Source organism: Schistocerca nitens, chromosome 1 (assembly GCF_023898315.1).
Source record: "Schistocerca nitens isolate TAMUIC-IGC-003100 chromosome 1, iqSchNite1.1, whole genome shotgun sequence".
In the NCBI taxonomy this organism is placed as follows: Eukaryota; Metazoa; Arthropoda; class Insecta; order Orthoptera; family Acrididae; genus Schistocerca; species Schistocerca nitens.
In genome coordinates this window covers 506,260,255-506,404,433 of record NC_064614.1, presented here as the reverse complement: position 1 = coordinate 506,404,433, position 144,179 = coordinate 506,260,255, and the positions used below count along the sequence as shown (strand labels likewise).

At 39.7% G+C, this 144,179-nt stretch overlaps 2 protein-coding genes across 2 annotated transcripts; both read right to left on the bottom strand.

The window, feature by feature from the left end:
- Positions 1–37,073: 37,073 nt before the first annotated feature.
- Positions 37,074–97,081, bottom strand: LOC126252966 (BRISC and BRCA1-A complex member 2-like). Its single transcript, XM_049953986.1, has 4 exons — positions 96,815–97,081; positions 90,101–90,414; positions 69,471–69,617; positions 37,074–38,507 (listed from the first exon to the last, which is right to left on the bottom strand). The coding sequence occupies exons 1-4, from the start codon at positions 96,888–96,890 to the stop codon at positions 37,893–37,895; spliced, it is 1,152 nt and encodes a 383-aa protein (XP_049809943.1). The 5' UTR covers positions 96,891–97,081; the 3' UTR covers positions 37,074–37,892.
- A 42,402-nt stretch (positions 97,082–139,483) lies between these two features.
- Positions 139,484–140,305, bottom strand: LOC126257064 (matrix metalloproteinase-19-like). Its single transcript, XM_049955535.1, has one exon. It carries the CDS (start codon positions 140,303–140,305, stop codon positions 139,484–139,486), a length of 822 nt encoding a protein of 273 aa, XP_049811492.1.
- Between the last annotated feature and the right edge of the window lie 3,874 nt (positions 140,306–144,179).

Genomic DNA, 144,179 nt, shown 5'->3' with positions numbered 1-144,179 from the left:
ACTGACCACTGAATTACAGACCCATATCACTAACATCAATTTGCAGTAGGATATTTGAACATATACTGTGCTTGAACATTATAAATTACCTTGAAGAAAATGGTTTATTGATTGAAGCAATGTATGTACACTTGAAAGTCAATAGCAGTGTGTTGCCATCCAAGAGAGTGTGCCATGAAAGAGCAATACTGTGAACTTCCGATACAGCCTATCATGAACAAGTGCCTAATTAAACCCTGCCGTGCTACACTTGTGCGTACACAAGTGATGATGAGAATGGGATTGTTCTTGGCGCAGTTATCAGTTTCTGGTTGGTCCTCCATTGGGTCTACAATGTCTGACAGTGCTACTGATGAGTTTCTATGCTGGATGGTTGATCAGCAAGGGATTCTTACTGCGGCATTGCAGCATCTCAGTCAACAGCAGCACTATCAAACCCAGTATTGCAACTGCCTGTGTCTTTTTTGAGCAGTTCAGTTCCTTCTCAAACTATGTCACCGACCTGCCACATTGCCCCTTGCACTGTCACTACCCAGGTCATTTATCACTTGCCATTTCTGGCTCACGATGTGTCTGTTGAAGAATGGGAAGCCTACAAGAAAGGGTTGCAGCAGCATTTTCATGCATTTGGATTTGCAAAGAGTGGTGTCACTGGAAAACTCATGCAATTGCTAGAAACATATTTAAAGGGTACACAACAGTGCACAGAGATTATGTGCTCTAATGGAGAAATACTGGAGAGGAGAAGGTCAAGTATAAGAAATATACATTTTGGTGTTCATCAGAGCTCTATTTTAGGTCCAGTTCTATCCATATGCTATGTAAATGGTTTCCCAAAGTTCTCGTGACAATAAGCAATTGTATGCAGATGATACATCCGGTGTCTGCTATGCAGACAATGAGCCCAGTCTAGTTGAAAAGATACATAACTTTATTGAAAAGCAAGAGCTCACTTTGAAAGAGAGAACCTAAAAGTAAACAGAAAAACTAATATTATTCATTTTAAACCAAGTTATTTATGAACTTCTACCAAAAACCTGTACAGGTTGTAAATTCTTGGGTTTATGCATAGATGATCGACTTTTATGGAACCAGCAAGCTGATTATGTCTGTAAAAAAATAACACCCAGTCTATATGTATTAAGAAGATTATCACCATATCTTAATTCTGAAACCGTAAGGACTGTATATTATGGATTGGTGTATCCTTTCTTGTCTTATGGAATAGTACTGTGGGGTGGGACATGCCAAACTAATATGAAAAGAGTTTTCATACTGCAGAAGTGAGCCTTGAGGATCATAAAAAAAGTAAAACCAGGAACTTCTTGCAAACCCCTATTCATTAGACACAACGACCCCCACTGCCTCCAAACCACCCCCTGTTAACTTTCCAGAATTTCTTAACCTCGAACCTTGCCTCAACATCATTCCCAAAATCCTGCAACATGAAAACTAACCTTACATCCACAGAAAGAATCTAACCTTGCATCTGCAGAAAGAACTGCAGTCCATCATCTAATATAACAGAAACTATAATGCTAATGAAATAGACACTAAGATCACAAAAAGAAACATAGATATTTACAACTATGAAACAAGGCATAGAAAAGATTTTCATAAGGTTAACAGAAGATTAACTCTAATAGCAAAAAGCCTCTATGTCAAAGGAGCTGTTTTTAATAACTTGTTACCAAATGAAGTTAAGATATTGGCAGGGGATACTTTTAAAAAGCGAGTCAAGCAGTGGCTTATCCAAAAATGCCCTTACAACTTGAATTCACCATGAATGAAAATGTAATAAGAAATAATGTAAACTAAAAAAAATTGTAATTGTAGAAACTTTATACTTAGTTGAAAATGCACATGCATGTAAAATTGCGTGTTACGAGCAATAAATTGAATTGAATTGAATCGCCTCACATGTATCAACCCCTTTGCCAAATGGCTCCCCTGCAGGATCCATCTTCACTCTCTTTTGATAACATGTGCAGCCTTCTTTCGAAATAATACAGTAATTGGGTGCAAGTCATTGCCGCTCGAGTTGAGTTCTATTAGTGTCGCAAGAAACCAGAACATTCCCATAAGACATGGGCAGCTGAGATTTATAATCTAAGCTCTCATTGTCATTTTGTCACTGATTTTCATAAGGATTTGTATGCAGGCCATATGGTTCATGATGTAATCATTCAGTTGGCCCCTGATCATGAGGTTTGTGAGTGGGCCCTTCAAAGTGAAAACCCCTCCCTCTCCAACATTCTGACTATTGCACAATTGTTTGAGGTTACGACAGTTGTGGGTACTCAAATGAAATTGTGGTGTGAGGTTGTGGAAGATCAATCCACTTCCTTCCACCATTTGTTGGACAGTTCACAGGGGGATAATACGGTAGCACAGGTCCGGGTGTGAGCAAAACATCATGGTGGCTGGCCCACCTCACTGCGGCAGCCATGGCTGCAGCAGCACAGCAAGCCCGGTAATGAACAACAACGCAGGTGCTCCTCCTTCCCTTTCGTCTGTCATGTTTTGTCACTCATAATAGGCCAGATTGATTTAAGTGGTGGGCTGTATCAGTGCAACAAAATGGGCCACACTACTCCTGTTTGTAATGCAAAATTCCAATAGCCTATTTCAGACACTGTCAATTGTGTATCGCCAATCTCCATTACACCCAACAAGCTTTTTATTGATTTCAAGGTTTATCAGAAGGTTTAGCACCTGCAAGTCGACTCTGATGCTGCCATGAAATTCTCAGCTTGCAAACATACATGGACGTGGGGTTTCCCCCTTTTGCACTAGTGTCCCATACATTAGTCACCTACAATAAACAAAGCATTCCGATATTAGGTAGTTTCTTGGCCCTCCACTGACCCTTCTGGTGGTGAACAATGCACACACCAAAAATTTGCTCGGTTTGGATGCCTTTAACCTTTCGGGTTTTGTATTTCTGATGAAGTTAACCTCATCTCTGATCAAGTGCCTTATACACAAATCGACTCTATATGCTCTAAATTTTCTGCCCTGTTTTCCGTGGGCTTGGGTTGTGCTAATAATTTCAAAGCCCACATCACCATGAAACCCTTGGCCACTCCCTGTTTCTTTTGGGCTCACCTGGTACTGATGGCGCCCCATGACCGAGATAAGGCAGAGGTCGACTGCCTCACAGCATCTGGGGTCATTCAACCGATCAAATCTAGCAAATGGGCTACCCCCTTAGTCATTGTCATGAAGTCATTGGGGTGGTTCCGCCCTTGTGACAATTTCAAAGTTTCTGTCAATGCTCTGTCTATTGTTGACACGTATCCCTTGCCATGCCCTGTTGAACTTTTTGCTAAGCTCACTGGTGGTCAGTATTTTTCCAAGATCGACCTCTCCAATGCATATTTGCAGCCACCCATTAATGCTGAATCTGAATGGCTCTTGGTTGTTAACACACTTTATTGTATCAATACTTGCGGTTACCATTTGGCTTGACCAGCACCCTGGCAATTTTTCAATGGTTTCTGGAGCAACTCATGAGGTCTGTGTCAACTATCTTGATGTTATTGTGGTCTCTGGCTCCTCCTATGCTGAACATCTTAACAACTTACATACACTCTTTTTGGTATTATAGGCCACCGGGTTAAAATGTTTATCTTGGGTTTGAGATCTCTAGTGCTGATATCAAACCACTTCGTGAGAGTGCCTCTGGCACTGTCGCTTTTCTGTATCCTACGTTGGTCAAGGAACTCTAGGTCTTTTTTGGTAAAATTGCTTATTATCATTAGGTTTTGCTGGGGGCTGCATTGGTTGCACAACCGTAACATCCCTTGGTACATAATGGGATGTCTTTCCACTGGTCGCAGGCATGTGAAACAGCATTTTCCAAACTGAAGTCTGTGTTACAATCTGCACCTTGCCTGGTAACCTACCAACTGCGTCAACATTTAGTGTTAGCAACAGATGTGTCCCAGCATGGGCTGGGGTGGCATAGCTCATAAATATTCTGATGCATAGAGTGGCCTATTGCATATGCATCACATTAATTCATATCAGATCAGATATTCACAAATAGAGAAAGAAGACCTTGCCTTTGTTTATACCTTAAAGAAGTTTCATTTTTTCCTGTATGGTGTAAAATTCCATCTAATGGCGGATCTCAAGCCATTAGTTTCACTGTTTAACCGCTCAGCGTCATTGCCTGACAATGCTGCGCGTGCCTTCATTGTTGGGTGTTGTTACTCTCTCGGTACAACTGTGAGATTCATTTCTTCCCCGCAGCTAAACATGTGAATGCTGATGTGCTCTCTGATCTTCCAACCACTCTGGATCCGGTTTTTTTATCCACTTTTGACATCGTGTCTCTCTGTCACTGATGGTGTTCTACTCCTTGATACAGACTATTCAGCTCATTGCTCATTGTGTAGTGGTTACCTCAGCTCTTCATTCAGATATCCTGCAATTGCTGCAAGCTGATTACTGGGGGGGAGGGGGAGGGGGGGTTGTCACACACCAAAGGGTTAGCCTGCTGTCGTGTTTTTTGGCATGGTTTAGACAGCAACATTACTCGTTTGGTTATGGCATGTTCTCAATGCACATCAATTGATACATTCTCTTAGTTCACATATGTTATCTGCCGCCTGTCAACTTTCATCTCTGCCACTGTGACTGCCCTATCAAAAAATTTTCCTATCAAAGGGCTTCTGGCAATATTGGTCTCTGATAATGGCCCTCAGTTTGTGTTGCAGGAGTTAGCCTTATTCTGCAATGCCCATGGAATTTGCCACATTTTTTCCTGGTCCTTCCACCAACAGTGAAGCCGAAAGATTAGTTAGAACACTAAAAATGCAAATAAAATAGTTTGTGACTTGGTCCCCATCTGATGTAGCCTTGAATCAATTTCTGTCTTCCTATTAGTTCACACCATTTGGCAACAAAAGCCCTGTCGAACTGCTCCAAAAGTGTCAACCATGGAAGATCACACGCTGCATCTCCTGCAGCCTGGCTAGTGATGACGCCAATCCGTGCGGCCGTCATCCTTTGTCTGGCCTGTGGTGGCTGTCTGGGCACGTAGGTTTGGTCATTGCCCTAAATGGATTCACCCCCCCCCCACCCCCCCTCCCCCATTATCTCCCGATGCCACTGCCACTGCCTCTGCAACATCTGTGTGGTGGAGGGCCTCTGTGCAAATCATTATGACCAGTTACACCTGCATGTGAATGACTAGACAACCACGGCAGGGCACTGACATTGCCACGCCAGATGGATCATTTGATGTGGCTGGGCCCCTGACACAACATAGGAGGGGTTCACCATCACCAGTGGATGAACCTGGCACAGCTTCTCCAATACCACTACCAGTACTGATACTGCTGCTGTCCACACCGGAGCCATCTCTTTCATCTCAGCCACCAACTGCAAGGGCACCATCACCACCACTACCAGGCATGGAGCTCACACCCACGTCACCCATCCTACCGTACGGGTTGACACAAGAAAGCAGACTGTTCCGGTATCAGCACATCGTCTCAGTCAGAGCTTCGTGGAGGAAGATGCCACAGACATCTCGCGAATACGAGCTGTTTCCCAAGGGGAGAAGAATGAAGTACAGTGCACACACTTAAAAGTCGTGAGCATTAGCAGCAGCTGTCATCTGTGAGAGTGCACTGCAAAAGAGCAACACTGTGAACTTCTGATAGAGCCCACCACGGGTGAGTGCCTATTTAAAACCTGCCATGCTACGCTCGCATGCAGTTATCTTGTTATTACAGCTTGCATAGATTTGCCTTATCTTATTGTATTCAGTGTGTTATGGTCAGTGGTGTACATGCCACAGTCTAATGAAGTTGCATTAACATCCAAGAGATGGAGTGTTTAGTATCTGACTCAACAATTTGGGGCTCAGTGTTGACTCAGCAAAAATGGTTGAGAGGAAGACTAACAACCTCCTGAAGAAAATGTCTTTGTCACAAGAATCTATCAAGAGTCTTAAATCTTACTGTGCTGAGCCCACTAGTAGGTTGGTGTGTGCATCACATTAATAACTTGGCAGATTTACTATGTTGATTAGAGGGACTGCATTTGAATGACTCTGATATCTAGTAAGTTTTGATGTAGCCTCACTCTTCACTTGCATTCCTCTGTCTGATTTGTTATGGTTAACTGAGGTTAGGTTTGGTGTTAAATTAACTATTTCAACATGTGTTGACGCCCACTTACTTTTCATTCAGTGACCAATTCTATGAAGACACACATGTAGTTGTAATTGGGATCCTTTTTTCACCTATTATTGCCAATTTGTAAATGAAATATTTCAATGAATGTATCCTCGTCTTGATGGCATTGATACTTCTATGTTCATTTAGATACACATATCACAATTTTGTTGTTTGGCCTCATGGAAGTGAGAATTTATGTGGCTTTTTAGAACATCAGGATTTAATTCACCAGAATATTCACTTCACAATGGAAGGACTGGATGGCTGCCTTCCCTTCTTTGACATATTTGTCAAAAGGAAGGCTGATGGTATGTTGGAAAGTGCTGGTTTTAGGATGAAATCTAACATTCACTTGAATCTTCATGCTGATAGTTGCTACCATGCAGCTCAATGTGAAGAGGTATTTTGTACTTTGGTTCATAGGGCCCACAGCATCTGAGAGGCTACAAGTTTGTCAGCTGAGTTAGCCCACTTCAAAGCTACTATTTGCCAGAATGCTTCCAGTGAAAACCAATCAGATGCTTGTTGTGCTATTAGCCAACCGTGAATTGAGTGAATGATGAAAATAATGAGGTGGCAACCAAGTATATGAACTTTCTGTCTTACACAGGAAGCATTTCCGACAGTTTTGGTTGTATTTCATGGAAACCTGATAGGAAATTGATTTTTTTACCACTATCTAAGATTAGGGCCTTTTTAGGATCTGTAAAAGAAAAGATTATCTTAGTTTGCATAAGGTGGGTGTCTACCATACCACCTGCACTTGACGTATGTCACATGTGGGTCAGGCCAACAGGACCACAGAGGAACAGTGTACTGAGCATAAAAATCATACGGTTACAACAGCCAAGCAAATCTACTATTGCAGAATATTTCCTTGACTCTGGTCATCCTAAAGAATATAACAGTACAGAGATTCAGGCATGTAGGCATGTACTTCCACCTATTGGGATAGTTGAGATTAAATTAGCAAGTACCTTACAAATAGATGAGGATTTTGCTTTAATTCTGTTTGGAATCCCGCTCTCTCACTGCCCAAACAACAGAGGGTCCTGAAACTTCCTGGCAGATTAAAACTGTGTGCCAGACTGAGACTCGAACTCGGGACCTTTGCCTTTCGCCGGCAAGTGCTCTACCAGCTACCCCAGCACGACTCACGCCCTGTCCTCACAGCTTTACTTCTGCCAGTACCTCGTCTCCTTCTGTGAAGTTTGGAAAGTAGGAGACAAGGTACTGGCGGAAGTAAAGCTGTGATAATGGGACGTGAGTCGTGCTTGGGTAGCTCAGATGGTAGAGCACTTGCCCGCGAAAGGCAAAGGTCCCGAGTTCGAGTCTCGGTCTGGCACACAGTTTTAATATGCCAGGAAGTTTCATATCAGCGCACACTCTGCTGCAGAGTGAAAATCTCATTCTGGGAACAGAGGGTAGAGGGTCCTATCAGTAATTAATATTCACTACTAATAACTTCAGACATTGGTCATGATTTTCTTTGTGTGTGGGGGGGGGGGAGGGGGCGGGGGGGGGGAGGGGGGATGACATGTCAAAACAATGGGGTTGTCAATTATGTCTATAGAAGTAAGACAAGGGTAATGGAATTTAGTCAAATTTAAAAAAAAGAAAAAAGGTGATTCTGACAGAATTAGATGAGAGACTGAGACACTGAAAGCAGTAAATGAATTTTGCTCGTTGGGTAACAAAATAAATTACCATGGTTGCAGTAAAGAGGATACAAAATACAGACTGGCAATGGCAGCATATCTGCATCCCAAATAGGTGGCATAATTTGTAACAGCTCCATGCATAAGTGCTTTAGGGTCTGGAGATGATCCCAGGTGACACAGCAGAAGATAAATGGATAGCATTGAGAGATGAATTGGTGAAGGCAGCAGAGGATCACATAGGCAGAAAGACTAAACCCAGCAGAAATCTTCAGGTAACACATGAGACAATGAATCTAACTGATGAAAGGAGAAAATGAAAAATGCAGGAAATGAAGAAGGGCCGGCCACGGTGGCCGTGCGGTCCTAGGTGCTGCAGTCCGGAACCGCGGGACTGCTACGGTCGCAGGTTCGAATCCTGCCTCGGGCATGGATGTGTGTGATGTCCTTAGGTTAGTTAGGTTTAAGTAGTTCTAAGTTCTAGGGGACTGATGACCTAAGATGCTAAGTCCCATAGTGCTCAGAGCCATTTGGACCAATTTGAAGAAGGCGAAAGGAATACAGATGTCTGAAAAAGCACGCATAAGTAGAGGAAAGGTAGATGCCACCTACAGGAAGATTAAAGAGACCTTTGGAGAAAAGAGAAGCAGCTGTATGACTATCAAGAGCTCAGATGGCAAATAAATACTAAGAAAAGGAGGGAAAACTGTAAGGTGAAAGGAATACACAGTGGTCAAAATAAATCTTACATGTTGCTTTATTGACAATATTGAACATAATAGAAAATAAACATGATTTTTTTTCTGTCAGGTACAGTCATAAGACAACAAAAATAAAGAGGTAGACACATTTCTACTTGATAAACATAAACAAAACACAAAACCAAAGCCTTATAAAAGATTTCACTCCAAACACTACAGTTTCTCCTCACTGTCGTCTTGCATAACACATTCATTTGGCCCTCTTTGTACATGGAGAGACAACTGAATGCAGTTAGGCCTGTTCCTGACCAAATTGTCCAGATCATCCATTCCTCCACAGTGCCGTCTATGGTGCCCTTTAAGTTCTCTGGCGAGACAAGACGATTAAAATCTGCTAATTTTAGCATGGTCTGTGGATTCTCAGTGCAGCTGACATCTGGAGAATATGGGGCCCATTTAGTTCAACCGATTCTGTGCCCCACTAGGAAAGTGTTAATAAAATTGTGATGATGGGGGCATGCAGTGTCATCCATCAGTATGAATCCTACTCCAATGTGTTCACCAAAAGGAATCACTTCACACCAGTCATCATTCCATGTATTGGCACAACAGACGTCCTGTGGCCATACATGATTCTGCCCCAAGCATGACTGACCTACCTTGACAGGGGTAGTGGTATGATACAGTTAGTGTGTAAACATCGTCCTCATTGCCTCCAAATAGGAATATCAGTATTGTCCCAGTGGAGACCGATACAAGTATTGTCAAGAAAGAATGTTGGAGCCCATTGCTGCCTAGTCCACAAAGAGTGGTTTTGTGTCCAAGTAACATGAGACCCTCTCCGAACCTGATTTAGAGAAGGTGCCTTGAGAGGTGTTCTGGCATGTGATCCCTTCTCATGGAGCCTATTTTCTACCATTTATGTTGACACCTGCATTCCTGTAGCACTTTCGAACTGCTGCCGTAGAAATTTAATAATGTGTTGAAGGCGTCTGCTTGCTGTTACGTGCAAGTGTCAGTCCTACACACCTGTAGCTTTTCTTCCGCAGCCACTTCTGTGACGATCCTCAACTGACCATGTCACTAGAAATTCCACATTGTGGAGACATCACTTTCACTCATTGTGACATTCACTGATATCTACACCAGTCTCATTCCCTTCTCCTGCAGTGACTATATGGAGTTTCTGGTCATCCATTATTGTTGTATGAACTATCTTGTTTCAATAAAACTCTTGTAATGACACACAACACCAGTACTGCAATATTTACAATTGACACAGTTGCCATATACTGCCCCCTCACAATAGAAACATGTGTTTCCACTACAGTTACATAACAAACAAACCAATGTGTTGATATGATGCATATCCAGATCAGATCACAACATACAACATTAAAGTTTTAACAATAGATAATATTTATTTTGACCATTGTATAAGGGAGCTACAAAAGGATGAACTTGAACACAGTAGTATAGAAAGGAAAGAGGAAGTAGATGAAGATGAGTTGGGAGATACAATACTGCGAGAAGAATTTGACAGAGCATTGAAAGAGCTAAGTTGATGTATGGACAGTGGAACCGGAATAAATGACATTCCAGTAGAATTATTGAGATCAGTGGGACAGCTGGCCATGACAAAACTGTTCCAGCTGGCATGCAAGTTATATGAGATAAGTGAAATACCCTGAGACTTCGAGAAGACTGAAAAATTCCAATTCCAAAAAAGAAAGTTGTTCACAGTTATGTATATTACCAAACTATCAGCTTAATCAGTCATACTCTCAAAATACTGAGATGAATAATTTTTAGAAGAATTGAAAAACTGGGAGAAGCCAAATATAGAACTGGACTCATACTGCTGTCATTGTTTTTATTGTTCTTGGGGACTGTTATTACTCCAGAGGATAAATTTGACCTCATTGAAAGTGAAACGATAGAATAAATTCCCAAGACAATAATCATTACACTAAACAGCTTAGAACACAGTTTTAATCTAAATGAATTAAAATTAAACTTGACTCAGACCCAACAGTTTGAAACTGAACAGTTACACTCAAATAACTGTCTAATTATTCATAAAAATCAGGACTTTAGGGAAGCAGATTCTATCAAATTCCTGAGGATGATACTTGGGGAAAAAAAGATTACTGTGGTCTTGAGATGTTGAGATATAAGATTACTACAAGTTAAATAGTTTTGCATTCAAAATGATGTTATTGCTCTACTTCTTTGACACCGAATTTAGGTAATGCAAATAGAGTATTATTACTACAAAAATTATTATTGAAAATATGTTTGATAGTAAGCCTAGGGATCCATACCAGACACTATTTAGAGATCTAAATGGTTTAACAGTTCAGTGCATTTACATGTATGTGTTACTAGAAACAAAGGAAATTTGATTTTTCCCTCTCATAAATTAAAACTGTATTCCAAGACTCCTCACTACATAACTATGAAAATTTATAATAAATTCAAAGTGAAAAACTTCCACAGTATGGAACCAACTCGATTGAAAAGAAAATTACATTCCACACATGTGCAAAAATGTAATTTGATTACAAATTTTTAAATTGTAAAGTGATGCAGGAAACATATGTTGATGGCTGTAAATCCTGATTAATTTAGTTTCTTTACACTTCGTATGTGTCTCAATTATATTACCTATACTAACGAGTCTCCTGTGTGTTAAAACAGTTATTTATGTATGTATGTAATGAGATACTGAAATTCTCAACTCTGTACCATACCTACACTATTCTCTCAATTTTTAGATATCAACATGAGAAAATCTGTAAATGGAAATAGGTGCAGCTGTGACTCTGAGAGAACTAAGAAGTAAATCTCTTTGTTGCAGAATAATGGAATATTTTATTAGAATTGTAATAAGTTATTTCTTATAAATACAAGTGTGTCAATCAACATGATAGAAACTAGTGTTAAAGATTTTAAAAATGTTATAGCTATTGGGGCATTGTATGTATTAACACTGTAGGAAAATCTATTTTTTCCTGGGTTCAAAACTATTGAATTATCAGAATGAGATTTTCACTCTGCAGTGGAGTGTGCACTGATATGAAACTTCCTGGCAGATTAAAACTGTGTGCCGGACCGGAGCAAGTGCTCCCCACGAAAGGCAGAGGTCCCGAGTTCGAGTCTCAGTCCGGCACACAGTTTTAATCTATTGAGTTATCCTTTTTTTTTTTTCTGGAATCAGCCAAGATGAATGTTGTGTGTAAATGCTATTCCCCATGTCTAAGGATGTATGGGGAGGAGTTGGTTGACTTATTTCAAAATCATTTGTGAAAAACTACTAAGAGTAAAATGGAAATGGGCCAGCATCAGCCTATTGGTGAAGAAGTGGATACTGAATCTCTGTGCTCAGTATACTTTGCAAATGCAGGGTTGCATGCCCTCAATGATGTGATTTCACATACTGTCTAAAGCTTGCTTTCAGCTGGCTCAACTTTCACGTACTTTACCAAAGATAATTCATTGGATGACACTGTCTCAAATTTTTTTTCTATAGTGTACCTTCAATGCTTTGTGCCAAGCATCACACAATCTGTCTATGCCTAATTTTGTATCTCAATTTTCAGTTGTTTTTCGAGATACATTGTCCCCCACTAACACTAGCTCTCACTTTATCATATTCCTTCAGCTTCATCTTTTACAACTATTAACTTAATGGCAGCTGGCTCTAAATGTAGAAAATTGTAAGTTAATGCAGATGAGTATTACAAACACATAATGTTTGGAAAGGGTGTGTGTAGTGTGCTGCTTGACGCAGTCATGTCTATTAAATATATGGATATAACTTTACAAAGCAATATAAAATTGAATGAACATGTGAGGACTGTTGTAGGGAAGGCGAATGGTCGACTTCGCTTTATTGCGAGAACTTTAGGAAAGTGGGGTTCATCTGAAAAGGAGATTTGCTTGTTTAGTAATATAATAATAGGCTTTAAGCCATCTATCTTTAAGATTACATTTTAGTTCATTATTTTATATTTTGATTTTATAATTATTTTAGGTTTTGTATTAAGATTATTGATTTAATTTAATAATATTTGTAATAATGATAGAATTAGTACATTTATTTGTATAAAAATTTTACCTTTGTTAACTTATTATAAGTAACAAGGCAAAATTGATTTCTGCCTGTTTATCAAAAACGCGTTCTCTTGAAAATATTTTGAGGTCTGGCCTGCTCACTGAGTGAATTTTTAAAGAGCAGCAGTATTTTGACCGTGGAAAGGTAGCATAATCATTAGTCTCTTAATTAGTGGCTGGAATTATAGGACACTAGTGCAACCCATTGTTGAGTACTGTTCAAATGTTTTGGGTCCACACCATGTTGGATAAAAGGAAGACATTGAAGTATCTCAAAGACAGGCTGCTAGATTTGTTACTTGTAAATTCAAACAACACGCAAGTATTGCGGAGATACTTCGGAAACTCGAACGGGAATCACTGGAGGTAAGACAACATTATTTTCAAGAAGCACTTTTGAGAAAATTTAGAGAAACAGCATTTGACACTGACTGGACAAACATTCTATTGCTGCCAACGTGCATTTTATGTAAGGACCATGAAGATAAGATTAGAGAGACTGGGTCTTATATACAGGCATACAGACTCATTTTTCCCTCACTCTATTTGCGAGTGCAACAGGAAAGGAAATGACTAGTAGCAGTAAAGGATACCCTCTGCCATGCTCCATATGTTAGCTTGCAGAGTATGTATGTAGATGTAAATCCTCTTCTTTAGATAAGTTAGAATGTGCTTTGGTAAGAATCTTTTTTCATTTAGTGAAATATGTGTGATGATATCGAAAATAACCAGTTTTAATGCATTCAATTATTTTCGATCAGATTATGCAAGAGCATGGTATCTTTGATGTGCAGTCTCGGACATAAAACCTCTAGGCTGGCTGGTCATCACAAAGATTAACTCTGAGTTGATCCCTTAAGCTGCCAATAAAATAAGCCAACCACCCGCACATAGACTTGCAGCGGAAGCGCATGCGCTCAAGCACTGCATGTGCCATGCTAACCGGATACACCCCACAGGTGCTGGCAGCATCTTAACCCTTTAACTGCTCTGGACGTGTTAACATGTGCACTTTTGTACCTGTTCCTGTGTGCTCTGAATGTGTTTACGCGCGCCACCAGTCTTTCTACCTGGTACTCTGAATGTGTCTACGCGCAGACTGCAAAGATTGGCCGACTTGTGACATGGGTGCCATAGGAAGTCCCTACTCAGCGAACCAGTATCAACTTGATGGGAATATCTGTAGATGACACATATAAGCTAGCAGAATAGGACAGTATAAAACACAGATTAAGTTCCATATAATTTGGAGATTGTGATAGTATCATGCGATCTTTATGCAAAGTTGTATACATGCAGAAGTTGCAATTGTATCACTGGCTGCATACTGTATCTATGGAAACTAATTAACTTATAATGAAATTAAGCCAGTAGTAGCCAATTCTGATCAATTTATAGTAGGATTGTACTGGTACTACTAACCCAAAAGATGTTAAACCAAACATAAACATACACTGAGAACATTCTTTGTAGGAATAATATACAAAAGAGCAATAATAATAACAGAACTCATTGCACAGACACTGAAATTATATGCAACTTTGGAGTAATTAACAAAAATTGTCAAAAGTATTGTTATCAATGTGTAATTTATGAAATTTCATTATGAAAAATGAGATATTTCAACATAGTAATTATATCAGAGATGATGTCATGATTTACCAAGCCAAAATTTGTAACCAATTTCACGAAAGCATATAAATTTCAACTATAAGTTTCATTATGTTCCATTTAAACAAGGCATAAAGAGATCTTTTAATTTTTGGTGGTTATATAAGCACCAACGATAGCAGCCATATCACATCCATATTGTGTCAGTTTTAGTCAGCATTACACCAGCAATGTGTTAGCCCTTGATGAGAATTTTGTGTATGACCCCCAACCCTCAGCCTTTATTATCAGTATTACAAAGAGGAGGGGGACACCATCGCTACATTTTCTCTTCTTGCTGAGAAACAGTCCAGCTGTGTCCAGGATTTACTTGGCATAAATTGGATTTTGCGTCTCTGTTGGCAGCTGAGGGTTTCGATTGATTATCATTTCTTTCTAGAGAAGCTGCATGGTCATCACTGGTATCTGTTCTTTCGGAACAGTTACTATCTTCATCTAGTTAAGGGCTACTCGTCCACTGACCTTCCTCTGTGCGAATGCACACACTTTGCCCGAACTCTTATGGGAATTGTCACCTTAGTTGATGTGAGTAATGAGTGAAAGGGCAAATATCCTTTAGGAACATTACAAATGTAGCTTGTGGACAGTTGGGAATGTGGGTCTCATGGGAAGCCCTCCGTGGCTCAGATGGATAGAGCATCTGCCATGTAAGCAGCAGGAGATCCTGGGTTCGAGTCCCGGTCAGGGCACAGTTTTTTAGCTGCCCCCATTGTGGTTTATCAACACCTGTTGGCAGCTGAGGGTTTCAATTAATTATCATTTCTTTCTAGAGAAGCTGCATGGTCATCATTGGTATCCGTTCTTTCAGAACAGTTACTATCTTCATACCTCCAGGAATGCTGTTCATAAATGGCAGCACAACAGGTTGAATCACCAGACTTATGTACAAATTTTCAGTCAGGTGCGTAGCGTAACACGAAAGTGCTCCTGCTGTCATACGAAATCACATCCCAGACCATAACTGACATTGTCTATCCTATGTCTAGGACGCAGACATATTGGTTGCAGGCTCTTGACTGACCGCCTCCAAAAACAACACACAACTATCACTGACACAAAGGCAGGACCAGCTTTCATCAGAAAACACAACAGAACTCCACCCTGCCTTCCACTGAGCTCTCACTTGACAATATTGAATTAGCAAATGGCAGTGGTCTTAGGTCAGTGGAATGCATGCTACAAGACAGCCGGCTTGGAGCTGTCTTTAAAGTAACTGATTTGTCACAATTCACTGGGTCGCTGTGGTACCAACTGCTGCTCAGATTGCTGCTGCAGATACAGTACAGTGTACCAGAGCCATACACTGAACACAACAGTCCACCCTCTTGGTAGTGTCACATGGCCATCTGGAACTTGGTCATCTTGTGACTGTACATTCTTGTGACCGCTGCTGCCAGTCTAGTAACTATATTCCTGCCAAGTTTTTCTACAATATTGCAGAAGGAACAAGCTGCTTCTCATAGCCCTATTACATGACCTCGTTCAAACTCTGTGAGATGTTGATTTGGGAAATTTGTGGTAAGGTCTTATGGGACCAAACTGCTGAGGTCATCGGTCCCTAAGCTTAAAACACTTTTTAATCTAACTTAAACTAACTTACACTAACGACAACACACACACACCCATGCCCAAGGGAGGACTCGAACCTCTGATGGGAGGAGCTGCGAGAACCGTGACAAGTTGTCTCAGACTGCTTGGCTACCCCATGCGGCGTGTGAGAAATTGATAATTGTGTCTTTGTTGTCTTAAAGGCATTCTTGACTAAAATCAGCTCATCGCGCCCAATCTCAAAGGTAACCTGGAAGTTGAAAGCTCCAAAATATTTAGAGGGGCATCGAATGCATTTTTAACAGATTAGCCACCATAGGAGAGATCAAAATTGAGTCTGTCTGACTGAAGTTAATTGTCTTCTGGACCGAGTAGCAGTGAACTCTAGTTAATTATCTGATATTTTTACCTGCTACCTGATTCTGTCTTAACAGTTGTAGAATCATACAAGGAAGGTCTACGCTCAGTAGTGCGGAGGAACCCAGATCATGTAGTGAGAGTTGGAGGCAACTTTAATCTACTTAGTATAGATTGTGATTATGGATTCACTGTAGGTGGTATAGATAGACAGCCTTCAGCACCTCTGAAAATTTTTTCCGAAAACTGCCTTGAACAACTAATTAGATAACCCACACGCAATGGAAATACACTATAAGGAAAAAGAAAAAAGGGCACACTATGAAGGAAGTACCTAAATGGGAAGGAAACCCATAGATATCAGATAAATGTACAAACAAACAAAAGATTACAATTTCAGGAAAAAAATGGGTGATTTGTTCAAGAGAAACAGATTCACAAAGTGAGCCAGTCAATAATGCATATTTCCAACTCTGACCATTACAGAAGCAGTTATTTGGGTTGGCTTTCATTGATAGAGGGATATCATGCAAAATTCTGTCCAAATGGTGCATTAGATCGTCAAAACCATGAGCTCATTGGAGGGCCCTGTCCATAATACTCCAAACGTAGAGTTCAGCAAGCATAAAGAAGGCAAGCAATAGACACTATCGCTGTGTGTGGGCAGGCATTATCTAACTGAAATGTAAATCCATGACGGCATGTCATGAAGGGAAAGAAAATGGAGCATAGAATATTATGACATATTGCTGTGCTGTATGGGTGCTGTGGATGACAACCAAACAGGTCCTACCATGAAATGAGATTGCACCCTAGATCTCTTCTGGGTGTCAGGCCATATGGCAGGTGATAGGCAGATTGATTTTTCACTGCTGTCCAAGGCATCTTCAGGCTATAATCTTATTGACTGGCATGTAATTGTCTTCAGTTACGAGTCCTGCTTTGAATTGAGCCCCAATAAGCAGCAAAGACATGTCTGGACAGCGGTGGGATACCAACCTGACTGTCACCTACCAACCAGGAGTGGTGGTCTGTCATGCGTTTCTTTTCTTAACATGACCTCTTTCGTTGTCATCTGCAGCACCCTTACAGCAAAACGGTAAGTCAACGATATTCTATGTCCTGTTTTGTTGCCCTTCATGCAAGATACTGCTTGTCCGCACATGGCGAGGTTTGTACTGCTTGTCTTTTTGCTTACCAATCCCTACATCGGCCAGCAAGGTCACCGTATCTCTGCCCAATTGACAAAGTGGAGCATTACGGGCAAGACCCTCCAACCAGCAACAATTGGACAGAATTTAGCACAATATCCCTCAGGAGGATCTCCAACAATCTTATCAATCAATGACAAGCCAAATAACTGCTTGTAATGATCCAGTTTTCCTGAAAATGTTATCCTTTATTTGTCTGTACATGTACACTACTGGCCATTAAAATTTGCTACACCAAGAAGAAATGCAGATGATAAACGGGTATTCATTGGACAAATATATTATGCTAGAACTGACATGTGATTACATTTTCAAGCAATTTGGTTGCATAGATCCTGAGAAATCAGTACCCAGAACCACCACCTCTGGCCATAGTAACAGCCTTGATACGCCTGGGCATTGAGTCAAACAGAGCTTGGATGGCGTTTACAGGTACAGCTGCCCATGCACAACACGATACCACAGTTCATCAAGAGTAGTGACTGGCATATTGTGACGAGCCAGTTGCTCGGCTACCATTGACGAGACATTTTCAATTAGTGAGAGATCTGGAGAATGTGCTGGCCAGGGCAGCAGTCGAACATTTTCTGTATCCAGAAAGGCCCGAACAGGACCTGCAACATGCGGTCGTGCATTATGCTGCTGAAATGTAGGGTTTCACAGGGATCGAATGAAGGGTAGAGCCACGGGTCGTAAAACATCTGAAATGTAACGTCCACTGTTCAAAGTGCCGTCACTGCCAACAAGAAGTGACCGAGACATGTAACCAATGGCACCCCATACCATCAAGCTGGGTGATACGCCAGTAAGGCGATGACGAATACACGCATCCAATGTGCGTTCACCGCGATGTCGCCAAACACGGATGCGACTATCATGATGCTGTAAACAGAACCAGGATTCATCCGAAAAAATGACGTTTTGCCATTCGTGCACCCAGGTTCGTCATTGAGTACACCATCGCAGGCGCCCCTGTCTGTAATGCAGCGTCAAGGGTAACCACACCCATGGTATCCGAGTTGATAGTCCATGCTGCTGCAAACATCGTAGAACTGTTTGCGCAGATAGTTGTTGACTTGCAAACGTCCCCATCTGTTGACTCAGGGATCGAGACGTGGCTGCACGATCCGCTACAACAAGATGCCTGTCATCTCGACTGCTAGTGATACGAGGCCGTTGGGATCCAGCACGGCGTTCCGTATTACCCTCCTGAACCCACTGACTCCATATTCTGCTAACAGTCATTGGACCTCGACCAGCGCGAGGAGCAATGTCGCAATACAATAAACCGCAATCGCATTATGTTACAATCCAATCTTTATCAAAGTCAGAAACGAGATGGTACGCATTTCTCCTCCTTACACGAGGCATCACAACAATGTTTCACCAGGCAACGCCGATCAACTGCTGTTGGTGTATGAGAAATCGGTTGGAAACTGTCCTCTGTCAGCACGTCGTAGGTGTCGCCACCAGTGCCAACCTTGTGTAAACGCTCTGAAAAGCTAATCATTTGCATATCACAGCATCTTCTTCCTGTCGGTTAAATTTCGCGTCTGTAGCACGTCATCTTCACGGTGTAGCAATTTTAATGGCCAGTAGAGTACATCACACTACCGATTTTCGTCCACTCAGATAATTGCTTCGTGATTGTGTTTTTCGTTGTAGACATATTTTAGTCCTTGTAGGTACAAATGAGCATGTCCTTATCCAGAGTCAGGATTAACGACCAAGAAATGTGCAACAGGACCACTCTATTCTCTACTAGCTGAGTACCCAGCATTGCCCACGTTTTGCATTTACACAGTCGCCATGTCTATGCTCAAGTCACCAGTTGCGGCGGGGCGGGTTAAAAGTCGCGTTGCGTTGTGTAATTGTTCGACCACTGTCTTTCATTATACTGTGCACTACAAAAAGTTCCACCTACCTCAGTACGGTGTCTGGTCACCAGCCCGATTAAAAGCAGCGTTGAAGGAAAACATCATCAATACTTATGTTTGCAGACTCTGCTTAAACTCTGGCAACAAGCTATGCTGTAATATCTTATAACGATTTTTGGGTGGAGGGCGATTACTTCATTCTTTTAGAAAAATTCAAAAATTCTTTATTTCTGTATGTTCAAAATTAAAGAATTAGCCATCAGCCCATATTTATTTAAACAACTAATATCAATCTCCTCAGCTCACAGTTCATACAACCCAGTATACACGCGAGACAGACAGAAATGTACTTAAGTCCGACCCGAATTATTACGTGATCTACAGTCGATGCTCTGCTACAATAAATGAGTTTCACATGCAGTCTTTTTTTTTTCGGTGGATTTCTAATAAGGAAGCTGCTCGCCAACTATTCCATAGATGAATATGAAACATGCCAAGTGGAATTCTACAAAGGCCGAAAGTACACACGCGTTTATCTTTCCAACTAAACACTTCACAAAGCTCAAATTTCCACAATTTGTCCGTAAATGCAGCTGCTTTCACGACAATACCATCCGGACGTGAAGTTCCAGTAACTTCTTCATTTTACTCATAACGTAGACGGACACATCCAACATGACCTGTATGCCCAATAGCTAACCAACAACTCTGACTGACTACCGTTCCTTCCAGGGCCTATAACTACTTGATAGAGCGCAGGAAATGCTTAACTCTGATTTGTTGTTCAAAATGACCAGCCAATTAAAACAATCATTCGAGTTCTATCTCGCGCCAAAACTGCCCTACACCAATCAATATTCACATATGCATTTACGTCACTTCATCATGCAAATCTTAATAAAATTTTTAACAAAACCAAACGAAAAGAAAACTAATCCTGAAATGACTAGAAAATCATTACTCTGCAAGTGGCTATTCTGGCTGCCTTCTTACAAAAGCAAGTACCCCTGGACATTAACGTCATCAGAAAGGAAGGGAAATTACAGCTTTCATTGCGACTACTTGCTTCCCACTTTCCCATGACATAGTTACATAATGTTTAACATAAAATAATATTAAATCTTTATGTATGTCCCACATACACACTCTCGCTCACTTTCATTTATTCACACAACAAAACAAATAGTTATTAAATAAATATTAATCCTTTCTGAATTCTGTGTTGCAAAAATGAAAAATTGTGAACTTTTTAATTACAAAAATCTAAATAAATTATTCTGCCATTTAGCGAACTTCAGTGTCGGTTTTTGGTGTTTTAGGTAACTGTCTCTAAATCTGAAAGTATCTCAGCTAGATAGTTGAGATTTTAATAACAAATGGCTGCATATTGACTTTTAACAAAACTGAATAATATTTAATACTATTTATTTAGATTCTTAAGGGCTTGAATATTCTGTCGCTCGAACTTTACAAGTTGCGCTTCCCACGGCTAGGCCAGCAACAGGTGTGAGTGGGTCACGTTAAGATACCAGCGGCTGTATATTGCCACTGCCAACAGCCCCAAAGCTACGAGCCCGTACTTCAAAGTAGCTTTCTGCAATAAAATGCTATTGCGTATTGACTCGCGACATTACACAGTGAAAGCCCCATAAAAATCCATCTAGTAGTTTTGGGGATTAGCCTGTTCACACAGACAGATAAAAAAAATATTAGTAAAACTTTAAATCAGAATATCTTTTTTGTGACCCGATTTTGATGAACTAAAGTCTCTACAGTGCCACAAACTCTGCTCAAATTACCTGCAGAAACCCCATCGTCTCATAGTTTTGGAGATTAGTGTGTTCAGAGACAGACAGACAGGGTGATTTTACAGATTTATTATTAGTGTATACAGAAGTGATCTCACAGACGGGATAAGCAGCAATTTACAGCTGTTTGACAAAGGAGATGCCACATAGGATACTAATATGACCAATTCTTAACTACTGTTCTAGTGTTTGGGATCCCCATGAGGTCGGATTGAAGGGAGGCATCAAAGCAATTCAGAGTTATGTTACTACATTTGTTATCGTTAGGTTCAGTCAGTGTCTAAGTATTATGGAGATTCTTTGGAAACTCCTGGAAGGAAAACGAAGCTCTTTTCACGAGGCACTATTACAGAGATTTAGAAAACCGGGATTTGAATATTACTGCAGAGCAATTCTACTGTCACCAATGAACATTTTGCGTTAAGAATCATAAAGATGTGAAAAACGGTGGCTTGTATAAGGGCTTTTATACTTTTTTTTTTTTTTTGCCCCGTTGCTCTATCTGTGAGTCAACGTGAAAGGAAATGAACAGTAATGTTACATGGTACCCTCCGTCATGAACTGAACAGTGACTTGCGGAGTGTGTATAGACTTAGATGGCAAGGATAGGTTGCAATCCTGTCTCGCTTCCTTCTCAACTATTACATTTCTTTTAAGTCTTGACTCAGAACTGCAAGGTCCGAGCAGGCACACGGGGGGAGGGTTTTATTAGTTATTGGGAGCTCCAACGTTAGGCGGGTGATGGAGCCCCTTAGGGGAATAGCGGAAAGGTCGGGGAAGAAGGCCAGTGTTCAATCTGTCTGCTTGACGGGGGGTTCATCCGAGATGTGGAGGAGGCCCTGCCGGCGGCGATAGAGAGCACTGGGTGCACCCGACTGCAAATTGTTGCTCATGTCGGCACCAATGACTCCTGCCGTCTGGGTTCAGAGGTAATCCTCAGTTCATACAGGCGGTTGGCGGAATTGGTGAAGGCGGAAAGCCTCACTCGCGAGGTGGAATCAGAGCTAACTATTTGTAGTATCGTTCCCAGAACCGATTGCGGACCTCTGGTTTGGAGCCGAATGGAAGGCTTAAACCAGAGGCTCAGACGATTCTGCGGAGATCTGGGGTGCAAATTTCTCGACCTCCGCTATCGGGTGGAGAAATGTAGGGTCCCCCTGAATAGGTCAGGCGTGCACTACACACCGGTAGCGGCTACAAGGGTAGCGGAGTACGTGTGGAGTGCACATGTGGGTTTTTTAGGTTAGAGAATTCCCTCCCTAGGCCCGACAAGACACCTCCTGAGACGCGGCAAGGTAGGAGTAGGCAAAATGCAACAGGGAATAACAATATTAATGTGCTAATAGTACACTGCAGGAGCGTCTATAGAAAGGTCCCAGAACTGCTCTCATTAATAAACGGTCACAACGCCCATATAGTACTAGGGACAGAAAGTTGGCTGAAACCAGACGTAAACAGTAATGAAATCCTAAACTCAGATGGGAATGTATACCGCAGAGACAGGCTGGACAGTGAAGGGGGAGGTGTGTTTATAGAGATAAGAAGTGCAATAGTATCGAAGGAAATTGACGAAGATCCGAAATGTGAAATAATTTGGGTGAAGGTCACGGTTAAAGCAGGCTCAGACATGGTAATTGGATGTGTCTATAGGCACCCTGGCTCAGCAGCTGTTGTGGCTGAGCACCTGAAGGATAATTTGGATAATATTTCGAGTAGATTTCCCCACCATGTTATAGTTCTGGGTGGAGATTTTAATTTGCCGGATATAGACTGGGAGACTCAAACGTTCATAACGGGTGGCACGGACAAAGAATCCAGTGAAATTTTTTTGAGTGCCTTATCTGAAAACTACCTTGAGAGGTTAAACAGAGAACCGACTCGTGGCGATAACATATTAGACCTTCTGGTAACAAATAGACCCGAACTATCTGAAACAGTTAACGATGAACAGGGAATCAGCGATCATAAAGCGATTACTGCATCGATGATTTCAGCCGTAAATAGAAATATTAAAAAAAGGTAGGAAGATTTTTCTGTTTAGCAAAAGTGACAAAAAGCAGATTACAGAGTACCTGACGGCTCAACACGAAAGTTTTGTCTTAAATTCAGATAGTGTTGAGGATCAGTGGACAAAGTTCAAAACCATCGTACAATATGCGTTAGATGAGTATGTGCCAAGCAAGATCGTAAGAGATGGAAAAGAGCCACCGTGGTACAACAGCCGAGTTAGGAAACTGCTGCGGAAGCAAAGGGAACTTCACAGCAAACATAAACATAGCCAAAGCCTTGCAGACAAACAAAAATTACGCGAAGCGAAATGTAGTGTGAGGAGGGCTATGCAAGAGGCTTTCAATGAATTCGAAAGTAAAGTTCTATGTACTGACTTGGCAGAAAATCCTAAGAAATTTTGGTCTTATGTCAAAGCGGTAGGTGGATCAAAACAAAATGTCCAGACACTCTGTGACCAAAATGGTACTGAAACAGAGGATGACAGACTAAAGACCGAAATACTAAATGTCTTTTTCCAAAGCTGTTTCACAGAGGAAGACTGCACTGTAGTTCCTTCTCTAGATTGTCGCACAGATGACAAAATGGTATATATCGAAATAGACGACAGAGGGATAGAGAAACAAGTAAAATCGCTCAAAAGTGGAAAGGCCGCTGGACCTGATGGGACACCAGTTCGATTTTACACAGAGTACGTGAAGGAACTTGCCCCCCTTCTTGCAGCGGTGTACCGTAGGTCTCTAGAAGAGCGTAGCGTTCCAAAGGATTGGAAAAGGGCACAGGTCATCCCCGTTTTCAAGAAGGGACGTCGAACAGATGTGCAGAACTATAGACCTATATCTCTAACGTCGATCAGTTGTAGAATTTTGGAACACGTATTATGTTCGAGTATAATGACTTTTCTGGAGACTAGAAATCTACTCTGTAGGAATCAGCATGGGTTTCGAAAAAGACGGTCGTGTGAATCCCAGCTCGCGCTATTCGTCCACGAGACTCAGAGAGCCATAGACACGGGCTCACAGGTAGATGCCGTGTTTCTTGACTTCCGCAAGGCGTTCGATACAGTTCCCCACAGTAGTTTAATGAACAAAGTAAGAGCATATGGACTATCAGACCAATTGTGTGATTGGATTGAAGAGTTCCTAGATAACAGAACGCAGCATGTCATTCTCAATGGAGAGAAGTCTGCCGAAGTAAGAGTGATTTCAGGTGTGCCGCAGGGGAGTGTCATAGGACCGTTGCTATTCACAATATACATAAATGACCTTGTGGATGACATCGGAAGTTCACTGAAGCTTTTTGCAGATGATGCTGTGGTGTATCGAGAGGTTGTAACAATGGAAAATTGTACTGAAATGCAGGAGGATCTGCAGCGAATTGACGCATGGTGCAGGGAATGGCAATTGAATCTCAATGTAGACAAGTGTAATGTGCTGCGAATACATAGAAAGATAGTTCCCTTATCATTTAGCTACAATATAGCAGGTCAGCAACTGGAAGCAGTTAATTCCATAAATTATCTGGGAGTACGCATTAGGAGTGATTTAAAATGGAATGATCATATAAAGTTGATCGTCGGTAAAGCAGGTGCCAGACTGAGATTCATTGGAAGAATCCTAAGGAGATGCAATCCGAAAACAAATGAAGTAGGTTACAGTACGCTTGTTCACCCACTGCTTGAATACTGCTCAACAGTATGGGATCCGTACCAGATAGGGTTGATAGAAGAGATAGAGAAGATCCAATGGAGAGCAGCGCGCGTCGTTACAGGATCATTTAGTAATCGCGAAAGTGTTACAGAGATGATAGATAAACTCCAGTGGAAGAGTGTAGGAGAGACGCTCAGCTCGGTACGGGCTTTTGTGGAAGTTTCGGGAACATACCTTCACCGAGGAGTCAAGCAGTATATTGCTCCCTCTCACGTATATCTCGCTAAGATCCCATGAGGATAAAATCAGAGAGATTAGATCCCACACAGAGGCATACCGACATTCCTTCTTTCCACGAACAATACGAGACTGGAATAGAAGGGAGAACCGATAGAGGTACTCAGGGTACCCTCCGCCACACACCGTCAGGTGGCTTGCGGAGTATGGATGTAGATGTAGAACCTTGTTTCTGGGCAAGCAGAAGATAACATTTCACTCCCTATTTCTCATACCAGACAGCTTCAGAGTTAGTATTTTTCATACGTGACTTATAACTGATGGTTTGTAATATTCACATCTGTCACTACCAGCCTTATTTGGTCTTCTTCAAGTCTGAGGGTATTTTGTTTAGCTCACATTACCTGCAAACCAAGGAAAACAGTTTTGTCACACTAGGTCCACCCAAGGATCTTAATAATTCTGAGAAAACGTTGTCTACTCCAGACACCTTTTTTCAACTTACGTAATTCAGGGCTGTATTTTGATGGGCCAGTATCGTTCACCTATTCTTTTTTTCTTTATTTTTCGTTATTGTGTCCTACATGGTGTAGACGAGGACATCGAAAAAAATTCCCGGTTAAAAATACACTTTCTCCCGGATGAAAACACACTTTTTCCGTGTTATTAAGTAACAGTATATTTTCCATCGGAATTGTAAGATTTATCATTCCCTTGAATGGTTGTTTTTATACACGGGCTTAGAATGAGAAAACGGTAGCTACAAGAAAAGCAAAGCTTTCACTATAATATTGGTCTCTAAGGTTAATAAGCTGCAAGAGAAGCTAAGCTTTCACATGTAATATTGATCTTTTTTGCGCGTGTTACACTTTTAAGATATATCACACAAATGTGCCAGTAAAATTTTTAGCCGAGTCCAGTGACTTGTCCTCAAAGTTTTCCACAAATAAATTAGCTACCGCAGAAGAGAGAGAGCTTCCCGTAACACTACATCAATTTGCTCATGATAACGACATGAATGTCTGGGCAAAAAATATTTCTAAAAGGCTCGTCATCAAACGTCTGTGACTTAAGAAGTTCATCGCACATAGTTCAACTTGCGTAAAAGGAAATTTAATTTGAAAGTAACGCTTTTCAAACCACCATTCGCAATATTTTCCCGCGACCTGTCAGAAATAGGTTCGTTTCAGTAGTTGTCAGAGAGCGCCAGATGACAGGCGCCGCCGCGCTTTGGCAGCTACTGTGACACAGGAAGCCCGTATGTTCGCACGTGTAAAACATTAAAAGATCTCACATTGTGTCATAAAAGAAGAGACGTAAGAGGATACTCTAAGAGCATCGGAATTTCGTGAATCATACTAAAATGGCACATTTAAAGTGCATACTTAAAGATCACATTCCTAAGTCCAGATTTCCAATGAAGTAGGCCTCGACCTGATATTAAGCTTTTCAGTGTGGGCTCCTGGATGTTAATTTCCTTGGAGCACCAGTACTGTATTAACACACTTTTGATACTATATTATGGCATAATGCCATACGTGCTAGAAGATGAAAACGTACACTTGAAATGCAGCGAGCTGTTGAAATTAGCCAAGAGTGAGAACCTAAACACTTGGTTTCAAATACACTCCTGGAAATGGAAAAAAGAACACATTGACACCGGTGTGTCAGACCCACCATACTTGCTCCGGACACTGCGAGAGGGCTGTACAAGCAATGATCACACGCACGGCACAGCGGACACACCAGGAACCGCGGTGTTGGCCGTCGAATGGCGCTAGCTGCGCAGCATTTGTGCACCGCCGCCGTCAGTGTCAGCCAGTTTGCCGTGGCATACGGAGCTCCATCGCAGTCTTTAACACTGGTAGCATGCCGCGACAGCGTGGACGTGAACCGTATGTGCAGTTGACGGACTTTGAGCGAGGGCGTATAGTGGGCATGCGGGAGGCCGGGTGGACGTACCGTCGAATTGCTCAACACGTGGGGCGTGAGGTCTCCACAGTACATCGATGTTGTCGCCAGTGGTCGGCGGAAGGTGCACGTGCCCGTCGACCTGGGACCGGACCGCAGCGACGCACGGATGCACGCCAAGACCGTAGGATCCTACGCAGTGCCGTAGGGGACCGCACCGCCACTTCCCAGCAAATTAGGGACACTGTTGCTCCTGGGGTATCGGCGAGGACCATTCGCAACCGTCTCCATGAAGCTGGGCTACGGTCCCGCACACCGTTAGGCCGTCTTCCGCTCACGCCCCAACATCGTGCAGCCCGCCTCCAGCGGTGTCGCGACAGGCGTGAATGGAGGGACGAATGGAGACGTGTCGTCTTCAGCGATGAGAGTCGCTTCTGCCTTGGTGCCAATGATGGTCGTATGCGTGTTTGGCGCCGTGCAGGTGAGCGCCACAATCAGGACTGCATACGACCGAGGCACACAGGGCCAACACCCGGCATCATGGTGTGGGGAGCGATCTCCTACACTGGCCGTACACCACTGGTGATCGTCGAGGGGACACTGAATAGTGCACGGTACATCCAAACCGTCATCGAACCCATCGTTCTACCATTCCTAGACCGGCAAGGGAACTTGCTGTTCCAACAGGACAATGCACGTCCGCATGTATCCCGTGCCACCCAACGTGCTCTAGAAGGTGTAAGTCAACTACCCTGGCCAGCAAGATCTCCGGATCTGTCCCCCATTGAGCATGTTTGGGACTGGATGAAGCGTCGTCTCACGCGGTCTGCACGTCCAGCACGAACGCTGGTCCAACTGAGGCGCCAGGTGGAAATGGCATGGCAAGCCGTTCCACAGGACTACATCCAGCATCTCTACGATCGTCTCCATGGGAGAATAGCAGCCTGCATTGCTGCGAAAGGTGGATATACACTGTACTAGTGCCGACATTGTGCATGCTCTGTTGCCTGTGTCTATGTGCCTGTGGTTCTGTCAGTGTGATCATGTGATGTATCTGACCCCAGGAATGTCTCAATAAAGTTTCCCCTTCCTGGGACAATGAATTCACGGTGTTCTTATTTCAATTTCCAGGAGTGTACATTGACTGCCTCAGCGTAAAAGATTAATAAAAACCAACTTAATTGTTCTACAAGGCAATTAATGCATGACTGTCAGAAAAGTGGAAATAAAACAAAATGTGAAACTAATAACGTATATTAGCCTTCCGTGATTATGTGATTGTCTTTTAATTCACTTGATAGCTCCCGGCCACAGAAATCAGTTTTATTTTCATTTGACGTGAGAGCAGTGAACGAAGAGGAAACAGCAAACGTACTAAAGTGTAAACACGGGTCACGTGGAGACTATACACTTACCCACTACAACTCTGCTCTGCGCATCAGCCCGGGATCTACGATAATTCCGAACCGGGGCAATACTGCGATAATGCCCCACCCCAGCCCCCTCAAAAATATGTTCATTTTGTACGCACATCTTTCTGAAGAGTCTGATACATAAAACATATATGTTCGGGGATATGTAAGAAATGTTATTTGTCTTATGTGTGCCAGAGAGCAGTGCCACCTCTCTTCACACAGCATTCTTCTATCGCACGTCATTGTATTTCGTTCTGTGGAATTGTAAAGTGAATATTTTGTACTGGATGCCATCAAACCATAATCAGGTATTGTAATCGGGAGAACAAGAACTCCAGAAAATTTGCTCTTTATTGCCTGTTAGCTAATAACTTTCTGTTTTGGGTGACAAAATTAAATATAGGATGCATAAAACCAGTAAAGGCAAGACACAAACAAGACAGTACACATTTCTTCAATCCTTAGCGCCTAGCATTATTTTTTCTCTAATCTTGCTACAGCTTTACATGGCGTGCTTTCTTCTGCGAAAGAATCTATTACTTCATCAAAGTTCGTCAAACGTTTTGCTACATGAAAAATCAAAATATTGTTGTCTAATACTGCGTAAGTTATTAATACAAATAGTACCCAAGACTGGTGTGGTTTCTCGATCTGATTACGTCTATTTTGTCACTGTCTGCTAGATAAAACAAAATAGGCCTTTCTAACACTGCAGAAGTTGTAACACACCCCAAATAAACGAGACTGTTTTGGTACAAATGGTCATTTTTATAACACGACAGAATATAATTCACGAAGACCAACATAAAATGCCTACTAGGTCTGTGATAAGCAAAAAGCTTCATGTTAGAAAATAGTTTCACATTTCATTCATACGCTCCTGTTTCTCGAGCAGGAGATCGAAAAGTAGTAGCACGAGATTTTTATATAAATTTAGAATCGTCATATTCTTCCCTAATTTGTGTGATGTCCCAGTTTCTTCTCCTTCCTCGTTCTAACAATCAATCTTGTCATGACTAGTTCTGGAACTATTTCAGCCTTTGAAAAAACTTATTCACCGGGTAACTTCACTAACCCTGCCAGAGTCACCGGTTTAGTTATCTCTGATTATTCTCAGGTTAGGTGTTGTTATGTTCGTACAAACCATTTTCCGCGCTACTTCCAGTATAGAACTTAAGCAGCTGCTAGACGGGGACTGTACAACTGGCCCTTACTAAAGTGCACATCATTTACGACGGCGGCCGAGTTTAGGTTCGTTCTGCGCATCTGACGTCACAAAACACAGTCAGCCAATGAACAGAGAACGACGTTGCCAGAGCTCGACTGCAGTGCAAGGCACAGACGAGTGTCTTCAGTTTTAGAAACGTTCAGTCATAAATCAAGTAATTTACCAAAAGCAATGTCTTGATAGCAGACTTTCTTTTATAGAAAGTTTGGAAAAAGCATTCTTTATACCAATTGCTTCATATTCTATTAATTAATTAAACCAAACAGGCAATAAGCCTCCTAATTCAGGCGACAGCAAGGGAAGGTGTTTGTATCATTCTCACTAACCGCTTTTTTCGCAATAAAGAACAGCGGTAATTGTTTATTTCCTGAATGAGATTTTCACTCTGCAGCGGAGTGTGCGCTGATATGAAACTTCCTGGCAGATTAAAACTATGTGCCGGACCGAAAAAAAAAAGACGCGAACTCGGGACCTTTGCCTTTCGCAGGCAAGTGCTCTACCAACTGAGCTACCCAAGCACGACTCACGCCCCGTCCTCACAGCTTTACTTCTGCCAGTATCTCGTCTCCTACCTTCCAAACTTTACAGAAGCTCTTCTGCGAACCTGCAGAACTAGCACTCCTAAAAGAAAGGATATTGCGGAGACATGGCTTAGCCACAGCCTGGGGCATGTTTCCAGAATGAGATTTCCACTCTGCAGCCGGCCCAGGCGGGTTGCATCATGCAGCCTCGCAGGCGCTCAGCGGCCAGCGCGGCACTATGTTTTCGATGTTTTTCAAATTGTTGCATCCTTGAGCCCCCGTTAACCAGATGTACGTCTAGCGATTGGCGGCTGACGCTACAGATAAGACTTTATTAATAATTATAGTACAGTGTTACATCACCAGTTACATTCTCAGCAAGTACACCAAGTCCTTTCATCCATACATGTATTTTTTCATCATTACTAACATTACGACAGGAGCGGGTACACAATGTGAAAGGCATATTACTATATACATAACTAGGTCTAGATTGGGTCTTGGCATCTATTCCACAATGCTAGGACTTATAAGCGATGACATCTCGGTCGGCGAATGATTCCAATCCAGGTAGAGAGGCATTCTCACATCGGACGATAGCGAGAGTAAACCATTCACTTCCAGTACTCCCTGTGGCAACGTCAAGGCTGAAATTAACTCGAAATCCACGGAAAAAATCGGTCCATTCAGTATGACACTTTGTGCAGTTCCATTTGTGCCATGTTTATTCTCCAGGCTTATTATGTGTTTGTAGACTGGCATGCGATGGCGACGATGACGATATACACGCCGACGAGGAATAGTGCTTCAATGCTATTGCAGATATAGCTCACAGCGGAATGATTCCACTGGTCTAAGTTGGCCGCTTTTATACTGAGCGCATGTCCTTGATTAGAGAGCCCTGATAACGGACTTAGCCGCTGCGAGGCTTATAAGACCTGGCATTGTGGAATAGATGCCAAGACCCAATCTAGACCTAGTTATGTATATAGTAATATGCCTTTTACACTGTATACCCGCTCCTGTCGTAAAGTTGGTAATGATGAAAAAATACATGTATGGATGAAAGGACTTGGTGTATTTGCTGAGAATGTAACTGTAACTGGTGATGTAACCCTGTACTATAATTGTTAATAGTCTTATCTGTAGCGTCAGCCGCCAATCGCTAGACGTACATCTGGTTCGCAGGAGAGCTTCTGTAAAGTTTGGAAGGTAGGAGACGAGATACTGGCAGAAGTAAAGCTGTGAGGACAGGGCCTGAGTCGTGCTTGGGTAGCTCAGTTGCGTGTCCCGGATGGCGCAGTGGTTAACCCACCTGACTGCTAAGCACGTAATTCCAGGTTCTAACACCAGTCGGGTACACATTTTCATTTGTTGCCGGCAAGGTAGCTCAGCATGTTCGGTCAGAGAGCCGGTTGGCCTCTGTAATAAAAAAACTGAGTGGAAGGATCAACCACAGAACTTGAACAGGATGTCTTGCGACGTCCGCAACGACCAAACACAACGAACAAAAAAGTTGGTAGAGCACTTGACCGCGAAAGGCAAAGGTCCCGAGTTCGAGTCTCGGTCCGGCAGGAAGTTTGTTTATTTCCTATTGTAATTCGACGAAACGTGAGTAATGCATAGTCATACCAACAGTGTTTGTCGTTATTTTGCATGATATTTTAAAGTCCTCCGGGAGATCTATTCGAATGACGAGCTGCGTTAGCGTAATGGTTAGAGTGTATGGCTGCTAAGTGAAAGGTTCAAACCTTGTTCGGTGCTTAATATTTTCTTTATTTAAAAACAATATCGAAGTGTCTTACTTCATGAATTTTATTCGTTTGAATGTAATTTTTTGAAATTTCTAGTGGCAACTAAAATCGACCATACGGAAAGTATACGCTATGGACTTTTACCTCTCCAAACTCTTCAAAATTTTGTGCAATGGTTTACTGCATCTAATGCTGCACAATAACTGCGTTGAACATCGAAACAAAATTAAGTCATTTATGGGGGGGAAGGTATCAGTCAAGAAGATGTGTAAAAATCAAATTTTTGGGCCAAATAGGTTTTGTGAAATCGAATGATAAAGTGTGTCAAAGCAGTCGAAACACCATGTGTCTGCACAAGCGAGCAGTGCAGTGCTGACAAAATCGCGCACAGCGCGGAATGCGGGGAGCACGTCTCTGTAGCAGCGAAAGGGTTAATGCGGCCATGGTGGCTATACTTCATAAACTGCGCCCCCCCCCCCCCCTAAACGTAAGTTAGCGATCTATACTATGGCGCTGCTTCTCTTGGCGCGTACAACTGGCAACGCAGCAATCTCCCGCGTCTGGGCGGACATGCGCGAACCGCCAAGATAAAAGAATTGAACTATAGTGTAGCGATCTGGCCAAAAATTTTCTGACACAATTTCATTTTCCTGAATACACCGAGAAGATAACACGTAATCTTTCTTAGCCGTTTATTTCCACTCTGGAAGTCTGAATCTATTGATTTCCCTAGTAAGTATAACAACGCTGATCATTCGCAAACCCAATCAAGAACATAACAGACAGCGATTGGCGTTCGCTTGTTCGGCTTTACTCCGCTCAGCTCGTATAGCCCTGTCTCCTTTTGCCTGCAGGAAAGTTTATTTCTAGATGCGACGAGGGTTCCCCTGACAGACATCACGTACACTATGCACGCATTCAAAAATCAAATTATGATTCATTCCGAAATCAACTTACAGTGTGTGTTCAAAAACTAACAGGGATGTGTTTCAAAATCATATGAGTAATCGATAGACCAACGTGCGCTGGATGCTAGGCGTTTTGTGAAACAACGTTTTTCCTCCTCAAGAATATGAATTTGGGACCCCTCTCCCTCCCTCATAGATCCAGGCCTGCTGCGCATGCGTGAATCTGGCAGCTTGGGCGCGGCAGTAAAATTTTTCCCGGTTGCATCTAGCAGCTTGCTGCGACTGTTTACAGCCAACAGCCACATTTCTGTAGCCAGAAGCGGGAGAAGGTACTACTCATACGCCACTCAACTGCGCATGCGCATAAGCCCGCTCATAACTGCTAAAACGAATCTGATGTACACAGTGGTGACGTCACGCTCATCGGAGGAAATTTGTTGTTATGAAGCATTGCATAGTCTCCCTAAAGCCTTTGACACAATTTGCTGTTGGCAAACGCTTGTATGAGCACTGTGTTTTGTTGTATATGGCACATTTCCTTTGCAATTAATGTTTTATTTTCTTTTTTTTTCTCCCTCACGTTTTATTGTTGCAGTATTCTTCTGCAATAGCGCGATATAGTAATATCCTTTGTTAGAGTATCGATTCTTACCAGTCAAAATTACAAAAATTTAACTGAAAACTAACACAACGAAAAATTCCCGGATCTCCCGGGTCGTATACTCCCTGGTCTTAACTGTCTGTGCTAACTACCTATGGGTCCAACACAATAGGTTTAAAACAATTTGATTTACTTCTGTGTGTAAGATATCTGATGAGATTAGATTCTGATATGTGGTTAACTTATTTTCATCGCCACCCACAAGTACTAGCCAAACAACCAGCTGAATAATTCTGAAGACTCTTAATGGCCTCCTCTGTGTCAAAATGGGAATTTCCAATGGAAGCAGAGGGGATAGATTACTATCAGGGACTGACAAAGTGTGATATCTAAATGCAAATCATTAAAATAAACTGATAAGCAAAGAATAATATTTTTACTGGGCATATATGAGCAATAAAGTGAACAATTATTAAAAAAAAATACGTAGCTTTGTCCACTGTAGTTGTATAATTAAGAGTGAGAATATCCCCCCCCACATGGGTTGGTTGTTTGATACAACAAATTAAGTATACAGATAACATTTTGAATACCTCCATTAATTGTTTAGCAAAAGACTGTAATTCTTTTTATGTGAGGGAGAATGAATTAGGTCACCAAATGCCATCTTTGATTGATACATAAAGTTAAACGTGGAGCGAATGTCAGAATTGAATGATACGGTACAGTACAGTTGTGTAGAAATATATGGCAAAGCGAAACTAATCATTATTTTTCAGTCCACTCAAAGCAGAATGTGCTTCAGGGGTTTATAATTTTCTTGCAGGCCTAACTTCACGATTCAATAATAATAATAATATCAATTAGGTCCCAGTCATGAAAATAAATATAACCAAATAAAGACAGTTATTCACTGGAAAATAAAAAAGATACAAGACAGATTTTTAAAAAGAATATCATTTTTGTCTTTCTGATCAAAGATGTACATGAATATGTATAAAAATAGATTTATTTTATGTTACTTGACTATGACATATAAAATAATCTGGCCTGGATCTGAGGTAAAAGCTTCTGGTCTTACAACATTATTGGGACTGCAAACCTGGTAGTTAAAGAAAGGCAGGAGAGCAAGTGGATAATTACATGGCTTCATTGAAGCAAAAAAACAGGAACATCTAGTACTATTATAGTTAAGAGTTTTTTTTCTCTTTTTGATTTTGACTGTCACTGAGCATTATGTGTGGTGGCCAGTCTTATTTCATGTACTACTCTGCAGTCGTTTGTCCACGTTACGAGTTACAGAACATTAAATTTACACAGCATGATGTAAGTTGCTCTACACTGTCAAGTTCTCAAATTCCTTAATCACTAATCTGATCTTCATCTACTTTCTCTTCCATTTACAAAATACTGTTTTCAAGTTTCTTTCGTTTGTATAGTCCTACTATGTACCTCTTCCCTCTTTCAGCCTCCTCTTCCTTGATTAGTAGTGGCCTGTCATCTAAGCTGTCTCTGTTCATACAACTGTTTCTCTTTTCTCTAAAGATTTTTTTTTTTAAATTTCCCATCTGGATTATACTTGGTGACAATTATTGAACTATACGAAATAAAATTTTCGCAACTTCTGAATGGTTTGCGTTAGTCATTCAAACTGCACAGTCGGCTGCGGGACATGATGGGAATTAATATGCATGTTTGGTTTAGCAACAAAGCCCACTTTCATTTGAACAGGTTTGTCAACAAGCAAATTGGCACATTTGGGGGACTGAGAATCTGCATTTCATGGTTGAGACAGCTCTTCACCCTCAGTGGGTGAAATGTGTGGTGTGCTATGTTCAGTAACAGAATAATCAGTGTGATATTCCTTGATGACATGGTGACTACCGAATGGCATTTGAAGGTTTTGGAAGATGATTTCATCCCCATTAACCACAGTCACCCTGATTTTGACAAGACGTGGTTCACGCAAGATGGAGCTCAACCTCATTGAAGCAGCAGAGTGTCTGATGTCCTGGAGGAGCACTTTGGGGACTGCATTCTGGCTCTGAGGTACCCAGAGGCCTCTTGCGTGGGCCTCGATTGGTCGTCATGTTCTCTGGATCTGAACATATGCAACTCTTTTTTGTGGGGAAATATTAAAGACAAAATCTACAGTAATAACCCGAAAACCATTGCTGAGCTGAAAACAGCCATTCACAGGCGTAACGAACTTGTCATAACCTAAATCCGAATACCTGTAGTGACGTTTACACGTTGAATAAAGTGTGCACGCCCTAGTTTGTAAGTAACTAATGTTTGTTTGTTGTTTTTTTTCCCCCTAGTTCAATGACTGTCACTCTGTAAATAGACCCTTCAGCCCAGAGGCCCACTGTGTGAAGGTCCTCATGGCTGCACAATGTCAAAAAATTATATAATTTATTCATAAAAGAACTGATTTGCTGATATTCCTCCCTTAGAAACTAAGTGAACTGGTCTTCATGGATGAGGAAACACTCATTTGCGAAGCTGTTCACAAAGATTTCATTACTACACAGAAAGCTTGTTGATGTCAGGTATCACTCTGCTTTTGCATTTTTTGATCTAGTTAAAAATAGATACATCAAATGGCTGAGTAAAAAAAAAAAAAAAAAATTCTTCAATGGAGTACAAGGAGCTGAACTCATACGTTACTCTTCATTTCATTTCATTTCATTTGTAGCCAGACTTTTTACATTTCCTGAAAAGCTACTGAAACTTTGTGTTCTAGAATAATGGATAACTTTTTGGGTAAAAACAAATAAGTTTCTATGAAGATTGTTATTTTTCCTGATATTGATTCAGTGAACTGAATTTTTTGTTTGAAAAGGATATTTTGCATATGACGCAATTCATTAAAAAATATATATGCTGAGAAGAAGAGGCTGGCTCACCTACTTCCATAAACAGGCTTTTTTTGCAAGACAGTGTCAAATTCATATGATAAAGAATTCATATTGCACAATTTTCGGCACCAGAAACTTTAGCTTGCTTTCACGAGTTACTCCAAACATATGACGATGTGGGTGTATTACATTGTGGAATGACAGTAAGCAAAGCTTCCCAGTGACATCAACCTTTCCCACATTCATCGATGCTTCTAGTGCTTTGAATTTCTCTTCTAATACACCTGCTTTGCCACACTACACTTCGCTAATTTCATTTTTAAGCATCTATATTTCCTTTTGCCTGATTCATTTACAGAATTTTCATATTTTCTTCTCTCATCACTTACATTTAACATCTCACTCAGTTCTGCTACATATTATCATTTTATTTACTTTTTGGTTTGCTGCTTTCACTAAATAAAGTTGTGTAAAAAATAATAATGGTTGAAGTAAGTGGTAGTAGATGTATCAAAATAATTACATTGACAATAAATGTTATTTCATGGCTTCTGTAATGATACTACTGAAGCCATTTAAAGTAAAAACAGAACCAATTTAGGAATTATACAGGTTGAAAATAAAGACATGTAATTGACTGTGGTGAACAAACAAATGTTACAAAATAACTGTATTTCATATGTGGTAGTGCTTTTCAATGAAGCAGAATTTGGTACCACATCTCATTGTACAGAATGTAAGGAAATAGAGAGATGAAACAAAGAACACTGCGATAAGCTTTCAATCAAAATTCTGTATTTTTGACAATTATAATCTGTAATGACATGAACAGTTCCAACAAATGAGAATTATCTTGATACTAATGAAAATAAAAAAGATATCAGTGCCTCAATGATCTAGTAAGTGAAAATATAATGTGTACAGGGTGTTTCAGAAGTGCTAAACATTTAGGGATATGAAGAATAATAATAATTTGAAACAAGTAAATACGGTATCTGAAATGCATGCCTTAAGAGCTATGAGCAATTCTTGATCTTTGATACTGCGAAACATATCTCTTCTATTTCAAGCTCTTTACTTTCCATTTTTTGGGAAATGGTAGTACGGGCAAATACAAGACAAAAAGTCCAATAAACATGTTCTCAAAAATGCATACCTTTAGAGCTATGATCACTTGTTCATCTTCGCTACTTTGAAACACAACTCTTCTAATGAACAAGTGTTCGTAACTTTTAAGGTATGCATTTTAGAGTACATGTTTACTACACTTTTTTTTTTTCTTCTTCTTCTTGTTTGGGTCCATACCACCATGCCCCAAAATATGGAAAGGAAAGGAAAGAGCTTGCAGTAGGAGAGGTCAGTTTCACAGTATCAAAAACCAAGAACTGCTCGTAGCTCTTAAGACATGCATTTTAAAGCCCATGTTTACTTGACTTTTTTGTTTCGAATGATTGTTCCTGTCACATCCCTGAATATTAACCATTAACCATCACTTCTGAACACCCTGCATGTTGACAAATGTTCTGATCAGCATATATTCTGAATACATATAAAAAAATATTCAACTTCATAGACAGTTACAAATATATCTTATTTTGTTCTAAATTACACAACAGCTAAAACAGCATACTACAAAAAGCTCAATTCCAGATAAATAAATCACAAATTTAGAGAGCTCTGAATTGAATTTTTCTGAAAGACTTCCACATATTCTATGACAGTGGCAATAAGTTTTTCAGCCATTTTTTTTACCTCAGTGCGGGGATTGTAGGGGAAGTCTTCAAATCTATATCGATAAGGCTTCCCATCTGTTGCGTGATATACTGACTGGAACATAACAACAGGTTTTTCACGGGGAAATCCAGGAGGCAACGTGAAGTGCAAAATGAAATAAAAATCTCTCCATTCAAGTAAAAAGGAAGCTCTGGTAAAGCCAATGCCATCATATTCCAAGACACCATTACCAAAATGATGAAAAAGAGCAGTAATAAGTTCTCTCCTTCTGTCATGGGCGGCAGCGGCAGCATCAATTCGGTCCTGTAAGCGTGCCGTTACCACAGGAACATAGTCCATCAAGCAACTACCACCAGGAGGAAATGGGGGTAACGACATTCCACTACCTCCGACACCCTCAAGTGCTGCCTCAGCCTGTAGTGACAGCAGCAGCTGCGGAGTGATGCGACCTCCTTCAGTAGGAGAGTGGAATGTCACGGTCAAAGTAGCAGTGGGTTCACCAGTATTCCCAAGGGGCTGTGGAATTGCTGAGAAATCCACCTGCGCAACAAAAACACATACAATTAGCAAACTGAATTTTCCTTCCATGATAGTGATTATAATTAAGCCCCAGAGAGAGAGAGAGAGAGAGAGAGAGAGAGAGAGAGAGAGATCCACCATAAAATCCAACAAGTTTGCCAGCAACTGTAATATGAGGGTGGTTGGAAAGTTCTTGGAACGGAATAGAAAAAGTACTTACATCACTGAAACTTTTTTATTTTTCCATGTAGTCTCCTTGAAGATTAATGCACTTAGTCCAACGACATTCCAGTGCTGATCCCTATCTCAAAAATGAGTTTCCTCCAGACCTGCAAAATAGTTGTCAACTCCGACTATCAATTCTTCATTTGAAGTGAATCTTCGGCCACCAAGAAAAATTTTCAGTTTTGGGAGGAGATGGAAGTCTGATGGAGCCATATCTGGTGAGTAAAGCAGGTGTGGCAAAAATTCATATCTTAGTTCATGGAATTTTGCCACGGCGATGAGACGGCACATGTGTGCCGGCACACATTGTCTTGATGGAAGATGACTTTCTTCCTTGGCCTTTTTCGCACATATTTTGTTGCAATTTGTCCATGAGGTTAGCACAGTATTCTCCAGTAATTGTTTGCCCAGTGGGGAGATAATCTACAAACAGAATCCCCTTCACATCTCAAAACACTGAAGCCATGACCTTTCCCGCTGAAGGAATTGTCTTTGCTTTCTTTGGTGGTGGAGATTCAGCATGTATCCACTGCTTTGACTGTTGTTTTGTCTCTGAGGTATAGTAGTTCACTCTAGTTTCATCTGTGGTAACAAACCAGCACAAAATATGTTGTTCACTTCTCCTAAAACGGGCCTAACATTGTTCCGATATGTCCATTCTGATGCATATTTGATCCAGCATCAAGAGTTGCGGCACCCATGTGGCAGGTAATTTTTTCTTTTCTAATTCTTCAGTTAAAACGTGACATATCCTTTCAAATGACATCTGGCAAATGTGAGCAATTTCACACATTTTCAATTGGCGATCCTCTGTGACCATTTTGTGCACTTTTGCAAAGATTTCTGGATTAGTTACAAATCTTGGCCAACCACTGCGCGGATCGTCATCTAAGCTCTCCCGACCAAATTTACATTCATTTGTTCACTTGCCAACAGTAGCGTATGATGGAGCAGAGTCCCCCAGTTTACTCTGGAAATCAGCATGAATATACTTTGCATTCATACTTTTCTTCATGAAGTACTTAATCACTGCTTGAATCTCTTTTTTCCATCTTCACAAATCACTAGGCAGGAACAACAACAGAACCATGTTGCCGCAACAGCTCTCTGCCAAGAGCGCTGATGTGGCACATGTTTACAATCAACAGTCCAATGAATACCACCTGAACAACTCGTTGCACTAGTGCTGACCTCTTGTGGTGATTCTGAGAACTTTTTCAAACCATCCTCGTATTTATTACAATTTTCACAAGGGACAAAAGAAATTGATACATACATAATGATTTATAATGAAGTTCTAAGGGAGAAATTAACTGCAGCAGGAGTGGCTATATTAACTGATAAAAAAATGGAAAATAAAGCTACATATTATAAATGAAAGAATTTTGGTGCTTAGGCAGGCAGAAGTAGAGAGAGGAACTTCAGTAGTCACGTAAGTTCCCGAGGGGAAAAAAATACAACACTCTCTTATCTCATTACAAAAGATCTGCAAAATCGATTTTATTAATGTGACAGGTGATCTGAATGCTCATGTACAGAACAAACCAATCAGAGAAGAAATGGGAAATTAAGGTGAACCCTTACTGAATGAAAATGGTGAATTACTAAAGGAATTTGCTACCAATTAAAAGTCATCAATAGCTTTTTAAGGACATCCATAAATATACATAGACTGCAAGAGGACAGTGGCTGATCACTTGTTCACAACGTAATGGTTAATAAAAGACTAGATTGGTTGGTTTGGGGAAGGGGACCAGACAGCGTGGTCATCGGATTAGGGAAGGAAGTCGGCCGTGCCCTTTCAGAGGAACCATCCCGGCATTTGCCTGGAGTGATTTAGGGAAATCACGGAAAACCTAAATCAGGAAGGCCGGACAATAAAAGACTAGGATCAGCTGTAGCAGGTACCAGAATGCATAGAGGAAGTGACTTATACACAGGTCATTCACTATCTGGATCAGATGTAGCACATACCTGAATACTTAGAGGAAGTGACTTATAAACAGACCATTCATTATCTGGTTATTACAAAAAATAGAATCCTTGCTAAATGGAGAAAAGAATGGAATATGTGAATACAGAGGGTTGAAGTGTATAAAATACACACATCAAAAAAAGTTTTGCATCACCCCTGTTCCCAGAACTACTGAAGATACATGTTGACTGTGGATATTGTATCACAGACACAGTCCCTTTGACTGTTCAGAAATGTCACTAAACCCGCACAAAGACATAAACAACCATGCAGCAGCAGCACCTATTAGACAGAGGTGGTCCGACAGCCAACCTGTTCCAGTCAGTCCACCAGGAAGGAGGTACACAGCTCATTTTGTCTGTAGTTCAACCATACCGCGGTTTGATCGTGTCCGCATTGTTACTTTGTGCCAGGAAGGGCTCTCAACAAGGGAAGTGTCCAGGTGTCTCGGAGTGAACCAAAGCGATGTTGTTCAGATATGGAGGAGATACAGGGAGACAGGAATTGTCAATGACAGGCCTAGCTCAGGCCATCCAAGGGCTACTACTGCAGCGGATGTCCACTACATATGGATTCTGGCTCGGAGGAACCCTGACAGCAACGCCACCATGTTGAATAATGCTTTTTGTGCAGTCACAGGACTTGTGTTACGACTCAAACTGTGCGCAATAGGGTGCATGATGCTTAACTTCACTCCCGACGTCCCTGGGAAGATCCATCTTTGCAACCACAACACCATGGAGCAAGGTGCAGATGGGCCCAACAACATGCCGAATGGACTGCTCAGGATTGGCATCATGTTCTCTTCACCGATGAGTGGCGTGTATGCCCTCAACCAGACATTCGTCGGAGACATGTTTGAAGGCAACCTGGACACTCTGAATGCCGTAGACACACTGTCCAGAAAGTGCAGCAAGGTGGTGGTTCTTCAATTTTTTGGGGTGGCATTATGTCGGGCCGACATATGCTGCTGATTGTCATGGAAGGCACCATAACGGCTGCACAATATGTGAATGCCATCATCCGTCCGATAATGCAACCATATCGGCAGCATATTGGCAAGGCATTCGCCTTTATGGACGACAATCCGCACCCCCATCGTGCACATCTTGTGAATGACGTCCTTCACGATAATGACATGTTCTCCAGACTTGAATCCTATCCAACATGCCTGGGATAGATTGAAAAGGGTTGTTTATGGACAATGTGACCCACCAATCACCAAATCGTCATTGAGGAGTGGGACAATCTGGACCAACAGTACCTTGATGAACTTGTGGATAGTATGCCACATCGAATACAGGCAGCCATCAATGCAAGAGGACGTGCTGCTGAGTATTAGAGGTACCAGTGTGTACAGCAATCTGGACCACTACCTCTGAAGGTCTTGCTGTATGGTGGTACAACATGCAATATGTGATTCTCATGAGCAATAAAAAGGGCACAAATAATGTTTATGGTATCTCTATTCAATTTTCTGTACAGGTTCTGGAACCCTCGGAACCAAGGTGACGCCAAACTTTTTTTTGATGTGAGTATATTTGTTGCAAGATGAAGGAGAGAAAGTACCTCTATCGCAGTTGCTTAAAATATATTTAGTTGAGATTCCAACAAGTACTCCTATTAACAAACAATGGGAAACTATAACTTTAGCAATAAAGGAAGCAGTAGGTGAAGCTATTGGGAGGGCAAGGAAATTAAGAAGAAAGCATGGGTTAAAACTAGGGAATGGAGAAATTCCAGAACCTGTCAAGCAAACACAAGTAGCTTATCTAAAAATGATATGGTACTGAAAAAATGAGGAAGACTGTAAAACATGTACAAATAATGTTAAGTCAGTAACAAGGCAACTGAAGCAAGAATCTTGAGACAGATCAATAAATTCAATAGATGATGTCCATGGAAGGCAAGACAGCTTATAAATTAATATTGTAACATCTTAATAATGATGAAAGAAACTGTCAATATAAATGTAGTTTAAGGAGAATTTTGGATCTAGCATTATAAAGAATTATGGTATGTTCAAAGATAGTGTGAAGAAGATCAAAGTACAGATAACAGAGCTGTGGGAATTGATGGAACAGTGTAGTATTGCAATCCTTTGAAAATAGGGAAGCTCCAGGAATACATAAAATGAATTTAGAGGTGTTCCAATATAGTGGGATTATTTTTACATTCACATATGTAAGTTGCTAACCCTTTTCTAAGAAAGGAAAATTATACCAGAAGAATGTAGAAACGTTACAGTAATATTATTTTACAAGAAAGGCAATGTAAGTTCTTGTAATAACTATCATGCAACAAGTCTGGTAAATGGTGGATGATTGTAAAATAATAAACAATACACTTTTATTGAAAGAACAATGTTGATTCAGACAGTATATTAAACACTACTCATGACATAATCCTTGGGCCTGTTCTGACTGGCCGACTACCCACTTAACAAGGCAGCAAGAGAAGCACTCTATGTTCGTGGGAAATGGGATCAGCATGTCGCCAATCCTTCCAGATGATATTTCCAGTGGATTAATCCAGATGATGCCATTAACTTCACACGCACGGGCGCATGCGAGTGCGCGCCCGCACACGCACACGCACACACACACACAGAGAGAGAGAGAGAGAGAGAGAGAGAGAGAGAGAGAGAGAGAGAGAGAATGCTTTTCTAGATGATCAATTTATCCAACAGGATGATGATGAAAAGCTTCAGAAATCATTACATATGCTAAATAATCAAGACATGGCAAAGAAAATACCCAATCAGAGCCAAGATAATAATCGAAGATCAACCAATAGAACAAGTTTGAAGCTTCTCTCTTTCTGGTTGTGATTTATCTTTTAACAATGATGATAAAGTGGAGAAAAGCTTCGCTTATTTCAATACTGTGTGTGGACCAACTCAGCAAAAATGGAAGGTTAAAGTGAGCGAAGAGATCAAAGAAATCCAAATTTTGGCTGTGCCAACATTGATGTATGGAAGCAAGAAGTGGGTGCATAAAATGAATTATGGAAACAAAATACAATCATCTAAAATGTGGTTCCCCTGATCAACGAAAGAGCACTTCCTAAAAGACAACAAATGAATGAAGAGATAAGTCACCAATTAAATATCTTCTCAATGACAGAATTTCCCTAAACAAGAGAAACAGCAAAAACACATTTTTAGAATTCCAAAACTTGCAACCTACTGGCAGACAAGATGACAGAAAAACTGGGGTAGGAAAAAACTAACAGCCTAATCCTGGAGGATTAAGCAAGTAAGTAAGTAAATAAATTTCCACAACCACAATTTCAAGAGGTTAATATGGTGAAAACACTTAAGATCGAAATTGCAACTATAAACAATGAAATAAATAGTACAGTCGATGATGAACATATCCTTTAAAAAATTCAATGAGTCTGTAATTCCAAAACAAATACAGTTGTATAATTAAGTCTATCATGTGGACCATACAACTGTAGCATCATGTTAAAAGCTCACCCTATAAAAACAATTATAGTAAAATCAAACAATTTTTTGCCTATCCCTTTGTGAGACACCAAGGGACAGAAGCACATAACATTCGTGTAGTATGTACACAGGACTACCCTACTGCTCTCATAAAATTCTTCTGGGCTGCTCAACATAACATACTGTAAAAATTACAATGGTGACGAACGCTAGAGGTTTCTGAGGGTCGTCAATAAGTAATGCAACATTTTTTTCCCCCCCCTCGGTTCATTTAAGCTGAAACAAATGCAGAATTTGTTGTTGGACTTTGTGGAATATTCCCACCGCAGTTCCTATAATTTCATGAAGTTCAGATAGGGGGCACCACTATACGTAGCCTTCAAAATGGCGTCTGTAACAGAGGAACATTCCAAGGAGAGCTGTCATTGAGTTTCTTTTGGCAGAAAACCAGAGCATCGCAAACATTCATATGCACTTGCAGAATGTCTACAGAGAAGTGACAGTAAACAGCAGCATAAAGGTCATGCATCTACCCGATCTCTCACGTGTCAACTGGCCACACACAGCAGCGATCGACGGATCACAATAAAACACCTTGGTGCTACAGTGGATATCTCTGTTGGTAGAGCTGACACCCAAGTCTGCGCATTGAAGAGGAGTTCACAAGACTTCATTGAACTTTTCTTCCTCATATACCCTAAAGGCCGGATCTTGCACCTTCCAACTTCCACCTGTTTGGTCCAAATGAAGGATGCACTCCGTGAGGAGCAGTAAATGGATGATGGTGAGGCTATTGATGCAGCAAGACATTGGCTCTGATGGCAACCAGACTCTGCAGACGTACGGGACCTCTCAGTAATCAGAATGATATTTTCACTCTGCAGCGGAGTGTGCGCTGATATGAAACTTCCTGGCAGATTAAAACTGTGTGCCTGACCAAGACTCGAACTCGGGACCTTTGCCTTTCGCGGGCAAGTGCTCTACCATCTGAGCTACCGAAGCACAACTCACGCCCGGTACTCACAGCTTTACTTCTGCCAGTATCTCGTCTCCTACCTTCCAAACTTTACAGAAGCTCTCCTGCGAACCTTGCAGAACTAGCACTACTGAAAGAAAGGATACTGCGGAGACATAGCTTAGCCACAGCCTGGGGAATGTTTCCAGAATGAGATTTTCACTCAGCAGCGGAGTGTGTGCTGATATGAAACTTCCTGGCAGATTAAAACTGTGTGCCCGACCGAGACTCGAACTTGGGACCTTTGCCTTTCGCAGGCAAGTGCTCTACCATCTGAGCTACCGAAGCACGACTCAAGCCCGATACTCACAGCTTTACTTCTGCCAGTATCTCATCTCCTACCTTCCAAACTTTACAGAAGCTCTCCCGCGAACCTTGCAGAACTAGCACTCCTGAAAGCAAGGATACTGCGGAGACATGGCTTAGCCACAGCCTGGGAGATGTTACCAGAATGAGAATTTTCACTCTGCAGCGGAGTGTGCGCTGATATGAAACTTCCTGGCAGATTAAAACTGTGTGCCCAACCGAGACTCGAACTCGGGACCTTTGCCTTTCGCGGGCAAGTGCTCTACCTTCTGAGCTACCGAAGCACAACTCACGCCCGGTACTCACAGCTTTACTTCTGCCAGTATCTCGTCTCCTACCTTCCAAACTTTACAGAAGTTCTCCTGCGAACCTTGCAGAACTAGCACTCCTGAAAGAAAGGATACTGCGGAGACTTGGCTTGAAACATCCCCCATGCTGTGGCTAAGTCATGTCTCCGCAGTATCCTTTCTTTCAGGAGTGCTAGTCCTGCAAGGTTCGCAGGAGAGCTTCTGTAAAATTTGGAAGGTAGGAGACGAGATACTTGCAGAAGTAAAGCTGTGAGTACCGGGAATGAGTCGTGCTTCAGTAGCTCAGATGGTAGAGCACTTGCCCGCGAAAGGCAAAGGTGCCGAGTTCGAGTTTCGGTTGGGCACACAGTTTTAATCTGCCAGGAAGTTTCGTGACCTCTCAGTAAGTTGGCATAAGGCTGTTGCATTGAAATGAGAGTAAGTTGAAAAATAGGGTTTTTTTTTAGCCAAAAGAGTGGAGAATAATACGGTGTTTTGCAACTCTGAATATAACCAACCTACTTTCAGAAAAAAGGTTCAAATGGCTCCGAGCACTATGCGACTTAACTTCTGAGGTCATCAGTCGCCTAGAACTTAGAACTAATTAAACCTAACTAACCTAAGGACATCACACACATCCATGCCCGAGGCAGGATTCAAACCTGCGACCGGAGAGGTCGCTCGGTTCCAGACTGTAGCGCCTAGAACAGCACGGCCACTCCGGCCGGCTCAGAAAAAAGGTGTTGCATTACTTCTTGAATGCCCAAGTGCAGTGTGAAATAGTCAACAATTCTCAAGAATTTAATGTAAACCTTCATTAAGCACTTACAGGCAATGTTGTGATCTGTAACTGATTTCTCATTGCATTCTGTTGACTTTTCACATACAACTGTGTTGAGGCAAATGTGTATTTTGTATTTAGAAAGTGAAATTTATTTCTGGACACTGCAAAACTTATTACCATAATTCAGAATATTTCTTCACTCCTACAGCAATGGTAAATATCCAAGACAATTACAACATTATCTTTTTTTTTAAAGACGAAGCCACGTGTAACAAACTCCTATAAAATGATCTTGGGGTTTCAGTTGTTTCTAGTGGTTCAGAACTCCATGAGCTTTCAGCCAAGGACACTCTTATATTTGTCAAATGGTAACTACTGACTGACTTAGTGGTGTTGTCCTTGTGTGTGTGTGTGTGTGTGTTTGTGTGTGTGTGTGTGTGTGGGTGGGTGGGTGGGGGCGCGCGGGCAAGGAGGAGGTTATAACAAAGGGGAGAGACAGATCTTAGTTGAATCCTGTCTGCCTTCTTGGGGAATCTTAGAAGACTGATTGTCCACCAAAACCTTTCATTAAACCTATTTTCTTACAGTTAATGTGTTGAATTTACTATCAGTTCTGAGTATGTACTGTTCTGGATGAGTACTCATCATCAGACAGTTGACCACTTAATTTCTGAATGTCAATTGTCACTCATCGAGCATTGTTTACATCGAAGCAAAACAGCAGGGCATATTATTCCTGCTTTAACAGAGGTTGGAGAGTAGCACTGCAATAAGAACACATCACCAAGACTCGCCATACAGCGAAGGCAGGCTTCACTTTTTCAGCATAAGAGCATCTTTTTGTATTCTAACCACCTTGCCTGCAGGCCAAGGAGTGATGAGACTGGATAAGTTGGGGAATGGAGACATGGTCAACATCCACTGACACTGGGTTTGCATGAAAGGCACGACGAGCAGCGTTGCTTGGGATAACTCCAGGTACACCGTGCAAGAATGAAACTGAAAATGCCTGCTGAAACACCAGAGGGAATGTGCCTGACGAGTCTTAGGAGAGGCACCTGGTGTACACTCCAGCAATTAAAGCTGGAACACCAGGAAGGATAGCAACAATGTAATTTTTATTATAGAGAATAGATGATTAATTTTATAGGTGATTTTGGCACATACAGGGTGCGAAATTTAGTACACACAACTGCCAACACTGGCAGTAACAACAGCGCTATGCCATGGGGTACCAAGAAAACTAAACTTGGACAACAGACATGGACATGAAATTCCATGCTGCTTAACTCTATGCCACAGTTCACTGTTCATAGTTTTTGGTGAGTGGTGCTGTGCAAGTCTCTCAGCAACCTGTGCCCTGATGATTCCAATATGAGCGAGACCTGGAGAATGTACTGACGAGGGCACCAATCACACAGATTCTGTATCAAAGTATGTCAGGATAGCCACGCAACCTGGGCAATATTGAAAGATAACATGCTGTGACTTCGAAGATCTGGCCAGCCATTGGTCTAAACACATCAAATGTAATGCCCACAATCCAAATTACCTGCCGTGTGAGTGGCAATTGTCTCGTTCACGCATCAGTCGTGAGGTCCCGACCAACATGAACAGCAATATTGTGGGACAAAGTTCAACCTTCTCACAAATTAGTAACATGCAAATGAGAATTCATTTCATAATCTTTTGTTATATGCAGAATGGTAATGGCAAGTACTGAAAATGGCTGTACAGAAATGCAAAACATTTGCATTTCCAAGCACAGAGTATACATTTACACCGAATTTGGTGATTGTGTATATCGTCTTCATGGTGTCAAAATTTCAATGGTCAGCAGTATGTATATGTGTGTGTGAGCGGAGACTCTGAAGAAGCAGTCATGTTTTTAATCTGAATTACTAAATTCCAGCTCTTATTTATGAGTCTACTCATCACTGATTGGTTATCGTTAACCATTCCATTGCTCTATGCAAAATTTTCCAGTATCATAAGTGGCACTACTTAGAACCATTACCTATGCAGTAGCAACTGTTATGTATGCCAAAATCAGTCATGCAGTTCCCCTTAATATTTGCTGTTCATGGTGAAGAGTACCAAATACACTCTTATTTTGTTTCCAAGAAGTACCAAATCTTGGCAACCAGCCATTCCTCTTCTTGGTAATGATGTCACACTCAACATGGCCTACATTTGTTTACACAACATTGTCTATTGTAAAGATGAATCTGGCATTTTTTATGTTTACTGTGAACATAAAAGTATTAAGTATGATTTATCAGATGAATACTGTGGATCACCAACAAACTCTAGAACAACAATTACCACACTTACAATTTTCTGCGAAAAGGTAACGAATCTATTTTAACTATCCAATAACAATTAAATAAATAAACATTTTACAGAGATACTTGGTGTAATGTGTCTCAACATCTGTATGAATATAAAAAGAAAGTTACAAAACATATTCTGATGTTCCTGTGGTTGTAAAATATTTTTTGTCTCTCCTGTTAAATTAGATTTTATGTATTTGGTACCTTTTGGAAATTAGCTTCTCAATTTGGAACTGGTACACCCTTACATTGGGGGAGATTTTCAAAAAGACTAGTTTTTCCCTTACTTCACCAATAACTGTTATGATGCTTGCACTTCATTTTAATAGTTCTTTCATTACTTTTACCTTTACCTACCTTCTGCAGTACACTCTTCTAAATACATTGATATTGAGGAACAAATCTCCATGGTCATATAATGGGTCAGTACATGAAATTAATATCAGAAAAGTTAATAATAAAATTTACGGCACTCCTATGCAGATACTGCTGAGTATATATTAGCATAATCAACAATATGACACTGGAATTTGCTTAATTTTCTTCCAGAAACTCACCGGCAGAATAGAAGGTGTATGCCACGAGGATATTATTCAGTTTGGACTTGGAAGAGCTTATTGAGATTGGATGCAACAGAATAATGCACAAGAGTCAAGGAGGATCAATCCGAATGGAGATTAGATTTCTCCCTAGCATTAACTGAGAAAAAACTCATAACTCTTTCGAATAAGCTCCTACTGTCAACAACAAATGACATTAAAGAAAATATATATTGAGGGTTCAATGTCAGAATTCCCAATCCCCTGAACAGCAGTTGACAAGAGGTATGCCAACTTACACCATGCATTGCTTTAGTTGCCTGTTTCTGCACCAAAAATGCCTTTGTGAATGGCAACAACTACCCTAGAACATAAAGCTGTATGACATAAGTGAATGAAAATACGAAAAGTAAACTAATTTTCATATTGGACTATCACTTATTGCAGGCAATGTTCTGGTAGCAAATATGGCAGAATTCACCTTTTGAACAAGATCCTCCATATGGGCTTTCCATGGCAGCTTACCACCTACCTGAACACCTAGAAATTTGAACTGCTTAGGCCCACTACTCATATGCCCATTCTGTGTAATCAATTTGGCAATTTTAATTAAATTGTGTCAGAAATTAAGTTAACAGTAGAAACAACTTTTTTTCACACCAGTTACACATAGATTAACAGTAGAAACAGTGATTTAGCATCAATTTATTTTCTTCAGATCATGAACTTATGCCAAACTCCATTATTTGATACATTTCCTATGTTGCACTCAATGTCTTCCACTACTAAGGTAGTGTCATTAGCAAACAAATATTTCAGATTAATGTGTCGCATTACAAACTACACATATCAGAAACAGAAGCAGTTCCACCACCGAACCCTTGGATGCCTTTCACTTAATTGTGCCTCATTCAGACACCACCTCACAGCTGTTCACATTATTGTGGAGAAGGTCCTATTGCTTTTTGTTCTTAAAAGTATGAGAGGAACCATTTGTGAGCCACCTCTCTTCTACCATAGTGGTCATAATCTGCAGTGATATTTTGTGATGAACTCAGTCAAAAATCTTAGTTAGTTCAAAGAAGACCTCCAGTGATCGCAACTTTTTGTTCAATCCATGCAATGCCTCACACAGAAATGGAGACTACAGCATTTTCAGTTGTTAAACCATTGCAAAAACAAAGTTGGATAAGTCCAGTAAAAAAAGTTCCTTCGATGGATATACACTTGGTACTGTGACCCTCCAGCTTTTCCATCCCATTGGAAAAATAGCTTCTGTCAAACTCTGCAAAATACTCGTTGACTAACTTCCTCATTTGATGAAAATGTCTTCCCAGCACACCAAAGTTTCGAGTTAGGGAACAGGAAGAAGTCACTTGGGGCTATGACTGGTACGGCGGATGAGGAATCAATTCAAAGCCCAATTCGTGCACTATCACTATAGTTATTGCTGATGTGTGGTATGGCACATTATTCTGGTGCAAGACCAACTTTTTTGCATACAAATCTTGGTCTTTTTCCAGTCAATGCAAGTTTAAAACCACCCAACAATGAACCATAACAGGATACTGTACTGGTTCAGTTTTTCCAGGTAATCTATAAGGATTATTCCTTGGAAATCCCAAAAATCAGTGGTGATCATCTTAGCAACAGACAAAATGGTCTTTTCTATCTTCGATGAACTTTCAGAAGACTTTGTCCATTGTTTTGACTAGCATAGGCCACCAGACATTGTGTTGACTCAATGTGCCTGCTGTGCTTTTGGTTGACTGTGAGCAATTGTAGCACCCACCTCACACACAGTTTCTTCATGGCCAATTCTCCTCATCTGAGATGCATACAATCTCAGCAATCTCATGAATTTTTATTTGGCAGTCTTGCATTACCATATCATGAATTTTATCAATGGTTTCCTTTCTGGTGACCTCAACAGGATGGCTGGACCATGCTTTGTCTTTGGTGTCTGTCTGACCCCGTTGAAATGGACTCGGTATGTATTTCTTCATGCTTACCAAGTGCGTTTCAAGAATTTATTCTCACCATAAAGTGCAAGTATTTTTCCAAATGTTTCTCCTATATATAACAAATATAGTAAATTCTGTAAATATGTTCATTTCTTCATAGACTCTACTCAATGTTTGCAACAAAATGGAATATTAAGCAAAATCAATAATTTAAAAAGTCAGTAATGGCAAAATAAAATTTATGTGGTAACTTTACATACATAAAGTAATCCACAGAAAATTTAACACCTCAGACTGTATTGATAGTTTGCTGTTGCAAGGCTCAAAGAAGAACAGAATACAGGACATTAGTCTGTTAACAGTGATAGTAAAGGGAATCAAATTTGAAACAAAATCTTGATAGAAACCAACCTTTTGAACTAAATAATCAGATAAAACATTAACAAGTCTGTAATTAAAATAATATGGGGAGAGGAAGGATGCATAAAGATGAGAAGACACCGTCAGAACCCCCGTTCACATAACTGCCCTAAGACACTGCGCTTCAAAGCAGAATCTCAGGCTTTTTAGACCTCATGAAAAATATTTATTAGGTTAAATCCGCATGGAAAGGCCTGTTTGCACAAAGAAAGGGGGGGGGGGGGGAGAAATTCGCCTTAACGCCTTTATTTCTTAATATTTTTACACCAAATTTCGACCTCCTCCAAAGAATTCTCCATTTACCACAATGTACTTCTTTGAACAATCCTTCCATTGTTCAAAACAGTTTTTACATTCACTTATCAGGATATTCTTTATGCCTTTCAGGATTTTTTTTTTTTTTTTTACCTCCTTCACAGTGGCAAAACACATTCCTTTCATGTCCCTTTTGAGTCCGGGGAACAAAAAGAAATCACAGGGGGCTAGATCTGGTGAGTAGCGGGGATGGGGGGTGGGGTGGACAATTGGTGTTATGCTGTTTTTGGCCAAAAACTGCTTTACGGAGAGGGTAGTGTGGGCCGGCACATTGTCATGATGGAAGAACCAGTCGCCTGTGAGCCAAAGATTTAACCTTTTCTTCCAGATACTCTCCCTCAATCTTTTCAATACCTCGAAGTAGAACTTCATGTTGACAGATTGACCCGGGGGAACGAATTCCACATGCACAACTCCTCTGCAATCGAAGAAACAAATGACCATTGCCTTGATTTTTGAATTCACTTGGCGAGTTTTTTTGGGACGAGGAGGGCCACTTGTCTTTCAAGGGCTTGATTTCTGCTTTATTCCGAGGTCGTATCCATAACATTCATCACCAGTAATCACCTTCGAAAAAAAGTCAGGGCCCTCTCTGAGCTGATTTTGAAGTTCAAAACATGCCTGAAGTCAATTCTCCCCTTGTTCATCTGTGAGAAGGCGAGGGACAGATTTGGCTGCAACTCTTCTCATGTGCAAATCTTCGGATAAAATTCTCTGAATTGAACTCCAAGATATTCCTGACATCTCGCAGAGTTTATCAATGGTTCGGTGACAGTCTTCACGAACGAGGGCATTGATTTTGTCGACGTTTTCCTTACTTCTTGATGCTGAGGGGCGCCCTGAATGAGGTTGGTCTTCAATTGACATTTCTCCATTTTTTAATGAAAACCACTCATAGACTCTCGTTTCCCTTAGGACAGCATCTCCATAAGCAGTCTTAAGAATTTCAATAATTTCTGCGGCCGATTTCCCCAACAGGAAACAAAACTTCACAGCTGCCCATTGCTCTCGACAATCTGCTATCTTGTTTTCACTGAAATGGAAGAAGTTGTTTTACTAAAATAACCCTCACGAGCAAACTGATGCACTCACAGCGACACAAGTTTGCTCACAACTCAGGTGGTGTGACCTGGTAAAACAATGGGTTCCCCCCACTCTCCCTCTCCACCGCATTCCAATTCCCATTACTTTTGGGTCCCCCCTCGTATAGTCGCTCCACAAAGGTGCATTTTTAACCTACGGTCATGTGAAATGTTCTACTCAATTTTATGTCCTCTTCCCTGCTGTGACTTTATCACAAGAGTGTTCGCCTCTAACTGGAACATAAAAGAGTCCTCCCTGTGCTATAAACTCCACTTCATCTGTGTAGGATCTGATCCCAATTATTTTATACTGAGGCGAGGAAGCCATTTTAGGGATGTAGTTTCTCTCTTCCTTCCCATGTCCTTCTGGCAAGGTGGGAAGTGATTGATTAAGGGGCGTTACATAATAGACTTGCTGTTTCCCTAAGGCAGGTATCAAGTCCAGCTTATGAACTGAATGGCATTCATATCATCTATCAAACAAGACTAAGACTGTGTGGTCTAATATTGCAATGGACATGCTTTGCTGTTGGAGACAGTGATAAGGTTGTGTTAACTACTGGTGTTTTTCTCTTTGTCTAACTTCTAGGAGAATGTACTAGTCTTGTAAACATTACTTTTTACTGTCATCCTTTGCTCCCTTCTGGACATAGTCACTGGTTTATTTGATAGCATAGATATGCAACTATAGATACAAGTGCAGATTTTGTGCCTTTCTGAGACTGATGGTACCTATTGCTATGAGTTGATGGAGTAAAATGCTCTGACAAAAGTAGACAGCTGCATAGACAAATGCTTTCTTCACCTCTGAGCGCAAGAACATTTGTACAACCATCATTTCCTGAATCTTTTTTCCTTCTATGAGCCCATCATTCGTTGTTCCAAACTGGGTGTTTCTGGGTGGGACTGAGGCACATTTGTAATGGAAGGCATTTGTTTCGTGAACTGCTAAACAACATTACCTGCATAAGAGTGACCTTTGTAAACCATGATGGTGTGACCAAAACGTTGTCACTTTAAGCAGTGCACAGCCTTAGGTACAAAAGATCTAACATTTAGACAGATGCAGCCCACATCTAAGTATATGAGTAACTTAGGGATATAGGAGATAAGAATAAAGATCACAAGTCTTTCAGAACATATTCACTCAATTCATCATATTTTTCACCCTGATGATACCATTGCAATTCTTTGGTATCAATGTTTACGATATCACTGTAGCTGGCAACCTTTTCACTATAATTCAGTATGGTGTGCTCCTAGTTGCTCTGGTTACTTGGATAGTTTTAATGTCTTGATTAGGAGTGTGCCATTAAAAGTATCTTGATGGATGTGACTTCAAGTCGTTCTATAGCTTTACATTTCCTACCTTGGCCACAATTCCTCACAGTGAATACACTGTTTACCAAAGGATGTGGTCTGTTACCGACAGACTTCTAATGTGGGTTACCATATTTTTTGCGTGATAGTACTGCCCAATGAACCACTGGAACAACTGGTAGTGTCTGGAACTGAGGAGGAGCCACTGATGTTTCATGAGCACCTGGTAAATAAAGGTAAATTCTGAAAGAATCCCATTTATCCGTGAATGCCTTATATAACAAAGGATGCGTTTATGCTACATCTACATCTACATCTACATCCATACTCCGCAAGCCACCCAACGGTGTGTGGCGGAGGGCACTTTACGTGCCACTGTCATTACCTCCCTTTCCTGTTCCAGTCGCGTATGGTTCGCGGGAAGAACGACTGTCTGAAAGCCTCCGTGCGCGCTCTAATCTCTCTAATTTTACATTCGTGATCTCCTCGGGAGGTATAAGTAGGGGGAAGCAATATACTCGATACCTCATCCAGAAACGCATCCTCTCGAAACCTGGCGAGCAAGCTACACCGCGATGCAGAGCGCCTCTCTTGCAGAGTCTGCCACTTGAGTTTATTAAACATCTCCGTAACGCTATCACGGTTACCAAATAACCCTGTGACGAAACGCGCCGCTCTTCTTTGGATCTTCTCTATCTCCTCCGTCAACCCGATCTGGTATGGATCCCACACTGATGAGCAATACTCCAGTATAGGTCGAACGAGTGTTTTGTAAGCCACCTCCTTTGTTGCTGGACTACATTTTCTAAGCACTCTCCCAATGAATCTCAACCTGGTACCCGCCTTACCAACAATTAATTTTATATGTTCATTCCACTTCAAATCATTCCGCACCCATACACCAAGTGCCTATCCGCTGCAGATCTTCCTGCATTTCGCTACAATTTTCTAATGCTGCAACTTCTCTGTATACTACAGCATCATCCGCGAAAAGCCGCATGGAACTTCCGACACTATCTACTAGGTCATTTATATATATTGTGAAAAGCAATGGTCCCATAACACTCCCCTATGGCACGCCAGAGGTTACCTTAACGTCTGTAGACGTCTCTCCATTGATAACAACATGCTGTGTTCTGTTTGCTAAAAAATCTTCAATCCAGCCACACAGCTGGTCTGATATTCCGTAGGCTCTTACTTTGTTTATCAGGCGACAGTGCGGAACTGTATCGAACGCCTTCCGGAAGTCAAGAAAAATAGCATCTACCTGGGAGCCTGTATCTAATATTTTCTGGGTCTCATGAACAAATAACGCGAGTTGGGTCTCACACGATCGCTGTTTCCGGAATCCATGTTGATTCCTACATAGTAGATTCTGGGTTTCCAAAAACGACATGATACTCGAGCAAAAAACATGTTCCAAAATTCTACAACAGATCGACGTCAGAGATATAGGTCTATAGTTTTGCGCATCTGCTCGATGACCCTTCTTGAAGACTGGGACTACCTGTGCTCTTTTCCAATCATTTGGAACCCTCCGTTCCTCTAGAGACTTGCGGTACACGGCTGTTAGAAGGGGGGCAAGTTCTTTCGCGTACTCTGTGTAGAATCGAATTGGTATCCCGTCAGGTCCAGTGGACTTTCCTCTGTTGAGTGATTCCAGTTGCTTTTCTATTCCTTGGACACTTATTTCGATGTCAGCCATTTTTTCGTTTGTGCGAGGATTTAGAGAAGGAACTGCAGTGCGGTCTTCCTCTGTGAAACAGCTTTGGAAAAAGGTGTTTAGTATTTCAGCTTTGCGCGTGTCATCCTCTGTTTCAATGCCATCATCATCCCGGAGTGTCTGGATATGCTGTTTCGAGCCACTTACTGATTTAACGTAAGACCAGAACTTCCTAGGATTTTCTGTCAAGTCTGTACATAGAATTTTACTTTCGAATTCACTGAACGCTTCTCGCATAGCCCTCCTTACGCTAACTTTGACATCGCTTAGCTTCTGTTTGTCTGAGAGGTTTTGGCTGCGTTTAAACTTGGAGTGAAGCTCTCTTTCCTTCGCGGTAGTTTCCTAACTTTGTTGTTGTACCACGGTGGGTTTTTCCCGTCCCTCACAGTTTTACTCGGCACGTACCTGTCTAAAACGCATTTTACGATTGCCTTGAACTTTTTCCATAAACACTCAACATTGTCAGTGTCGGAACAGAAATTTTCGTTTTGATCTGTTAGGTGGTCTGAAATCTGCCTTCTATTACTCTTGCTAAACAGATAAACCTTCCTCCCTTTTTTTATATTCCTATTAACTTCCGTATTCAGGGATGCTACAATGGCCTTATGATCACTGATTCCCTGTTCTGCACTTACAGAGTCGAAAAGTTCGGGTCTGTTTGTTATCAGTAGGTCCAAGATGTTATCTCCACGAGTCGGTTCTCTGTTTAATTGCTCGAGGTAATTTTCGGATAGTGCACTCAGTATAATGTCACTCGATGCTCTGTCCCTACCACCCGTCCTAAACATCTGAGTGTCCCAGTCTATATCTGGTAAATTGAAATCTCCACCTAAGACTATAACATGCTGAGGAAATTTATGCGAAATGTATTCCAAATTTTCTCTCAGTTGTTCTGCCACTAACGCTGCTGAGTCGGGAGGTCGGTAAAAGGAGCCAATTATTGAGTGTAACCTCCACCCATAATAATTCACAGGAACTATCCACTTCTACTTCACTACAGGATAAACTACTACTAACAGCGACAAACACTCCACCACCGGTTGCATGCAATCTATCCTTCCTAAACACCGTCTGTACCTCTGTAAAAATTTCGGCAGAATTTATCTCTGGCTTAAGCCAGCTCTCTGTACCTATAACGATTTCAGCTTCGGTGCTTTCTATCAGCGCTTGCAGTTCCGGTACTTTACCAACGCAGCTTCGACAGTTTACAATTACAATCCCGATTGCTGCTTGGTCCCCGCATGTCCTGACTTTGCTCCGCACCCTTTGAGGCTGTTGCCCTTTCTGTACTTGCCCGAGGCCATCTAACCTAAAAAACCGCCCAGTCCACGCCACACAACCCCTGCTACCCGTGTAGCCGCTTGCTGCGTGTAGTGGACTTCTGACCTATCCAGCGGAACCCGAAACCCCACCACCCTATGGCGCAAGTCGAGGAATCTGCAGCCCACATGGTCGCAGAACCGTCTCAGCCTCTGATTCAGACTCTCCACTCGGCTCTGTACCAAAGGTCCGCAGTCAGTCCTGTCGACGATGCTGCAGATGGTGAGCTCTGCTTTCATCCCGCTAGCGAGACTGGCAGTCTTCACCAAATCAGATAGCCGTCGGAAGCCAGAGAGGATTTCCTCCGATCCATAGCGACACACATCATTGGTGCCGACATGAGCGACCACCTGCAGATGGGTGCACCCTGTACCCTTCATGGCATCCGGAAGGACCCTTTCCACATCTGGAATGACTCCTCCCGGTATGCACACGGAGTGCACATTGGTTTTCTTCCCCTCTCTTGCTGCCATTTCTCTAAGGGGCCCCATTACGCGCCTGACGTTGGAGCTCCCAACTACCAGTAAGCCCACCCTCTGCGACCGCCCGGATCTTGCAGACTGAGGGGCAACCTCTGGAACAGGACAAGCAGCCATGTCAGGCCGAAGATCAGTATCAGCCTGAGACAGAACCTGAAACCGGTTCGTCAGACAAACTGGAGAGGCCTTCCGTTCAGCCCTCCGGAATGTCTTTCGCCCCCTGCCACACCTTGAGACTACCTCCCACTCTACCACAGGTGAGGGATCAGCCTCAATGCGGGCAGTATCCCGGGCAACCACAGTCTTAGTCCGATCAGGGGATGCGTGGGACGAGCTGGCCGTCCCCGACAAACCCCCATCCGGACCCCCACAGTGATGCCCATTGGCAACAGCCTCAAGCTGTGTGACCGAAGCCAACACTGCCTGAAGCTGGGAGCGAAGGGATGCCAACTCAGCCTGCATCCGAACACAGCAGTTGCAGTCCCTATCCATGCTAAAAACTGTTTTGCAAAGAACGTCTGAACTAATCTACAGAGAGCGCAAACAAATCGACAAAATTTAAACGGTTATTAACTGCCACATTGCTGCTCGGCCTGGCGATACTGAAACAAGCCCATAGTCTTACTAGCTCATTTAACTTGCACCATATCTGCTTGCCCTGCTGCTCGCTACGACCTTCGGCATGTGATGATATGCAGCCAGTTTGTGTATCCCACCTCAACCATCGCCGCACGCCCTGAAACTTAAGCCATGACTGGCTGCTTCAAGGTCAACTTAACAGTGCCGTATTTGGCTGTTCCTTGTTGCACAGTTTAGCACACAGCGTACTTCTACTCATACATCTCCATTCACACTCTGCAAACTACTGTGAAATGCATGGCAGAACGTACTTCTCATTGTACCATATGTAAAGGTACAGAGTACAGAGTATGGGGGAAAAAAATTTGTCACGAAGCTATCTGGGGCCAGAGACATACAGATTACCATAACCACTTAATTATGAGCAACATTAAGTGTAATCATTTCTGGAAATTAGTTCATCTGTTTCACCAAATTTATAGTTTTCTTTTCTTCATTATATCAGCAACAAAATCTACAAGTGACAGATGTAGATGTGGACAAAGAACTGACAAAATATTACCTTAGAGTGAGCAGGCCAATGAATCGATCTACGACAGAAATTAAGTTCATAATTCTACATCAAATCTTCATAGCTTTACTATCCTGCTCCAACAATATTTAAAATAACCTGGGAAATTTCTACACCTACATCTACACAGACACTCCACAAGCCACTGTACGGTGCATGACAGAGGGTACCCTGTACCACTTCTTGTTATTTCCTTTCCTGTTCCACTCACACATACAGCAAGGGAAAAACAACTGTCAATATGCCTCCGGATGATCCATAATTTCTTGTATCTTATCTTCATTGTCCTTACGTGCAATGTATGTTGGTGGTAGTAGAATCGTTCGGCAGCCAGCTTCAAATTCCGGTTCACTAAATTTTCTCAACAGTACTTTTCGAAAAGAACATCACCATCCCTCCAGAAACACCACCATCCCTCCAGAGACTCCCATTTGAGTTCCTGAAGCATCTCCATAACACTTACGTTGTGTTTGAACCTACAGGTAATGAAACTAGCAGCCCGCCTCTGAACTGCTTCAATGTCTTCCTTCAATCTGACTTGGTACAGATCCCAAACACTCAAGTAGTACTTGAGATAGGTCTCACCAGTGCCTTGTACATGGTCTTCTTTACAGGTGAACAACTCTTTCCTAAAATTATCCCAATGAACTGAAGTCTACCATTTGCCTTTCCTACCACAGTTTTCACATGCTCGTTCCACTTCATATTGCTTTGCAACGTTATGCCAAGATATTTAAATGACTTGACTGTGTCAAGCAGGACACTACCGTATTTACTCGAATCTAAGCCGCACTCGAATCTAAGCCGCACCTGAAAAATGAGACTCGAAATGAAGGGAAAAAAAATTTCCCAAATCTAAGCCGCACCTGAAATTTAAGACTCGAAATTCAAGGGGAGAGAAAAGTTTTAGGCCGCATCTCCAAATCGAAACAAAGTTGGTCCAATGTAATATGAGACACAATTTAGGTCGAATGAATGACGATACAGCTACAGTAGTTTGGTTCGAGTTGTAAGCTTAGCAGTTAAGCTTTACCAGGTAGCCATTGCTATGCGTCAGGTGCTCCGTCCGTATTTATATGGGTACCCTTCCTTTTACACGTGCTTCGTCTGGTTTGAATTGATTCCTTATTTTTCTTTGATCCGATAAGTGCAGTTTTCTTTGTTATAGGTGTTTACGTCACTCTAAGCTGAAAATTCATTACTGTATTGTGTCATGCATTGTTTGTCACATTCTGATAGTGCATGTTTACAGCCTGTCGCCGCTCGTGGCATGGCTTGCTTTTGTGCACGCTACTGCCACTTAAAATTAAAAAGAGAGAGAGGAATCGTCTCATTAGCGAAACGATGGCAAGAGACTGCTATTGGTTGTTACTTGCACTGCTGCTCTCTTTGATAATGATCAACAAGAACCAAATAATAGACTGCGTATGATAGATGTTCTGAACGAGAGCTCAGCGAAAATTTTTCTCCGTTTGAAAATCTTTGCAGGCGCCTCTTTAGTACATTACATTCTGCACAGAAATTAGAGTCATCTTAGATTTAAAAATCTAGTCAATTGCCGTGCTTCATTTCTGACTGTATCACTGTTAAGCATAAGAATAATTCTAATATAAACATGACATGATATGTATATCCTTCCGCGTTTGCTGTTGTCTCACTCGAGTTTCGTGGTTTATTAGGCACACAGGATTTAAATGAGATAGCAGCAAATACGAAACAATACATGGCAAAATGTTTATATTCGTATTATTCTTATGGTGACGAGAATACTGCATGTGATTCACAAGTTATAAAAGTTCCTATTAGCAACCATCTCTTCTCACAGATAGGAAAAAATTCAGAACGTAGAGTTGGCCATATTGACAAACATCCCAAACAGTCTTGCCAGTCGGGTTTTCGTAGTACATTGAAATGTTGCTACATTCGAAGATGAACAATACGGAATGTGTATTTACTTCGTTGGATAATGTATGAAAATGCAGTGGTCGAAACTCAGGGGCGGGGAAAAAAGCTCGTCTTCCACCTTTTTTTTTTTAAATTTATTTACTGATGCAGAGCTTTTGGTGCCAGTATTTATCTTTGTGCCTACAAAGCATGCCTGCGCAGCACTACACATATTCGACGGCAGAAGTAAGTTGTGGCGGCACCCACCAACATTTTTCAGAACTTCTGTTTGCTTTGCACTCGATTCTAAGCCACAGGCGGTTTTTTGGATTACAAAAACCGGAAAAGAAGTGCGGCTTAGATTCGAGTAAATACGGTAGTAATACTGTATCCGAACATTACAGGTTTGACTTTCCTGCTCGACCACATTAACTTACATTTTTACACATTTAAGGCTAGCTGCCATTTATCACACCAAGTGAAAATTTTGTTAAGTTGTTTGTATCTTCCTACAGTCACTCAGGTTCAACACCTTACTGTATACAACATCATCAGCAAACAACTGCAGATTGCTGCCCACCTGTCAGCCAAATCATTTATGTATACAGAGAACAGCAGCAGTCCTATCTCATTTCCCTGACGCACTCCTGATATACGCTTGCCTCTGATGAATACTTGCCATCGAGGCTGATGAATACTTGCCATTGAGGACAACATTACTCACATATCTATGGACCTTTCCCATATGTTCACTTCTTTGTTAACAGCCTGCAATGGGGCACCATGTCAATTTCCGGAAATCTAAAGATATGAAATTTGCCTTTTCCTCTTCTTCCAAGTGAGAAAAGGCAAGCTGAGTTTTGCAAGAGTGATGCTTTCTAAAACCATGCTGATTCATGCACATGAGCTTCTCAGTCTCAAGAGAATTTATTATATTTAAACTGAGAATATGTTCAAGGATTCTGCAGAAGTTAGAGATACTGGTCTGTAATTTTGCAGGTGTGTGGTTTTTTTTTTTTTTTTTTTTTTTTTTTTTTTTAGAGATACACGATAAATGCAAGCTTGATGAGAGGCCAGTGCATAGAGTATTCTTTGTAAAATCTAATTTGGATTCCATCCAGACCTAGTGATTTATTTGCTTTCAAGTCTTCCACTTGTTTCTCTACAACAGGTATGCTTATCACATCTACGATTCTTCTGTGTGATTGATTTCTTGAATGCAAAATTTAAAACTTCAGCTTTCATTTTGCCATCTTCAACTGCCACACCGACTTGTCAACAAGGGACTGGATGGAAGCCTTAGACCCACTTAGGAATTTTACATAAGACTAGAGTTTTCTCCGATTCTCTATCAGATATTTTGTTAAGGTGTGATGACGATAGTAGTTGTATGCTTTGCGCATTGATCTTTTCACATATGCACAAATCTCTACCAACCTTCGCTTGTCGTCATTTATGCATTCCCTTTTGAACCGAGAGTGCAACAGCCTCTGCTTTCCCAGCATCCATCAAATTTTGTTATTTAACGATGGTGGGTCTTTCCCATCCTTTATCCGCTTACTGGGCACATAACTCTACAGACCTAGATATACAATCTGCTTAAATTTTGCCCATAATTCCTCTGCAGCCAGCTTACTGGAACTAAGTGATGCTGATTCACTGTCTAATGAGATGTGAATAACTGCTTATCTGCTCTATCTAGCAGAAACACACTCCTAATTTCCTTGAATGATAATCATAGTTGCTATGATGACATCATGATTGCTAATCCCTGTTTCTATACTGACATTGTCAATAAGGCCCAGGCTATTTGCAGCTACAAGATCTAAGGTACTTCCATTGCAGACTGTGAATCTTCCGCACAGGTACTTATCAAATTGTAGCAGGGGATCTCATTAACACTTTGCTGTCCGCACGTCTCGTACAAATTTATTCGCTTGGCACTGGCAACGCTAATTCGGATTATTTGGCTTGTTGCCAGCCATTCTTGACATTATCGGGAGATTATAACTTGTTCCGTTTGACTAATCTCATCGTTAGTTCTCCTAAGTTCTCAACCTTGTTCCCCTACTTCCATGAAATTTCGAAGATATACGTATGTAAATAAATACATATTTTTATAACAGAGGGAAACATTCCACGTGGAAAAAATATATCTAAAAAGAAAGATGATGAGACTTACCAAACAAAAGCGCTGGCAGGTCGATAGACACACAAAAAAACACAAACATACACACAAAATTCTAGCTTTCGCAACCAACGGTTGCTTCGTCAGGAAAGAGGGAAGGAGAGGGAAAGATGAAAGGATGTGGGTTTTAAGGGAGAGGGTAAGGAGTCATTCCAATCCCGGGAGCGGAAAGACTTACCTTAGGGGGAAAAAAGGAAAAAAGGAGGAAAGGAGGAAAAAAGGAGGAAATCCTTTTTTCCCCCTAAGGTATGTCCTTTTTTCCTTTTTTCCCCCTAAGGTAAGTCTTTCCGCTCCCGGGATTGGAATGACTCCTTACCCTCTCCCTTAAAACCCACATCCTTTCATCTTTCCCTCTCCTTCCCTCTTTCCTGACGAAGCAACCGTTGGTTGCGAAAGCTAGAATTTTGTGTGTATATTTGTGTTTTTTTGTGTGTCTATCGACCTGCCAGTGCTTTTGTTTGGTAAGTCTCATCATCTTTCTTTTTAGATATAAATACATATTTTGTTTGTTTTATATATTTATTTGCAGTGTCTTTGGTACTTAGTAATTCTATTTCATATGATATGCAGCAAAACAGTCTCCAAGATGTAATGCAACTCCAGAAGACTTGCACATTAAGTTTGTTGTTCTTTTTTCGTTTTGGAACATACATGGCAGTTTCTTCATTTTCGTTTATTCATTTCGGAAACATATAAGCGTATTAGTTGGTATTACTTTATGTGACCGGAAAGTCTGTCAACCGGATAATGATGAGACATACGCGATGTAGTGGCATCCTCCAAGTTTTACTCTGCACATTCATCATAAATAATCGTACCATCTCTTTCATCTGTCATGATGAAAGGGCACAAATTTTTATAAAAACAAAAAACTTTTTGATGTGTGTAACTTATTGTTACCTAAACAAAATACCAAGAGCATGCAAAAGATATTTAAGTGCTGTCACCGGCCACTGCACGATACTATGCCCACGACACTATTGTGGTGTCGCCGACCACTGAACGATTCTATGCACATGACATCACGGTGGTGTCGCTGGCCACTGACGACAATTTAACGCACAACACAAAGTGGTGTCACCGGACAGCAGTGTTAATATCCATCGTACTACTGCTATAAAAGCTTTTTAACAGTGTGATAAGCAGTTTAATTGCCTTAAAGTCTCAGTCTGTGTCCATGCCACAGAGCCAAGAAAATATATCAAAGAACAAAAGGGAATTTTATTGAACTGGTTGAGTCCCAAATGTCATAGGGGTCATAAATTGTGTACATATACCCATACTTTCGTCCTTCTGGAGCACAAGCAGAACTACACAGAAATTGCAAGACTTTCTTTTCTATTAATACACAAATCATCTGTGACGCCAATATGAAGATTTTGAATGTGGTTTTTAAGCCATTGGCCAGGTTCCACGCATGATGCATGCATTTGGGACAATAGTAGAGTTGCTGCAGAATTTGAAAATGGACAATACGATGGGTTGCTTGTTGGAGATAGTGGATATGCTCTCTCAAAACGTCTCACAACATCTGTGTTCAGAGCCCACACAGGAGCCGAATGGTACCACAATAAAGCCCATATTGCTATCAAATGTGTAATAGAGCAAGCGTTCAGTGTTTGGAAGAGACGCTTCCAAAATCTCACTAACACAATCCAATTTAAACCAAACAAGTGTGGGAATGTTATTGTGGCTGCTGAAGTTTTCCACAACTTTGGAATAGAAGTTAAGAGATGTGTTTCACCCTGTTGCTATGGAGGTGAATTACATCGAACAATATGCATCTCAGCCAGCAGCAGATGCTGCAGGCCAAGGCGTCAGAAGGTCTATTATACTTACTTACTTTAATTAAAATTGTACCTAGTTTGCTAGAAAATTAGAAGTTAGTATAAAGATTTTCCCTTCTTAAATTAATAAATAAGCACCGGACTGTCACTACTGTAGTGAAAACTGACTCATTTGATTTATGTGCAATTTTATAGTTATGTTATTTTTTGCTAGGGGATTAACATTCTCATTTTATTTCTTAACTGAGTATACAAAACCATACAATGTTTCGATTATTTCTAAAATAATAGAAAAGGACTTATTTTATAATATAGCAAATTCAGATAAGTATTAGTATGCAGCATTAACAAAACTTAGTACCGATGCTGAAATGATAAACACAAATATTAAGCCATACAAGAAACAAGAAAATATTAACCATTTGAAAAAAATATCACGGAAATAAAAGGTGTTTTATACATATGAATATTTTCTTATTCATTCTCAAAAACCTAAATTTCTCGAACACATTGGCTGAAGAAGTGAAACCTGAAGTTTGCTCCATTACATTCTGGAACTTATTCGTAATTTCCATTTTAAGATTATGCTCTTCTTCCTTGATTTCTCTTTGCCTTTCTATTAATAACATTTTTGCATTGTATTCCTCTCATATTAAATGGATTTTAAGGAATGAAGCTCATCTGCTTTTTTCAGTAACTCTTGGTTCTTCAGTACAACCACATGTTCGCTCCCTCTTTTGCTGGGTGCATCTTCTGATAAGCTCCCACCAGAGAATGCAGGCCGAGGTTCATGACTATGGGATGAAGTTCCACCTTCAGCAGTTTCAGTTCCATTGCTACCTTTCAGAGCAGTTATCATCGAAGTTGCTTGAAAGTATCAATTACCTTGAAGTTGCTTGAAAGTATCAATTACCTTCAGGTGTGACATTGTTGTTAACTCCAGCTATCCCCTCGATAACTTACTGGCCAAAGGCTGTAACTGTGTGAACTTTTTGTTGTGCCTATCGCAATTCAGCATCTCCGCTATATGGCGAGTAGCAACTTTCCTCTCTAATATTGTTACATTCCGTCCTGGATTTTCCATTCTGCAATAACATATGTTAGCCTTCCACAAGTGTATGGATGTATTTTCATTCATTTGCTAGCTCTCAGCCAAAGAAATCCATTTTGTTTTCATTTGACATGAGAGTTTTAATCGAAAAAGAAACAGCAAAATCACTATACCTAAACATGGGTCACATGGGAACTATCACGTGGAGACTACCGCTCTCTCCACCGCAACTTAAACTGCTCGGGGCATGTGCGAATCTGGCAGCTTGGGCGCAGCAGAAGAATTTTTCTGGCAAGTGTCTCTCTGCTTGTTGCTACTGCTGATACAGCTAACAGCTGTACTTCAAGTAGCCCTAAGCCCCCCCCCCCCCCCCGATTCCAAAGATCGTGGGTTTTGTTTCTAGGTGCTGGATCTTGTGTTGTGTTGGGAAATGTTGAAATTTGAGGAACTTTACCTTGACTTCCTAATTCGGTGGTTGGTGAGGATAGTCCTGCGGCCCCTTCATGAAGCTGACTTCGATTTTCTAGCATAGTGATCTGTGTTAATACCAATTCCTGAAATGGAGGATGCTCAGGACTGGTATCAGTCTCCAAAGATTTAGCCGTAGTATTTATAATTCTCTTCTGTAGTACTTTGCAGTTGCTAGATCAGACAACAAACACTGTTCTAAATAGTCCACAGTGTCATTATCAGAATCTTCATTGTTGGGACTTCCACTACCACTGGAAAAGTCATAATCTGGATCATCCGTGTTCAGTCCAGCAAATAAAGGCTGTGTGTACACTTCTAGATTCATATATGTTTTGGCCAAACACACTTCTAACTATTGTGATTTCATCCTGCTTAACCTACTATGAACTGTGTTCTCCTGTCTCACAATTATGGTTTACTTTCACAACTTAACTCAACCTGGGCCATAAATTTTAAGCACGGGTAGTGTGTGGAGAACTTCAGTGGACACAGAATAATAATGAAAAACATAAATAAATAAATCCGACCTCATAAACTTAAACCCTATTAATTAAAATTGCTTGTCTAGCATGCGAATATTCTGTTCCAATCTTTTCGCGAATAGATCAAACAAAGCACACTGTATGATTTATGCATTTAATTATTTATTATATATCTAAAAAGAAAGATGATGAGACTTACCAAACAAAAGCGCTGGCAGGTCGATAGACACACAAACAAACACAAATATACACACAAAATTCAAGCTTTCGCAACAAACTGTTGCCTCATCAGGAAAGAGGGAAGGAGAGGGAAAGACGAAAGGATGTGGGTTTTAAGGGAGAGGGTAAGGAGTCATTCCAATCCCGGGAGCGGAAAGACTTACCTTAGGGGGAAAAAAGGACGGGTATACACTCGCACACACACACATATCCATCCACACATACAGACACAAGCAGACATATGTCTGCTTGTGTCTGTATGTGTGGATGGATATGTGTGTGTCCACACATACAGACACAAGCAGACATATGTCTGCTTGTGTCTGTATGTGTGGATGGATATGTGTGTGTGTGCGAGTGTATACCTGTCCTTTTTTCCCCCTAAGGTAAGTCTTTCCGCTCCCGGGATTGGAATGACTCCTTACCCTCTCCCTTAAAACCCACATCCTTTCGTCTTTCCCTCTCCTTCCCTCTTTCCTGATGAGGCAACAGTTTGTTGCGAAAGCTTGAATTTTGTGTGTATATTTGTGTTTGTTTGTGTGTCTATCGACCTGCCAGCGCTTTTGTTTGGTAAGTCTCATCATCTTTCTTTTTAGATATATTTTTTCCACGTGGAATGTTTCCCCCTGTTATATTCATATCATTAATTTGAACCCAACAATGACGTTTGTTATTGTCACTGTTACATTTCGAAGTCTTTTCTGTCGTCTTATTTCCTCCTTCTGTTTTTGCCAGTAGTTTCCCTTTGTATTCACCTTCTCCTTTTTACCGTAATCCACTATACAATTTTATCCCGCCGATATATACTCAACAATACGTAATAATACGTAACCCACTTCCAAACCATAACCAAAAAATTTTTTCTTCCGCTACTGCTATAAAATCCACCGTTTCTAGTTCACAAACAGTTCCTTTCAGCTATTAAACAACCTTTTCGGCTAGTTTTAATAACTTTTGCTTTATTTCGATTTCCGTTTTTTCACATCACCGATCATTTTTAGCCGCTTCCCACAGGTTTTAACGTTATTATTTCTCCACCAGACAATTGTTAGCCTCATTTCCATAATCTGCCACCACCATACCACTACTTTTAATACATCCTCATGTAGTTTTTTCGAAATTTTCCCGAATTTCTCCACCCTTTAACGTGTTTTGGCGGCAACACAACCACCTAACCTTTATGCACATCGTTTTCTACCTACACTATTTCACCACAGGATCAACATAACCCAGCTCCAACCAACCCCTTTTCGCCTCTTTTCACACCAGATCTCCATTTGCTTTCTACTTCACCTTTATCTCTCCCCACATATTTTTATATTCATTTTCATTTCAGCCTCACGTTACACTTTCGACCTTCTAGTACCATGTCACCCGCACAACACCCCCACAACGACCCCATTAAGTTTTATTTACATTCCCTCCGCAGACATGCCTTCGCCCTAGCCAGATTACGCTCCCATATTCTATTTTCTCAGGCTTGTCTGACATTTGGCATTACCCCCAAAAAGGGTCTTTAAATATGTCTGCTTGTGTCTGTATGTGTGGATGGATATGTGTGTGTGCGCGCGAGTGTATACCTGTCCTTTTTTCCCCCTAAGGTAAGTCTTTCCACTCCCGGGATTGGAATGACTCCTTACCCTCTCCCTTAAAACCCACATCCTTTCGTCTTTCCCTCTCCTTCCCTCTTTCCTGATGAGGCAACAGTTTGTTGCGAAAGCTTGAATTTTGTGTGTATATTTGTGTTTGTTTGTGTGTCTATCGACCTGCCAGCGCTTTTGTTTGGTAAGTCTCATCATCTTTCTTTTTAGATATATTTTTTCCACGTGGAATGTTTCCCTCTGTTATATTCATATCATTAATTATTTATTATGTGAGACGTCAATGCTTGATTCATGTAGCCTTTAACCTACACTTCAACATGGAGAGCAAATTTCCCTTAAAAACAATTTCTGCTTTAATAACATCTGAATATTACAAATCTAAAGAAAGAATACAATTATTCCCGTGAACACACTTCACCCTGGTGTGAGAGGAAGAATGTGTTTGGTGCTCTAAAGTGGGAGCTGTTATACCACCTCACCTTTACTTAGACCACTCTGGTTCTCAGCGGCTGATATGTACTACTAATGAATCACAGGGGTGCTTTAAAACAAGGGACAACAATAACATGTACTGCATAAAGCCTAGGTTTTTAAGTGGAAATGAACTGACCTGGAGGCGTATCAGGAAACTTGAAGCTCGCTGTCTACCACTTCCAACCAGCACCTCTACATCTCCCTCAGCAACTTCTGCCTGGCAAATCAAAGATGAATACTCAAAGTGCAGTCGAGATCTGTCTGCATGCTCCAAGAGTTCAACCTGTTGGTAATAGACACGTAATTAGTAATGGTGCAAAGTGTACGGAGAAAAGGAAGCCAAAAAATTAATTTCTTTTACATTTATCATAAGAAAAAAGAATCTGTCAGACAAGATGCAGATATGGTACAACTAAAACTCACTTGTTAGTTGACACATCACACCTTGGAAGTGGGTTCATCTAATCACAGTTTTCAAAATCACATGCGTACTGTCCATTATCGCCAACGTAGCAGCAAAGAATCAGTTCACTTCATTGTAAATCATAATTACTGATCATGTCTATAGTACAGGAGCTGACAAAATAAGCATCACTAAGTGTTTCAATAGTGCAAACAGCATGTCCTGTTCTAAATTTACAGCAAGCTCCCTGTTTGTGGCAGCTGAATACCACTGTGGCAACTCCCTAGTGGCATGTGACTGATGTCAAATAGTAACTAATTTCAACGAAGTATCACTAGTTATGTACTGTTGTGTTGCAGTAAGTGTAAAATGCATAAATAAATTCACTTATGGTTTTACTCTGCCGTAAAAGCAAATACTGACATTAATTTATTAGATTACGGAATGTGAAAAGTTGTGTGTGTAGGTCTATATTCAAAAGATAATTACAACACTATCTGTTCATAACTATCCGCTCAATCAGAACTCTGAAATGTGATTATTTATTTATTTGTCTTTATTTCCATAAAATCCATGAGGCTTTGCAAAATATTTAATGAATAACACACACAGACTGTCTTATAAAATTATCTGTACACTTTTAAAACACTGACACAATCCATTACTATTTTATTACATTTTGATGCTAACATATTATGTACATTTTAGCAATCAATCATATAGTAATTTCTCGAAGTTTTAGTGTGGCTATTGTAAACAGTACAATTAACCAACTTTTTTAGACAGTGATATTTTGACATTTTGGGTGTAAATAATTGAGAATGCACAGCAGGTGGAATGCTGCAGATGCAAAATATGGTCCCCCTCAAGTAACAATTGTCAATCCTGGGGGTGGTGATTTTCGTTTGCCTGACTGCCGGTTGAAGTTCGTTGATATTAATGGGAGAGCATCAAAAGTGATCTTCGACTGTGAGAAGGAAAGACGATTAGGATTTAATGTCGATAAGGAAGTAGTGAAGGCAGCAGACGATCAAGTAGGTAAAAAGGCGAGGGCTAATAGAAATCCTTGGGTAACAGAGGAAATATTGAATTTTATTGATGAAAGGAGAAAATATAAATATGCAGTGAATGAAGCAGGCAAAAAGGAATACAAACGTCTCAAAAATGAGATCGACAGGAAGTGCAAAATGGCTAAGCAGGGATGGCTAGAGGACAAAAGTAAGGATATAGAGGCTTGTCTCACTAGGGGTAAGATAGATACTGCCTACAGGAAAATTAAAGAGACCTGTGGAGAGAAGAGAACCACTTGTATGAATATCAAGAGCTCAGATGGCAACCCAGTTCTAAGCAAAGATGGGAAGGCAGAAAGGTGGAAGGAGTATATAGAGGGTTTATACAAGGGCGATGTACTTGAGGACAATATTATGGAAATGGAAGAGGATGTAGACGAAATGGGAGATAAGATACTGCGTGAAGAGTTTGACAGAGCACTGAAAGACCTGAGTCAAAACAAGGCCCCGGGAGTAGACAACATTCCATTAGAACTACTGACAGCCTTGGGAGAGACAGTCATGACAAAACTCTACCATCTGGTGAGCAAGATGTATGAGACAGGCGAAATACCCTCAGACTTCAAGAAGAATATAATAATTCCAATCCCTAAGAAAGCAGGTGTTGACAGATGTGAAAATTACCAAACTATCAGTTTAATAATTCACAGCTGCAAAATACTAATGCGAATTCTTTACAGACGAATGGAAAAACTGGTAGAAGCGGACCTCGGGGAAGATCAGTTTGGATTCCGTAGAAATGTTGGAACACGTGAGGCAATACTAACCTTACGACTTATCTTAGAAGAAAGATTAAGAAAAGGCAAACCTACGTTTCTAGCATTTGTAGACTTAGAGAAAGCTTTTGACAATGTTAACTGGAATAATCTCTTTCAAATTCTGAAGGTGGCAGGGGTAAAATACAGGGAGCGAAAGGCTATTTACAATTTGTACAGAAACCAGATGGCAGTTATAAGAGTCGAGGGGCATGAAAGGGAAGCAGTGGTTGGGAAAGGAGTGAGACAGGGTTGTAGCCTCTCCCCAATGTTATTCAATCTGTATATTGAGCAAGCAGTAAAGGAAACAAAAGAAAAATTCGGAGTAGGTATTAAAATTCATGGAGAAGAAGTAAAAATTTTGAGGTTTGCCGATGACATTGTAATTCTGTCAGAGACAGCAAAGGACGTGGAAGAGCAGTTGAACGGAATGGACAGTGTCATGAAAGGAGGATATAAGATGAACATCAACAAAAGCAAAACGAGGATAATGGAACGTAGCCAAATTAAATTGGGTGATGCTGAGGGAATTAGATTAGGAAATGAGACACTTAAAGTAGTAAAGGAGTTTTGCTATTTAGGGAGTAAAATAACTGATGTTGGTCGAAGTAGAGAGGATATAAAATGTAGACTGACAATGGCAAGGAAATCGTTTCTGAAGACGAGAAATTTGTTAACATCGAGTATAGATTTAAGTGTCAGGAAGTCGTTTCTGAAAGTATTAGTATGGAGTGTAGCCATGTATGGAAGTGAAACATGGACGATAACTAGTTTGGACAAGAAGAGAATAGAAGCTTTCGAAATGTGGTGCTACAGAAGAATGCTGAAGATAATGTGGGTAGATCACGTAACTAATGAGGAGGTATTGAATAGGATTGGGGAGAAGAGAAGTTTGTGGCACAACTTGACTAGAAGAAGGGATCGGTTGGTAGGACATGTTTTGAGGCATCAGGGGATCACAAATTTAGCATTGGAGGGCAGCGTGGAGGGTAAAAATCGTAGAGGGAGACCAAGAGATGAATACACTAAACAGATTCAGAAGGATGTAGGCTGCAGTAGGTACTGGGAGATGAAGAAGATTGCACAGGATAGAGTAGCATGGAGAGCTGCATCAAACCAGTCTCAGGACTGAAGACCACAACAACAACAAGATCCTATGAGAGGTAATGCAAGCTTGGATTGGGGAAGGAAAATGGACATGCTCATTTTGAGAAAACATCCAAACAACAGCTTGTGTGGTTCACAAAAATCATGGCAAACCTGAATCTTGATGGCTCACCTCTCTCAGTTCAACTGAGATACAATGAAACTGATTGAGGGTTAACAGATGGTGGGGCAAAAATGTCCACAATTTCTTCTGTTTTATTTGTAACTATACCTCAAATGTGAACATATTTTGTTTCTACAATGCATTTTAAATAAGTTGTGACTTTTGACAGTTCAATATGCAGTGAGTGCAGGGAAGCATAGTTGCCAGCGCGTGCTGGGTGTCAGCAGGTGACCACAGTATAATGCCAGGACTACCCGGCGTGGAACCTGCCATGGACGCTTGACTGCGTGAACAGCAAGTCGCGCAAGCCAGATAATCTGCCATCTTTCTTAAATGATTTTAAAGAAACTATTCGGAAAATAAACTCATTCTGGCACATCTTATAACCGCCTATCGTTTTGTTAATCACCATAGTTATTGTGGTTTTTCATAGGTAAACTACTGCAGAAAGTTCTTAAGTTTGCAGTGAAAAAAAGGTATCAATATGAACTTGTGTTTGGTGCGTGTTAGGTTACATGTTGCTACCTTTTAAGAGTAGATGATAAAATGAATTAGTTTTTAAACTTGGAAGGATATTGGTGTCTGTTTCCAGTCTTGAGAAAACAGAATGTACGTCAAGCACTCCGTCATGAACTTTTTCCCCAGTGAAAAAACAAGAATGAAATTCCTCATATCTTATAAATGGTTTGAGATATCGAAACAATATCTTGGCAAATGATAGCACACAAGACAAGTGTTTTGCCATTTGATTAATTTGAGAAACTTCTATATCTACTGTGATATTCAAATGACTACAGTTTTCAATGAAATAATTTAATTATTGAGGGCCATCGGCAGCTCGTGAAATGAGAATTACTGTGAGTTTTGTAACAACATGAATTAAGTTATAAATTTATTTTTATACTGAGAATAGGCTGTTTCAAAAATAACTGACCTGACTTGAACTAAGTTGTTAGTTTCATAATACACTATTTAAGGACTCTGTAGCAATTTCAACTGCATTAGGATGTTAGTGAGACGAATATTTCTAAGCTCTGGTGTGTTTTGACAAAAGAAACAGATTTTAACATGGCAACAAGAGAATTTAGTATTACTTAAAACTCGTTACAGTCCTTCATGAATCAATGTCTCCTCAACAACCTTCTTGGTATAGCCAACAACTCAAGACCAGTCCTATCATGTAACATTTGCAATGGTTTCTTTTGACAGCATTTCAACCTCAGTGAGTATAAACTTCTTTTTGTTTTTTGCCACATTACTTTTTGACTAGGGTTATATATTCTGTCAGATTTAAATGAACATGATATGAAGGAAGCCTCATCAAACTATCCCTTAACAGTTAGCCAGTTCGTCGACCTAGTAGCATGAAGTTTTGGCTTGTACAACACTACAAGTTCCATTAATTACATTCTATCTTTATCTCACGGAACATTTCTTCATACCCAGAGCAAAATATCCATTTTCCTCAACTGCTTTGTTGGAGCTTTATGCATCGCAACACAGTGGTGTGGTGTTTTGTCCAATACTACTGTCGAATTCATAGGAATGTTTTGCAGCAGAATGTTATCTGAGCAGGATGTTATCTTCACAGCCAGTGAATGTGTTCTTGAATGACACTTTTATTGTAGATCTCGTATTCATATGTACTGTACTGTTGTTATTAATGCAACACCAACACAAAACAGTTGTTCACAATACCCGATGGCTACGAAACACTTCTTCAACGCCAGAAAATATACGAGTTTACAATGAGAGCTGACAAACTTTGATGCATCTAAGGTGTGACAGCACATGGTATAGTTTGTTCATGGTGTGGCAACAGGGGCACTTTCTATTAGCTGAACCAGAGGCAGCATGGTAGGAAAAGCTGGCTTGCCACTGGTGTTACCTGAGCAATGGCGTCACGTCATCCTCTGATCAGCCAAACGTCAAAAGTCGCAGCTAATTTTAAATGCACTGTAAATGTCATGTTAAAACGGGAGTGGAGAGCAAAACATTAACAACTTCCAGCCACAATTTTTTTTTTTACTGTTTCAAAAATTTTCTGATCTTTTTTAATTTCATGTGTGGGCTGCCATCTAAATTTTCTTAACATAGATCATCTTAAAGCAATAGCCCAAGAGCACTGAAAGTTTCAGAATGTCATAACACAGAATGCTGCAGGGGCTCTTGATAGTTTTACTTGGCAAGGTCATAGAAGCTGTTTCCAGTGCATCCCTCAAGCTGTCTTACATCCAACAGCATGGAGAGGGAAGTTGTTTGTTTCCCATTGTGGCTTGGTTGAATAACCTTCGTAGTCAGGTCTCTCACAGAACATTGCCTGTGTGTTTTCAAAATAATGACATACTGCTCCATCCCCATAGTGTCTTTTGAGACTTACCAGTCACAAACCAGTCAAAAAGAGACTGAGTGCAAACAGAAATATAAACAGCTGTGTTTGTACAATAAGGTGAAGGTATAACCGTAGGTGAAAGGTTGTTTCTTCTATTAGTGAAAGAATTGCGGCACTATTTCTGTTTGTGGATTGACAGCCCCATGCTGTAGTATTAGCACTAAGATGTTTGGATCTGTGAAAAATTTCCTGACATACAACATTTTCGGTGATGACCTTGGTGAAGAGCAAAGTGACGAGAACAACCTAATAGTTTTATGCTTGTTGCCATGTGATGGAGTAGAGGTCATACTGTAGACAGTACCCTCAACTGCTGGAACAGTACCCTCAACTGCTGGAACTGGTTTCGTGGATGAACACTGCAGTGTTACTCTTATCATAATCTGGTCCTCTCGAATTATGTTTTATCTGGCCAATCTAATCTCAGAGTCAACTTTGAACCACTCATCTTAACAATCAAGATTGATGGGTAAATGTTAAGCATCACATGAGACAGGCTTTTTCAGTCAAATCTCTCAAATTATCTGTTCCGCTGGATGATTTTAAATGTCACTCACTCAATTGAAGAAGTGGATAATTCCATCTTGAATGAATGGTGTACCATCTATACAAAGCTGTCCTTGTCAGCCTGATGTATTAAAGATGAAACAAGCTTGCACATGTCACCAATCCGGTCTTTAATATTATTCTCAGCCACAGCACATTCATAATGGGCTCCAAAACTTAGCTAATGAGTTGTCGCAGTTTTTGCCATTTCCTGTAGAACTGGCAGATCTTGTGGGTTTGGGGCAACTGCAGACAATGTAAATTGTGATAATAAGTATTGGCAATAGCGTTGGTAGCTATTATGTACTTGTTTTCTGGCACCATGTTGATTCTATTCATAGCACTTGGCTTGAGATCCCTCTGAAAGAGCATCCCCCTGTCAACTTTCCGAATTACAGGCAAATGCCAACCATGGTGGTGTGAAACTTCCTGAGATTAAAAGTGCATGCCAGACTGTGACTCAAACTCGAGACCTCTGCCTTTTGGGACACATGCTCTACTGACTGAGCTACCCAAGTACAACTCACAACCCATACCCACAGCTTTACTTCTGGAAGAAAGTATACTGCAGAGACATTGCTTAGCCACAGCCTGGGGTACGTTTCCTGAATGAAATTTTCACTCTGTTGAGTTCGAGTCTGGATCCGGCACACAGTTTTAATCTTCCAGGAAGTTTCATGTCAGTTGCACACACTGTTGCAGAGAGAACATTTCATTCATGGTGGCATTGTTGTGAACTGCCGATACCATGCATGTGGTTTGTCATCTGGTATTTGGAAGCTGGTTGTGATTTTCAGAGTGGGTAAAAGTAATGTTGCCAATTTTAATTGACATGGCATTTGAATAAGAATCTGCCACTGCTAGACTTCCATGTAATGAGATTTTGTGAATAACGCTTAACTTCATTCCCGAGATATTCTCTTTCTCTGATACTGTACATGAGAATTGTCAATCGCAAAAATCTCACAACTGCAGTTGTTGCATTAATGTAAGAGGCATTTGAGAGTGAACTGGATGTGAAATATCACATTTAGAACATCTAGAAATTGTAGGGTCCAGATGTCCCTTGGTCACAGTTTGTCAGAGGCCAAGAGAGCTGGATAACCCGGCTTCTGAACATGCAGTGTACCACAACTTGCTTCACTTCAATGACTACTTCACAGCCTACATCTTCTGGATCCTTCCTACCAACACCAGCTTTTCTGAATTGCATAACTGTGAACTCCTTGCAACATATCCTACGTTCCCAAAACCCCCTGCACTCAACCATCGCTAGTCCCTGTCCTTCACCCACCTACCCACTTCCCTGTTCCCATTCCAGCACTACACAGCCTCTATTCCACCATTCCACCAACTAGTCTTTCTCCCCTCTTCTACCTCTCCCCTTTTCCAATCCCCTTCTCCAGGCCTCCCCCTCAAACCTCCTGACTGAACCTATCAACCCCACCATGTCCCTACATGCTCTCACAAGCAGGACTGCACCTTACCCCACCCCTAACCTGCTACCCTCCGCCTGCCTGCCCCAGCCCCTCCTTACCCCCACTGCTTGCAGATTGCTTTTCACTATCAAGTGCAGCAGGTGTACAAAGTGCAGCCTCAATGGCCAGACATAGTAACCTTGTTGTAGCGATTCGAGAATTTCTGTGTAAATTCTAGAACCACTCAGCCTTCTACTGTCTCAAACACACGATATTCTGGATATGAGTGTGGGATGGTAGAATCCTACCAACTGTGTGTCACAGGTTTGTGTGTGCAGGTATAAAATCAGTCGCGGGAAGAAAGTAGACAAGGCAGTCGGATGGCACCAACAAGTACCTGTCGGGCAATCCATAGACGTTTTAGTGAGTGTGTAAGGAAGAACCATGGAGTTTATATGCAGCTCTGTACTTATTGTGTCACTGAATACTGTTATTAAAACAAGAACAGTTGAAAATGTACTCTTGTAGACTCTAGACACAACCTTGTTAGAGGCAGGACTCATTTTATGATTGATGTTAAGAAAGGTCATGGTGTCCAAGCCAACTTTCTTTTAACTGTAACTCAATTTGTTTCCAATGTCTGACTGTACGAGAGTTGCAGGAAGTTACATATTCATGTGGAAAATGAGATTTTTATTGTGTATGGAAGTCAAATACATTATTAGTTGACGAAAACTAAAGTTTGTATGTCTACTAATTTCATAAGTAGAAAGAGTCTAAAAATTCCTGTACCCAGGGTATTCGACGGAGAAAAAGTCAAGAGGGCTTCCAGCACCCAGCTATTCAGTAAAGAAGAGTGGCTGCAAATTCCAAGTAAGTCATCTCGTAAAGAAGTGGAAGGTGGTTTGGGAAAATAAGTCGAATACAACCCAGATCCACACTAACACTTTAAGTTGTCAGAATGTTAGAATGTGTGTGTGAATTGTGCTTGTGTGAATGTGCTGAAAGCTCAAATGTATAGCAGTCATTTGTTGTGCTTATCGGCGACCCAACATCTGCTGTAAATGGTGAGTAGCAATCTATCCTATTCATAATATTGTTGCTACTCCATTCTCGATTTCCCCATGGTTACATTTAAAGACTATTGATTGAACTAAATACTTACAGATTATAAATATACACAACTTAAATTGGAACCACTGCATAGAAAATGTCACAGGAAAGAGGAACCAATGAGTGTGTTTTATTGGCAGAACACTTAGTAAATGCAACAAATCTAGTAGAGACTACATGTATAAAACTTGTCTGTCATCATCTATAGCACTGCTGTGCAGAATGGGATCCTTACGAGATAGGACTGAGGGTGGAGGCATTGAAAAGTTCTAAGATGAGTAGCCCATTTTGTAATAGCATGAAATAGGAGGAAGAGTGTCACAGATACACTAAGCAAGCAGGAGTGGAAACCATTAAAAAGGAAGGTGTTTCTGTTCTTCTCATGAGATTACATTCACCAAGTTTTTCCTCCAAATATTTCATTAAAACACACCTACACACATAACCATCACTGGGAAATAAAGCATTCTCGTGGAAAGTTAAGAGAAATAGTTGAAAGAAACCGATGATGCGAAGAAATTTCAGAAACCTTACAAATACAAGTAGATACCCATGGTCACGTATGAACCCTCACTCTACAGCAGAGGATGGTTGGTTGGTTGGATTAAAAGAGGGGAGAAGGGACCAAACTACGAGGTCATCATTCCCTTGTTCAGAATAAAACAATGCCACAAGTGCAAGGATAAAACAAATGAGACTGACAACAAAAAACGGAATGAAAGGAAAAATCATAAGAATGATGAAGGGCAACAAAAGTGTAAATGGACAAACGGGGAACAAGAAAACCACAGAAACACAAGAAACGGGATGAAGAGAATAAAACAAAGCAGATGACCATGAGAATAAATAGGAGAAGCCAGCCACTATGCAACACATTAAAACCTCCACCCTAAAAGCACTAGGGTGGAGGACACAGACAGGGCATATACGTGGATAAGGAAAAAAAATTCCCAGATTTCCCGGTTAAAAATACACTTTCTCCCAGGTGAAAATACACTTTCGCCGTGCATGTACGCTGCATATTTTCGTATTACAAAGGTATAAATTCGATTCCACTAAACACCACATGTTACTTTCCGAAGCACTGAAATCGAGATTGCGATGCGATTTTGTACGCCAGTCATAGCTCACGTCACGTGATGCAGTCAGTCAACAGCATGATCACTCTTAAGTAGCGCGAACACTCAATTAAGAAAACTTAATGGTTTAAATTAATATACATAGCTTTCACATATATAATATTGGTCTCTAAGATTAATAAGCTGGAAGAAAAGCTAAGCTTCCACATATAATGTTGATCATTTTTGCACGTGTTACACTTTAAGATACATCACTCAAATCTGCCAGTAATTTGTTAACAACAATGTAAATGTCTGATCTGAGCTCTAAATTCTTCTAAATGGTCTCCTCAAAGAGTTGATTTTTAAATGAGAGTCAAAAGCTTTGTGATTTAAGGAATTCATCATACATACTCACACAGTTCATCTTGCGTAAAAGGAAATTTACTTTGAATGCAATGCTTTTCAAACCACCATTCACAACATTTTTCCGCGACCTCATAGAAAAGGTTCGTTTCAGCAGTTGCCAGAGAGTGCGAGATAACAGGCGTCACCGCACTTGCGCAGCTACAATGACGCAGGAAGCCCAATGTTCTTACGTGTAAAACATTAAAAGATCTTACGCCATAAAAGAAACAAGACATTAGAGGATACTTCAAGAGCACCGGAATTTCGTGAACCAAACTAAAATGCATAATTAGGCTTAAAGTGCACATTCGTATGTCCAGATTAGGATGTAAATTTTCATGGAGTACCAGTACTGATTATCTCATGTTTCGTTATTACGGCATAATGCCATATGTGCACTTGAAATGCAGCCAACAGTTGAAACTAGCCAATAGTGTGAAATTAAACACTTCATTTCAAATAAATTGACCTCAGCGGAAAATATTAATAAAAGCCAAATCTCTTTAGCAAACCAACAAAAATAACTTCATTGTTCTGCAAGGCGATTAATGCACGACAGTCAGACAGGTGGAAATAAAATCTGAAACTAACAACATATTTTAGCCTTCCGTAATTATGTAAACATATTTTATTCATTTGATAGCTCCCGGCCACAAAAATCCATTTTGTTTTTCATTTAATGTGAGAGCAATAAATAAAGAGGAAACAGCAAAATCACTGAACGTGAACACAGGTCACGTGGAGACGATCCACCTCCCCACCACAACTCAGACTGCTCTGAGCATCAGCCCCGGATCTACAATATTTCTGAAACGGGGAAATACTAAATAGTGGCACCCAGCCACACTTCTGTAACCAGAATCAACTGCACATGCCCAAGAGCCCACCTGCAACTGCTCACACGAATCTAACTTAAACAGTTGTCACATCACGTTCATCGGAGGCAATTTGTTGTTATAAAGCATTGCATAGTCTTTCCAAAGCCTCTGACACACTTAGCTGTTGCCAGACGCTTGTATGAGAACTGTGTTTTGTTGTTGTATATAGTGCATTTCCTTTACAACTTAAGTTTTATTTTCGTTTTCTTTTTTTCTCTTATTCATGTTTTGTTGCAGCAGCATTATTCTGCAGTAGCGGGATACAGTAATATCCTTTGAGTATCGGTTCTTACCAGCCAAAATCACAAAAATTTAACTGAAATCTAAAACAATGAAAAATTCTCGGAATTCTAAACAATTCCCCAGTTTTTCCCGGATCTCCCGGGTGTATACACCCCAACAGAGAGACAAAGGACATGTGCTAAAACTTAGATCAAATGATAAAACCCACCCTAACAAATAGAACTTAAAACTAAATCAGCCAATGAGGCATTGTCAGATAAAATTAGTGGCAACGAGTCTGGTAACCCAAAATTCCATCGCTGGGCAGTCAAAGTGGGACAGTGCACCAGAAGATGGGCCACTGTCAACGGGACGCCGCACCGACACTGAGGCGGGTCTTCACGGCGCAGGAGGTAACCATGGGTCACCCAAGTGTGGCCAATGCGGAGCCGGCAGAGGACAACTGATTCCCTGTGAGAGGCCCGAATGGAAGACTTTCACACATTCATAGTCTGCTTAATGACAAGCAGTTTTTTGTGCATACAGTTATGCCATTCCATCTCCCAAAGCCGATAAACCCTGTGGCGTAAGTTTAAACGCAGGACAGGTTCCGAGATGCTAAACTCCAGAAGCGGTTTCCGCGTAGCCAGTTTGGCCAACCTGTCGGCAAGTTCATTGCCTGGGATTCCGACATGACCTGGGGTCCAGATAAACACCACTGAACTGGACCATTCCAGGGCATAGATGGACTCCTGGATGGTCGCTACCAAGGGATGACAAGGGTAGGTTGTAGGCGGGAGAAATTACTCGTCTGGGCATGTGCTCAAGAGTACGTAAGAGCTCTGCAGTGAAAACACTGCAGCCATCAGGTAAGGAGTTCTGTTCTACAGGGTGGCGCACAAAATGTGTTATCACTTTGTTTTTGAATATAAACTTTATTGTCAATACAATCAGAAAGGAACATATACTACAATGAAGAGTCGTCCATGGAGATTTGTTCTAACTCAGCCCATGCTCAACATGTCCACCATTTCGTTTCCTAACTTCCTTCAAACAAACACTGAAGTTAGTGATTACCCTACGGCACATGTCTTCCGTAATTTCACTGGAATTCACTGGAAGCTTGAAGAATAAGTCTTCTGAGCTCCATTAAATTCCACAGCTTCTTGCTACTGCCTTGCCCTTCAACACGAAGTGGTTCATGCAAGATGGAGCAAGGCCACATACTGCAAACACTGTGTTGGAGTTTTTACACGAGCATTTCAACATGCAGATCGTTTCACTCAGGTTTCCAGGTCGCTTCAATGACTGACAATATTGGCCCCCCAAAAGTCCATACCTCAACCCATGTGACTTTTTTCTTTGGGGTTACCTAAAGGAAAAAATTTTCCCGAAATGTCCACGTGATTTAATGGAGCTCAGAAGACTTATTCTTCAAGCTTGCAATGAAATTGCGGAAGATGTGTGCCGTAGGGTAATCACTAACTTCAGTGTTAGTTTGAAGGAAGTTAGGAAACAAAATGGTGGACATATTGAGCATGTGCTGAGTTAGAACAAATCTCCATCTCCTCTTCATTGTAGTATACGTTCCTTTCAGATTTGTATTGACAATAAAGTTAATAATCAAAAACGAAATGGTAACAAATTTCGTGCACCCTGTATATGTCCTCCATGAACATAGGCAAAGCCAACGTGAACATTGGCCATCGAGCTATCAGTGTAAACCCCTTCATCGCCCCAGTACATGTGTAAAATCGAGAGGAAGTGACAGCGGAGAGTCGCAAGGTTAACCGAGTCCTTAGGGCCATGTGAAAGGTCCAGGCAAAGCCGCGACCTAGGTGTACACCATGGAGGTGTATGTGAATGGACCTTAAGTATAGGTGGTAAAGGGAAGGACTCCAGTTCAGACAGAAGGGATTGCACGCGAACCACAATCATTAGCCCTGACCTGGGCCGCCGATGCAGGAAACGGGCAGTCGCGGGTGGGAAAAGGAGACGGTAATTTGGATGCGCAGGAGAACTACGAACATGTGCGACATAGCTGGCTAGCAGTTGTGCACGTCTAACCTTCAATGGAGTGACTCTGGCCTCCACCAGGACACTGGTCACCGGACTCATTCTAAAAGAACCTGTCACTAAGCGAATGCCACAGTCGAGTAAACGAAACGCCAAGGGCGCCACCGAACCATAAACCACACTCCCACAGTCAAGGCGGGAATGAACAAGGGCTCTGTAGAGCTGCAGCAGTGTAGAGCAATATGCACCCCAGTTGGTGTTGCTCAGGCAGCGGAAGCCACTGAGGTGCTGCCAGCATTTCCGCTTAAGCTGATGTAGGTGAGGTAGCCAAGTCAATCAGGCACTGAAAACAAGTCCTAAGAATCAATATGCCTCCAGTGAGTGGATCGTCAGTAAGATAAAGTCCTGGTTCCGGACGAACGGTACAACGCTGACAGAAGTGCATGACACATGACTTCGCGGTTGAAAACTGGAAGCCGTGGGCTAGAGCCCATGACTCCACCTTGTGAATGGCTCCCTGTAGGCGCTGCTCAGCAACACCAGTACTGGAGGAGCAGTAAGAAATGCAGAAGTGATCCACATACAGAGAAGGCGAGACGGATGGCTCTATAGCTGCTGCTAGGCCATTAATGGCCACTAAAAAGAGAGATACACTCAATACGGAGCACTGCGGGACTCCATTCTCCTGGATATGGATGGAACTACGGGAGGCACCACCTTGGACACGGAAAATACGAAATAACAGGAAATTATGGATAAAAATCGGGAGCGGCCCCCAGAGAGCCCACTCGTATAATGTGCAAGGCTATGATGTCGCCAGGTCGTGTCATACGCTTTTCGTAAATATAAAAAAAGATGGCAACCAGGTGTTGGCATCTGGAAATGGCTGTGTGGATGGCAGACTCAAGGGACACAAGATTATCAGTGGTAAAGCGACCCTGGCGGAAGCCGCCCTAACGTGGAGCCAGTAGGACACGTGACTCCAGGACCAAACCCAACCACCGATACACCATACGCTGCAGCAGCTTACAAACATTGGTGAGGCTGATGGGCCAATAGCTATCCACATCAAGCTGGTTTTTACTGGGTTTGAGCACCAGAATGATGGTGCTCTCCTGTCACTTGGATGGAAAGACACCGTCGCACCAGATCCGGTTTTAGATGACGAGGAGATTTCGCTTGTAGTCAGATGAGAGATGTTTAATCATCTGACAGTGGATCCAATCTGACCCATGAGCTGTGTCGGGGCAATGTGTCAGGGCACTGAGGAGCTCCCACTCTGTAAATGGGGTGTTATAGGATTCCCTGTGGTGTGTAGTGAACAAAATCACTTTCCCTTCAAGCCGTCATCTGAGAGTGCAAAAGGCTGGAGGGGTAATTCTCTGATGCAGAGGCTTGTGCATACTGCTCGGCAATCACTTTTATGTCAGTAGATAACACACCATTTATGTTAACACCGGGAACACCTGTTGGGGTGGTATCCAAAAACACGTTAGATCTTTGCTCAGACTTGGGAAGCTGACGTATGGCACCCAATGGTCGAGACATATCTCTCCCATCATTTAATAAGATGGTGAACACGGCACGGAGCTGTTTAAAGGCTATGAGGTGATCCAGGGACGGGTGCCGCTTATGCCACTGTAGAGCTCACCTACGCTCCTTAATTGCTTCCAGCGACCACCAAGGGACTGCCTTTCACCGCGGGCACCCTAAAGAGCTAGGGATAGCAGAGGTGAAAGTTTCCCAGTTGGCCCTGCTTGTAGCCCATCTGGGCAGGCACCCGTGGGCCTGACACTGGGGCAGTGACAGGAAGATGGGGAAGTGATCACTACCACACAGGTAGCCATGTGCCATATGCTCTCCAGTGGATATATGGGAGAAGGCCAGTACTGCAAACCAAGAGATCAATGGCTGAATATGTGCCATGCTGAAATGTATGGAGGCGCCTGTATTTAAGAAGTAGAGGTCAAGCTGTGACATCTCTGCCTCGGCCAGTAAGCACGGTGCTACCCCCCAAGGGGTTAAGAGCGATAAAATCTCCCAAAAGTAGGAAAGATTTAGGGAGTTGATCAATCAGTGCAGCCAATGCATTCAGTGGTACTGCACTATCTAGAGGAAGATATACATTGCAGACAGTTATTACCTGCACTTTCCTTATCCTGACAGAAACAGCTTCAAGAGGAGTTTGAAGGGGCACAGGTTCACTGCATACTGAGTTCAGGACATAGACGCAAACTCCATTTGACACTCGATTATAGTCGCTATGGTTCCTGTAATATCCCTTATAGCCACGGAGGGCAGGGGTCCGTATTGCTGGGAACCAGGTTTCCTGGAAGGCAATACAGATAGCAGTTTTAAAGCTTGCCAAGCGGTGGAAAAAACCGCTCAATTCCAGACGTGATCGTGAGGCTGGGAAGGCGTGGAACGTTCAATGAGGCAGTTTACGCCTCAGGGTCACCTGCTGCTACTGATTTAGTTCCTGAGCCGCCTGTATCCATGGTGTCTGAGGGTCCAGCGAGATCTAGGTCCTCAGTGGACACCAGAATCTCATCCTCAGAAGCAAAGCTTGTAGGTAGTGGTGGTGTGGGTTCCCCCACAAGTCCCTTGGTCTTGGGGGTCTTCTTTTTGGATTTCTCTCACTGCTCCTTGGGTTTCTCTGGCTGGGAGGGCTTGGACTGATTCAGTCTCCGGGACTGAGGATGATCATGAAGCCCTGCAATCAGCTACTTTTGGACACTTCAGCCACTGGCGGGAGTTATCTTTCCCACTAGCAGAAACCTGGCAAGTGGGGACTGGGGTCGCCGATGGTTGGGGGGTCACTGCTCCCGAGGTAGTTGGTGTGGGAGCAACAGTGAGGGAAATGCCCCCCCCCCCCCACCCACCACCACCAAGGGGGCAGGAGAGCCGACTGGAATTTGCAGAACGGATGGGACTACAACTGTTCTCGTAGCGGCAGCATAAGAGGAGGTCATAGCCACAGGATGTGAACACTCAAATTTCCTCTTAGACTCAGTGTAGGTCAGTCAGTCCAGGGTCTTGTATTCCGTGGTTTTCCTTTTACGCTGTAAAATCCTGCAGTCTGGCAAGCAAGGGGAATGATGCTCTCCGCAGCTGACACAGATGGGAGGTGGGGCATATGGAGTATTGGGATGTGACGGGCGTCCGCAATCTTGGCATGTGACGCAGGAAGTACAGTGGGAAGACATATGGCCGAACTTCCAGCATTTAAATCACCACATAGGGAGAGGTATATATGGGTTTACATCACAGCGGTAGACCATCACCTTGACCTTCTCAGGAAATGTGTCATCCTCGAAGGCCAAGATGAAGGCACCGGTGGCAACCTGATTATCCCTCAGATCCTGAAGGACGCGCTGGAAAAAATGAACGCCTCGTCGCTCTAAGTTGGTGTGCAGCTCATTGTCAGACTGCAAAAGAAGGTCACTGTGGAATATAATACGCTGGACCATATTTAAGCTCTTATGGAGTGTGATGGTAACGGAAACATCCCCCAACTTGCCACAAGCGAGTAATGCCTGTGACTCGGCACAGGATGCTGTTTTTATCAAGACTGACCCCTGACTGCATTTTGGACAAGTCATCCACCTCACCAAACTTGTCCTCTAAATGCTCTACAAAAAACTGTGACTTCATTGAAACAAAGGAGTCCCCATCAGTTCTCATACATACGAGGTACCAGGGTGAATAAGGTTCGCTGCCATGCTTAGCCTGGCATTCCTCCCATGGTGTGGCCAGGGAGGGGAATGATTTATGATCGAACTTCCTTGCACTGTACTGCGACTTAGAGAACACTTAGAGACTGCTGGTGTTTGATTGCCAGCAAGTGATGACGTGGTACACTTCATCGCGTGTCATCCGCCCTGATGCCGCCCACTCCAACCAGGGGCCCTCCCCATGTGCGCCATCCAGCCGCAGTAAAGGCCACCTCGTAGGATGGCCATTGCTGGGAGTCCCAATGCCCCAGCGTGACGGGCATCTACTCCTTGGCATACATGGGGAGTTAACGGCACAGGCATCAGCAGAGCGATCTCTGTGTTGTCAGGGGGCTACAACGAACAGTGTACATGGCGGCCACACCATAACGGATTGGCTAACATGCTGGATATCAGGTGCAAACAAGTCCATGGTCACTGTCGGCGCAGAAAGTGACACTGCATAGTGCATAGTGGAAAACACACCCAGGTAGGTGTCCTCGCCCAAGAGATGGAGAATGAGCGGGACTGCAATGCGACGACGAGTAAGTGGGCTGCAGATCTCAAGGCACGATGGACATGATGCACCATGTAAAGCGCCCTTCCCCAATTGGCTCACTCTTCGGAAAAATTTTGAAGAATGGAGGTCAAACCCTAAATGGGACCATAACATAATAGCCAAAATGTGAGAGACTCCTTTTAGTCACCTCTTACGACAGGCAGGAATACCTCGGGCCTATTCTTACCCCCGAACCTTCAGGGGAGACAGAAGAGGGCACTGAACACATCTGCAGTACGAAAATGTTTGTAGACGGACCTAGGGAATGAACTCAAATACAAACTATTTAGAAGTTCATGAGTATAATGCAAGATCGAGCAATAAGTCACTACACCTAAATCTATACTCCAAAAGCCACATTACAATGTGTGACAGAGGATACTCTGGTTACCACTGTTAAAGCTTAACTGTTGCCGTAACTCAGCCAAGCAGTGGAAAAAACCGCTCAATTCCACTGGAGGATGACGTGATCGTGAGGCTGGGAAGGCATGGAACGTTCAATGAGGCAGTTTACGCCTCAGGGTCACCTGCTGCTACTGATTTAGTTCCTGAGCTGCCTGTATCCATGGTGCCTGAGCGTCCAGCGAGATCTAGGTCCTCAGTGGACACCAGAATCTCATCCTCAGGGAGGTAATGACAGTGGCACGTAAAGTGCCCTCCGCCACACACCGATGGGTGGCTTGCGGAGTATAAATGTAGATGTACCATCACTCCCCTCATTTCCCATTCCACTTGTGAAGGAGGAACTAGTTTGCTAAAATTCCATTAAGAGCTCTAATTTTACATTTGTTATCATATCATATATGAGAGAGGAAGTTATGTGACTCTTCTTGGAACATAAACTCTCATAATGTTAGTAATTAACCTCCCTGTGAAAGAAAATGCCTTTTGCATCATCTGCCACTGCAGTCTGATATGCTTCTCCATGATGCTCCTTCATTAAAAAACAAAAAAAAGGGAAGAAATGTAGCACTCTCATTAGAATATTCTCTATTAATTCTACCCACTCCAAGCTCCATACTGATAATCCTAAGACATGAAGAGATACTGGAAAAAAAAAAAAAAAAAAAAAAAAAAAAAAAAAAAAAAAAAAAAAAGAAACACTCATCACAAGGAGGGATGGCCTTTGTGACACCTGCCTTTGCATCAAGGAACTGTTCGACAGGGGGGGAGGGGGGCAGAGGAAGACTAGAACACACAATACAGATTATAGGGGATATTAGTTGCACTTGTTATACACTGATCTGCCAAAAAATAACGGCCATCTGTTTAACCCTTTTGGATCCACTGTCGGACTACATCTGACATTACAATTTTCCACTACAGCTCCAATGTCAGACATGTTTTCTTTATTGTAAGATAAATAAGAGTTGGGCAGAACGTGGTGGAGAAGAAAAATTGGATTGGATGGGGCAAATAGCATGTTGGCCAACTCGGAAACACAATACAGCAGTGACTCTAAATTTGGCAAGTCCTTGGCAGATTTGCAAAGATACATGTTACCAGATGTCTACGTGCAGATCCAGCAAATTATGGGCCAGTGATATGTGGGCAAAGAGCTGACATCCGATAGCGTCCATGATGTGATACATCAGGTGAATTTCGTGGCCAAGATATCTACAAGAGTGCACTATTGTGCTACTCAAACCACTGTAGCATGATTCTAGCCTCTTAACACAGAGTTCCTGCTGTAAGAAACCATTACCATCAGGGAACACATCAAGCATGAAGTGGGATGCAGGTAGTCCACAATGACGTTCACTTAGCCCACAGCTGTCGTCGTGCCTTTGATAAATGCCACAGGTACCATGGATGCTCGGGCAAATGTCCCTCATAGAATAATACTTCCCACTCTGGCTTGCTTCCTCAGCACAGTGTTTCTTTCAAACAGCTGTTCAGCTGGACAACAACATATTCAGACACAACAATCAGTATGGTCTAACAAAAAATGTGATTTATTTGACCAAACACATTTCCATTGATCCACAGTTCACTCTCAACCATCCCATACCCACTGTAATCTTAACTGATGTTACATCAACATGGGGAGATGTAAGGGTCACCTGTTGCGGTACACCACATACAGCATGTGTGGAGCAGTGTGCTCAAACACTTACGCCTGCACCAGCATCGAATCTGTTGGCAAATCGGCCACACATCACTATCCTGCTTTATAGAGCTGGCAAGCCTCCAACCTTCACATTCTGTGATGATGCACAGACATCCAACACCTTGCCACCTGCTTGCTGTTTCCTCATCCGTCAGCACTTTCCATAGATGCTCACAACAGTAGCATGTGAATAACTGAAGAGCTTTGCCACACAATCTGCCCTTTGTTAGTCACTTATGGCAATATATTTCCCAATTTGGAGCCCATATCATGGCTGGAATGATTCCCCATTTCTCTCTTCTCCACTTATATATTTTCCTTACCATGTTGCATGCCCACAAAAATTCTCAGGCAGCATACAGTCTAGGGGTGGGCAGTGTTCACAGAGTTTTGACTCATCAGTGTGTAGAAGAAACGTAAGCGCACGATATAAAAAGAGGGAATACACCAGCAACCCAGTGGAAAAACTGAACAATACAATCATCTGCAGCAAGACAATTTCAAAGAGCAAATTCAGTCTCTTAGCCTAAAGTGAAATGTGGACACTGATAGAATGAGACAGCCATATGTAGGAAGCCTGTTTACATTGGAAACTTGCAAAGAACAGAATAAACAATAACCAATAAACAAGTAGTATTTAAGATGAGCACTGCACAGTTAACAATTGCAGATACATAAAATTGCAACCTAATGAAACATAAACATATGTATTCCTTTATTTTATAAATAATTCCATCCAGGAATTTCCACTGCTGTTAATTTCTTTATTTCGTAACAGATTAACAATACTTACTTTCTAGAGACATATATTACACACTTGTTAGTGATATTATACCTGATGTTTCCTGTAAATTTCTAGTAGTTCTGAGATGACATTAAGTAATGCTCTGGGATCACGCACATTCCAAGCTGCGAGACTTGGTAATGATTCTTCCAGAAACTCAATGTCAGGGTCAGCCAAGAAGGAGTCTTCATCAAAACAAAAATCTGGTGCAAAATGAGGTTTCTGGCTATTGAATACCACATTCCATGTAATTTTTTGCCCTGCATAAGGTATAACAAGCTTGAAGCGGTCAGCATTACCTTCAGCACTGTCTGTTGGTCTTCCAGATGATATGCCACTAATTTTGATATTGCCTGAGCCAATACCTGTTAAAAGAATTAAATTATTCTCATACTGTAATTGCTCATACACTGATAGTGTCATCCAAAATTGACATGAAGAAAATGGAAGTGCACATAAACACCCAAAGACCTACATAAAAACAAGAGGATTTAAGCATAATCAATTTCATAGGAGTTAGAGGATACATGACCAGTGTGTAACAATCAAGAAAGGACACTTGTGCATATACCTGACAATGAATGAATATTTACACTAAATAAATTTAATTCACTTCTAGTAACAGCAATATTCCTAGTGAAACAAACTATACTTATGTGCTGTATTTCAACTGTAGTGTTTGGTACCAGGTGCCAACTTTGACAACGCTGTGGTGTATGCAGTGTATCTGCAAGGTGTCGGGTGCAGATGGTATTATGCAGAAAAAGTGTTGTTGGATGTGGCGCTCATGTGGCAAACGCCCAAGTACGGTGTTGAGAGCGGGTGTGTGTACAAAAGTTTGGCATTCTTGCAGGCTGTGAAATTTGATAGGTGTGACAAGAATACATGGCTGGCTTATGCCAATTCTGTCAGCACCAATACAGACTTCATGTAATGGTGCAGGGAACACAATTTGTGAAGATCAAGCAGATAGAGCACAGAGTTTGAAAATGTAAAGTTTACTATCCATGTTATTGTTAGAGTTGTTATCAATCTGCTATATGGTTTTTTGCTCAAGCGACAGGTGTCAGTGAGTATCTGTTATTTTTTTTCTTTTTTGCCAGAAGATTTGCTTTGACTTTATTAAGTATAGGGGCAGATAGGTGAACCTATGGTGGCTGTGAAAACAGATAACTCTACTTATCAAAAGGTTAAGTACAAGACTCAAAAGAAAGCAATAGGTACTTGGGAGTAGGGGAACCATTTCTGCTGTTATAGTTTTTACACTTTTGACTACTAGAACTATCTGAGTCCTTGCTGGATTAGTAGTGGCGTGGGCGTTCTACCATAGCTTCTGATTTATTTGTGTCATACACGGAATGGGGAAAATGGGGTTTTGATAATTCGATAATTTGTCAAAGAGCAGATTTTAGAAATTATTAGACAGGGTCTTGCACTACACTAGTATGGGTTCATGCAATGTAAGCTTTCACAACCATAATTTACTGCAGTCTGAGAGGTTACGCTCGCCAAGAAGAGGTTTTAACTGAAGATTACTACAGGCTACTGGAAGGGGGGCTGTTAAATCTGCTTTTGGGAGGGAGAAAAGGCATTATTCTGCCATTCAGTCTTCTTTAGATGATCACTGTTAAGGAAAGAGTTTCAGAATGATTGTCATTTTCCGTGTTATAGATCGAGTGGGAAAGATTTGTACATCAAAGGCTGTCTTTGACAGTGAGATGGTTGGAGTTCTTTGATGTAAGTTTTTAATTTTTCATTTTGGACTTCCGCACTGAAGATGGTGGCATACATTCTTTTTGTGATGGCTGGGTGGGGAGGTGGGCAGAGTGTTTTGGTTGGAGTGTTCAGGGGAGACTGGGATATAACTGTTTCGAGCTTTTCCAAACAGTATTATTTGTCTGTCTTAATTTAAGTTCGTTTGCTTTTTTGCTGCAGGAAAATAGGTAATGTGTGAGGAGGGATTTTTTTTGTTTCAGATGAGGACAATTAGTACCAGTTGGTTGGGGAAGTGCAGGTGGATAGGTGTGTTATTTGGTTGTGTTTATTTTTGTGTTATTTGGTATTGATATTGAAAGATTTTTAGGTTCTGCAGGTCTTAACTTTTTAACTGTGTGCTTTTTGTATGTACAAATGCTTTATTAAGTTTCTGAATGTGGAAAGCACCCAATTATCTGTTTTGAGTGTATCGCGGAGCTCAGTTTAGCTTTATATAGTAAGTGGAGGTATCAAAACCAGTTTTACTTAGAAACTGGTATAATATTTTGTTTAACTGCAAATATTGTAGCTTCGTGATTGGTAGGAAGCAAGATATTTAGTTTACTCTTATGAATACAGTGAAGACAGAAAGGAATTTCTTATTGCGGCCTATTTATTTCTTTTAGTCAATTTTTTATTTATTCTGTTTCATGGCCTGTGGGTTTCATTACTCTCTCCTCACCGAAACTCCCAACTACATGCAGGTCTCCTGGTACTTGCTTATTGGTTTTTAAACCATTTAGATTATTTTTGTTTGCAGAAAATTATAGTAGTTGTTCAATGTGTATTATGAATGAAGCTGGCTTATAGGAAAGAGTCACTGTAGGAATGGGGAAAACGAGCTGGAGGTTCAGGGATAAAAGATTTTGTGTGGAGGAAGGAGGGGGCAGGGGAGGATGAATCTGGATGGACATTTAAGATGGGGAAAAACACAGAACTGTTTAACTACAGCGGTAAGCCAATTATTACCCGCAATTTAGTTATATTTTTGTTTATTTTGGTAGTACTGTCGTTTTACAATGATGACGCACCCTTTGTTTATTTGTTGTTATATCTTTGCAACTTTCGAGCTGCTAGGTTAGTTTCATTATCGCTGTCGTGCTGTTTATCATGGCTGCTCCACTGTCTATTTGCACCAAAGAACAGCAACATTCAGTTATCCGTTTTTTGTGATTGGAAGGCGTATCAGAGGCCGAAATTCATCGAAGACTTTCGGTACAGTATGGGAACAGTGTTTTGCCACAACAGAGTGTCTACAAATGGATTGAAAAATTCCAAAATGGTCGCACAAGTGTTACGCATGACGAAGGAGCCTGACGACCATTTACCACCACAAATGAAGAAACCATGAGTGTTCACATGAAATGATTCTCTTAGACAGACGATTAACCATTGACGAAGTGGCAGATCGTCTGCAAATTAGTTATGGTTCTGCCTATGAAATCATCCACAACAGACTTGGGTTTCACAAAGTTTGTGCAAGATGGGTCCCAAAACAACTGACACAGTTGCATACATAAACATGCTTGGACATCTCCAAAAAACATTTGGATCGCTATGGTAACGAAGGGGACAACTTCTGAGACAGGGCCATTACTGGTGACGAAATATGGCTCCATCATTATGGGCTGGAGAGTAAATGGCAGAGTATGGAATGGAAACACCCAAATTCGCCGTACAAGAAAAAGTTCAAGACCCAACCGTCCGCAGGAAAACTGCTGCTTACAGTTTTTTTGGGACACACAAGATCCAGTATTGGAACATTATGGGGAAAGGGACACAACAATAAACAGTGTAAGTTACAGTGAGATGCTTACTGCCAGGCTAAAGTCTGCAATTCGAATCAAACACCAAGGATTGCAGTCAAAAGGTGTTGTGTTGTTGCACGACAATGTCCGTCCACATACTGTTGCTCACACTGCTGAAACACTCCAGAAACTCAAATTTGAAGTACTGCCTCATCCTCCATACAGTCCCGATCTTGCCCCTTCTATCACTCGTTTGGTCCATTCAAACAGGCATTAAGGGGCCGTCGATTTGCCTTGGACGAAGCGGTGCGTTCCTGGCTCACAGCTCAACCGAGAACCTTCTTTTATGAGGACATCAGGAAGCTTGTACAACGATGGACCAAGTGCATTGAAACGCAAGAAGACTATGTCGAAAAATTATGTTCTATTAAGTTCCCTATTTGATTACAATAAAATTTTATAACTACTTTGCGGATAATAATTGACTTACCCTCATAATAATGTCAGCAATGTATAACAATGGAAATTTGTGATTAGAATAATACTTAAAATAAAGGAAAAGCAACCACTATGGCTGATTGATGTGTGACACATAGAAATATGCAGCAGAAAACTATTTATATTAGCTTTCAAGCTGTTGCTCTTTCTCTAGTAGCAGAACAAATATTCACCACAGACACCCAAATGTACATGCTCGTGGCTTTGGTGGCTCTGAGCACTATCGAGACTTAGTGGCTTTGGTGTTTATGTGTGTGCTTCTACTAGTGAAAGAGCAAGCTATGCACATCATCAGTCAGCTATAGGACATATAATGTCAGTGCTATTACATTCTACGAATGCCTAAAAATTCCTGTATAACTGAACAGTGTTTTTTCTGCAGTTATGCATAGCATACTGCAATAAGGCAAAGTGTTTTGGGGGATAGTAGTTAGGATAAGAACTACTACTCCAGATGAGAACAATCAAATAGTGTCACACAATGTTCCAGATCAGTACATTTTCAAGGAATTTATAATAATAATCCAAACATATACCTGCAGTTATGAAAGTATGTGTTTTCTGAAAGCACACCAGGATTTCTCAGTGTTACACAGTGGAGTTCATAAACATGGAACAAGAAGGAGAATCTCCATAAAGGGATAGGTACATGCAGAAAATTCTGCTCATCGTAGTGCATTACGTAAGAAACTAAAAATCATGTTGGATTTATAAAAAATTCAAAAGGAAAAACAAAAATGTTAATTAGAAACAGCTTTTCCAACATTAACGGAGGATGTAAGGGAATGTTTGCTACGCGTCATCAGCTTTGACTAGTGACAGAGGGCATGAAGAAAACACCATAAACAACATGGCAACTAAAACACTTCGTTATTGGCAATCTTTTCAAACAGGCTAAGCTACAGATCTGTCTTTCAACGAAATTAGGTCCCCCCCCCCTATTAGTGGTGTCTTCAACTAACAACAAAATTGTGAATACAGGCATGAAAAGATAAAATGACAGCACATTACATCACCAGTGAAAGCCAAAGACTCACATCAAACATTCTTCTTGACCCTTAAAGAATACAAGAATCAGCAACAGAAGCAGATTAGTTTGTTTCCTTAATTACAGTATAGTGAAGAGATTACGTTAAAAAATTGTACTCGCAAAAATATAACAACACTATTAACTGGCATATATTTCTAAAATCCTATATCACTGCATACAATGACACATCTGGATGCTAACAAACTGTTTAATCTTGAATTTAGAAGCATTAGATACACACAAAAAAGCTGATGTCCTGGTATCAAGTGATTCAGTATTTCAAGAAATTTTATAATTAGCGTAGTTAGCGAACTTTTGAAATTTACTCAATGGCTGGTATATAAAAATAACAGACTAAGAGGACAATGACATGCTTTGTGAATGGCACCTTCACAGTTTGGGTCTATCGTGCACCATTGCCATGGACATGGAATCTGCAAGTATTATCTCCTTTAACTAGCCTAGCTATATTAAACTGTAGCAAATGTAGTGAAATTCAAATGCCTTAACCTATATTACTCCAAAATTCAAGAACAACAACAAATTTAAGAGAAAGGTAGGCTATAACATGAAAGCTCACTCTAATTTAGAAAAACTTGCTACAATTATAACACTCCACACAGATCAACCTTTCTTTATGTTAGGAAGGGAAATTCGAGCTTAACATTCCATCAACATTTTGGTCATTAGGGACTGAACACAAGCTTTGATTACAAATGGATGGGGAAGGAAATTGGTTGTGCCCTTTTCAAACAAACCACCCCGGCATTTGCTGGGAAGATTTATGGAAATCGAGGAAAATCTAAATCTGGATGGCTCGATAGGGATTTTAACCGTCATTCTCCTGAATGCAAGTGCAATGTAACAATGGGAAAATTTTTGAAGGCTTCTGGATAGCTACAATATAAACGCAGCATGTTAATAAGTCCTGTGTATAAGATATAAAATGAACTATTATTTAATTTCTAACTAAATTCTACATTACCACAGTACGTCAACTGCAACATGTCACATAATTTAATAGACTGAAGACTAGCACAGCAATGATGTTACTACACGGATGCTCATTTCGGATAAATAATACTGTAATGAAACTGAGGAAAGTGACAATTTCATTTTAGTGTTGGAGATTATTCCTACGTCCCCAAACAAGAAAAAAAAAAAAATTATATACAACCAGAAGTTAACTATCAATACGAAGCGGACTATCTTCGTGGCAGGGCGGTTTATCTATAAGAACATTTAATGGTAAGTGTAGGATGACAAATTAGTAAGCTTACACACACACACACACAGTCCAGGAAGCAACTTCCTAGTAATTAATCATATTTTCTAACACATTCTAACAATCACCACCATTCGCGCTTAAAAGTAATAGAGAAGTAGCTATTTGTTTTAATGTGTGTCTGCGTTCGTTGCAAATATTTGAAACCACTCTTTTAAACGATCGTGTGAATCTATCCTAGACTTCAGAATGTGCCTTCATCGTAAAATTTACTGCAATGTCATGTAGCCTACAATCAAAAGATTATGGGATTTTACCGGCGGCGCATTGCAGCTGTTACGACCTTAACGCAGAATGCAACCAGACATGACGTTCCCCTTTTGTGCACGAGTGCAGAGCGAAAAAATTTTTACACAAAAAACAAAGAAAGGACACTTCACATATGTTAACGACATAGTAATTTTCTACCGGAGGACTAAAATCCATTTGGAATTCTGTAGAACTCTTACCAACTTTTTCACTGAGTACGACTTTGATTAATGGCTGAATATCAGGGTGGAAATGCTGCAGAATATTTTCACCCATTTTAATTTACTAATACAATTGTCAACACAGTACACCAACACAGTTGTCAAAGTACACCAACATAGTGCTGAAAACGAAGTTTTCAAAGTCACTTATCTCTATACATTTTCTCACTATGTCCACTTTATCTACACACACAATAATACATCCCCACTTCACATTTTAAACAAATCAACACCACTCTCATTGTTTACTACCTCATGTAGCCGATACAAGCATCGCCAACATTTCAAAACTAAACTGAACATTACTGGTTAACGTCAAAGCTGTTTTTGAAATACGTTCGACAGCAAGGAGACAACTACAATTTTTTTTAGTGTTACGGCCTGATGAAACCTCTTTGGCGTTCGATAACCGTAGCGTTTTAGCTGTACATTTATTGCTAATCATCCTGTAGGAAATGGATTACGAAATATCAAGACCACCTACAAGTTTGTAAATAATTCGTATTAGGGTACCGCTGAAAAACTTGGCCTAAGATTGCCGCAATCTTAGTTTCTGTGTTGTGGTCTGGTATATTGCTGTTGCTCGTGGAAATAATCAGAAGTAGGTTTCATTCACTAACAAAGAATAAATCAAAGCGGATATTACACGACGAACCTCCACGAACGGTACTGGTCTAGCACAACAGCCAACTAGCGGAAGAGGGGGTGAAACTACGCGCGCCAGGATAGAGAGCAGTCCAGGAATAGCAGGAATTCCCAATCTATTTTACGGGGTCTCCAACAATGATGCTAAGTTGAAAAATGAAATTTGCAAGAGCGAATTGTTAGTCGTCCATCTACTACGTCAAGAAAAGTCTGAACCGTTTTGATGTGAACTGGATACAAATAACTATGACACAACCGCAATCAATCTTAAATCGGTCAGGCCAGATACTTCTCTCCATCCGAAACCAAAATGGCGCTTCAGTGAATTTATAAGAAACGGTTATCAGACATACATTTCAGTCAATGGATCAGCACCACAGAGAAAATTGTGATTACCTGTATGATTCACATCCTTCTTAGACTGTGGCTTATTCATCTCACAGTGCACATATAATTCTCCCGTCACATTTGAAAAATAACTTATTAAAAACTCTCCGTAGGTGGCGAGAAATTTTTTCCTGGTGGTCTGTAAACTGTGGGTGGATAGCATTCGCTCTGTCCTTGACATTTCGATAAAGCCACACATGTTCCCGGGCTGTTCTAAATGGTGAGCACCTCACGGAGCTCATCGTTTGTATGCTGGGTACAGTACGGGCTTGGTAACCTGCATTTATTGAGCTGGGGAGTGGTAAGTGCCATCAGTCCGCAGTCACCGTAAGCTCTAGACACGCTTCAGTGACTACTGCATGGCAAAGTGGTGGAACATTGGTTGTCAGGGAATGGATCACAATGATGGTACAAACCTTTATAACAAAAAAAAACCTCAAAGGGCACATGCTCTGTGCGGCTGGTCCCGGCGGAGGTTCGAGTCCTCCCTCGGGCATGGGTGTGTGTGTTTGTCCTTTGGATAATTTAGGTTAAGTAGTGTGTAAGCTTAGGGACTGATGACCTTAGCAGTTAAGTCCCATAAGATTTCACATACATTTGAAAATTTTTTGTGGCCCATGCTGATGGGTGGATGGCTGCTGAGGTGGAACAGTCGCTAGTGAACAACATCTGGGGATCCTGTCACACCTCAGTTGTATAGGCCTGATCAGGAAAGTGGGGTTAGCTGCTCAGGGGAACACTATGGCATCCACAACTACTCAAACAAGCACTCCCAATGGTTCAAGTCGTCCATTGGGTCCTAAAAACACCCATTGTACAAAGAGAGCTCAGGAGGGCTGGAACCCTGAAATCTATTAAGCGGCTATGTAATGGAATGTTACTAATAGAAGGAGCAACATCACAGAAAGCCACCAACATCTTGAAGTAAGAACTGTTGGGTGAGTATCCCATTGTAATTGAACTGTACTGTACCCTTAACTATAGTCATGGGCTAGTAACAGGCAGTGACTTAATGCTTATGGACGCTGTGGAGGTAGGAGGAGTGGTCTGACGAAAGGGTCACTGAAGCGTGGAATGTAATGTGTTAAGTATACGGAACATTGGAAGATGGAGAATCGTTTAGGCCTGCATTATTAGTTCATTTGCCAGTTTTGCCAGATTACGTTGAAGCTGTGATTATAAAACTAAAAGTCAGACCATACATCCCTAACTCCATGAGATTTTTCACATGCCAGAGGCTATGTTTGGTTAAGTGTACTATGGCCACCCATACTGAAGGAACTACATATACCTCCCATGATTTCTTTGTCAGTTACTTGGGTCGACATCCAGCATGGAGCAGAGAGTGTATAGCTTTCAAGGAAGAAAAGAAAATCTGGGAACTGAAGGTGATTAAGCACATGTCAAAAGCTGAAGTGAGAAGGTATACAAATTTCTTCATCCCCCAACCTTCACAACATCATTTGCTGCAGCGCGCATGACGAAAAATGAAAAAGTAAGTGCTTCCACACAGATATCATCAATGGATTCTGACATATAAAAATGCTCTTGCAAATGCACCTGCAGAAGTAAAATTTTGGAACAAACTGCTGCTGTGTGATACAAAGTCCAATGATAAGCAACACCTCAGCAGCTGATGTAGATACCTACTGCATTGGAAGCGAAATGGTCGAAAAACAGTCTGCCTCAGTCTAAATTGGTATCATCAAGTCAAGTCATAAAGTCAAGAAGGTACAATCAAAGCAAGCTGACCGTAAGATACACAAACACTCACTTGATGATGACTCGATCATACACATTGAGGGATATTTAAATGAACCCTCAAGTCCTTTCAGTTATTCCCCTTCTGAAGCAGGTTCTCCTAGAAGTGGCAAAGAAAGGAGAAGGCATGAAGCTCAATGGTAAATTGTTCCTGTGCTACAATGGAGCATGAATGGGTTCAGAACACATGTGTGGGATTTGAAATTATTGGTACAGGAAAGACACTTGTGCATGTTTCTGTAGGAAACATATTTTAAATGGTGTTTACCACTCTACTTCCATTTCTCAGTTGCTGTCAATGTGCACATTTCATTCCATGTTACACTTTGTAAAGTGTATCTGCTGCCCAACAACATTCTGGATACAGGTTCTTTCTGACCTGATATCACAACTCCCTCAACCATTACTACTAACATGAGATTTTATGCACATGATTTCCTATGGGGGTCTGTATCAAACAGCATCACGGATTGAGCTGTGAAAAGCCTCATTGTGTCATAAGAATTAGGCATTCTTAATTCTGGCAGGAGCAAACACTTGAGCACTGGAGTAGCGTCATTCTGCACCAAACACCTTGCTTTCTGTTCTCCCCTTACAGATGCTGCTCGATGGTAAGTGGTCGATGATTTGATTTCAAGTGACACTTCACTATCTGGCTCTGCCTCTCAGATAGATCAGTCCCTGAAAGGAAGCTGCCATGGCAGATGTTTGGCAAACTGAGCACTGTACAGCCAACTGACTGTTTTCAAATGCCAAGATAGCTTCCAGAACTGGGTGGATCATATTATTGCACCATTCACCATGCTGCTGACGCCTCTATCCTAAAGTTCTCAGACCAGCCTCAAAGATGACATATCCCAGGGTGGACCACTCTGCCCATTGGGGTTAGGCATATGGCCTTGCAAGAGTCAAAGCGCTAATCAGCTGTTACATACCTTGCAGCCTTTCAGACCACGAAATCAAAGGTATGAAGGACAATCAAAGAGAATGGGAAGACATTATGACAAGTGTTTCTGGACTCACCAAATCATTTCCAATAGCTCGTACAAAGTATATGAAGCCATACCTAGTAAATGTGTCAGAGGACTTGTAACTGATTTTCTGAAGCAGAGCTCTCTCTAGTCTACACCTGGAGTTATGGTACTAGCAATGGCAGAGTGCTGCAAGTTAATCACTGCCACTGAAAGCAAGGACCCAACTTTCCACTGCCATTGGGCATTAATGCAGAGAGAGGTTTGGAATTTCCATTCTAACAACACAGAGCTTGATTGCAAATTATTTGAGATCAAGGAGGCTGCACCAAGTAAGGATCAAATCCAGTGCAGCATGCTACACTGCATCAAACAGGAGGCAAAGAAAATCCTCCTATCGATTTTTAATAAAATTTAGTTGACTGTCGACTTACCTGACTCATGGAGAGAGGTCATTTTAGTACACCTTCTGAGACCGGAGAAGGACTGCATGGCTCTCATTAGCTATGTAGGAAGCACACTAGAATGCTTGGTCAACCGGCGTTTGACTTGGGTCTTAGAATTGTAGGAACTACTTAGTCCCTTTCAATGTGGGCTTTGGAGGTACTGTTCAACCCTCGACAACTTCACCCTGGTGGAGATGGAAATCCAACAGTCTTCCTCCTAAGGCGACAGCATCTCCTAGATATCTTCTTCGATACCGAGAAGGCCATCAACACTACTTGCAAGCTTAACAGCCTACAACAGTCCCACAAACGGAGCTTCTGAAGATGCAGATCCATATTCGTATGGTCTTTTCTTTGCAGACCATTTCGTAGAAAATGGGTTTGTGAAGCTCTTTCGATTTGAATATGTCTATAAAATGGTGTCCCTCAGAATACTGCATGTTTTAAGCATTACTCGGTTTTCTATTGCGATTAATGGTATTATTCACATTTCATTAGAGGCTAACATGGTTACCACACCTGAAAACTATGAAGGCCAAAGGCCTAAAGACATTGAACATTTAAAAATACCTCAGCCACAGCTCATGAGGAGCAGACCTAGTGTTTGCGTGATGCACAGTTTAGAGGTCAGCTAGGCCATCTTACCATTGATGATGTTCAGCAGAAGGGGATTCAGTTGGCAAGAGGAGCATATCAGATCCATCCAATTCCCAGCCTCTGTGTTGAGAAGGGTATGCCACCATGTGCCATCCAGCAGCAGACTCTAATGTATGCAGCTTACTCTTGACACGACAGTCACCAGCATTCCACACCATTGCTCATCCTCCAGTTATGTGACTATTTAGAAATAGTCTACGAGCAATAAGCCCATTCAGCATTTTTGTGAAGTGGGATCTAGTGGCAGACCATATTTCTATGCTTCCTTGAGACTGCAGTTGTTCACTGCTTTGGTTACTATGGAGACCAAGAATTATCTTAGACTTATCAATGTACAAAAGGAATTATACCTCAGACTATCTTCTTAAATTGGTGTTTTACAGAATTTTAACTGAGCACTGTGACCATGTTGTAGTTTGCATTGAAGGGTGTAACCAATGGAATTCCATTAGCTGTGCTGTGTTATTTCCAGAATTTTCTCTCAACATTTGCTTACCTAATACTACATTCACAGTGTATGATAATGAATTGTCTGAATTCTTGAGGATACTGGAATAGATTCAATGCAGTCATGCTACCGAATTCATCAGCTGCACCAACTTCCTAGGTGCAATTGAGGCTATCCATAACGTTTACCCAACAGAAAAATAATCAGCATCATCATTTCCCACTTACAGAGGTGGGGCAATGAGGTGTCTTGTGCAGGGTATCAGGGCATGTGGGAATGAATGGTAATGAAGCAGCAGATGAGCAGCTAAGAATGCCTGCTTTGAACATACAATTTCCCTATGTGCGCCTCTGTACTTGCAGTTAACTTGCTGATGAGACACAGGATCATGCATCTGTGGAAGGAGGAGTGGTTAGGGATGAGGAACAACAAGCTGTGATTGGTGTAACAAACAATATGGCCATAGCATTCCCCCTTCTGATAGCAATAGCAGGAGCAAGTACTCTTAATGTGCCTCCAAATAGGGCACTATTCTCTGTTACATGGATTCCTCCTCCGACAAGATGATCTAGCAGTATGGAGTTCTTGTGGTGTACAGATATCTGTACAGCACAATTTAGGAGAATGTGTTTTATATAAAAGGAAATCCAGATGGATGCCGAATAAGAGGCAGAACAAGGACCAGATGGCTAGACAACGTGGAGGAGGACTTGTGAAGAATAGGAGTTAGAAGATTGAGAGCCAAGGCAGCCAGCGGAGAAGAGTGGGTGGATATTGTCCAGGAGGCCAAGGCCCAATACGGGCTGTAGTGCCAAGGAGTAAGTAAGTAAGTAAGTAAGTAAGTTAAGGGCTTGGTGCTTAACTCAGTGTTTTTGTAGATGTATCTATTCTTACTTTCCTATAGCTGTAGAGCAGATTTTTAACTTTGTTGTTATGTATGATATGATCCTGGATTTATCAATATGTATTTATTGGATTTCAATTATTTCCAAGTGCTGCCCCCCTAAGTACAAAACATATGTCAACATTCCTCTTGCCTTTTCATTTTTATTTACAAGTATTTAATTTCAGCCTCTATATTTATCATACTTCTTGAAGGAAGATACTAGTTAAGTATGCTTTAAGATTCATATCTTTGTACAAGCTGCAGTATTTTATTGTTCTAGTAGCTGTTTCTACTGTAACTATATTTATTCAATACTGCTGTCTTTAGAGAGAGAATTTATGCTGAAAACGGCTAGAGGACACTCCGGAAATCAGTGGGGCATGAAAGTTATTCTCTTGGTCACACTGACTGCTTCTGGTAAACGGTCATGCAAATATCTCCTAACCTGAAACACTTAGAGGCAAACTATGCAACATATGAAATGACAGACTGAAGGATAATGTGTCAGTCACATCCACTGTGAATGCAGCTCTTAATAATTATTCATGAAGCTCTGTATTGACACATTTAACTGTATGCTTCAACCAAGGTTCAAAAGAGGACATGATTTTTGTACTAGTCTCAGGTAGCTTCTGAGCACTGCACCTGACATCATCTACAATTGCATGATCAGGTTTGAAGTTTGCTCAGACACCTTGCTCTTAATACGTGATGATATGAATCATCATCGCAATTTGGCAAGTCAGTTCTATAGGAAGGATGCCAAAAGTGGGAGAGTTATTATTCTTATTAAATCCAAAGTACAGGGTGGAGGAGAGGAAACGCATGTTTTTTTGAACTGCTAGTATGCAGCGACGAAAGGGGTGTTGACCTTGAATGAATGTTAGCAGGCTGCCCATACAATGCAGTTTCAGTCGCTATGGAGTGTTGGAGCGTAGAACATCATGTGTTCATTGTCGAGCAATATTTTAGAAACAATGATTTCGTAGTCTTTGCAGTCAAAATTTTAGAGTTGTCCATCAAGGCGCAGTTGCTGATCGAAATACTGTACTCTGATGGGTTGCAGCATTTAGAAGTCCTAGATCTGTGATGAAAAAGAAACCAACTGGTTTTGTTGCGTAATGGATGAAATTCTTCCGAAAGGTACATATGCTGCAGTCTTTATGAGTGATGAAGCACGTCTTCATGTAGACAGTTACGTCAATGTTCAAAATTGTCGGTATTGGGCGCCAGAGAACCCACATGAATTACACCAAAGACCTCTCCACAGTTTAAAAGTAACACTGTGGTGCTGCATTTCAAAGATGGGGATCGTTGGATCCTACTTTTTTGCAGAGGAAGGAACTGCATTTGCTGTGTCATTAGCGCGCTACGTTAAAATCTTAAACAACTTTCTCCGTCCAAAATTTGAAAGGCGTCAAGTGAACTTGAGAGAAATATGTTTTCTGCAGGAGAGCATCCATGCAAGAGGTTCGACAAATGTTCATAGGACATGTTATTTTGAGATATGGTGATGTTTACTGGCCCCCTCGCTCATCCGATTTGTCGATATGCGACTTTTTTTTGTGGGGATATTTAAAATCAAAAGTGCACATGAACAACCCTCGCACAATCGATGACCTGAAGAATTCGTCAGGAAACTGAAACTGTGCCAAATGAAATTTTGGAGTGAGCCATGTGTAATTTTTGGGACAGGATCCAAATTCGTATCCAGCAAGGATGACACCTCCAAGACATTATTTTTCGAAAATAAAAAAAGTATGTAACATTCGAAATTGCATTAAAAATCTATCAGTTTATGCTTGTTTTTATTATTTTTATCAACCCATTAAAATATTATGTCCTGCCCAAGACGTAAGATAATACCATTTTCTTTTTCCATCGGAATGTTAAGGTTTAAAGACATAATTTAACCACTGAGTCAATGAACTGCACTGCAAGTCAGCGAATATGTACACCCAAGATAATGAGAGCGGCGTATCATTATCATCTGTATTTTGAGCTATATAAGAATGCGCTCTCATCTTTTCTTTCTCTTCTTTAATCGTGCACCTTTCCAACAGCATCTTACACTATCAGACTCCTATTTTCTTCCATTTTGTTCAAATGAACTAAACTTGTATTCCTGCGGGGAATTTATTCAATCATTCTATTATCATAGCCAATTGAAAGTACTAATATGACCTTATTATGAATGCTTTATTCTTTTGCTCCAAAGTTGAGCTAATATTATTGAAATTTCCAAGTATGTCGGCGAAATACGGCACAATTCTTTCTTATGTTCAAAACTGTGAGAATTATACACAAAATGTTAGATTTCTGTACAAGTTATTTACTTCATTTAAAAATAATTGTTTAATTTAACATTTCTGCTTTTATTTCCTAACAGCAGTCCCAAATTTCTAGTTTATAAATGTTATAGATATTTCTTTACTACATTTTTTTCTTAAAGTGCCAACGCGATACTCACGAGATTAAATCAAATTTTTCTGAATTTCTCATTAGTTGAGAAGACAGAAATTTTCCTGAGATTACAAGAAACACTAATTAACCGTTTTTCAGCATACTGCTTGCCTACTGATCTTCACTTCAAGCAAAAAACGTAAAAAGAGTAAAATAAATTAAGAAGTGAAGTGATAATATTGTGCATTCAATAATGTTGTGTGCATTTTCTGATAAAAATTATTTTCATTATAAAGTCAAAAAAGGTGGCATGTGTGTGAAATCTCTAATTCATTTATATTTAATTAAGGATAAGAAGTGATACCTCTGATTATTCCACTTACTAATAGCTGTGTGTGAATATTTAAGTATTGAAGGTAACTAGTCTCATGTGTGTATTTAAATAATAGTGCAACAGAAAATTTATTTGGGATGCATTAAGTTTGAAGAAATTTTACTTAACAGTCATTCTGTTACTGAGCTAATGGCAACATATGAATATATTATGACCTTAGGTTACATCCATCTTAATTTACAATAGCCGAAGCACACAACAATATTCACCAATATTTATAAAATATACCATAGTCAAAAAGATTCAGTATACTGTGTCTCAGTCATTCAATAGTGAAAAACATGCATTTCCTCTGCTCCACCCTGTATAATATACAAGAAAATGTAAGGTTAGAAGCGTTGAGTATTGGAAGCTGCTATTGTTCAGTTGCACAGAGAACTGGCTAAAGTAATAATTATATGAGTATAGAAATCATCTAGTATGGACATACAACCATCCACTAACAAATCTGAGACTCTACTGGACATAATGTATTTCTGGAAAAGTTACTATAAATGACAGCAGAGACTTATATATAAATCTTGAGAATGAATCTGCATCAAAGGAGCAATTTCTTAATGTATTGCACAGTTTCAACATATTTTCTCTTATCAGTAGGACCACAAGAATAACAGAATGGAAAGTATTACAGTCATATTTTGAAATGTGGTCCCCACAGACATAGAAATTATTACTAATTCTGGTTTAGGGATATATGATTAGCATGTTCTCATCTTTACAATTACAGCTATACTTCTGAAATAAATATGTGTACATCTGACTTAAATAAGAAATTTCTCTGCAGAAAATAGTGCTAGTTTTATAAATTGTCTACATAATGGGGCTAGTTAGAAGTGCATTCACATTGAGGTGTTAACAATGCTCACAGTTTTTTCTCTTCTGACTCCCTGACCAATTTAGAAATGTGCTTTCCAAAGATATTGAGCAGAATCCATTCACATCGTGGTCACTAATTTTAGTACCTGGATTACATCAGGGATTATGAATTCTTGTAGGACCCTAAAAAGGATAAGTTCCCAAATGAAAAAAATCCTCATTTAATAGAATATGTGAAGACTTATAACAAAATACGTTAAAATGCAATAGTAAAAGCAAAATTGTGAACTAAGATAGCTTATTAAAATCTTCAGGCATTTGATCAAAAACTATACAGGAAATTGTAAAAAGTGGAATGGGAAAGAGACATGAACAGCAGTAAATCACACTTATAAACTCTTATAACGTCAAAATTGCAAAAAATACCTGCCAAATTATATAAATACCTGCCTTATAAATGTTCCCCAAACACTAAGCTTGAATTTCAGAAATCACAACAACTTAAACATTGTAGGCGTGCATATTGCATGAGGTAAGTACCAATTAGTGAACATGAACTAGTAAAGATGATTAAAAGCTTCAAATGTAAAATGTCAGCAGGTGTAGATGAAGCACCAGTGTTACTTATGATTCATAGTGCTTTGCAAACTGGAAAGCCACACTACAGTGTGATTTCAGTTGCCTGAGACTGAGAGAGAGAGAGAGTGTGTGTTTGTGTGACATCTATTTTTGATAAAGGCCTTGCTGACTAAAAACTTTATTTGTGACAGTCTTTTTGTTGTGCCTATTTGCAACTGAGCAACTCCGGTATATGGTGAGTATCAAGTTTCCTTTTCATAATATTGTTACATTCCATCCTGGATTTTCCATTGTTTGATCTGCTTTCTTCCTTTTGTTTAGTGTTGAAAACCATGTACATAACTTTTTCAGATTAACAATTAACTCATTGTCCATAAGCCAATGTGCTGTATTATTGACTAATATGAAAGTGATATTCTCAAGTGCTTCGAAGTTAAATATAAAAGTATGTTTCCATGGCCATTGTCACAGTCAATAAAATTTTTCTGGGCTTGTGACCACATTGTTAATGGGTAAAACTATACATATTGAGAATGTGGTCACAAACTCAGGAAAAATTTATTGACTGCTTCAGAGTTGGAAAGATTTAGCACAGTTATATCATCTGCATACAATATCTTATTTTCATTTTCATACGTTTGTACATTATTTACAAATAAATTTAAGACGATAGGTCCCATAACAGATCCCTGAGGTACACTATACTTAATGCTTCTAACTTCTGATCTGTTTAAGTTCTTAATGGTTTCGTATTGCCTCCTGTTACTGAGCTATGATGTTGTCCAGTCTGCTACTTGTCTACGTATACCAGTATTCTCTATCAAATGCTTTGGATAAGTCAAGTGAAACCCCAGACACTATCATCTGGTGCCTAAGACCTGTACAATAAATTCTATAAATGACTCAGTTGCTGTTTTCATTGATTTCCCTTTCGGCTATCCAGTTAGCACATTATGCTTTACCAGAGAAGCAGTTGGTTTGTTGGACACGAGCATTTCTAATATTTTGAAGGAGTCTAATACTAGAGATACTGGTCTGTAATTATTAGGATCATCAACTTTTCCCTTTTTGTATACAGGTACTACATAATTAATTTAAGTTGATCAAGAAATATACCTTTTAAATTAACAGTTGGCAATACCCAACAGTGGTATATTTATCTCTGCTGCCACCTGCTTGATTAGGTAGTTTGACATTCCATTACGTTCCTGCTTCACTGTGGTCTGATGCAATGGCGATTACATATGGGGGGGGGGCGCACAGGGCGTGTGCCCCCTCTTGCAGGGACGCCCGCATTGCCACCCACGCCTCAGTCAGCCCGCACGCTATTTGTTCGTGTCTTTCGTCAGTCGACTCGATTGAATCGAGTTATCGAGTAGTTGTACACTCCTATGTATCACACACTCATTGGTAATTTATACTTTTGTTCAGAAGTAGTGTTTCTTCACACTGTGTTTCATGTATAAATCGCACTACTGCACTGGATATTTCTAGGATTCAGTTCTGCATTTGCCTCTTCTTTATGCAGGTTTCCTTTTTCTCGTTTGGAAATACTGAAATTATGGGTGCAAACAATTCATAGAGACAAGTGGTCACTTACTGCATACAGTACGATATGCAGCAGACACTTTAGCGAAAACTGCTATCAAGTGAGGCCAGGAGCATCATTAAGACTGTTAAAGAAGATGCCATCCCATCTGTCTTTGATTTTCCTAAACATATGCAGAAAACGAAAACTGCAAGCCGACAGTTGGTTCGTAAAAAACCTGCTAGTACTCAAGTAAGTGGGATATATTACAAGACTTGAATTATAATTGTATAATTTGTAGGCCTAAAGAAAATAAACTACAATAGGCCTATATTTATAATTATTGTTTTAAGCTTGCTTATGATGGTTTTATAATTATGAACTGCTGTGATGTATGCAAAAGTACAATGACCTCATTTCTTGCAGGAAATAAATCACGCATGTGTACAACTGGAAAAGAAGATTGCAAATGGCTGTAGGCCGACGACACAAAATGAACTTAAAAAAAGGACACCTGAACAGTGAGGTAGAGAATCATTAAAAATTTAATTTTAGTGGTTTTCCTCTGCACTTCATCGATAACAAATTGAAAAACTCCATGTGTGTCAAACATGATCGAAGACACACAGATATTATAAAAGAGTTCACTCTGACACTAAATTTTTTATCACCTAAACCATGTAGATATGTTAGGCCATTATTTAGATTATCCCATCCAAACTGCATGAGATCTTGGATCTCATCTGTCAACTGTGAGCTTGGTTTCATCAGTGAAGTGTTCAGTTTCTTAAAAGAAAATGTAAAGAAACACCCTACTTAAAAGAATATGCTTTAATTTTTGACAATAGTAGAAAAGTTAACAGTGGTTATGTAAATTTTAGTGACATTAAGCCAGTAGATTCGAGTGAACTAGCTAGAGAAGCATTAGTATTCCAAATTGTTTCCTACAGGAAAAAATTTTAATGTTCTGTTGCATATCTTTTATAAGTAGTATTCAAGCTTAACTTTTAGCTGAATTAATCCATACATGCCTCCTAAAATTACGTGAAGTTGGTGTAGTTGTACGGTTCATTAATTGTGATGACCCAGTTGTAAACCTGCAAGCTTTGAAAAAGATGGGCTGCAACTGTGAACCTGATAATATTATTTCGTATTTTAAGCACCATTCAGCTGAATACAATGTTTATGTAGTTTTGGACTCTTGCCACATGCTTAAATTAACAAAGAAATACTTTGGCTGACAATCAGATTTTGCAGAGAGTTGATGCTGAAGTACAGTGGAGCTACATAGTTTAATTAAATTGACTACAGGAGAGTGAAGGCTTGAAGTTTGCTAATTCAGTCACCAACCAGAATGTTAAGCTCCACAATAAGATGAATGTCTCTCTTTCTGCTCAAACTCTGAGTTCAAGTGTACCTGATGCTATTGAATTTCTTGAGTCACATCAACATACAGATTTTCAAGGGTCAGCTACGACTGTTTCCTTTATCAGAAAAGTTGACAAACTTTTTGATTTGTTAAATAGTAGAAATATTTTTGCTATGGCATTCAGTAGAGCCAACTGAAACCCTAGAATTACTGGCTTGTGATTTGTTTGGCCCTCTTCCTGCTTCGAGAGGTGGTTGCACCCATGTTTTTGTTGTTGTGGATGGATTTAGTAAATATGTTAAGCTATACCCAATTAAAAGAGCAAATGCAAAAACGTTGGTAGCAAAGTTGGAAAAAGATTTCTTCGTGAACGTTGGCGTTCCGAAGAATTTGCTGTCAGACAATGGGCCTCAATTTACTTCTGATAGATTTAAAGAATGTCTGGATAAGGCCGGAGTGAAACATCTGAAAATATCTGCGTATTTCCCCAAAGGAAATATGAGTGAACGTATTACGAATTGAATAGGCTTTGCAGGACTTATTGTGCTCGGAAACACTCATGTTGGGCAGAGCACATGAACTATTTTGAGAATGCAATTAACAACTTAAGGCATGATACAACTGGTTTTGCGCCGTGCGAATTGATGTTTGGCCAAGAACCGCACAATGTGATTGCAGATATTGTAGAATTTCCTATTCTAACACAAATATCCACAGACGAGAAGAAGTTAATGGCTAGGGCAAATATAAGAAAAAGAGCATTGGAAAGGAAGAAGCGTCATGACGCAAAAGCTGTACCCACCAGTTTTGAAATAGGTCAGTTAGTCCTTGTCAAAACCAAGGAAAAATCAAAGAAAATAAATGCAGAAACAAAGAAATTCATGTTCGTATACCAAGGACCTTTCAGGATCATAGGAAAACCACATGCCAATGCAAATAGGCTAGAGTACCCTAAGAGTAAAAAGATATTAGGTCTCGGGAACGTGATCGACCTAAAGAAGTTCATAGGTAGTGGATGAATTCTGTAGGGAGGAGGTTGTTCTGTAACCTCTACACAGTGTGGCAGCTGTGCAGTCCCAGTTGTGTGAGATCTTCTTTCCTTTTCAGTTCTCACTCATTCTTCATCTTTACTATCCACCAAAATTTCGGCTCTTACTCTCAAATACTAAAATTTTCCGTTATGGATATCACGACAATAATAAACAAATGAATTCTGTAGGGAGGAGGTTGTTCTGTAACCTCTACACAGTGTGGCAGCTGTGCAGTCCCAGCTGTGTGAGATCTTCTTTCCATTTCAGGTCTCACTCATTCTCCATCTTTCCTGTCTACAAAAATGTTGACCCCTTCTTTCCAATATGAAAATTTTAATAAACTAATGAATTCTGTAGGGAGGAGGTTGTTCTTTAACCTCTACACAGTGTGGCAGCTGTGCAGTCCCAGCTGTGTGAGATCTTCTTTCACATTTCAGATTTCACTCTCTCTTCATCTTTCCTATCCACCTGAAATTTCGACCTCTTCTTTCCAATACGAAAATTTTCCATCATGGCTATCCAGCCATGAGTTCTGTAACCATTCTATCCACCGATTAGTGAAGAAAATACCTAATGTAACAAACCTAATAGTGACAAACAATAGAGAAGTATGACATAATTAAGATATAAATGTATTTGAGTAACAAGTATGTATAGAACCCTGGTAATATTATAAGTACAAAGTTGTTGTTTTATTGGAAATGGTATCATTGCTATAAACAGCCTCGGATGCCGTAATAAGTTACTCGGGGTATGTGTAATCATGAAATCGTTTTCGACTGAAGTGTTAATTCTGGGATGACTTTAATGATCTATCTTCAGTTTGCTTATGTCGTATTTTCACGTGCCGCCACGGGACAAACATTCTACCATTATTTAGCGTGGTGTTTGATGAACATTATCATCAAATTATGGCGAGCATTCACTTAAACATTTAATTTGAACAATTATAGTTGCATCAGCGCATTAGACTCTGAATTGCTCTGGTAGTTGGATTGTGTGGAATCTTTTTTGGTCTGTGACTTTCAGAATATAGTGAACATTTTAGACAGAATCGTTTTTGATTATGAATCCCAGACAATCTCCTAATTCCTCAGAGCTATAAGCTGTAGTTATAAGTGTATTTCTCAGATGAAGTGGGCACTAGGAATTCTAATTACAGGCTTCACGTTTTGCTAATCACTTTCTGGTTGCCAATATAGTAGTTAGAGATCCAGTGTTGAGAGCGGCAAACAACAGCATTAAATAAATGAGAGGAACATTTAAATATAGCAAATTATTCCACCCGCCGCCCCACATATGATGCATCGGCCTGGAAATGCATCTACATTACAATACATTTAATATAGCAAATAATTCTACCCGCCACCCCACGTATGGTGCATTGGCCTGAAAATGCATCTTTTCTACATTACATTCTACATTTAAATAACAACAATTAAATCCACCAGCTGCACCACAATTGGTGCATCGGCCAGGATGAACAAAACATCCATCTTATAACAACAAATAATTCCACCTGCCGCCCCACAGACTGAATGACGTAAACCTCAGTAATTATGTTAATAATATATTGTATTACACAGAAGGATTTGTAGTCAAAAAATGTTAAAAGGTTTGAAGTGTTGTGAGTGTGCTAGTTTGTTAATTTTTGATAATGACAAAGTAGGTGACCACACATATTGTAAGAAGCCTTTGTCTGACCCAACTGCTTTTACTCAGCAGGTTTCTAGGGGAGCACTTAAGTTTGCTTCTAAAGCAGTTTACAAAAATAGTGTTTATTATGAAAAGAAGTTTTGTATGTTTGCAAATGTGGAAGATTTGAGTAAGGTTTATTCCCAGTTCGTAAATTCAGTGTCTCACCATTTTCCTATTAATCTACATCTACATCTACATGGATACTCTGCAAATCACATTTAAGGGTTCATCAAACCAGCTGCACAATTCTCTATTATTCCAATCTCGTATAGCACATGGAAAGAACAAACACCTATATCTTTCCGTACAAGGTCTGATTTCCCTTATTTTATCGTGGTCATCGTTTCTCCCTAGTTAGGTCGGTGTCAACAAATGGTTCAAATGGCTCTGAGCACTATGAGACTTAACATCTATGGTCATCAGTCCCCTAGAACTTAGAACTACTTAAACCTAACTAACCTAAGGACATCACACAACACCCAGTCATCACAAGGCAGAGAAAATCCCTGACCCCGCCGGGAATCGAACCCGGGTGTGGGAAGCGAGAGCACTACCGCACGACCACGAACTGCGAACGTCGGTGTCAACAAAATATTTTCGCATTTGGAGGAGAAAGTTGGTGATTGGAATTTCGTGAGAAGATTCCATCTCAACGAAAAACGCATTTCTTTAAATGATGTCCAGCCCAAATCATTTCTGTGAAACTCGCTCCCAAATTTCGCGATAATACAAAAAGTGCTGTCCTTCTTTGAAGTTTTTCGATGTATTCCATCAGTCCTATATGGTAAGGATCCCACACCATGCAGCAGTATTCTAAAAGAGGATGGACAAGCGTAGTATAAGCAGTCTCCTTAGTAGATCTGTTACGTTTTCTAAGTGTCCCGCCAATAAAACACAGTCTTTGGTTACCCTTCTCCACAACATTTTCTATGTGTTCCTTCCAATTTGCGTAAGTTGTTCGTAATTGTAACACCAAGGTATTTAGTTGAATTTACAGGTTTTAGATTAGACTGATTTATTGTGTAACTGAAGTTTAACGAATTTCTTTTAGCAACTCATGTGGATGACCTCACTCTTTTCGTTATTTAGGGTGAACTTCCGATTTTCGCTCCATTCAGATATCTTTCCTAATCGTTTTGCAATTTTTTTCATCTCGTTACGTCTTTATTAGTCGATAAACGACAGCGTCATCTGCAAACAACCTATGACGGCTACTCAGATTGTTTATCAAATCATTTATGTAGTTAAGGAACAGCAAAGGGCCTATAACATTACATTGGGGAACGCCAGAAATCACTTCTGTTTTACTCGATGACTTTCTGTCAATTACTACGAACTGTGACCTCTGTGACAGGAAATCAGAAATCCAGTCACATAACTGAGACGATATTCCATAAGCACACAATTTCACTACAAGCTGCTTTTGTGGTACAGTGTAAAAAGCCTTCCAGAAATCCAGAAATACGGAATCGATCTGAAATCCCTTGTCAATAGCACTCAACATTTCATGTGAATTCAGAGCTAGTTGTGTTTCACAGGAACGATGTTTTCTAAACTCATTCTGAATGTGTGTCAATAGACAGTTTTCTTCAAGGTAATTCACAATGTTTTAACACAATATATTATCCAAAATTCTGCTGCTTATCGACGTTAACGATACATGGCCTCTAATTTATTATTTTTGGACCTAATTCACATTCTGTAAATGCTGCATTTGACCTAGAGGATTGCACGAAACAAAACTTATTAAAGATATTGCGTCAATACATATTGGAGTTAGATTAAGAGCAAATGCAAAACATGTAACAAATAGGGTCAATGGAAAAAACTGTTCTGTTCGACAGAAGCTGACAAAAATTATTTTGTTTTCAAATTTCTAATGTAATTGAAAAATACAAATTAATGTTGAAATGAAAATTATTTACTTTTATGATATTTTTCACCCTTTCCACAAAAACTAGATCACAGTATCCGAAGTTTTATCTTTATGAAACTTTTGTTTAAGTAGGGGGGAATGGGGATGATAAAAGTGGACACAAAATAGTTTTAATTAAATAACCTTTTTGTTTTGGGAAAACTTATTTATGTATAAAAAACGGTGTATACTTTTACCCCATGACATTTCAGTTAATGGCAACGCTTTAAAATGGGGTAAATGTGGACAGATTGCATTTGTTTAGATTTTTCCATTTGCAGATCAAACTATTGAAGAAACATAAAATCACTTTAATAATTCTTTTAGTATGAAAACTGGTTAATCTAAATACATTAAATCTTAAAAATCTGCCTCAAACTGTTTCGCGATAAATCGTGAAATACAAAAACTGTCTGTACTAGTCCCACTTACTCCCTACATAATGCATTTTATTTCGAATGAAGGTCATCAAACTTTTAACGAAACATGTAATAATAACTACAATCAAATTACAGAATTACTGTGTCTTCAAGGAAGTTTTGCTTTACGGTTTTTCAGCTGATAATGTGAAGAAGATATTTTTAAACAGTAGGCTACGGTTCTTTATTTTCTGTAGGTATTTAATGCTTCCTGTTCAAATAATTGCCAGGCTGATCAGTCAGGAATGTCAAAAATACAAAATTCAGGCAAAATGCGATGTCTTGTGCCCATAATAATGGCAAAATAAAATTTTACTCGTCTGCTTGCAGAACAGCTGTGTACTGACAGTTGAAAGAGATAGATATACGTTCAGCAACATGGCGGCCATTGATGTCGAGCGTCACGACTTCGTAACACACAGTGCTGCCGCCAGATGATCTTCTTAGAGCTCACTGAGCACACACGTCCGCTTCATCGTATTTTAAACGTTTCTGTCTGGCACATAGATAGCAAAGAAATACCTACGAGAAAAGTTGAGGCTATTCTAGTGATCTCGATACCTTATTCTGTCTGGTATTTGTTCGAGAAAAGTAGTGAATTTTCTACTGTTTTCTTGTACAGAGAACCTTTGATACGCAGCATCGTAAATACGGACTATTTGCCGAATAGGAAGCTTGTTTACATTCAGAAGCAGAAACATTTTTATTAAGACTGAAGAATGAATAAGTAGAAAGTCCTAGTTGTAGCAAGGGCAAGTGTAAAGGTTAGCCAAGAGTGAGAGTTATTAGTTGATTGTGAAGTATTAATAATAGTAATTCATTGTAATTTCTCAGTAAAAATACTGTTATTATTATGGTAAATGTAAAGGTAGCTCAAGATATCTTTAGGACCCCCTCCTTGAAGTTTTTCCTTATCCACCACTGGTCTGATGAGTTTCTTGGTTATTGGATGCACGTCTTAGGCTTTCTACTGTATCTGTGTAGTAATTATTCAGGATGTTCGCAATTTCTGTTTTCTCTGTAATGATTACATTACTGACTTTCATACTTTCTGTTTAATTTGTTATCTGTGTGATTTTTTGGTAACCCCTCTAAGAGTTAACTATTTCACAGGCCGTTTTCATCTTGTTTGTCGATTTTGAGATAATTTCATTAATTCATTTGGCCTTTTCGTGTCTTATCAACCGTCTGTACTTCCTTTGGCACTGTTAGTAAATTTCAATACTTTCCCCCTGTTCCATCACTCTGAAGGGTAGCCTTCTGTTCAATAATTTCCTTTGTTATCCACTGCTTGTTTTATAGGATTTTTCCTTTCTTTTTCAGTTTTTGGAAATGCTACATTGAAATAATGTGTTAAGGTTTCGTGAAAAACATTGTATTTTTCCTCTGTTCCCTGAGCTTGACCAAAGTCTGTTCAAAGTTCTTTTCTCAGCGTTACTTTAAATATTATGTTGATGTTTTTTTGATTGCAAAGCCTAATATCCCTTTATACATTTTTTTGTGAGTTTAGGTTTCCATATATTTCACATGTTGTCCAAAGTGTGCAGAAAGTCCTGTTTGTAGAATCTTTGTCTCTGCCTTCCTAATACATGACCACTAAACCTATCAGTGATGTGAAATTCAGTGTAGTTGTTGAGTAGAGGCAGGTCCTGTACTTTACAAAGAGAAGGCAGTACCCACAGAAGAGGAATTGCTTGAGATGCCTTCGATATATCTTGCATTTGACTCCCGGTAATTGGCCCAACATGCTCACTCAGAACAGCTTCCAATCACTTGACTGTTTCTGAGGAATTTCCAGCTGCATATGAATGATAAGTAACTCATGCTGTGCTTGATAAAAGCATTCTGACTGATGCAATGTATTTTTGAATAGTAAGCAACTAAGGCTTAAATTTAATTTAATACCATTAATTATTTTTTATTCCAGCATCAGTAATGTTTCAAGAATTACTAGTTACAATGCCAAGAAAGTGGTTTGTTTCATAATGAAAGGTAAACCCAGAATAAAATTTACTGATAATGTTTGTGTCTGTAACTTCTGTTATATCAAGGTTGTGCTCTCTAATAGACTTGCATAACAAACCTGTAACTAGCGAAATTTTATGCACAGAATAATTAAATGCAGTATGAAGGGCAAACCAGGAATAAAAACACATCTTAAATGTAATAAAGTTATGGCTCTACCAGTAGGCTTACTCCTTCATAGAAACAAAACATTGGTAATGGCAAAAGGGATGAACACCAGATAGAAGCAGCAGAATGAAGCAACGCACGTATATTATCGGATAAAATAAGAAATGACATAGGTAGAGAAGATCTTGATGTATTTTAGCATCAATGATAACATAATAGATGACAGAAGGATGTGGAGGAGCATTTAAATAACACAGGAAATATCAGAATATCAAAAACAGTTACAACTACATGCCATTTGGGTGGCCTGTCTTAGCTGTATTTATTTATTTAGTCCAAGAATCATTTTTTAGCAAATTGTTTACACACATGATATAGGATGAAGGTGAACATAATTGTCACTGCATAGTCAATGCTATCAAGGTGCATAACAATATAACATGACATCCTACACTGGTTCTATATTTGATAGCAGAGGTTAGTGAGTGAGAGTACATGATAAACAAAAGGTAAATTACAGTGTGCAACGACATAGTACATAAAGAACAATATTTGGTACACGAGTTTCATTATTTATCATTTATTTTTTATTTATCTATAATCGCCTGTATTATCACATTCATGACATTGGACTTGTCAAGGTACAGAACAGTGTAAAATATTACATATTTACATCATGTACAACATCTTATTATTGGTATCAACATGTCCTTATAACAAAAACATTATTCTGCTTAATTGGATTGTAAAATTATATAAGTACATACAGACATAATAAAAGCTAGCGAAATCCATTGGTTGATTGTACTAAAACTATTAAATACCAGTCCTTTAGTTAACTAGGCATAGTAACATATGGCACAAAAGCTAAGTGCATAATTAGATACATACATGGACGAAAGAAGTTTGGTTTTATCTAGGAATGGTTGATAATTATGAATTCTTGTTTAGAGAGTTATGAAGCAGATCTGCAGATATGAACAAAATTCCAGGTATTCATTAATGCTGTAGAAGCTGTTGTTTAATAGTAGATATTATGATGTTCCAGAAATTCAGAGACAGAGTACAAGCAGTGGTCAAGCAAGAACAGTTTCAACTTTACCTTAAACATATTTAGTGTTGGTAGGTATTTTAAGTCAGAAGGCATATGGATATACACACATAAATAAAGTTTTGAATCACTTCGGTTCCGAGAGTTCCGGAACCTGTACAGAAAACTGGAGTAGAGATCAGCATAAACAACATTTCCACGCTTTTTATTGCTCATGAAAACCACACATTGCATTTTGGACCACCATACTGTGATACTTTCAGAGGTGGTGGTCCAGTTTGCTGCACACTCTTGTACCTCTAATAGCCAGTAGCACGGACAGACGCATGCCTGTATTCGTTGTGGCATACTATCCACTAGTTCATCAAGGTACTGCGGGTCCAGATTGCCCTACTCCACAATGGCGAGTCGGTGTAGATCCCTCAGAGTGGCTTGTGAGTCTTGTCGTCCATAAACAGCCCTTTTCAGTCTATCCAAGGCCTGTTCGATAGGGTTCATGTCTGGAGAACATGCTAGCCTCTCTATTCGAGCGATGTCGTTATTCTGAAGGAAGTCATTCAGAGGGTGTGAACTATGAGGCACGAATTGTCGTCCATGAAGACGAATGCATCGCCAATATGCTGCCAATATGGTTACACTATCAGTCAGAGGATGGTATTCATGTATCATACAGCAGTTACGGTACCTTCCATGACCACCAGCAGTGTACGTTGGCCCCACATAATGGCACCCCGAAACAGCAGGGAACCTCCTCCTTGCTGCATTCGCTGGACAGTGTGTCTGAGGCGCTCAGCCTGACCGTGTTACTTCGAATCACGTCTCCGACGATTGCTGGTTGAAGGTGCATGTGACACTCATCAGTGAAGAGATTGTGGCGCCAATCCTGAGTGGTCCATTCGGCATGATGTTGCACGTATCTGTAACGCGCTGCATGATGTCGTGGTTGCAAAGATGGACCTCACCATGGATGTCGGGAGCCTATTGCGCACAGTTTGAGTGGAACACAACATGCTGGGGCTGCATAAAAAGCATTATTCAACATGGTGGCGTTGCTGTCAGGGTTCCTCTGAGCCATAATCCATAGGTAGCAGTCATCCACTGCAGTAGTAGCCCTTGGACGACCTGAGCGAGAGATGTCATCGACAGTTCCTGTCTCTCTCTATCTCCTCCATGTCTGAACAACATCGCTTTGGTTCACTCAGAGACACCTGCACACTTCCGTTGTTGAGAGCCCTTCCTGGCACAAAGTAACAATGCTGACGCAATCGAATTGCAGTATTGACCGTCTAGGCATGATTGAATTACGGACAACATGAGCCGTGTACCTCCTTTCTGGTGGCATGACTGCAACTGATCGGCTGTAGGACCCCCTCCATCTAACAGGAGCTGCTCATGCATGGTTTTCTACATCTTTTTAATAACATCTCTGAACATTCAAAGGGACTGTGTCTGTGATACAATATCCACAGTCAACTTCTATCTTCAGGGGTTCTGGGAACCGGGGTGATGAAAACTTTTTTTGATGTATGTATGAGTCCAGTATGATACACTTCTCTTTTGTGTAAGTTTGTGCTTCTTGTGTTTATGTGTACGTCCAGCTTCTGCCAGTTTCATATGCAAGTACATCATATTTATGTTGTTTGAATATATTTTCTTTTTTAAGAGGAAGCCTTTTGTAAAATTTAGTATCTCATGTACATACAAAGAAGGCAAAGACATTAATCTCAAACTTTCGAAAAGGTGTCTGCAGGAGTTGCTGCATTTACCTTTCATTATCAGTATGATTATCTTTTACTGTATTTTAATTTTTTTACGGTGGAATTCTTCCCAAAAATTATTCTGTACATCAGCAGTGACTGTTTGCTCCTGCGGTACATTGTCACCACTGATGAGCAACTTGTGTTTTGAATGAGAAAGCTAACAGCATATGTTAACGTATTCGAAAAATTTTGTATGACTGACATTTGAGAAATTTTTTCTTCAATGATGAAAACAGGGTTGCAGGTTGGGGGTATTGCATGGTGTTAAAGTTAACTGCCACAGCTTTTTCCACAATTTATGTTGAGCCTGTTGATCTTGAACCACTGTTGAACTATGCATAACTGATGTTGTAGCTTTCTTCAGATATTCCTCACTGCATGATTTAATTAGAATATGAGTGTCATCTGCAAAGAGTCCTGTGGTTTCATCATGTATTTTATCAGTCAGGTTATTTACAGCAGAAACAGAACAGGTCCCAGCACTGACCCTTGTAGGATTCCACACTTGATGTTTTTGCTTATTACTGCAAAAACTAGAATTTATTTGTGGTTCGCTGTCTTTGAGTATTTTATTTCTGTAATTTTTTATAATTACTGAAGTATGACTGGATCCATCTTTCAGACTGACCTTTAATTCCATTATTACTAAACTTATACAACATAATTTCGTAATAATTAACATCAAAGGAAATATTCCAGATACATGTTGCTTATCATCCAATGCTGTTTGGCTTGACTTTCCAGATCTGAACCCATGTTCCCATGTTGTGTGTCATTTACCAGCCTTTTTATTTAAGAAACCTGTTAATCTTCTAAGGGACATTTTTCCTTTAAGTTTGCTGAAGCCTGACCAAATTGAAACTGGGTTATAATTAGAAATTTCACATTTTGCACCCTTCATATGGAGAGACATTACTTTTGCAGTTTTAAGACTGCTTAGAAACACACCACTCTCAAATGATGAATTTACTACATCTGCTAATGGTTTCACAAAAAATGTTGCACTAGCTTTGAAATAGCATTTGGTATCTCATCAGCAACCACAGAACTTTTATTAGTCAATCCTTTAATGGCTTCTGACAATTTATCAGCTGTTAAAGGATCCATAAATAATGTATCTGCATGAATTTTTTGATTTAACTGTACTCTCTTACTGTCCGGCTGTTTCTTTAGATGTGCGTTTATCAGCTGCTGTGCTGTGTTTTAGAAATAATTGTTGAATGCAGTAGCCACTTGTCTGGTGTCAGTTACCTTACTGTTATTCATAATCAGCTGTATATTACTGTAACTGACGTTGTACAAATTACTCTTCTTATACTTTGCCAGTTTGCTTTAGTTTTATCCTTGCATTACACATTATTTCGTCATTTTATAGTTTTGTGTTTTTGAAATAACTTGTGTTAGTATTCATGTGTATCTTCTGAAATAGGTTGTAAAATTGGGACTAATATTTTGCTTGAAGTATTCATAAAATCTCCTCTTATTTTGACATGATATCCTTATCCCTTTTCTAATCCACTTCTTTTTTTGGACAGAGACAAATGTTGCTGTTTTCTTGGGAAAAATGCTTACAAACTTATAATATTTTTCATTAGTATTACAGATTTATACATCATTCCAGATTACACCTTTCAGGGAAAAAATATTCCATATTTTTTGTATTGATATTCCATACAGTGCAATTTATTCCACTGAGTTTTGAATTTCCTGTGATATTATATATTTACTACAGACATTCAACATAAGCTCAACTGTAACTGAACCAAGCTGAAAAACAACAACTTCTGGTATATCATTGACCAAATTTTTATAAGTACACGCAATTTATTGTGTTTTGAGAAATTAGTATTGAAGTAACCATATACACTCCTGGAAATTGAAATAAGAACACCGTGAATTCATTGTCCCAGGAAGGGGAAACTTTATTGACACATTCCTGGGGTCAGATACATCACATGATCACACTGACAGAACCACAAGCACATAGACACAGGCAACAGAGCATGCACAATGTCGGCACTAGTACAGTGTATATCCACCTTTCGCAGCAATGCAGGCTGCTATTCTCCCATGGAGACGATCGTAGAGATGCTGGATGTAGTCCTGTGGAACGGCTTGCCATGCCATTTCCACCTGGCGCCTCAGTTGGACCAGCGTTCGTGCTGGACGTGCAGACCGCGTGAGACGACGCTTCATCCAGTCCCAAACATGCTCAATCGGGGACAGATCCGGAGATCTTGCTGGCCAGGGTAGTTGACTTACACCTTCTAGAGCATGTTGGGTGGCACGTGATACATGCAAACGTGCATTGTCCTGTTGGAACAGCAAGTTCCCTTGCCGGTCTAGGAATGGTAGAACGATGGGTTCGATGACGGTTTGGATGTACCGTGCACTATTCAGTGTCCCCTCGACGATCACCAGTGGTGTACGGCCAGTGTAGGAGATCGCTCCCCACACCATGATGCCGGGTGTTGGCCCTGTGTGCCTCGGTCGTATGCAGTCCTGATTGTGGCGCTCACCTGCACGGCGCCAAACACGCATACGACCATCATTGGCACCAAGGCAGAAGCGACTCTCATCGCTGAAGACGACACGTCTCCATTCGTCCCTCCATTCACGCCTGTCGCGACACCACTGGAGGCGGGCTGCACGATGTTGGGGCGTGAGCGGAAGACGGCCTAACGGTGTGCGGGACCGTAGCCCAGCTTCATGGAGACGGTTGCGAATGGTCCTCGCCGATACCCCAGGAGCAACAGTGTCCCTAATTTGCTGGGAAGTGGCGGTGCGGTCCCCTACGGCACTGTGTAGGATCCTACGGTCTTGGCGTGCATCCGTGCGTCGCTGCGGTCCGGTCCCAGGTCGACGGGCACGTGCACCTTCCGCCGACCACTGGCGACAACATCGATGTACTGTGGAGACCTCACGCCCCACGTGTTGAGCAATTCGGCGGTACGTCCACCCGGCCTCCCGCATGCCCACTATACGCCCTCGCTCAAAGTCCGTCAACTGCACATACGGTTCACGTCCACGCTGTCGCGGCATGCTACCAGTGTTAAAGACTGCGATGGAGCTCCGTATGCCACGGCAAACTGGCTGACACTGACGGCGGCGGTGCACAAATGCTGCGCAGCTAGCGCCATTCGACGGCCAACACCGCGGTTCCTGGTGTGTCCGCTGTGCCGTGCATGTGATCATTGCTTGTACAGCCCTCTCGCAGTGTCCGGAGCAAGTATGGTGGGTCTGACACACCGGTGTCAATGTGTTCTTTTTTCCATTTCCAGGAGTGTATAATTACAGTGGAACCTTGCTTAACGAGCAATTCCAGTAATGTGCAATTTGCATAATGAGCAAAAAAAGTTTTAAAAAAATGACTCACTGAATGAGCGATGTTTTGCATAATAAGTGATGATAACTTAGTGTGATGTCACCAACCATTTGTGGCAGGGGAAACATTCAACAATATGAATATCTTTCATTGTTGGCACCTGCATATAAACAATGTCTTTACTACATACTGCAGTTTGGGTTTAGCACTCTTTCTGCTACCATCTTTAGTGTAGCTTTTGATCACATATTTTTCTAAACTTGTGTTCACACAGTGTTTTTTGTGTGTGAATTTCAATAACCTTCTTAGAAATGTCCCTGAAGATAAAGCGCAAGAAACCAACCATAAGAAAGAGAAAATAATCTTAGAAATGAAATGTAAAATCACTGAAAAACGTGAATGTGATGTGAGCATTGCTGATTTAGCATACACATACAATCGATCTACACCAATTATTTGCACTGTCCTCAAGAACAAGGACAAGATTAAGGTGATAGGTGCTTCAAAGGGACTGGCAAGAGTATCTAAACAATGGTTGCTCCTTATATGGACCAATCAAAAGCAGTTGCAAAGGCACCATTGACGAGAACATCATTTGTGAGAAGGCGAGAATTATTTTCGCTGACCTTGTTAAGAAAATACCACGATCTTCAGCAGCCAGAGATGTGTTGAAGGGAAGCCATTGGTGGTTTGAGAAGTTTAAGAGAAGAACTGGCATCCACAGCATTATGAGGCGTGGTGAAATAGCCAGCTCTGACACAAAGGCAGCAGAGATTGTCATCAGTAACTTCAAGATTCTCATAGATTCTGAGGGTTATCTGTTGCAACAGGGTTCTAATTGTGACAAGATGGATCTATTCTGGGAAAAAATTCCGAAGCATACCTTTATAACAACAGAGGAGAATGCATTGCTCAGTCACAAGCCAATGAAAGACCATCTCACAGTGCTATTCTGTGCCAATGCAAGTGGAAATTTGCAAATTAAACCGCAGCTTGTTTACCATTCAGAAACTCCATGATCCTCGAAGAAGTATTAAGTGCAGAAGAGTGGGTTAAATGTGATGTGACATGGAAGTCCAACTACAATGCTTGGATGACATGTGATGATTTTTGTGATTGGATCAGTGAAGTGTTTGGTCCTTTGGTGAAACACTTTGTGCTTGAAATGAATCTGCCACTCCATGTCTTGCTTGTTATGCTTGCTTGTTCCTGCCCATTCTCCATGCCTACAAGACCATCTCCTTGAAGAATTTCAATTCGCCAAGATCCAACACCACTCCATTACTCCAACCCATGGACCAGAAGATCATTTCTAACTTTAAGAAGCTCTACACTAAAGCACTCCTTGAGCACTGCTTTGAGTTGACTGAAGCTACCAATCTCACTCTAAGAGAGTTTTGGAAATATCACTTCAGCATTGCTGCCTGCATCAAGATGACTGAAATGGTGTGTGAAGGGGTTACCAAAAGAAGTCTCACTTCTGCTTGGGACAAACTTTGACCAGATTGCATTGTCAAATGTGACCCTGAGTCGTTTTAGTAAGTACCTGTAGAGCATGTAGTTAGCGAGATCGTGTCTTTGACCAAGTGCATGGGACGAGAAGTGGATAACAATGATATCAATGAGCTTGTGGAAGATCACAGCCAAGAAATGACCACCGGAGAGCTTATGGAGTTCCAGTATATTTCACAGCAGGAAATCGTGGAGAGAGGAGCAGGAGGTGCTAACAGCAAAACAGCAATCTTCTGTTGCAATAAGAGAAATGCTGAAAGCATGGCAATCAGTTGCATCATATATTGAAAATCATCACCCCAAAAAAGCCTTGGCTACACATCCTACAATTTTATTTGACAATAATTCTGTGTCACATTTCGCGAACTATTGAAGAATCTGCAGAAACAAATGACATAGCTTGCTAGTAAAAAAGAATTAGTCATGTATCATGAATAATAAAGTATATAATACTGTATGTATAATTTTCTTTGAATAAATAGCATGAATGAGATAGCAACATACCAACTGCCTACATAAACTCTACTAGCCTTGAGTAGCTAACATCTACACACAATCACGAGGAATTCACAGGTATGCCATGTTGTCGGAAACTGTAGTCAGTGTCCGAATTGCTGATGCAATTACCTTCAATTTCCTGAATGACAGATCAGTGTGCTTTCATGCGCAGTGGTTAAATAATTCAGAAGTTCAATAGACTCAGATATAGATTTAATGCTTCATGTCAACTACATCATTTAATGGAACTTTACTGTATAACTGTGAAATAATTACTTCTTGAGAGAACCCCGAAGTTACAGGTGATTTAGTGACATTATTAACAGGGAACAGTAAGTTTACATCAAAATACGACACCTTCTGCACGTTGTTTAGAGAATACCTTATCTCTGGATTTACGATGTAGGAGTTGTTGAATTAACACTGTAGCTATGCCTTAACGACGGTATAATACTTCACAAATCAACATCCTTGCAATCGGCTTGAATGGTGGAACTTATAATTCGAGATATCATTTACTTATTTATTTATTGTCTTTTTTTGCATATAGTCACCAACTGGTGACTTTTGCAAACGTCATAGCATGTTTATACAATTTTTGTACAAAAAGTAGGAATTTGCTATTCACATGTACATGAAGCCACTTCTTGATGTTGCACTTGGCAATATATGGTACAGAACTTCATAATGCAACATACAGTTGTTACATGGTATAGGTATTTGCATTTACAGCATGTTGTTACAAAAATAATATACACTCCTGGAAATGGAAAAAAGAACACATTGACACCGGTGTGTCAGACCCACCATACTTGCTCTGGACACTGCGAGAGGGCTGTACAAGCAATGATCACACGCACGGCACAGCGGACACACCAGGAACCGTGGTGTTGGCCGTCGAATGGCGCTAGCTGCGCAGCATTTGTGCACCGCCGCCGTCAGTGTCAGCCAGTTTGCCGTGGTATGCGGAGCTCCATCGCAGTCTTTAACACTGGTAGCATGCCGCGACAGCGTGGACGTGAACCGTATGTGCAGTTGACGGACTTTGAGCGAGGGCGTATAGTGGGCATGCGGGAGGCCGGGTGGACGTACCGCCGAATTGCTCAACACGTGGGGCGTGAGGTCTCCACAGTACATCGATGTTGTCGCCAGTGGTCGGCGGAAGGTGCACGTGCCCGTCGACCTGGGACCGGACCGCAGCGACGCACGGATGCACGCCAAGACCGTAGGATCCTACGCAGTGCCGTAGGGGACCGCACCGCCACTTCCCAGCAAATTAGGGACACTGTTGCTCCTGGGGTATCGGCGAGGACCATTCGCAACCGTCTCCATGAAGCTGGGCTACGGTCCCGCACACCGTTAGGCCGTCTTCCGCTCACGCCCCAACATCGTGCAGCCCGCCTCCATTGGTGTCGCGACAGGCGTGAATGGAGGGACGAATGGAGACGTGTCGTCTTCAGCGATGAGAGTCGCTTCTGCCTTGGTGCCAATGATGGTCGTATGCGTGTTTGGCGCCGTGCAGGTGAGCGCCACAATCAGGACTGCATACGACCGAGGCACACAGGGCCAACACCCGGCATCATGGTGTGGGGAGCGATCTCCTACACTGGCCGTACATCACTGGTGATCGTCGAGGGGACACTGAATAGTGCACGGTACATCCAAACCGTCATCGAACCCATCGTTCTACCATTCCTAGACCGGCAAGGGAACTTGCTGTTCCAACAGGACAATGCACGTCCGCATGTATCCCGTGCCACCCAACGTGCTCTAGAAGGTGTAAGTCAACTACCCTGGCCAGCAAGATCTCCGGATCTGTCCCCCATTGAGCATGTTTGGGACTGGATGAAGCGTCGTCTCACGCGGTCTGCATGTCCAGCACGAACGCTGGTCCAACTGAGGCGCCAGGTGGAAATGGCATGGCAAGCCGTTCCACAGGACTACATCCAGCATCTCTACGATCGTCTCCATGGGAGAATAGCAGTCTGCATTGCTGCGAAAGGTGGATATACACTGTACTAGTGCCGACATTGTGCATGCTCTGTTGCCTGTGTCTATGTGCCTGTGGTTCTGTCAGTGTGATCATGTGATGTATCTGATCCCAGGAATGTGTCAATAAAGTTTCCCCTTCCTGGGACAATAAATTCACGGTGTTCTTATTTCAATTTCCAGGAGTGTATATTACAATCACTTCAGAACAGTAAATCATATAGACAGAAGAGTTATGCCTACATTTAACAATATCTACATTTTAATATCAGTATTCATTCAGTGAGTACAAACATTTGAGAGTTAAGAATGATTTTAATTCCCTTTTGAATACTTTACCTCTGTGGCATCTTATAGCACTTGGTAGTTTGTTAAACCATATCTGGCTATTAATCCGAGGACTATGATGTGTTGTCTTCAGTTTAGTTCTCCTTCTGAAGAAGCATTCTTTTTATCTAGTGTTATGGGTAGGCACATCAGAGCACTTAGTTTCATTGTTTTGATGGTCCACAAAGAATGTTATTAATTTGTACGGAATATACAGTTAGATATTTATGTTGTACAAAGGTTTCCCTACATGAATCTCTGTATCCTAGTCGATGCATGGTCCTGATTGCTCTTTTCTGCAGTGTTAGGATTCTGTTCATGTGACTATCAGCAGCACATCTCCATACCTCTATTCCGTAATTAATATATGCAAATATTGTCCCATAATAAGCAGTTTTTAATGTTTGTTCAGAGACATATTTAAGTGCAGTGAACTTTGATTTTATTGCATACAAAATTGATATGGTCTACCCATCCGCCCCCAATAGCTGGGTGGTCAGCGCGACAGACTGTCGATCCTAAGGGACCGGGTCCGATTCCCGGTGGGGTCGTAGATTTTCTCTGCTCAGGGACTGGGTGTTGTGTTGTCCTAATCATCATCATTTCATCACCATCGACACGCAAGTCGCTGAAGTGGCGTCAAAGCGAAAGACTTGCACAAGGCGAGCGGTCTCCCCGATGGGAGGCCGTCGTCACACAACATTTCATTTCATCTAAGATTTTTGTCAAAGGTATATCCCAAAAATTTACATTTGTCAGTGTCTACGTTTTAACATTCATTTGCAAATTGGGCATAAAGACCTACTGTTATCAAGTTTCACGTAAGCTTATAAGCCCTTCGCGAACACGCAAAGGATATTTGGTTTATTGTTTCAGACAAAGAGAGTTGTTGTGGTACCGAGTGGTGCAGTCGCTGTGTGTGGCAATAAAGAAGACAGACATCCTTCGAACACCATTGCTTCAATTATAAGCGAGGACCGCTTATACATTCCGGAGTGCTGCTCCATCGATACGTGGATATCTGTTAAAGGGAGATAGTATCTGAAACTAACCAAACAAAACAAGGAGTTTGTTTCAACAGTACAGATCGGAGTTGTCGCGATCGACGGACGCCGACCTGTGTCCACCAGACTTGCACCACCAACCTCACCGAGCCGACACACACACGTACACACACACACACACACGCACACACACACACACACACACACACAAGCGCGCGCGCGCGATCGCACACACACGCCACATTATTTGGCGCCTGCAACGTATGGGGCCGATACTCCGCGACTACGAGACACACGAGCCCACCCGCAGAGGGAGAACTGAACCAGAGCTGAATGTTGGTCGTGACACCGACATCGGCTGCCGACTGTGAAGTGAGCGAGACTCCAACAGCACGCAAGCAGCCGATAATTATTAAATCACCCATAAATAAGTGATTGTCCAGGTACGGTAACATTTTGTTGTTTTACCTAGTTGGTAATTGTAAGAATTTCACTGTGCTGGTGTTGAGCATATCGTAAGATTAGGATTGTGTGACGATTGTGACAACAACTACTGTGGGTACTGCTTAAAGTTGATAACGAATTTTAAATCATGTCGAGAAGAGGGAGAAGGTTGCACAGCGATTTCAAAAAACATGTTCAGGAATCCTGTGATGATATAGGTGAGGCATCTGACAATGATGAAATTAATCGAATGCTTGGTAGTGTTGGGGTAGAATCTTTTGCCAAGTCAGATAAACCTAATTTTCCTAATGTATCTGACTCTGGGCCCAAAAGTAATGAAAAGATATCTAATGATAAGACTTCCCATATTAAAGCCGACAATGAATACGTGACGAACGTAAACCAACAGGGACAGGAAACGTAGATGTCCTCAGTGCTGTATTGGAAAAATTGCATATGTTGGATGATGTAAATGCTAACTTCGTTGAACAGCAGGCGACGTTAGAGGATAGATTCTCTGGTACAGATGCCCAATTCGCTGATCAGAAAAGGGCTTTAGAAGTTAAGTTTGCTGAACAATAGATCAGTTTAACTGATTAGGAGGCCAAGCTAGCTGAACATGAGGCTAAGGTTGGTTCTAAGTTTGACAACCTTGAGTCAAGATTAGCAGAAAGAGAAAAGGAAAGTATTAAGGTTATTGATTGTGTCAACAAAATCGACGAAAAGTCAATACGCTTTCAGAACAATTCGGGAGTGTATCTGAAAAGGTAGATACCTTGTCTGATAATAATATTTGTATCACGGAAAGGGTAGAGGGATTGTTGGATCGTATGAATGATTTGGAGAAACATTAGTTGTGTAAAGTGGAAACGTATATGTTAAATCAGACTAAGAAACTGGAGGAAGATTTATCCGAATGGATAGGGACAAAAAACAGTAGAAATTAATGGGCAAGTACGTTCGGCCATTGCAAGTGCGTAAAAGCAAATTAAGGGCCAGATGATAAATAATAATTCCCTGATAGAGACTTTTATTAACGCATTCCGTCAAATTAAAGACAAGGTAGTTGACTAATACACTAAGGGTTGTAAATTAGTAGCTAATATGGCCCGGTCTTCTGAGCAACAATCAATGGGCGATTCCAAAGAGGAAAACGAACGTATGTGCAACACCGTAAAATCTAACTGCGAGATAAAATGCCCGGGAATGCAGCATAGTACATGTGTAGGTGAATCATGGGGGCTAATAGCCAGTCAGATGAGGAGGACGATCCTTACATTCGGGGAGGATGCATCTCATCATTAAAGTCGAAGATGGTATCTTGAAAAGTCGACAGTTTCCCACGTTTTCAAATGAAAAGAATAATATCCACCCAAGGGTGTTCATCAATTCATTTAAAACAATATTCCCTCGTTAGCTGGATAGAATACGACAAGTTACAGTTTATAGTGTCAAAAATTGTAGGAGAGGTAGTGCTATGGCCCGTTAAAGTTATCGAGACTTGTAGCTCATGCTCTGAATAGAAGAAATTGTTTCTGGATTGGTCTCTGAGTAAACAGGAGAAGCTACGTAAGGATGTATGTCAGCCAGAATATTATAATTAAAAAAGGGAACCCTCAGGCAGTATTTCGAACGCTACTTGAACAAAATGCGCTACTGAACAGAAACAATTTCGAATAGAGAAGTTATCCGAATACCTAAAGGTAGGCTAACATTAAATATTCGAGAGAAATTAATTCATGTTCCTGACTGAGACGTCGAACAGTTCATCTCAATGATCGATTCAATTGATATGCTAATGGATGACGCAAAACAGTGGCAGAATAATAATGATAACCATTATTGTGCTAAGAACAACTGTGGTAACAACACATGGAGTAGTGGTAACCAATTCAATAATCATTCTGGAGAATTCAGCAGTAATAATGGTAATTCCAGGAATGGTAATGATCATTTTAATCACTCCCAAAATAAGAATCAGAATAGGAACACAAATTATTAATATTCAAAAGGGAATATTGTGGGAACCAACAATGAAGTTCCCAGAATGAGAAGTTTCCAGCAAGTTAATATTGTAATCACTAACAGAAAGAGAAAGAATGGGGGGGAGGGGTGGAAACCACTGAACCCTCAATACTATGATAATAATAGTAGTAACAACTATGTTCCTATGAATCAAAAGAAGCAATCTAACTGGGGATATTGTCCGATGCATAATGTAAGTTGGAGAAATTCGAACCCTCGAAGTGTATCTTTCAGGTCCAAGAGACTCATACCTTTATCAGATGAAAGAGGTATAGTTATAGATAATTTGTATCCAAAACCAGGGAACAAAGTCATATCACTGAGGTGCACGAACAGCCGAGGAACCTAAAGGAAAGTCAGTCAAACCAATGCTAGTCATTTTAGACTTTCCTTGGGTGACTGGTATTGAGGAGGGATGCACATGTCATGAACTAATAGATATATTGGACTACAATAAGGAGAGCGATATTCGTGAGGATCTGATGTTAGAACTGAGGCAGGAAACAATAGAGAGTGGATACATTTTACCAGCAATTGTAGAGGCCAAAATCAATGACATACCGATGAATGAGCTCACAGACACAGGAGCGACAGTTAGCGTAATGGCAATTAGTTGTGTAAACATGGTTAGTAAGCAAAGAAAGATACTCACCTTACTGGAGTGGCCAAACAGTTCTAGGCGCTACAGTCTGGAACCGTGCGACCGCTACGGTCACAGGTTCGAATCCTGCCTCGGGCATGGATGCGTGTGATGTCCTTAGGTTAGTTAGGTTTAAGTAGTTCTAAGTTCTAGGGACTGATGACCTTAGAAGTTAAATCCCATAGTGCTCAGAGCCATTTGAACCATTTTAGTGGTAAAGGGCTGCATGGTGTCAGGAGTGTTTAGCGCAATGCATTATTAGATACGGGTGATGGTAGAACTGCAAGAGGTAGACATTGAATGCACCTTCTCAGTAATATCTCGGATGTCAATGCCGTGTATTTGGGGAATGGCTTTTTTCTGTGACTATGGTGCAGTGATAGATTTTAAGGAGAGTATATGTACTTTCATGGTTAAAACTCAACCATTAAGGGTAACTTTATTTAAGAGGAAACTTATTTTGGGAAAATATTGCCAATATGTAACTGTTGACTGTCTAACTGTAAACTCTTTACATTTGGGAAGTATTTCTTGTGTGGAACGAGACGATGCTGAGAGAAATGTGTCAAGCATCATGGAAAAGGTATGTGAATCGGAGTGTCTGTCTATCGAACAACAAGACGAAGGAAAAGTTTTGTATCGATATATGCCCATGTTTAATAAGAAACCAGGCGTTATTAAAGATTTTGAATATTGTATTCAAACGTATCCACACTCAACTTTTTTTAAAATCACTTATTCGGTTCCCTGGTCAGAAAGAGAGGCTTGGCCAAAAATATAAAAAAGATGATAGATTGGGGAATAATTAAAACTTCGACTTCTGAATATTCAAGTCCATTGTTAGCAGTAACTAAATCAAACGGCGATATTCGGCTAGTTCTTGACATTCGCGACATTAACAAAATTATAAAACCCGTAAGAACCCACTCTGAAAACTTGGAAGAACAGTTGCAAAAATTTCACGGGGTGAAATTTTTAACCTCCCTAGACTTCCGAAGTTCCACCTGGCAAACGAAAATCTCAAAAGAATCGGAAAATGTATGGCATTTATTTTCTTGGGATGGAGTTACCACTTTAAGGTAAAGCGGTTTGGTCTCAGTATTAGCGGAGATGTTTTCATAACCGCTTTAGATACAGTGCTCGGAACCGATTTCTTAGAGTGTGTCACTATGTAGACGATCTACTGATCGCCACTGAGACCTGGAGCGAGCATGTCGAGTTAATTGATCGAGTGTTTACTACGAGGTGCATTCAAGTTCTAAGGCCTCCGAATTTTTTTCTCCAGACTGGAAAGAGATAGATATATGCGCATTGTTTTAAAATGAGGCCGCATTCATTGTCAATACGTCCCAGAGATGGCAGCACCGTACAGCAGATGGAATTTTACCGCCAGCGGCGAGAATGAGAACTGTTTTAAATACTTAAAATGGCGACGTTTTCTTTCTTGAACAGCGTGCAATCATTCGTTTTCTGAATTTGCGTGGTGTGAAACCAATTGAAATTCATCGACAGTTGAAGGAGACATGTGGTGATGGAGTTATGGATGTGTCGAAAGTGCGTTAGTGGGTGCGACAATTTAATGAAGGCAGAACATCGTGTGACAACAAACCGAAACAACCTCGGGCTCGCACAAGCCGGTCTGACGACATGATCGAGAAAGTGGAGAGAATTGTTTTGGGGGATCGCCGAATGACTGTTGAACAGATCGCCTCCAGAGTTGGCATTTCTGTGGGTTCTGTGCACACAATACTGCATGACGACCTGAAAATGCGAAAAGTGTCATCCAGGTGGGTGCCACGAATGCTGACGGACGACCACAAGGCTGCCCGTTGGCATGTCGCCAAGCAATGTTGATGCGCAACGACAGCATGAATGGGACTTTCTTTTCGTCGGTTGTGACAATGGATGAGACGTGGATGCCATTTTTCAATCCAGAAACAAAGCGCCAGTCAGCTCAATGGAAGCACACAGATTCACTGCCACCAAAAAAATTTCGGATAACCGCAGTAGATAGGAAATGTATGTTCTGGCTCAATTGCCAAAATCAGTCATTTAAAGCCATTTTTATGCTATTTTTAGACCATTTTACATCGAAATCAGCTATTGTTCATATTTTTACTATGATACAACCACAAAATTAGGGAAATGCATAAAGTGTCTCTTTTAGATAGTACTATATACATTTATACAACATTTATAATGCTGTTGAATAATAAAAATATATACATATATACAATTATAGATGGTGTTGGTTAATCTAAATATATAGATATATACAATTACAAATAATTATGTTTACATAATATATACAATATTTACAATAAACTATAATGTCCAAGTGGTAATGTATTTATTCCGTCATTCAGAATGTGTCTTCTATCATCATTTGCACTTAATGCTATTTTATTTAATTTTACTGTATATATTTCATGTTTATAGCTTCTAATTAAATTCATTGATCTATATAATTCACTATTATTGAATAAGCAGTCTTTATAGTCATCCATTGATATTTTATTCATTACTACTGATTTCTTAACACCTTTAGATTTTTTATTTTTTTTACACCAACACAATATGCATACATTTTAGCTCTCAAACCAACAAATTCAGTCATTATTTTACCATTACATTCCTCTTTCATTTTACCTAATACCTTTCTGTTCATTTGTGGTATATTGTACACATTATCTGTTGCATAATCACTTGTATCAAAATGTTCAATCATATTTTTCATATCTTCATAAAAGTCATCTGTTTTAATATTGTATATATAACTATCAGTATCTTGATAACATAACTCAATATTTGTACCATATTTAGGTTACATTACATCATAAGGAAAACTATACATTAATTCTTTTGATAAATCTAATATACTCATTCCAACATAAATTGGCTTATTAAATTTAATTTCAGTTTTATTCATATGAATAGCTACCAGATTTTCATTAAATATTGTTCTATGTTTGAAATTTGGTTTAGCTATTAATTTATCACATTTTTACCATCTGATACTAGTTTTATATTAACTAAGTTTCTTATATTTTCCATTGTTTTTCCAAACACACTATTATTCATTAGTTTAAAGAAATCTTTTTCAAAATCATTTTTAGCTTTTGTTCTCATTTCTGTATTTAAGTCAATGTACTTTTTCAACCAATCACTTTGTCTGAATTTTAGTGCACGATGTATTTTTGTTAATTTCAATCCTAATTTTAAATACTGATTCAAATTTCTGTAATGTACAACATATTTATGTTTATTATTTAATGTTGTTAATAATTTATGTCCATTTTCTGGTGCTAATGGTAAATCTTTATGTTTGTCATGTAATTCAATTGGATATTCTAAATCAACTTCTAATATATATCCATATTCAGATTTATCTAGGATGTTCATTACATCAATATCTAAATTATTTTCCCATTCAAATCCACCATATGGTAAATATTGTGACATTGCATATCCATATAAATTATTAGCATCTAAATACATTAAATAGTTTGATTCCTTATTTTTATTATAATCTTTCATGTATTTATTATTTGCTTTAACATATATTTTACAACATTGTGCTATACCACCTCTAATACCTTTTTCAACCATTAATATCATATCATAATCATGTAATAATTCAAGTGGTTGTTTAGTCATTTTTAACAATGCATCCCATGATAAACCAGGTGCTGTATAATACCATGCTGGATCTAAATCATATGATTTCATACATGTATCTCTAAAGTTCTCAAATACATCAGCTAATAATAACACATCTGTTTTCAAATATAAATCATGGTATTCACCCATTTTTTTATATTAAATTTATTCCATACTAATTTTGCATGCTCATAATCATCATCACTAATATTACATTCATTTATCTTACTATAGAATTCATTTTTAGGTGGTAATTGTGTTTCATTGAAACTATCCCAATTATCCATATAATCATATGGGTAAACACCTTTTCTAATTACTAGATCTACTTTATCTTTTTGAAAGAATAATTCAATATTTTTCATTTTATCTTTTGACAAATTAGATGATAGTTTATCTAATGATGATGCCATGAATCTAAATGTATCAATAAATCTCATTTTTACGTTATTTGTTTGTTTACCAAAACTTATATATTTTTCTTCATTATTTGGAATCAATTCAATTTCTTTTTCATCATAACCAAGTTCTTTAATAAACAAATGTGAATCATAACCAGTTAGATTGTGTAAGAAAATAGGCACAAATGTTGGTTGTTGAAGTTTAAGATTACATTCATTACATAATGGTGCTATATAATTACCAGTTAAATGATCATGATGATGTACTTTTTTATTATTTGGTATATATGGTGATTTACATAATTTACATCTTTTAGATAGGTTATGTATTTTTATTTGATCATGTGTTAACTGTTTCATTGGTTCTATTTGTGAATAAATATGTCCTATTTCTTCAACTTCATTTTTAATCATCTCAATAAATTTGGTTTTAGCATTTGGTCCTCTATAAACAACAGGATCTTTATAATGATTATGAATGTATTTCACATAGTAACAAAATCCAGATGGTTCATGTTTTTTATATTTCATTGTGTACGATTCATTTGGATTTTGATCACATGTGTCCATTTTCAATAATAAGCTTTCAAAATCAGCATATATGACAAATGGAACAGGCATTGTATGTTTATAATTCTTAAATGTTATGTATTCACCTTTATTTGGTATTCTAATTTTAACTGATTCATTTTTAGAACAATCTTCTTTATGTACATTTAGTTTACTTTCTGAATTAAAGTGTTGTAGGCACATTTTACATAGATGAATATTTTCAGTATGTTTTGTACACTGAGATCTAATTAATCGAGATAGATTTTTAATCCAACAATAATGTGAATTATTATTATTTTTCATGTATAATAAATCAATATGTGTTGATTTTTCATCTTTAGTTATCTTTAATGGATATATTTCATACTTTTCATCATATGCATACACATTAATCGATATATTAAGTTTACATTCATATTTAGGTATATTATCAATTTTAACTGGATATTCAATTTGACCAATTTTAGTTTCTAATTGTTTCACACATGCTATATAGTTACTAGTTCTTTCTGCATTTTTACCAACTGGATTTAATGCTGATGCTATAGACCACAAGAAACATTTTTCAACATTATTCTTAACATTTATACATGCTTTTTTTATCTTTTATTGTTTTTGGTACTTCAATATATGATGAACCATTAAGTGGTGTATATTTGATAATTCCTAATTGTAAACCACTTACACTATTTAACATCCAGCCTGATCCTCTATCTTGAAAATTTTGCATGTGTGTTAATATTTGTTGTTTACCTTTTGTATAAAATTTATTTAGATCTTTTTCATTTGTTATTGTATAGTTGTATGTTGAGAATCTAAATTCTTTTATTTCATTAGTAGTATTCAATTTGAATTCACAGTACAATATTAGATTAACTTTTAATCCATTGTATATTTTAAGATTTTCTTTTATTAACTGACATACAATAGGTTTTGCTGATGTCATAATGAGTTGTGGATCTTTAATTTTTAAGTTGTTTTCAATATTGTATGTTTGTAATCTATTTTGGAATGCTTTTTCAATTGAATGACAAACATGAATTTTTCGTTCATTAGGATGTTCAAATATATCTGTAGCAATTGGAAATAGTGTTTGAGTATTTTGAATCAACTGTAACAAATCACTTTTACATAATTTAGAATATCCACTGAGATTTAAGTGTTTAGCTAATGTTTTAAGTTCATTAACATTCATTTTTGATAGATCTTTATCTTCTATATTAGCAATAGATACGTTTTTAGGTGCTCTTTTTCTTTTATTAGATTCCTTAGCAATATCAATTGTATGTGGAAATAATAAATCCATTAATTCACTTTTACACATTTTAGAGTAACCTTTAATCTTTATGCTTTTAGCTATTGCTTTAAGTTCATTCATCTTCATCTCCATTATGATACCTCTATTTATTAAGGAAGAAAACTATTATTTTTGTTGTCTGTATTTGTTGTCTATTTACTTATGTAATTATTATTCAGAATATTTGGTAACTGTATTTTTACAAATACATACAGATATATCTATTTATTAGGGATAAAAAGTAAAAAATTGTTGTCTGTATGTGTTGTCTCTTTTGTGTTTTTTATATTACATAACTGATATTTATTAGCCTTATTTTGATAACTAGACACAGTTAGATGTATCTATTTACTTATATAATTATTATTCAGAATATTATCCTCTATACAACATATGGTTATATAAACGATAAAAAATATATTATAAGAATTAGTAGATTTTTATAGATTCCTTTTCTTTTATCAGATCAGAATGAATTAATGATTTTTCATGCTGTTTAAGTTTACATCTAGCTACAATTCTGCCACATTCACATGCTACCTTTTCCAATAATTTATCTTTGTTTGCTTCATAATATCTTTTAGTATAATAACATGCACACTGGCTACATACTCTATGATGTCCATCTTTTACAAATTTATCAAAATGAAATTCGTTAATATTTTTATCTTCTTTACATCTACAACATTTCTTAGTTGTATCCATTTATTACACTTAAAAAACTCTATTGTTGTCTAAATTCTAATACATGTACCTTTTTATCTGATCTGTCAATCATTCCTTTATAAACAATATTCCAACCAATCATAATTGTACAATCATCCCAACCAATCATTTTTGCATATCTATCTGGTAATATTATATTAAATTCATTATTAAGTTCAATAAATGTTTTAAAACCTAATTTAGTATTTTTGATTTCTACATTTGTAATATGATACACTTTATCCACTTCAATGTCACATAATTTCACCAATGGTGTATTTTTATTAACACTATTAAGTCTAGTTAATAGCTCCATTTATATAGTAGAAAAATGTTTTAATTGTTGGATTGTATTGTTTAGTACAATTATTAGTTCTGATATTAACGAAGATGATTTAATACAATCTATACCAAATAGTGATAAATCAAATATACCATACTTTACTACTTTTTTGGTGAATTCATTATATTCATAAAAGGCATCATCTCTAAAAAAGTACAACATATCATTAATGTACCTAAATACTGAATTTATACCAGTTGGTAATCCAGAATATTCTCTACTTATAATACCACGTACTTTATATTTAAAATTACATTCATCTATTTCAGCATAGAAAAAGTCATTAAAGAAAATAAATGTTCTACCAGAATAAGTGTTCACTATACCATTTAATTTGAAATTATTGCGTAAACCTGTACTAGATAGTGGTTTTGGATATCCTGATATCAATTTAATGTATGTAAATGTATCATATATTTCATATTATTGAAAAATATAACAAGTTCACCACTAGGTCTCTGATATATACCATCTATACGGTTTGCATCACTTGGTAAAAATGTTAACCAATCAGTTATTAATTGTGATTTTGGTATTGTATTTTGAATTATCCACACCCATTTCTGATAAAAAACATATAAAATCCCATTCATAAATAATATGTGATCAATATGTTTAGTTTGACATAATTATATAGGTTCTGATTGTATAGGTGGTGAAATTGGTTTAATTGTTAATTGTGTTGGTTGTGTTGATTGTTTAACATATAAACTTTGAATAGCATCAATATCATCTTGAGGTAATTCTAAATGCGATCCATTATAGTACGCATACATTATTGAACCATGTAGACCTAATGAATGACCAATCTCATGTATTAATACTTCAAATAGATTTGTTTGTCCTTTTGGTGTATTAGTATTCATCTCTAAATACCATATTTCATCATCATCCATATGTATTTCTACAGGATTATTATTCATATCTGGAAAAAATGCATGGCCTAAAACATTACCTTTACCATCTAAATCCTTTGAACAATGTATACTTTTATCAATTTCAGATTTATGTTTACGTCTTTTATTTGTAATTAAGATATCAGGATTATTGCTATCATGTTTAAACTGAATATCTATTTTATCTTGCCATATTTTAAATGCTTCATCAGTTAATTGTAATACTTTTTCAGTAGCACCTTTATAATGCCATTTGATATGTTGCTTATTCCATCTATACAAACTAGTTCTATAGCTACCAAATTCATCTTTTACACCACATCTAGGCATGTTCATAAAATTTAAAGTGTCATCACTTAATTCACCACTTATTTCAAGATTATATGTTAACTGAAATAACATTAATGCTTCTTTAAATGTATCATCACTGACATGAGTATTATCATTAACATTTGTAATATCTAAATATCCATAATCACTAAAATACTTTATTGCTTTACTCTTATCATTGGCATATATAATTTTAAACAACAATAAGAATATTATTGTTTTCATTTATATAGACTTAAAAAATTCAATCTTAATATTCTCATTCTTATCACTAAAATATAAATCAATAATATGGTTATCTATAGTTGAAGAAAATTCCCAATCGTAATATGTAATTGATTCTTTAAAATTTAGAAATACCTTTTCATCATAATTATAAATAATGATTCTATAAGTAGTATACAACATTTTTTCATATTTTATATAACCAATCCTAAGATTATTATGTAAATAAAAATCAATGTTGAATTCTTCAAGTTTAGATATGACTTCTATCAGCCTCATTTATAATATAAAAAATAAACAGTTTGTTTCTTAAAATATTCATAAACAACACATATTTCCTCACCATTCAGATCATATACATAATTCAAAGATTCGTCATTTAACTGATTAATGAATATAGATACATCATCATCAGGATAACAGACGGATAGAAAAAACAGAAGTGCAAACTTCTTCATTTATATATATAAAAATTGTTCACGTAATTATGTTGTCCTTACTGACACAACTATTATGTGAGTTATCAAATCCTAACCATTTAACATATACTTTATCACCTTTTGTTCTTAACACATTTTCAATAAGATATACATCTGGATATTTTGTTTTCTGTATCTCATGTTCATAAAAATTACCTTTAACATCTTTTAATTTGTATGTAATTGGATCTGAATAAATAACATCTTCAATTTCAAATAATTCTGTTGACCAATTAGCTGTATATCCTTTTTCAAATATTCCTTTTAATTTACTTATTCTAACTTGATCACCAATAGAATATTTAGCTTTATATGGATATATTACAGTAGCAGATGGTTTATAATTTTTATCATTAACATCTATTGGTTTCATTTTTATTGTAGTATGTTTAGTATTATTATAGACATTTACTAGTTTTGGTAATATTACAACCCATTTAAGGTTACCTTGAATATCAAATTGTTTCCACATTTTCTCTTTTAGTGTTCTATTAAATCGTTCTACAACTGATGCTTTAATTTCAGTAAATGTAGAATAGTGATTAACATTATGTATTTTCATTAGTTTATTAAAATATTTATTATAAAATTCTTTTCCATTATCTGTTTGTAAATGTTTTGGTAATCTAATTTTAAATATATTATGAAATGCATTTGCTACATTTTCACCTGATTTATCCTTAATTGGAATAGCCCATGCATATTTAGAATATACATCAATAACAGTTAACATATATTTATATCCTTTATTTATTTTTGATATACCTTTTAAATTACCTGAATCCATTTCAACTAATTAGCTTGCCATAAATCATCTATCCCAAATGATTCTACTTTTCTTCTATTGTAATTTTTTCTCATTGGTTTATGTAATTCATTTATTACATTTTCTCTACTTACAATTAATTTTTTTTAAAAAACTTACTCTTTTTTGTTTTACATATTGCACATATACCCTCAATTCTATTACATCCATTTTTAGTTATTGATCTTTGTAGGTCATGTGTATCTGTAAATGTTTTACACTTCAAACAATATATGTGATCATTCATTTATAAGGCTTAAAATTCTTCTTCATCTATTAATTCACCAAATATAATTAACTTCACATCAACTGGAACAGTTTTAACTGTATCATGTAATGTAACAGTTAGAAAATTTGATTTGTGTACAATTATTGATTGATTACCATTATTTACTTCATATAGTTTATCAGCTACACTTACCATAATATCAAAGTCATCGAATTTCAAATCATTGTTTATATTCTTACCAACAACAACAATTCTTGTAAGTCTGAAATCATATTCAAAGTTGTGCATTTTTTGTTCATTACCAGTCAGAAAAGTAGATTCAATTGTTTGTTTATCACAGATTTTATTTTCAAGATTATTTATCATATTTATGTATGGTGATAAATCTGACTTTGAGAAATAATCTGAAAAAGCCTTTTCAATCTCCTTTTTTGTGAAGAAATTCTTAAAAGTGTTGTAGTTATCTTGATGAATCTGATTAATTTTTTCATTAAATTTTGTATCGGTAACATAGTTATTAAATTGTGTTAAAATAGACATGTATTCCGGTTTTGTAACTTATTCTTTTTCTAAGTATCCTTTTGTAACAGCATCATAGTCATTAACTGGGTCATTTATATTTACTAACCGTTTACCTTTAAAACTAATATATTTTTGGGTAACCTCAAAAATCTTTTCAAACTCATTAATTACATTCTGAATTTTTGAATCCAATGTTGAGTTTAGTTTATTAATTTGTTTGTTTTTTATATTTTCTGATTTTATTTTATTTCCAAAAATGTCCATTTATTAGATTCAAAATATCACTGAATTTATAACCATCTGATAATAGCTTTAACACAAATATACATAAATGCCCACATATTACTTCATCATAATTTTGTATTCTCATTGCATTATAGTATAATTCATTTTCACCTAAATACTTAACTAGTTGATATGGTATATTACCACCAAATGAATCAAACACAAATTTACCATCATTATTCTTATAATAACATATCCAATGTGTACCAACATGATCAGATGTGTCTAAATTTACTATTCCACATTCATTTTTTTTAGATTTATTAGATAACTCATCTATCATAAAAACATCTTTAAAATGTTTAATTTTTAATTTTTTAGCTATATTTTCTAATTCAAAATTACTTAATGCTTTTGGATACATTTTCATTATTTTTTGCATCGTTTTTTTTTTCCTTTACCTTTTTTCTCCATTTCCATATTATACCTCTTTAATTCAGCTAATTCAGCATCATTTTCCTTTTTATTCATAACTGAACTAGCAACAGCTGCAGCACCACCGGCTATTGTACCAATTGATGCTAAATATGGTAATGCAGCTAATAATAATGGTAAAAATCCACCTTCATGTTGTGTTAATCCACTACCTACTTTCTTTTTTGTTAGATATTCAATAATCTTTTTCACAACTGGAATACCTAGTGTAATCAGTAAATTACCACCAATTTTTTTATCTCTTTTTCTTTTTTGAGCATTAGTTAAAAAATTATCAATACTATTTAGTTGATCATTATTGGCTTTAATTTTAAGTGATTTTGGTTTAATTTTTCCACCAGGTAGTAAAGTATAGTCAATACTAAATGTATTCATTTATATAGATTAAAAATCCCATCTATCTCATCAAGATAAAGTCCCATTCCTAATTTCCGTTTTCCATACATAATTCCTCTAACAGCAGTAGAAGCTAATTTTTCACCTAATGATGCATCTGAACTATATATTCTCTCTTTTGCTACATTTTGTAAGATTTTATCAGCTATATGTCTTTTTTCTACATCTTTATTATCTGTATATGCAATATCATGCTGTTTACATGCTTCATCTAATGGATTTATACCTTTATCACCTCTAGATAACCTTTCATCTAATTTTGTACCTGGTCCACAATAATTATAACCAGGTAGATGCATTTCAAATGGTAATTTATTAATTAATGTATTTATCAAGCCTTTACCATATTTTTCATTCTTCCAAAATGTTTGTGGTATATTATTCGAGAACCTAATTAAATATGGAATACCTTTTGGATCATTAATTATAAAGTCATTAAATTTATTTGTTAACATTTTAGTTATTCCTACCTTTTCATTGTATTAATTATTATTACCAGCCATTTCCTCACCATGAATTACCATTAATCTATCAATTAGTTGTCTAACATCATTCATCCATATATATTCAACTGGTTTATTACTATATTTTTTAATAAATCCTGTACCTGATTTGGTTGGGGACACATCTGAATAATCTGATGAATCTATAGTTTGTTTTCTTTTTTGGGGTAAATAGACATCAACAATTTCTTTTATCAAATTATTGTATTTAAAACCTTTA

Coding starts and splice junctions, on each gene's coding strand:
- LOC126252966 (XM_049953986.1), bottom strand. CDS start 96,890: ATGGGTGAAAATATTCTGCAGCATTTCCACCCTGATATTCAGCCATTA. Junction 69,618..90,100: donor AAATTTACAGGAAACATCAG/GTATAATATCAC, acceptor TATTACCAACAG/GTTGAACTCTTGGAGCATGC. Junction 38,508..69,470: donor GTTTCCTGATACGCCTCCAG/GTCAGTTCATTT, acceptor TTTGTTGCGCAG/GTGGATTTCTCAGCAATTCC.
- LOC126257064 (XM_049955535.1), bottom strand. CDS start 140,305: ATGAAAACAATAATATTCTTATTGTTGTTTAAAATTATATATGCCAAT.